At 41.8% G+C, this 142,473-nt stretch overlaps 12 protein-coding genes, 1 non-coding gene and 3 pseudogenes across 16 annotated transcripts in view; 7 read left to right on the forward strand and 9 right to left on the reverse strand.

The window, feature by feature from the left end:
* Positions 1-201: 201 nt before the first annotated feature.
* On the reverse strand, positions 202-4,760 carry LOC115749905 (phospho-2-dehydro-3-deoxyheptonate aldolase 1, chloroplastic-like). The gene is made up of 5 exons (XM_030686931.2): positions 4,062-4,760; positions 3,620-3,897; positions 2,657-2,933; positions 2,058-2,303; positions 202-931 (listed from the first exon to the last, which is right to left on the reverse strand). The coding sequence occupies exons 1-5, from the start codon at positions 4,596-4,598 to the stop codon at positions 665-667; spliced, it is 1,605 nt and encodes a 534-aa protein (XP_030542791.1). The 5' UTR covers positions 4,599-4,760; the 3' UTR covers positions 202-664.
* A 16,593-nt stretch (positions 4,761-21,353) lies between these two features.
* Positions 21,354-22,517, reverse strand: LOC115749860 (protein EXORDIUM-like 2). Its single transcript, XM_030686860.2, has 2 exons — positions 21,471-22,517; positions 21,354-21,437 (listed from the first exon to the last, which is right to left on the reverse strand). Exon 1 carries the CDS (start codon positions 22,458-22,460, stop codon positions 21,528-21,530), a length of 933 nt encoding a protein of 310 aa, XP_030542720.1. The 5' UTR covers positions 22,461-22,517; the 3' UTR covers positions 21,354-21,437; positions 21,471-21,527.
* Positions 22,518-33,709: 11,192 nt separating this feature from the next.
* On the reverse strand, positions 33,710-42,567 carry LOC125313740 (protein PHOSPHATE-INDUCED 1-like). 2 transcript variants are annotated; one of them, XM_048273704.1, is made up of 2 exons: positions 42,546-42,567; positions 33,710-34,788 (listed from the first exon to the last, which is right to left on the reverse strand). In XM_048273704.1, the coding sequence occupies exons 1-2, from the start codon at positions 42,550-42,552 to the stop codon at positions 33,851-33,853; spliced, it is 945 nt and encodes a 314-aa protein (XP_048129661.1). In that variant the 5' UTR covers positions 42,553-42,567; the 3' UTR covers positions 33,710-33,850. The 2 variants fall into 2 exon arrangements, with proteins under 2 accessions (XP_048129661.1, XP_048129660.1); XM_048273703.1 differs by lacking the exon at positions 42,546-42,567 and having other exon boundaries at positions 33,710-34,895.
* Positions 42,568-42,959: 392 nt separating this feature from the next.
* LOC125313738 (protein PHOSPHATE-INDUCED 1-like) lies at positions 42,960-44,101 on the reverse strand. The gene has a single exon (XM_048273702.1). It carries the CDS (start codon positions 44,069-44,071, stop codon positions 43,094-43,096), a length of 978 nt encoding a protein of 325 aa, XP_048129659.1. The 5' UTR covers positions 44,072-44,101; the 3' UTR covers positions 42,960-43,093.
* A 5,627-nt stretch (positions 44,102-49,728) lies between these two features.
* LOC125313742 (protein PHOSPHATE-INDUCED 1-like) lies at positions 49,729-50,828 on the reverse strand. Its single transcript, XM_048273706.1, has one exon. It carries the CDS (start codon positions 50,734-50,736, stop codon positions 49,771-49,773), a length of 966 nt encoding a protein of 321 aa, XP_048129663.1. The 5' UTR covers positions 50,737-50,828; the 3' UTR covers positions 49,729-49,770.
* Positions 50,829-53,548: 2,720 nt separating this feature from the next.
* On the reverse strand, positions 53,549-54,874 carry LOC125313741 (protein PHOSPHATE-INDUCED 1-like). The gene has a single exon (XM_048273705.1). It carries the CDS (start codon positions 54,763-54,765, stop codon positions 53,800-53,802), a length of 966 nt encoding a protein of 321 aa, XP_048129662.1. The 5' UTR covers positions 54,766-54,874; the 3' UTR covers positions 53,549-53,799.
* A 4,580-nt stretch (positions 54,875-59,454) lies between these two features.
* LOC125313739 lies at positions 59,455-60,593 on the reverse strand (annotated as a pseudogene).
* An 8,940-nt stretch (positions 60,594-69,533) lies between these two features.
* Positions 69,534-76,542, forward strand: LOC115749844 (protein PHOSPHATE-INDUCED 1-like). 2 transcript variants are annotated; one of them, XR_007197626.1, is made up of 3 exons: positions 69,534-70,672; positions 75,202-75,207; positions 76,531-76,542. XR_007197626.1 is itself a non-coding variant. In XM_048275132.1 (1 exon), exon 1 carries the CDS (start codon positions 69,652-69,654, stop codon positions 70,594-70,596), a length of 945 nt encoding a protein of 314 aa, XP_048131089.1. In that variant the 5' UTR covers positions 69,535-69,651; the 3' UTR covers positions 70,597-70,691. The 2 variants fall into 2 exon arrangements, 1 of the variants encoding a protein (XP_048131089.1); XM_048275132.1 differs by lacking the exons at positions 75,202-75,207; positions 76,531-76,542 and having other exon boundaries at positions 69,535-70,691.
* LOC115749818 lies at positions 74,038-76,491 on the reverse strand (annotated as a pseudogene).
* A 16,264-nt stretch (positions 76,543-92,806) lies between the features above and the next one.
* On the forward strand, positions 92,807-93,785 carry LOC125313891 (annotated as a pseudogene).
* An 8,225-nt stretch (positions 93,786-102,010) lies between these two features.
* LOC115749853 (7-deoxyloganetin glucosyltransferase) lies at positions 102,011-103,957 on the forward strand. Its single transcript, XM_030686850.1, has 2 exons — positions 102,011-102,583; positions 102,968-103,957. Exons 1-2 carry the CDS (start codon positions 102,064-102,066, stop codon positions 103,903-103,905), a joined length of 1,458 nt encoding a protein of 485 aa, XP_030542710.1. The 5' UTR covers positions 102,011-102,063; the 3' UTR covers positions 103,906-103,957.
* Positions 103,958-108,103: 4,146 nt separating this feature from the next.
* LOC115749817 (protein TRANSPARENT TESTA 1) lies at positions 108,104-109,399 on the reverse strand. Its single transcript, XM_030686793.2, has 2 exons — positions 108,899-109,399; positions 108,104-108,646 (listed from the first exon to the last, which is right to left on the reverse strand). Exons 1-2 carry the CDS (start codon positions 109,298-109,300, stop codon positions 108,209-108,211), a joined length of 840 nt encoding a protein of 279 aa, XP_030542653.2. The 5' UTR covers positions 109,301-109,399; the 3' UTR covers positions 108,104-108,208.
* A 3,832-nt stretch (positions 109,400-113,231) lies between these two features.
* On the forward strand, positions 113,232-113,316 carry TRNAM-CAU. The gene is given in 2 exon segments: positions 113,232-113,269; positions 113,281-113,316. It is a non-coding gene; the product is annotated as a tRNA-Met (tRNA).
* A 15,136-nt stretch (positions 113,317-128,452) lies between these two features.
* On the forward strand, positions 128,453-135,739 carry LOC115749801 (probable pectin methyltransferase QUA2). The gene is made up of 9 exons (XM_030686766.2): positions 128,453-128,866; positions 129,478-130,215; positions 130,303-130,435; positions 131,008-131,248; positions 132,145-132,370; positions 132,507-132,682; positions 132,788-133,091; positions 133,712-133,850; positions 135,166-135,739. The coding sequence occupies exons 2-9, from the start codon at positions 129,506-129,508 to the stop codon at positions 135,322-135,324; spliced, it is 2,088 nt and encodes a 695-aa protein (XP_030542626.1). The 5' UTR covers positions 128,453-128,866; positions 129,478-129,505; the 3' UTR covers positions 135,325-135,739.
* An 883-nt stretch (positions 135,740-136,622) lies between these two features.
* Positions 136,623-138,067, forward strand: LOC115749802 (protein WHAT'S THIS FACTOR 1 homolog, chloroplastic). Its single transcript, XM_030686768.2, has one exon. It carries the CDS (start codon positions 136,662-136,664, stop codon positions 137,850-137,852), a length of 1,191 nt encoding a protein of 396 aa, XP_030542628.1. The 5' UTR covers positions 136,623-136,661; the 3' UTR covers positions 137,853-138,067.
* A 1,692-nt stretch (positions 138,068-139,759) lies between these two features.
* Positions 139,760-142,473, forward strand: part of LOC115749803 (5'-adenylylsulfate reductase-like 4) — a 2,886-nt gene continuing 172 nt past the window's right edge. Inside the window, exons 1-5 of one of the 2 annotated variants that reach the window (XM_048274685.1) lie at positions 139,760-140,255; positions 141,008-141,195; positions 141,272-141,396; positions 141,914-142,367; positions 142,429-142,473. The exon at positions 142,429-142,473 is cut by the window's right edge and continues 172 nt beyond it. In XM_048274685.1, the coding sequence (XP_048130642.1) occupies positions 140,076-140,255; positions 141,008-141,195; positions 141,272-141,396; positions 141,914-142,350 (930 nt within the window). In that variant the 5' untranslated portion in view covers positions 139,760-140,075 and the 3' untranslated portion in view covers positions 142,351-142,367; positions 142,429-142,473. Of the gene's footprint in view, positions 140,256-141,007; positions 141,196-141,271; positions 141,397-141,913 lie in introns of both variants that reach the window. The other variant, XM_030686769.2, reaches the window with a different exon arrangement.

The raw sequence follows: 142,473 nt of genomic DNA on the forward strand, positions 1-142,473 counted from the left end.
AACCAAGCTATCTAAATATATAATAGAATAATCGCAGGGGCTGGCGAGCCGAGGGAGGGGGCTGGCATTCCCCTTGCGCTGAAAATTGGGCATTTTACATCAAATTAAGTCAGTCTGTTCAGGGTACTATTACAATGCTCTTAGTATCTATACAGGCGAAACATATATATTGTTTGATGAGTTTCCCCCATAAGACATCCGAATCCAAATATTTAAAGCAACTCTGTGTTAGGAACTTGGGATCTTCTACATCCTTACAAAAGTGAGAACCCAACATTTAGTTCCCGACACAAACAACTGAACACTACGCATTCACTTTCCAAGCCCATCCGCGGACGACTCGTACCTGTGTAAGCGTGTAGTATATTCCAATTCAGGAGGCAGGACGCAACTGCGCTCTCCTTTGACTGTGCAAGAGCTCAAACAGCTAGAGCCGATGATTTTAGCCTCATAGGTGGAGGCCGAAACTTCCCATTCCGCAAGACATTCTTTATTACCTTTCTTTTAGTGTCCCTTTCAACACTTAAAAATCAAACTTCAACAACTGTATACATCCATACGACCATAACTTAAAACATTACATAAATGTTGATACAACACGACAACTCGTACATGCCGGCACTAACAAAAGGAATATGTATCTTCGGTATCATGGGACCAAATTTCACAGCCCGAAGGATGCAGCGGGGATCTGTGACTGGATCCTCCGCTTTCTAAGGCGCTCTGCAATGATGAAAGCAAGCTCCAGAGACTGGGAAGCATTCAGCCTGGGATCGCAATGGGTGTGGTAGCGCGAACCAAGATCATCAAACGTCACAGTTCGTGACCCACCGATACATTCGGTCACGTTCTGACCTGTCATCTCCAAGTGCACTCCTCCCGGATGGCTCCCTTCTTGTTCATGGACATCAAAAAATGCTCTCACCTCCGCCTGTCAAATGACAATTGTTAAGAGGTAAAAAGAATAGAGCCATCCTAGAACACGAATGGCACCATTTGATAATTGCAATGTAATTAAGAAGTTTGACCAAAAAAAAAATTAAGAAGAAATTGCAAAACAATCGAGAGCCCAAGCCATGTTTTGCAAAAGTTTCCTCACTTCGAGTCGGCAATAATGCGTTCAGTGGTTGTTGATTTAGTCAACGTGGCGCTATCTGATAAAGCACAACGCAAGCAATATCTAGGAGGAGGCCCTTTTCCCGAACTGATGAAGATCCAACCAACTTATTGACAAGGATGTGCACCCAACTACCAAGGCAAGACAATTTCTTACTCAAATGATAGTTGGTGAAGAAATCTTGTGCAACTGTTGCACCTAATCATGGATGTCATTTTCCCACCAACTTCATCTCATTCAGCTAGCCACCACTTGTGTCAACAAAATTTAATATGCAGAATACAACCGCAAGAAGCTCATCTACCTTGTAAATGAGATAACAGTCAATCATTCAGAGGGTATAGACCCATCTTAGACAATGAACATCTCCATGAGACAAGTTAATCTATAGAAAACATAAATTGCAAATAAAGTGTATAAATCAATGGACAGCAGTAGCTAACTGGTTATCACAGCAAATCATTTGCTACCTATCTACTGTTGAACAGGAAACCATACCATCTGGTCACTTTCTTTGCGCAAAAGAAGAGGAGAAATTGATAACCATGACAGCCAATTGGACCAAAAAGGAAAAAAAAAAAAAATCGAGCCCACAAGATTGATGGAGTTTAGGTCATATAGACGTGCAGTACTGCAGTCTACAACGAAAAATTGCTTACTCAATCCCCATTTCGTGTTGCTGTTGGAAAGAGAATCTTAAGCTAGAAAGGTGTACAATCTTGAGCTTCTTGTTCACAATATAATTGCTAAACTACACATATTCTTAAATTTTCCTGGTCCTTTCCTTCTAAAATGCTATGCAGTCAAATTGATCCTTTTAAGATCCTAAGTATTCACTCGATAATTACCCCACAACTTCAAGTGGCATTCAAAATGAACAGCATTACCAAAACAAGTGATAACCAGATATACATGAAAATAGAAGAGTGAAGTAGCATACCCTTATGGCATCAAATGGGCGAGTCTTAAGACCGCAAGGAGCCTTTATGGTGTTCCCGTGCATCGGATCACTGACCCATGTGACAATTTGCCCTGCCCTGCGGACAGCCCTGATAAGGTGCGGGAGCTTCACTCTCATGTTCTCAGCTCCCATTCTTGCAATAATTGTTATCCTTCCTGCTTTATTTTGAGGATTCAAAACCTCAATGAGTTTAACCAACTGATTTGGATCCATCTTGTCACTCATCTGCAGCAAAACATCAACTATAAATCCAACTGCCTCTGGCACTCAAGAATAACAAGTCGAGTGGCATTTTTTTCATTCAGATAAGCAGTATGATTTATTCATTTCTCACTGATAGCATAAAAAAAAAAAAAGTTCATCACGCTATGGTGCTAATAATTTCTAGAAAATAATGTTTATTGCACAAGAACCACTTCCAACTAAAGCCCTCCTCCATGTTCTTATCTTGCTTTTCAATTCTTCATCTAGAGACTACAGAAAACAAGGTTCACCTGACCATAAGTTTGTTCAAATGTTGGCTGGTATTAGCATTATAATAGATGTTCGGCCTGAGAAGAGAAAAAAAAACGAGCTACCTTTATACCCAAGGGATTCGCAACCCCTCTTAAAAATTCAACATGGGCACCATCCAGCTGTCGAGTGCGTTCGCCAACCCAAAGCATGTGGGCTGAGCAGTCATAGTAAAGACCTGAAGTTGAGTCCATTCTAGTAAGTGACTCCTCATAGGGCAAGAGCAAGCACTCGTGCGATGTCCAGAACTCAGTTGTAGTCATGATAGGATGGTCGACAGTAAGCCCAGCTGCGGCCATAAACCCAAGAGCCTCATCGACACGATGAGCCAACTCCCGGTACCTAGGATACGAAAGGAAATTCATCAAAATGCATATAGTATATCAAGCATCTATCTGTATACGATTCCCAGATGTCAACGCTCACAAAAACTATTGTACAACAAGCAAAGCAAACAGATACACGTGTACAGCTGAAGTGGAATCTGTCCAGACTAGTTGGTCCACCAGAAAGCTACAGACATATATGATGAGAGGGAACTGGTGAATTTGGTCCAGACTACTGATTTACATTGGACACCAACCAAATTCAAATAAATGAAAACCTTCCATAAAAAATTCATCAAATAAAATGCCATTTCCAGTCCTTTAAGCAGTAGCTGGACGATCATATCGATGGGATTGATTATATACCAATTTTTACCATAGATCCCCCATACTAGAGCAGAAAATGTAGTGACAGAGAACAAAAAAGTGGCCAGAAACAGAGGTTCATTTTATTGGTCTTTTCTTTTTGTCCCAACTACAAATGCTTCCAAGTGCCAAAAATGAACTATCCAGTTGTGCTTCCTTTTTCCTCCATAAAGAGAGCTCACTGCTTTTTCAAGTACTCCATCATTCATTAGGCCCAAAACTCCATCTTGGGAAACCTTCTACTTGAAGCTTAATAGAGCTCACAAAAACATGCCTAATCCAACTGAATCAAAAGTAAATCAACCATCCAAGCGGGGAAAAGTTAGGAAAAGTCACCTATCTCCTTGCTCGCTATGCTCGGTGAAATCTAAATTCCACTGGGTGACCCTCTGCATGGCAGCATAACCTCCAGTTGCGAAAGCCCTCAATAGATTCAACGTAGCAGCAGATTGGCAATATGCTCTGATCATTCTCTGAGGGTCAGGAATTCTTGATTTCTCATCAAATGCATCCCCATTCACATTATCACCTCTATAACTCGGCAACTTCACCCCGTTCTTCTCCTCGAATGGCTCCGACCTCGGCTTTGCAAATTGACCGGCCATCCTTCCAACCTATACGCCGGTAATCATTCAAGCAACATCAGAGCAATGGTTTCACTCAAACTCTTAGACAACGACCCATTGTATATATTCTATGTCCTACTAACAACTATTGGAAAGTAAGGACAAAATGAACAACTGAAATCGAATATCTTGGCGGCGTTGCAGTAACATACCTTGACAACAGGCATTTGGCCTCCAAACATCAGAACAGCTCCCATCTGGAGCACAATCCTGAAAGTATCACGGATATTGTTGGCGTTGAACTCCTTGAAGCTCTCGGCGCAGTCGCCGCCCTGCAGGAGGAAGGCGTTCCCCATGGCGGCCTCCCCAAGCCGCTCCTCCAGGCTCCTCGCCTCGCCGGCGAACACGATCGGGGGAAAATCCTCGAGCGTCTTCAGCACCGACTCGAGCTCCGCCTGATCCGGATACTCCGGCAGCTGCAGGGCCTTCTTCGACCTCCAGCTGTCGACGCTCCATCTCCCGGGGCTCTCGACGGGCTTCGCCGGGGCGGAGGGGGCCGCCGTCGCCGACGAAGGCGAGAGGGCGGAGCTCTTCAGCTGCTGGAGCTTCGGCGACTTGTCGGGGACGATGGGGTTCTTCCCGGGCTCGGCGGAGTGGACGGCGGCGATGCGGCGGTGGGCGGGCGCGGCCGGGAGGGTCTTGTGGAAGGCTTTGGTGGGTATGATGGAGTTGGTGTAGGCGATCGCCATTGCCGTTTCTGCTGTTTTTTTTTTTTTCAAAATTCCTCCCTTATTGGTGACAATGTGGGTTGAGTTGAAGGAGAGAGAGAAAAAAATGAAAGGCACGAGAGAGGTACCTGAAGAGACCGAGGGAAACGGCCGGTCGTTTTATAAGGAGGGAGTGGAATGTGGAAGGGTTAGGTCAGGAGGGGAAGGGGGGAGGGGGACGGTGGAGGGTGGTGTCTGGTGGAGACGTGGTGGTAGTTGAAGACGATGGCAGGGGCGGTAATTTGAGTGCGGTGGCGGGGGTAAAAAGTGGAGGGAATCGGTCAAGAAGTCAACAGATTTTATTCTGCGGGGAACAGTTAATTTCTCTTTTTTTAAATTCCAGGGAAAAAACTTCACCTACTAAACGCCACTTATCGGCTCATCATTACGGCCTCATTTGGACTGTTGTTGTGGTCGGCTGCGCCGAGCCTGATTAGCCGAAGATCGCCACTCGGAGCCTCATCGGGGAATTTCACGAATTCCGAACGCGGAAAAAATCCAAGTGCGGGAATTAGAAGATTCGCATCAAGTAAAAATTAGCTGCTGCAGACTCAAACTTACAAATAATTTGAAGTGAAAAATGATGTAAATGATCGTCCGAACTTTAACTTAACATATAATACCGTCTTTTAATTTTTCTAAATTATCGCTCAATGTGCAATGTTGTTCGTACATATTCAATCTAATCCCTAAATTTTACGTAAATGTCAAATATTGTCATGAGCTTGAATTTGTAAAAGAACCATGTTGACTATTTTCATATAGCATTAGGGTGGTAAAATTGAATAAGTACAAAAAATTTAGGGACCATACTGAACAAAGTTCAACAACGATATTACACATTAAATTGAAATTCAATAATAGCATCGAAAAAAATTAAAAATTTAGAAATCACATTATAAGTCGGATCAAAATTCAAAAACCATGTCGCATATTGTTCAAACAGAACATGTGGGATTATCGATATGTTTCTTCATCGAGATGTTTCAAATGGTCTTTTAAGGATGGGGGGTTTCATCATATCATTTGCTCTCCTAAAGTTTGGAATGAAAACTGTTCCATGGTAAATACTAAATAGGTTAAGGCGATGCTTATCCACGTAGTTAATGATGAGCGTTGAAGAAGATGGATGGAGCCAAGCCACGTGCCGACTCGTTTGTCGAATTGCTCACGATTTGCTGACATGGGCCAGAACAGGTTTTAGGCTTCTTGGTAAGCGCGAAGACTTAATTAATCGAATGAGCGAAAGCATAATTCCTCCAAAGGGCAAAAAGATCCCTCATTAGTCATGACCACGATGGCTTTCTAGGACTTTCGAGAGATCTCGAATGCTGGGGAGGCCCATTGGGTCCACCTTCGAGTCATGTAGCATCACCTACCCTCTTCGTGGTAAACAACATACACAAATCTAACCCGCCTAAGTCCCACAAATTCGCATTAAGGTCGATTCCCTTCTATCAGTTGCGTTCACACTGGTCGTGTCGTGTTATGGCTTAATGAAGTGGGCCACGTCGTGTGATTTACCGTTTAAAGAGCTATAAACTGTAAAAATCGAGAGCAACTTTCGATTATGATCGGAGAGTATAAGATGCAGATTGTAAGGAAATAACAGAACGCCTTTTCCAAGAGTTGGCAAAATCGGGGATTTCAAGTATTCAAATGTGGAAGGCTAACGTGTTGCTTAATTAATGGAATATTTCGATGTCACCATACTGAAAAAAAAAAAAAATGATATCTGCTAGTTATGCAATGTGCGTGGAACGAGCGAACTATCATACTCGACGAGAATTAGTCGGGTGCTCGGAAAATCTCGGATACCCCACTCATAAACAGAAGAAACTCTCCGAAATGGCAACTAGTAAAATAATTTAGAACTGAATTATTAAATCGCCCAAAAATTGAAAACTAAATTGACACAATTGAAAGGTTTTATGACTAAATTGGCAAATTATTCAAATGTTTATGACTAAATTGACACGATTGAAGGATTTAGAATTGAATTGGCCATCGTGCAATAGATTTAACACTTTTTGAACATGATTCGGAGTCTTCGAAGGACAATATTCCCGTTCAAATGTTTGAATTAGAACGAAATTATGGGCACACAAAGGGAAGGGACTTTTATTCTTCTTCTTTTCTCCTCGTTTCGATTGAGTACTATCCAAACAGAGACAATTCTCAAGGTAAACTCTGTCTCCTCGCTTCTATCTATCTATCCAAACATGCACCAAAAAGAAGGTACACCCACAATAATCTCCAATTCCTAGCATGTAAGCTCCTAATCTAGCAAATAAATTCTGGCTATGGAGTCCTCTACTTGCGACAGATAACACAACCAATCATTCATTAGACCCTAAACATTGGCATCGTATAAAACATCAAAAAGGAATTTTAATGAGTAGACCAGAAAAAACGTTGTAATAGAATAGCTACCCATTTCCTAGCAAGCGTACCGGAACTATACTTATTAAGCATATCCACCAGCCTAATAAAGGACTCACCTACTCCTGCAAATGACCTTAAACTCAAGATCCTAGAAGTCATACATTGTTATAGTCCCCGCCTCCCGCTGGCTCCGGACCGCCGAGGGAAGTCTTCAGGATCTGAACCGGTCCAGCAGCAGCAGCATCATTTGCATTCTCAGTAATCCCTCATGAACAGAAGGCCCTGCAATCTTCAATTTGACAACCGATTTTTGAGCGACTTCTCGCCCAGTTTCACATCCCGCAACTCGTATTTTTGCGTCAACATGTTCAGCTATTGCATCAGTTACTGAGTATCTGACACTTTCAATGTCTTGAGAGAATTCATGCTGCTTCAAAGAAAAGGAGGAATATAATCGACCAAAGCTCAATCGGAAGCAACCGTGATCATGCAACTAGCCGGAAAATAGACTGTATATCACAAAACACTTGCAGTCTTATCACATCTATTTTCCCTCATTTGCCATTCGTTTACCTTCCTTGCTTCATACGGAATTGCAAACAACATGCGTGGCTGTTCACCGATCACCAAAGAAGCCGAAGATGCTGTCGCTCGGTGTAGGAACCAAAAGGGTTGCGAAAATTTGGAGGTTTCAATGCGAGAGAAAATTCGAGTATGCAAATATGAGAGTAGTATTCTAATAGCCTTTGCTAAGGCTTTACACAAACAAAAATACAAGCTTTGCTCTAAGCTTGAGTACAAATTCACTCTCTCTAACTCTCTCCACTCTAAGGCTACTCTACTACAAGCTTAATTCTAGTAGCTATTTATAGGCCCAATTCCATAAAAAAGCACCAACTTTACATCTAATCTCAAATTTGGCCCTGAACTTTATTTTGTCTCAAAAAAAGTCACCAACTTTCGCTCATATCCCAAATCTGGCCCCCGTTAACCCAACATCCACACTCACCGTTAGTCATCCGATGTGGTGTTTCCACGTCGATAATTTATCCACCTCAAAAAGACCAGGTGGATTTAAAGGCAAAAACTACAGATTTGCAAGTCTTTCACGTCTTCATCTTATCAAGCACGATTTATGCAATTGGGGAAGTTCTCCCTAGGGTTTTTCTTGCTCTCGATTGTCGCTCATTCTCAGCCTCCGATCGAGTCATCCAGGGCTCTCACGAGCTTCGTCAACCACCTTTCGTGCCCGGGAGTGCTCCGATCACTTGCGGTTGGCTTAGACGAGCGCCCCCTTCCTCTTCCTCCTTGCTCTGTTTCTCACGGCCTAGGTTCGTCGGACGGATTCATTCACTCTCGCATATACTCACACTCAAACTATCGGAGAGGTAGTGGTCGTTTCTGCTTGAAGTTTTGGCCTCGAAAGATTTGTGCTTGCTCAAGGGACGAAGCGGACATAACATCGATGGACTTAGAAACGTATTCTTCTTCTTCTTCTTCTCCTCAGCGATTTTTTTTTTGGTTGATTCTTGACAAATTGAATTGAATGAGTTCTCCATAATGTTTTTGGACTCGCCGGTAGTTATGTTCGTTATAGATGACTTTTGAGTTTGTAAAGGGAGACTCTTGAAGTGTTTTAGCCAAGAAAGACCACTCGTTGATTATACTTCCCGTAGACATTATAGGTTGGATATAGAGCTGTAAAAGTTAAACATGTGCTGCAACAATCTTGTGGAATCTCAAGTTATCAAGGCTGGGTTATTGAATCTATTAAGAAGAGGTTAGACAAGCAATTTGTCGAGGGTCTACGAGCTTTGCCAATCACAATAGAAGTAATACTATCAGCCGAGAAAATAATGATTCGTCAAAAAGAGTAAATATGTTCTCTAGCTATAAATTGCCTCGTGTTTATATAATGGGGGTCATCAATTATCTTTTCCTCTGCTAATATATTGTTATTACATCTGAATTCTCAAAAGCCTTACAAAAGTTAATGGCTTTTTTTTTCCTTGATAGCTTCGCAAAAATGTTAAGATCGGTAGAATAGCCTTACATAAGTTAATGGCTTTTTTTTTTTTTTTGTGTCGTAATCGCTTTACTAGGTCTATTGTTGTCTTACTATTATTTAATTAGCGTGATGTATTTGACATTGGACTTCAAATGTCAAGCTTTTGACTTCACCTCTATTTATAGGATTTGGTCGATTGAACTATTGCCGGCTGAATCAGAAGCAATGGTGAGTTCATTCAATTGTTGACCCTTTACGTTAGAATGTTGTCTTTAGTTTTCAATGTGTAACTTTGTCTGCTTTTTCACAAAATGGAAGTGATAGCGATGATGGTTCGTTGAATTTGCGTGATGATGAAATTAATATATCGGATGATGAAGAGATCAGAATAAGGGAGATGAGGAAAGAATTTAGGGAAGCAATAACGGCGGAGGTAGATGATGATGGAGATGCCCATGAAGATGCAATATCTGATAGTGAATATCTAAGTGGTCCCGATATTGATGACTTTTAAGAAATTATTGGTACTACAGGACAAATTGTGAACAGGTATGATCATATGCGTGACCATAACGAGAATGTATTTAGTCTAGGCATGAGATTTGAGTCTCATAAACAGTTCAAGATTGCTGTGCAAAAATATGCAATAATTAATGGATTTGACATTTTTTGGGAAAGGAATCAAAAGAAAAGGATGGAAGCAAAGTGTGTGAGTGGTTGTGGTTGGAGGTTGTATGGTAGTTGGGTTCAAGATGAGAAAACTTTTGTGATAAAGAGAGTGGGAAATCCACATAATTGCAATAGAAGTCTTACAAATAGGCAAACTACTTCTACATGGCTTGCTCGTGAGTACATGCCTAAGATTAGAGCTAGACTCACTTACCGAGCTAATGAGATGCAGACAGATGCAAGAGAAAGGTTTGCCTTGAACCTTAACAAAAAAAAATGTTATAGAGCCATATGGAGAGCCCTTAGTCATATAAGGGGTCCAATAGAGAAGTAATATGATATGTTGAGATCTTATTTGGAGGAGCTCAAGAGAGTTAGCAAGAGTGGAACATTTGAGATGGAAGTCAACCCAGCAACTAAAGTATTTAAGAGGTTTTATGTGGGCTTTGATGAGTTGAAAAAGGGATTTTTAGCATATTGTAGGCGTGTCATAGGCTTGGATGGGTGCCTCCTTAAGACTGGATTGAAGGGTATATTGTTATGTGCTGTTGGACAAGATGGAAACAATCAAATGTTTCCAATAGCTTGGGCGATTGCGGAAGTTGAGTCCGAGGCATCGTGGACTTGGTTTCTCATCTTGTTATTCAATGACTTGAGTGTGGACACAGGCAAAGGTTGGACCTTTATCGGTGATTAGTAAAAGGTAAACATTTCTCTTCAATGGCTAATTGCAACTACACTAGTGCAATCATTGTTGTGACATGTTGGACTGTCATTGGCCGATTTTGTTTGTAGGGACTAATGAATGCGGTTTCATCTCTATCTCCGTAAGCAGAGCATCGAAATTGTGCACGACATATATATGCTAATTGGAAAAAATTACACAAAGGGGATGCTTTGAAGAATCTCTTCCGGAGGGCTGTGATGTGTACCTTTAAAGCTAATTTTGACCTGGCAATGGTAGATTTGAAAATGGAGTGCCCTAAAGGTTATGAAGACTTTATGAAGCAAGGCCCTAGACACTTTTGTAGGGCTTTTATTAAGACAAATACCAAGTGTGAAGCTGTTGAAAATAATTTAAATGAGACCTTTAATAGTTACATATGCATATCGAGAACAAAACCCATTCTTGAGATGCTTGAAGAAGTAGGAGCTATGTTGATGGAGAGGATGACAGAGAGAAGTCAGTTAATGGTTTACCAAACAGATCCAATTTGCCCAAGGATTAGAATGAAGTTGGAGAAGACAAAATTGGAGTCTAGAAATTGTATTGCTAGAGCGTCTTTGGATAATAAATTTGAGGTAGAAGGGGATGGTGATAGATTGGTAGTTGACTTGATTGGGAAAATTTGTGTTTGTAGGGAATGGGATATTTATGGAATTCCATGTAAACCGTTGCATTGCTTTCATGAAGTTAGAGATCAATGACTATGTTGATGACTGTTTTAAGAAAGATGCTCATGAAAAATGTTACAAATTCCCCTTCCCAGTTATGAATGGGGAAAAAATGTGGCCCAAAGTTGTTGGTGAGTCAATCAAACCCCCACCTTACGGAAGGAAAAGGGGGAGAGAGAAGAAAAACAGAATTAAGGACAAGGATGAGCAAAGTAGTGACGGTAAGAAATTGACGAAAGTTGGAGTTCAAATGCGATGTTCAAATTGCCTTCAATATGGGCATACCAAGAAGACTTGCAAAAATGCTACAACATCTAGGCCACCTAAGGTATGTATTATTTAACATGATGTGGTTGTTAATAAGTTTTTTCATTGGGTTATCACGATGGATAACATTGCCGTTTCTTCTAATTTTTTCCATATAGGCAAAAAGAGGAAGACCAAAGAAAGTTGATGAGACTACTAGTGCACAGGCCGGTGGACCATCTAATAGGGACTCTACCATTATCGGGAAGAAAAGAGCACAGGCTAGAATTTTTTCATACACAATTTTATTTCCATACCATGTATATAATGTGATTAATTTTTATCTTGTTTCTTTAGGCATCACATGGATATGGACATTTCATATCCGAAGCTACCGGAAATTCCTACTTAAGGTTAATCTCTATCTAAAGTATTATATGCGTGTCTAAAAGAAAAGCAAGCTCATATGTCCATTTTTTTTTATTGCGGATGCTCGGTAGTGATAAAGTTATTGACATTGGAGGTCCATCCATTTGCAATAGACAAACAAAAGCCAAGAATAATGTTGAAGTTTCGCCGGGCCAATCGTCCATGGATATATCAAAACCTCCATACACTCAAGAATCTGGAATTGGTGGTTGAATGTGGAATTGTGGACCGGAAATCGTGCAATGCCTATTATTAGATATTGAGTTGTAAGACTAAAAAGTGTTAGTTTTATGTTGTCCGTAGGTGGATTATGTGTTTGTGGATTTGGCGATGTAGCTTTGTATTTTGGCTGTTTTGGAGACCTTCGTAGAAATCCTTTCTTTGGTTGTTCTTGGTTTACGTGATCTTGTGTCTTCTGAGCCAGAAGAGGAGATAAATTTTGGAAAAGATGCTTATGAGAATGGACTATTCTTGGTCAAACTTGTGGCTATCCTCATATTTACCATTCATAACGTGAGACGCACGAGCGAAGGCCAGACTTATGCAGAAATAGTTTAGCGTATTGTGTTGCTTCAAAATGCATTCACTGCAGTTTTTGAGTTCATGGGGCATATCATGGAGAGATGCGAACAAGTTCATGATCCTTCCTTGAGTAACCTTTTATCCGGCATTTTGGTTTTTGTAGAATGGTTGGCATCTTATCATAGGCCACAAGGAAAAAAAGTGCTCGTATTGAAAGAACTCTTGCTCTAGGAAAAGTGCTTGCTGGTGTGGTTAAATGACAACCGTAGAGTCGTAATGCTTAAACTAAGACACGAGCAACTTGGTTCGCGGTTCTTTTGCAATGGGCTACAGATACGTGATGCTCCTCGTCTAGGCTCTTATGTACGAGACTCTATTTATTAGTAATGCCATTTTTTTCCGACCCAAAAAAAAAACTAGGACATCAAATGACGACCGTAGAGTAGAGTCATGATGCTCAAACTAGGACTCATTAAAGACTACGGAGGAGATAAAATCTCCAATGTTGACTAAAAGACCAGAGAGTACGATAATAATCAAAACTACTAAAGCGAAGCAAATTGACCCTAAAACCGACAAGATAGTTTTCTTTGCTATTTCCACACAGTACTACTCGGTTCATGTGGTCATCAAGTGGTTTTCACTTTGACAACAGGATCATTTTCAAACCCCCGGCCTATAGTAACTTCAACGGAGGACCCACTAGTGCCTAGCTCAAGACTCTTGGTGGCATTGAGGAGTACGTCCAATGACAACGAACGGAACTACCGGCGAGTCCTAAAACAAGAAGGAGAACTCATTCAATTCAATTCGTCAAGAATCGACCGAAAAAAAAATTCGCCAAGATGAAGAAAAATACGTTTCTAAGTCCATCGATGTTCTGTCTACTTCATCCCTTGAGCAAGCACAAATCTTTCGAGGCCAAAACTTCAAACGAAAGCGACCACTACCGCTCCGATAGTTTAAGCGTGAGTATATGCGAGAGTGAATGAATCCGTCCGACGAGCCTAGGCCGTGAGAAACAGAGCAAGGAGGAGGAGGAAGGGGGCGCTTGTCTAAGCCAACCGCAAGTGATCGGAGCACTCTCGGGCACGGAAGTTGGTTAACGAAGCTTGTGAGAGCCCTGGATGACTCGATCAGAGGTCGAGAATGAGCGACAATCGAGCGCGAGAAAAACCCTAGGGAGAACTTCCCCAATTGCATAAATCGTGCTTGAGAAGATGAAGACGTGAAAGACTTGCAAATTTGCAGGTTTTGCCTTTAAATCCACATGGACTTTTTGAGGTCGATAAATTGCTGACGTGGAAAGGCCACGTTGGATGACTAACGGTGAGTGTGGATGTTGGGTTAACGGGGGCCAGATTTGGGATATGAGTGAAAGTTGGTGATTTTTTTTTAGACAAAATAAAGTTCGGGCCAAATTTGGGATTAGATGTAAAGTTGGTGTTTTTTTATGGAATTGGGCCACTATTTATAGAGGAATTCCACCGCCAAGGGACTCCTACCGTCATATGAAGAAATAAGAGTTGGACTTGCTTTTTGCTTCTAACTTTGACCAAGAATCTGTACTTCACCGCCACATACTTGCCGCCTTCGGTGTGAACATAAGCTGCTGCAATTTTATTTTATTTTTCAAAAACAATTTTATATTTTGTATGAGCCTTCCTTAAAATTGATTTTGGAAATCCATAATACCAAGCATCGTCTTCAATTTCTCGAACGAATCTACCTTCAATGGTTTTGTCGGGACATCTGCAATCTGGTCTTTGGACTAACGTAAATCAAGTTCAATCTCACCATCTTTGACTAGCTCATGGATATAGTGATACTTGATGTCGATATGTTTGCTCCCGCCATGAAAAACATGATTCTTGACTAATGCAATTACCGACTTGTTATCACACATCAATCCGGTAGGACCCTTTTGTTCATGCATGAGTTCACTAAGCATGCTATAAAGCCATCCCTTGGCATGCTACCGAAGCTACTGCTATGTATTCCGCTTCAACTGTCGAGAGTGCAATAACTTGTTGCTTTTTCGAGGACCAAGAAATTACTCCTTATCCGAGAAAGAACACATATCCGGAAGTACTCTTTCGCGTTTCAACTGTCGAGAGTGCAAAAACCATTTTATATTTTCTAACAGCCTCCCTTAAAATTGATTTTGAAAATCCATAATACCAAGCATCGTCTTCAATTTCTCGAACAAATCCGCCTTTAATAGTTTTATCGGGATATCTGTAATCCGGCCTTCGGACCTACGTAAATCAAGTTCAATCTCACCATTTTTTACTAGCTCACGGATATAGTGATACTTAATGTTGATATGTTTGCTCCCGCCATAAAAAACAAGATTCTTGGCTAATGCAATTGCTGACTTGTTATCACACATCAATCAAGTAGGGCCCTTCTGTTCATGCATGAGTTCACTAAGCATCCTACGAAGCCATATCCCTTGACATACTACCGAAGCTATTGCTATGTATTCTGCTTTAGCTGTCGAGAGTGCAATAACTTGTTGCTTTTTCGAGGACTAAGAAATTACTCCTTATCCGAGAAAGAACACATATCCGGAAGTACTCTTCCACGTTTCAATATCACCTGCCCAATCAATGTCCGTATATCTCACTAAATTGAAGTTGTCGGTGTAAGAGTATAAAATTTCATGATCACGAGTTCCACCGACATACCATAGAATTCTTTTTGCTTCCTGCAAATGTGATTGGTACGATTTATCCATGAACCGACTAATAATTCCCACACCATACATAATATCCGGCCTCGTAGAGGTCAAATATCTTAAGCTGCCAATAATACTTTTAAAATAAGTGGGATTTACTAGCTCACCGGTTCCTTCTTTCTTCGGTTCCAACCGTTCTGCTACGGGAGTCCGAATTGCTTTGAGGGATTCCATATTGAATCTCTTCAAAACATCATTAGCATATTTTTGTTGCAAAACAAATATGCCATCGCTTGTCCGCTTCACTTCAAGGCCTAGAAAATATGATATCAATCCCAAGTCTGTCATCTCGAACCGACTTGTCATGGCCTCCCCGAATCCCGCAAACATTTTTTCACAGTTTCCTATAAATATCAAGTCATTTACATAAAGGCATACTATGATGAGATCACCGTTAGTATTTGACTTGATAAACAGTGTATGCTCATATGGGCACTTTTGAAAATCATGCTTCAATAGGTATGTGTCGATCCTGGTGTACCAAGCTCGAGGTGCCAGTTTTAGCCCATATAATACTTTCTTCAACTTGTAAACTTGATTTTCATGCCCTTTCTTCTTATAGCTTTGTGGTTGCTCCACGTAGACTTCCTTATCAAGGAAACCATTGAGAAATGCAGATTTCAAATCCATTTGATAGATCTTCCAATGGTTCTGAGCCGCTAGTGCTAAGATCATTCAAATGGTATCCATTCGAGCCACTAGTGCAAATACTTCAAAATAACCAATACCTAGCTTTTGCTTATAACCTTTCATGACCAGTCTAGCTTTATAACGGTCCACCCGACCATTGGGGTTTATACTTCGTCTAGTGCACCCAATTGACACCAATGGGCTTCTTACCGGGTAGGAAAGAAGTCAGCATCCATGTGCCATTCTTTTCGATGGAGTGGATTTTTTCATCAATTGCTTGGATCCACTTCTCATCTACCACTGCATCATCATAGGATATGGGGTCACATTCAGCAAATAAACAAAAAAATTTTATTGTTTCATCGGTGATCTCATTCTTGTCACTATCATCATCTTTTTTTTTTTTTTTGGTAAGACTATCACCATCTTTTGTGACCACATAATCCTTGAATTTTATCGGCGCTCTTCTTTGTCGTTGCGAACGCCGAAGTAATGAATTTGAAACCGTTGTTGGTGAAGAAGATGAACTGTCGAGTGAAAATGATGAAACTTCGGTTGGAGATTCTTCCGACTCTCCCGCGGTTGGTTCATCTTCGATGGTGATGTTTTTAGGGTCACCCTTTCGGTTCCGGCCCCAGGCTTCATGTTCAAAAAATTGAACATCCATGCTGATAATTACCTTTTCCGTGATTGGATTATATAACTTATAACCCTTGGTCACCTCACTATAGCCAATGAAGATGCACTTCTGGATTTTATCGTCCAACTTCTTCCTTCGTTCATCCGGTATATGGGGATATGCAACACACCCAAATACTTGTAAGAATGAAACATCTGGCTTGTTGCCGGTCCAAGCCTCTTCCGGGGTTCTTACAAGAACACTCCTTGTTGGACACCTGTTTAGGACAAATACAGTACAAGTAATGACTACTGCCCAAAAAATTTTTGGTAAACCTTTAGCCTTGAGCATACTTCTTGTCATTTCAAAAATTGTTCTATTCTTTCTTTCTGCTATACCATTTTGCTAAGGCGTATAGTTAGCGGTTAATTGACACTTTATTCCACGAATTTTACAATATTTGTTAAATTCATTGGAAGTAAATTTTCCACCTCTATTTGATCTCAAAGTCTTTAGACTAAATCCACTATGTTTCTCAGCATAGACTTTAAATTCCTTGAATTTTCCAAAAGCTTCAGCTTTTTCTCTCAAGAAGTATACCCATGTTTTTCCGGTAAAATCATCGACAAAAATTAATGCGTACCTCTTTTATCCGACTGATTCTACCTCAACTGGGCCACAAATATCTGTATGTACCAGCTCCAAAGGCTGCTTAGCTCTTCCAGCTTTTCCAATTGGAAAGGATTCTCGATGTTGTTTTCCGACGAGACATCCTTCACATGGGTTATCTGGACTGTTGATCAAAGGCATCCCAGTCACCATCTTTTTCTGGACTAATAATTTTAGTCCACGAAAATTTAGATGACCAAAACAAAGATGCCACAACCACTTGCTATCTTTGACCATGGCTTGAAAACTAAACTAAGACTTCGTCTGGAGAGATAGAGGGAACATTCGGTTTTTTGTCATATGCACCGCCATGATCAACTTATCGGTTAGACCTCTAATGGTCAAACTCCATTTTCAATGTTAACTTTGTGGCCTTTTTTCGAAAGTTGCCCAATACTTAACAAATTCCAGAAAAGTCTTGGCACAAAGAAAACTTCTACAATAGTAACATTAGTACCATCCTTTGATTTGATATCAATGTTACCTTTGCCCATCACGAGAATCTTTGATTTATTCCCGAAGTTAACTTCACCACGAACCGTTTCGTCTAGCCGCAAGAATAGCTCCTTTCAGCTGCACATGTAATTCCTACACCCAGTGTCGAGATACCAGATATTTGCATCATTGGTACTCGAGTCATTCATTTTGCATGCTAACACGACGCTTTCATCAGCATCAACGGCATGTACATGTTCTGGCTGTTCGTGCCCCATGTTTGCTCGACATTCGGATTTGTAATGTCCGAATTTGTTACACTTAAAACACTTGACCTTTGATTTGTCACGTGTTTTACTTCTTCCAGTGGAATTAGCATTTCCACCTCTACCTCGTCCACCTCCATAGCCTCGAACACCATGATGCCCCCCTCGAGTTGAGTGGGCAACCCGACTTTGCAAAGCTTGCTCGGGATAAGCACCGACGGACTTCTAATTCATTCTTTGCTCATGTGAGCATAATGAACCCATCAACCGTTCCAACGTCATGGTTGATATATCTTGGCCTTCTTTGATTGCCGCAACAACGTAATCAAATCTTTCGGTCAAAGACTTCAAGATTTTTTCTACAACTCGTTCATCTTGGAGTTCTTCACCATTAACCCTCAATTGGTTAACGATGGTTTGCACACGATCAAAGTACGATGAGATAGATTCAGAGTCGTTCATGCGTAAAGACCTCGAAGTGTTTGAAGTCGAACTCGCTTTACACGTTCATCGCCTTTGTAGGATTTTTGCAAAATATCCCACGCCGCTTTGTTTGTCTTCGCGCATGATATTTTTTCAAATATCGTCTCCTCCACAGCTTGAAAGATCGCATATAATACTTTCTGATCTTTCTTTGAGGACTCGACCAACAAATCATTCTCCTCTCTTTTCAAAGCGTTAAATTCTTCGGCATCGGCTACCTTGGTATAGCCACTCTCCATCGGGTTCCACAAATCCTGCGATTTGAACAGAACCTTCATATGAACCGACCAGTTGTTGAAATTCCTCCTGTTCAACTTTGGAAGTTGCAATTGAACGAAACTAGTGGATGCCATAGCTAGCTCTGATACCAATTGGACGAACCAAAAGGGCTGCGGAAATTTGGAGGTTTCAATGCGAGAGAGAATTCGAGTATGCAAATATAAGAGTAGTATTCAAATGGCCTTTGCTAAGGCTTTATACAAACAAAAATACAGGCTTCGCTCTAAGCTTGAGTACAAATTCGCTCTCTCTAACTCTCTCCACTCTAAGGCTACTCTACAACAAGCTTAATTCTAGTAGCTATTTATAGAGGAATTCCACCGCCAAGGGACTCCTACCGCCATATGAAGAAATAAGAGTTGGACTTGCTTTTTGCTTCTAACTTTGACCAAGAATCTGTACTTCACCGCCACATACTTGCCACCTTCAGTGTGAACAGAAGCTACCGCAAATTTTTTTTTTTTATTTCCAAAAACAATTTTATATTTTCTAACACTCGGGTGCTTGAGGAACCAAAGATGCCCCGAGCTTCTTCCAACCAGGATTTGGGGCATGCGATCGATGTGTTCCGGCCACCGGCCCATGCACCATTTCTCAAGGTCTATATCTTGCCAAAGGTCTACTGCTGCTCGCCATGCTTTGCAGACTATAGGCGTGACCGTCAGCTTCTCGCTATGCATGTCTTTTAAGATCAGCCCTAATACATCGGGGAATCGACTCATTGCAGGGCGTTTGCTTCATTTCTGCTGGAACATCAAAGGATTCAAACATTTAGAGGAAAGCTCAGTCCCGAAACTATATAACAATGATCGGTATAATGCAATGACATACGAAAGGAAAGAGTATATGAGCTCTAAAACACGATTTCGAATCACTGGCGTCTAAAATGCACGAATGGCTATCTACTTTAGTTTGACTTTTTCTAATCATGATAGTAATTCCCAAGTAATCTTTTGATGAACTCTTGGACTATTAGTCGCATTCCATGTGCAACTAAGGGTGCATTTATTTCACAAAAAAAGGTTAATTTTTCTTTGTTTGGTGATATATGACCAAAAATATTTTATGGTGTATGGTTCTCATTTGAAAAATGATTTCAATCTCATGACTTTATCTTATGCAAAAAAATTCTAATTCTTAAATTTTATTTTATTTTTATATTTTCTTTCTTTCTTTTTTCTTCCTTCTTCCTCTATCACCATGTCCTCCACTGCGACCGGCCGGCACGCCCACGGGCGAGCTTGAGCTTGCCAAGCGGCCAACGAGCTCGAGCTCGTCATGTGGTCAACCGTCGAAGGCTGGAGAAGAAAAAGAAAAAAATAAAATAGAAAATCAAGAAATGTTGAAATATTATTTTTAAAAAAATAATAATAAATTAAAATATTAAAATTTGAGAGGAGCAATTCCGGAAAGTGTTTTCATCTATACAGATTTAGGAATTCACTTTTGTAATTTTATGCATGAATTTTCCATTAGTTGGAAAGTGTTTTCCGTTGAATAAATCGTTTTCGGGAAATTAAATGGGTGAAAGTCCGAAAAACCAATTCCGAAAAAATACTTTCACTCAAACAAACGTATCCTGAACTGTTAAAAGCTCTGAATGCATTGGGAGCCATCTCATTCTCAAATCGAGTTCCATATTTTCGTATCTTGGTTGTTGGTAGTGGTGATCATTACGCGAGAATAGACCAGCACGAAGGTCGAGTGATATGTCGCCCAAGGCCTTCCATAATTTGAAACATGTATAGGAACGTTGGGCCAAGATGGACCAGCCCAAAGTTGGGGAGCTGCACTTTCTAATGTGAGGACGTTGGTCAAACAGGCCCATTTGTATTTCAGATTAGGGCGGGCCAAGAGGGCCCATTTTCCTTTCGGCCCTGCCAATTTTAATTGCTCCCCCTAGATGTTTTTTTTTTTTTTTTTGGTAACCAAGGATCCACCTCCTTTCGGCCGACAGCCTAATCGAGGAGTCAGTACCTCGGGGGAGGCTAGCCCAGGACCGTACCACCAGGACCCCCCACTTAAGAAGCTAGCAACTACGTGATTTGAACCCGTTCCCTCGGCGATGAGGTAGTAAGGCCCAACCAACACAGCTACCCACTGGTGGGTGCTCCCCCCTAGATGTTGGTAATTAAAAACTATAACAAAAATTGTGTCAACTCAGCAAATATTAAATTTTTTAGAGATCTTTCTTCGCATAATTATACACGGGATTTTAATGAGTATGGAGTCTCATTTTATATATAGATTAGCAAGTGATAGGAACTTTAGTAGAGGCACACCAGTCGAAAATGACTGCCATGCATACAATTATGTACATATACTAAGGTTCCATGAATACAAATATTTTCGTCTTTTGCCTGGTGAATAGCCATTAGCATGAATATCCGTCACTCCACGCGCATATATGCATGTGAAAAATGAATGGAATGTATTAATAAAGAAATAAATGATGAAATTCTAGTATAATTGCGCCCGGTTGTGTTTATCAATTTAAGTTACAATCCCCTCCATTGTTTGGTGACATACAGTTTGTATTCATGTTTACGGAACGTACGAACTTCTCGCCGAAATTTTGGGTGAAATTTTGAAGATTGAAAGACGTGTTGAAAATTATTATACCATATAAAGAGATGAGTGGAAGGGCCAAAGAGGGTATTTAGTAGAGCCATCATCCCTTTAAACTTTAATATCGGGGTCCTCGATAGTTATTCGATCTGAATTATAACCGCCCATGCGAGATTGTAGATTCTAATGTTGACGAGTCCGTCTCCATCTTTGCAGAAGCAAAGGAGTCTTTTCATACAAAATGAAACATATTCGAGGCGTGAATTAGATCAAAGCATAATGTTAGTTTTTTTTTTTCAGTCTAATTTAATAATAAATGGAGGCTTTTATCGTTCCACAAATCAAATGATTCACCACCAACACAAATTGTTGTTGGAATTGGCGTTACAAGATGTAGAGGTACTTCCACATATCATTTGTATATAATTTTACATTCCATCTCATTTGTATTCCCTAAATCTACACTTAGAAAAAAAAATACACGAACGACAAATTAACTACAATTTCCTCGAACATTTCCACAAAAGCTCATACCTACGAACTCTTTTCAGACTTTCAGTATTAGGATTCACACGAGTGTCTCGCACGTGGAGGTCTTCGGGTCCCACATGGCCGGCAACAGAAACTTGCGGCCACTAACGCCGATCGCATTATAACTCGCCCCCGTCGTCTTGTCCACCAGGACTTGACCAGGATAACCCGGGTACGCGCCCTTCCCGAAGATCCCCGTGCACGCGCTCACCGCCTCCAGCGGGGCCCCCGCCGCCCCTTGGTAGTACCCGTCGTTGAACGGGTTCGTCACGGCGCCCGCCAGCACCGTCGCCAGGTTGATCACCATCCCGTCCACCCCGACGTCACCGTTCGGCGCCACCAGCGGCGGAGTCTGCGGCCCGTACTGCGGCTGGTGGAACGGCCAGGCGCACTGCCCCGGGCACTGGCTGACCGCGTTCCCCACCCACGCGTACGTGAACTTGGCCTTCCCGGCCGCGCCGGAGCCGTGGGTACCGCACCGGCTCATGCAGAACCCGTCGACGGCCACGTCGGCGGAGGTCAGCACGAGGTTGATCGCGAGCGCCCTGGTCTTGATGCTCTGGTAGCCGGCCTTAGAAGCCAGAGATGCCAGCTGTCCCGTCTCCAACGATTTGCCGAGGGAGTAGCTCTCGTCGAGGATCTGGGCCCCGACGGCGAGGTTGGAAGGGCCGCCCTTGTAGCGGGCGGTGGTGCGCCACCAAGAGGAGACGGAGGGAGGCGGGGAGGGGGCCGGGGCGGAGAGGGAGTGGAGGAAGTCGAGGATGACGGAGCGCTGAGCGGGGGAGAAGGAGCCGTACCAGAGGAGGTTGAGGGTGACGTTGCCCTTGAGGAGGCGGCCGTTGTGGTACTGGAGGACGAGGGGCTGCTGCTGGACGAGGGCGGAAGCCGCCGGGCGGGGGCCGAGGCAGCAGAGGATTGCGAGGACGGGTAACGCGAGGCTGGCGAAGTTAGTGTGGCTCGAAGAAGCCATTTTTCGTCTCTGGGAGAAGAAGTAGGAGAACGAGGCTGAGATTGATTTGTGTTTGGTTGACGAGGAAGGGAGGAGGCCGGTGATGTATTTATACGGAGGAAGGGGGGAGTGAAGTGCGTGCGTGCGTGTGGGCAGGGCAGGGGGAACAGCTGGCTCGGAAACTTCTCGGGGAAGTCAGTGAGAAGACGCGTCCGATTGGTTTGACGGGTCTGGAGGGTCAAAAGGACATGGCTGCTTTTTTGGCTGGGGTTCGAGCTGGGGGCGACATTTTCTGGGGACACCACAACAACAAAAAAAACACGATTTTTATTAGGATTCAAATCGAAATCGAAAGTATATTGCTGCACCCGTTAAGTCGGATTAGATGAATGGAGGTCTAAACGAAATAAATCAAGTCGAAATCCGACCCCGATATGATATTGTTCGAAAGTCTAATTCAAAAACTTAAACTATGCGTGCATAAGAAGTGCATAAATGCTAGCGGACCTTTTATTAGAGTGACTATGTTCTTGTTCCGATCCACTAGGAGTCTGGCCGGTATTGTATAATGGGAGAGGTGGTGACTGAATGGAATACATTGGAATTCATTGCCAATCCTGGCGGCTTGGCTGACTGAATTAGACCCACTTGTGTAACCCAAATTTGGTTTTGTTGAATGACAAAACAACTCCAATTTTAACTGGACAAAAGCCTTTTTCTCTAGTTTGTAGCCAAAAGCAAATCGCATTATATCCACTCCGCGATCACGAGGACGCCAAGCATTTTCAAGTTTGAACTAAATGTTTTCGCGGTAGATGCTTCGTATGGCTGAGTTATCGAAACTTCTATATGTTTCCGCAATTAATCTAAGCTACTTTCATATCTTTCCCTTTTGCTCCCCAAATCTCGAGATTTCCGGAGCAGCATTCAACGCATTAAGATATCCAATTTGCGCCATTTTTTGGCACCCGTAAAGTCTATAAGGGGAAAAAAAAATACAGCTGCATACTCGATCCGATAATTCCGATGCTCCGGAGCTTTTTCTCTCTGTTATGTCTAGCTGGACATGGCCGCGACGTTAGTCGCATTCAGGGGTGCACCGAGGAGAGAGGACGTAAGAAGTCCTTCGCGCACACTTCATTCCCATGAACACAACTTGTGCCCCTAGACACGGCTAGGGCTACGGGACACATTATTGCCTGCACAAATGATATGGACGTGACGATGAAGTGGGGGAGAAAAGACGCCACATGACATGAGAAAGGCGAAGGAGTCCGTCAAAGAGGTGGGAGCTCACATCGGTCGGGCTCGCAAGAGCTGGATTTCGTTAAGGAGAAAGGAACAAACAAGGGAGTTTTAATGCCAAGTCGTCAACGGAAGACTTTTGCATGCGAAAAGGAGGCATTTTGCCGACAAAAAATCGGACTCCTACGTTGTCATTTCTCGACTTCTTTGGTTTAGAGGTCCCAGCCCTCGATTTCATCAGCTGGACCGGCGCTCGGCTGCTTTAATTGCGCGTCTCGAATGGGCAAATTGCTGTTTGGCCGTCCGTATCACGGTCGACCTCCCTCTTTCTCGTGGCTCTAGTCATGCCCGTATGCGATGAGGACCACTGTGGCTGTGGACTCGTGTTAATTGCCCTAAAAATTTTGGATTTATTGTACGGCGATAAATTCAATCCTAGCCTCTTTAACTGTGCTAAATTTAGACGTGAATATTTTGACGATCTGCCGGACTTTTGAAAATTTGCCAATTCAGCCATAAACATGTTATCTGAATAATTGGCCGGAAAGACTACATTGAAAAATCGTCAAAATGTTCAAGACCGAATTGACAAATCGCCAAAAGGTTTTAGGACAAAAATCGGCAAAATCGAAAAGTTCAGGACTAAATTGGTAAATCATCAAGAAATTCAAAAGTGAATTGGCACGATTGAAATATTTAGGATTGAATTAGCTGCCAATCCAGTAAGTTTGGGGACTTTTTGGACCACTTTCCCGCTTACGATCAGGTGGTTGACTAGAACTACTTGATGTAGAGAAGTTGTTATTTACATGCATGTCCTAATAATGGTTGATTACTATCTATGTCCACAGGATTAGTTGGCCATCTAAACCATTTTGATCAAGAGAATCTAGATTTGAATTGCATTGGTCTAGCATTGTTGGATTGGATTCTCATAAGATGCTTGTGTCTATTGAAATAGCTGTAAGCTTATGCTCGTTATGTCTCGAACAGTTATTATATCTTTCTCTTCTTTCTTCCTCTAGTCACCAGATTAGTCAATACTCTTAAAAACAAAAGAGAAAGAAAGAAGTGGTGCTTACCTCAGCTCATGCCACAAGTCCGACATATTGACAGCAGCCGCGGCGGCTCTGGCTTCATAAAGAAAGCACAGAGGTTTCCCGGCTGTTGCCAACCGATGATCCTCCCACTTGTGCAACTATCCCCAGGCCCCTACATCAAATCCTCATCTTAGCTTAGCAAAATTTACGCTCGACGTAGATAATATGTACGAGTGATAAGCATCTCAATATAGGGTTGCTGAAGTGCAAAGGGAAGTAATTTATGTTTCTAATGAAGAAGAAGAAGAAGATAAAAAGTAGTTTTGAACCTTTCGTCTTAAATATTTTGACGATTTGGAAATTTAGTCTTAAACCTTTCAATTTACCAATTTAGTCCTTAACCTTTTGCGTCGAGGCTCTTGCACTTGGCCGGCGGAGGGAAAAAAGAAAATAAAGGAAAAAGGAAAGTATGAAAAATCGCAAAAATGGAAAAATGTCAATATCGTCATGCCACGTAAGACAACCGGCACCGACTAGACCGCTACGTCAGCAATTTCCAATCAAAATTAGCCGGGATAACTAAATTAACAAATCGCCAAAAGATTTAGGATTGAATTGGCACAAATGCAATAGGTTTATGATGTTTTTGGTAATTTTCCTTTCTAGCGATCCCTAACTTAGGCTCTGTTTGTTTGACGAGAAATGAATGATTTATAAAATGTTTTTCAAAAAATGATTAATTGTATTGCATGAAATAATTAGTTAATAAAAAATATTTTCATTATCAACAACGTTATACATCTAAAAAATTTCATGGACGATGAAAGCGTTTCCCCTTAACAAACGAACCCTTATAGTGAAGTTTATTAGCACAAACCGTCACAAGTTTGAACTTTTGTATTTTGTCTTGGCATACACAAGAAACCGATGCACTAACTAGGGCTGTCAATATGATTTTTTTTTTGTTAATACCGTGAAAAATCCCAAATCGATACATATGTGATAAATTTATCCCAAACTAATTTTTTTATCACGAAAAACTTCAAAGGTACACTTATGACCAATTTACCCCAAATTATTATTTTAACCACCCAAAATACCAAAAATGACACATTTATGACAAATTTACCCTAAAACTAATTTTTTTTACCATGAAAATTTTCAAATTGATACACATGTGACAAATTTACCCTACATTAAATTGGATTAATACCATGAAAAATTCCAAATTGATACATATGTAACAGACAGAGGATAAAAACCCCAAATTGATATACCCGTTAAGCGCCACGTGCCATCTAACTTAACAATTTAACGGTTAGATTAAAGGAAAACTAACATAGAGTAAATTTATCACAGATATATCAATTTGGGCAAATTTTTCACAAGTGTGCCAATTTGAAGTTTTTTATGATAAAAAAAAAATAATTTGAGATATATTTGTCAAAGGTATACCGGTTTCAAATTTTCCGTGATATTAACCCCTTTTTTTAGGGTCAAATGCTGTCAATATGGGTTAAGGACACATATTTTAACCTACATTTACGAAAGTAGGTCAAATATGGGTCACATTAGAATTAAGAAATGGGTTTTGTGTGGGTTTAAAAAAGAAAAGGCCAAACAATATGGGTTTTATTTGGGTCTTTTACAAACCATTTTCAACCCATTTTTTAACCCATTTTCAGCCCACGGCCTACAGCTTCCCAAGCACCCCCTTGTAAATGGGCTCAACTCAAGTATATTAGTTTATTTATTTATTATTTTTTATAAGTAAAACAAACAAAGAAAAATGAAAATAGGAAAATAAAAAATGTTACGCAATGTGCCGACCACCGCTCATCGCTCGCAGTCCTCTGTCGCCATCGACCTCTTCTGTCCGTCGACCGCCGCTAGGTCACCGTTGCCAGCCACAAGAGAAAAAGGGAAAGAAAATAGAAAATTTTAAAATTTTAATTTTTTTTATAAAATTTTAATAATAAAATTTAATTTTTAAAAAAAATTAAAAAAATCAGTTGCAAAAAAGTATTTTATCAATATCATTTTTCTTAACAAATTATAAGACACAAATATTTCATGATTTAATTAAATACAAAAATATTTAAGTAATACAAGTCCGGTTGGATATGGGGTCGTTAGATTTGTACTATATGAAAATGGATTAAAATGAGTTACATAGGTTAATATGGGCTGGACCATATCGACCCGACCCAAACCCGATTTGGCCCACTTGTTTGATACCTCTAGCACTAACCAAGGAGGATTGCCCAACCTTAATAAAGGGATTGATGTGGGATTAGGTTGATAAAGTCCGAGCCAAAAAAGCACTTATTAGAAATCACCGGTCGGCGGTGACGGACGAAAAGTCGACGATGCACCCAAATGGCTCAAGTTGTACAGTGGATGATGAGTAAAAGCTTTGCTCTTTGGTAGGTGTTGACTTTGACGACATCTCACTACCATAATCAACTTTGCTAACGGCACCTTAAAGTCGTAGTGGCCCAAAAGAATAAAATCCAGAGCGATTTGTGGGGGCTGCACATGAAAAATCCAAATTGAATAAAAGTTGCATCCGCGAAGTTAGTTTGCTAGATTTTGGTGGACGGCCGTGGCTTGATGCTTGCGAAAAAACCAAATTAAATTCCACTGGGGAGATTCGATGCATGGACCCACTGCTGAGGTGTGGTGCATACTCTCCATTGATAGGAAGCCACGTGAGTTCCGTTGAGCCGGCGGGGGTCTCAAAAAGGCAGCGCTTCCCGAACATCTAATTTAACCTCATATTTTTTTCATTAATAGTTTGGACTTTGGTTCATAAATAATTACTTCTACATATACTCTTGTTCTCTTATAATTGATGAATGTAATGAGATATGCGATGCAATAATTATAGTAGAATTCTCTGTTGATGTAGCCCTATTTTAAAGGTGAATTAGAATAAAATCCTCGTGTCTTGATTTCTTGTTCTCGCTATTTTACACTTTACTTTGATGTGTTTGTGCACTGAATCCTAACATACATGCCTAAGAAACATGTCTCGAGCACAATGTGTCAAAGCTACTCGACTAGTTTATCATGTTGGCCTGTTGAAACCCTCAATTGAAAAAAAAACCGACTGTCTCTATGGCGAAGGCCTTGTAGCAGTAATTTAGCGATAAGGTATCATCAACTGCGGATTACATCATAGGCTTAACTCACCATGCCACAATTCTTTTTTCAGTTAATTCTAATGATGATAGTCACTGAATTTTCGTGCATTATAGTCGTTGTGTGTCGATGTCATATCACCACAATCGACGAAATTTTCGATTTTCTATTTCGATTAGTGCACTCCGATGGGCAACTCAATAGGACTTCTTGCCGAAGGTTGGTCTGGTAGTTGGCAGCGCAGGCTTGATGCTAAATTAGCGACTTACGGGCACCCCATTAGCACATATCTATTCGACCGAAAAAAAAGTAGAAAAATAGCACATATCTGAAAAGGTAAAATGTACAATAAGAAAAGGAAGATAAAAGATAAGAAGAAGATGTTGAGAGACACGGGGTAGGTGAGATTAATGAGGTTGCACCTCGTCGAGTCGAAGTTTCATGGGATGTGAAGCAGTTAATATAATCTAGTTGAATCAAAACTCGTTGTTTAAGCTTTTGGATGAAGGTAAGTCAAATTAAATATATTGATGTGCTCGAACTTGGACTTCCTTTTAATAATCTTTTTGGTAGGGGTGAGCATGGTTTCGGGGTAGAGCCGAAAACCCGGAACCGAAACCTATGGAAACCACTCTGGTTCTAAGATCCAACGTATGTCGGGTAGGTTCTAGGTTTCAAAAATTACTAAACCTATTCCAACGGGCGGGTTACAGGTTATTAGAACTTGGAACCTGGATCTTGTCTTTGCACGAGATGTCCGATGATAAATATATAATCTAGAGTTAAACAAATTTTTATACAAAAAATGAAAAACCTGTTGCAACAGGTTGATTTCAAGTTCTAAATGTAACATGTACGGAACATGAAACCGCTTACTTCTACTTTCCCTTAGCGATTGTAGCGTCCACTCTCATTTTGCTTAATTAAAATAGAAAAGAAAAGAAATTGGCGGGTTCCAGGATACCCTGGAACCGAATCTAGAACCCGTGATTGGGTAGGTTCCAGATTTCAAAAAATAAGGAATCTATTTCGACCGGTAGGTTCTATGTGGAACCCGTAAGGAATATAGAATCGCTTACCCCAACTTTCTAGATGAAAGTATTGGACTTCTACGACGTGTTTTCAATAAGTGGTATCAAAGCTCATGATTGATTGGCAGCCTACTACGAAAGTGTATATGTGTTTACTAAATATCTCAATAAAGGAATCTTCGGTACAGTTCGAATTTGAGTTCTTTCTTGACAGTCTTTTCAGGTGAAGATTTCAAACTTCAACTACACGATGCCAACACAATATTTCTTGCAAACGGTAAAGGTATCGGGAATTGGGATGATCCTCATTTAAATCAAGTCGAAGGTCGTGGCCGGCGGTACTTTAATAACTCATGGAATGCCATTACAACCTGCACTTGTGCCTTTCACAGTAGTTTTCAGATAACCCTATGGGATGCCACTAGATGATCTCTTTCGTGTAAAACATTACGGGAGCATCTTCATTTGAACGATCCTATATTTTATTTCTCTTTTTCCCTTTTTGGAATTATATCTCTTGTTGGCAATCGAGGATTGCCGTTTAGAATTTAGCTATTTCATTCATGCAATCATTTTTAAGAAGATATTTTTCAAATCATTTATTTTTTGTGAAACAAACGAAGTTTAAAATCTAAGAAAATGTCTGTTTCTTGGAAAACAACTTTTGGGAAAATGTTTTTCGGATTTTTCGGCATTTGATTCACAGAAAATAAACTAGTTAAAGAAAATATTTTTCATCAATAGAAAAAGTACCTTCAAAGTTAGGTGGCGGAAGCTACCGTGGCGTCATGCATGGACTTTGAGTGGTGGAACGTGGGAAAGAACAAACCCGGTCGATCGAGAACTCACTCACCTGCCGTACGGAAGCCACCGCCGGAAGGTACCCTCAAAATTGACGTTGATGGGTCCTTCGTGGACGGAGAAAATGAAGGTAGTGTAGCCTGTGTATGCCGAGACTCCTTTGGGAAGATCGTTGATGGTTTTGCATAGAAGGTGCGAGCGTCTTCTCCGGGAGCAAATCGAAACCCTAGCATGTCGGGAAGCACTTCGACGCTTCAGCTCGTGCTCTGACTTAAAGTACCAGTTTGAGTCGGGACTGTAGTTCTCTGCAATGCCGTCATAGATCAAGATAAGCCATCCTACCTAGGAAGGAGACTCGTTAATCTCTGCGCACAAAGCTCTGATGGGCCACTTCAAAAGCGTACAATTGGCCCACTGTCCGAGGGAAGCAAATCTAAGTGGCGGATTGGATCTCCAATGCCCACAGACGAAACGAGTTTTCGAGTTCTTGGATCTCCAATCCCCCGACAATCTTATGGGATTTGATATGTTCTGACTTCTGAGGCCAGTTTTGCATGTAATGGTGGTATCACTTAAAAGCAATGAATGAAGCAAGCTCTCCGATCAAAAAATAAGTGAGGGAAGATGATTTCCTCCTTTTTGAAGAGACAAAATCATTTTCCCTCGTATTTCCTCCCTTCACTCATTCACCATCATTTTTCTAATTATTTAAAAAAATCAAAATTATTAATTATTAATTATTTTTTAAAAAAATTGTACTTTTTACTTTTCTTTTTCATTACCTATTTTTTTTTCTTCTTCCTTGAACAGTCGCCGACCATGAAGATGGTTGGTGCCCTAGGCCGACGAGGGTCGAGCTTGAGCTTGCATGTGGCCGTCACTAGCCGGTGGCGGCTGAAGAAGGAGAAATAAAAGAAAAATAAATAAAAATTATTTTAAAATTTTAATTTTTTTAAAAATTACCACGTCGGCCGTACCACATAGGATGGATGGCATCCACGCCAGCAATTTTCCACCAAACAATGACATAGAAAATCAAAATAGTTTTTTTTATCAAATGACGGAGAAAATTTTTCAATTGATTTTCATGTCATAGCCAAACACCGAAAAATATCCTTATTTTCCTGAAAAATAACATTTCAAAAAATATTTTTTATTCAAAAACATCACATTTCCTACGAAATAAATGGAGCCTTGTTTTCACATTATCTGTTGGACCAGGGACATTTCATGATTTACGTGGATCCAATCTAATTAGTAGAAGTGGGTTCGACATTGGGCTCGGTTTTTGGTGCAGTCAAGAGATGGTCGGCGGGGTGGTCGGACAAAGTCGGACATTTGTGCGGAGGAATGTGGGACGGTGGTGCAAGAGAAAGCGGTGGTGGTGGGTTACAATAGTCGGCTGACTTGTGCTTAAAGACATGGCGGCTTTGTCGGCCTCAAGTGGTGGCCGATGGCACTGGCCCATGCATGGGGCCGCTCGTGGCGGGTGCTGCGCTACGTGTTGGCCTTGGCTGACTGATGGCGATGATAATCATATGGGATGAGTAAAGTGAAAGGGATAATGTTAATGCGTTGGAAGTGCATTGGCAGTCCGAAAGCTTGGGTTAGTTCTAAAATCACCTAAAACTCTAGCCCCGACAGATGACACGTCATCCACATAATTCAAAACTGAGCACATGCGGAAGAACAAAAGAAGCAAAATATTGCGGCGGCGTTGCGTCCGCGGGATAATGTTAAAATGTTAGATGGTTGAAGTCAAGGACACGTTTTGAAGTGATTGTCTTCTAAACGGCTCGAATTGCACAAGGAAACTCTGAGACTTTGAGCCCAAAAGAGTGTTTAACTCGATCCAAGATCCTATTGAGATTTTGTTACCCTCAATTTTCAAAATAAAAACAGAATCCCCCATCCAGGGAGAATTATTAAAAAAAAGTTCTATAACATATTATAATTGTATCATTTTAGTCTTAAAACCTTTTTTTTTATCATTTGAGTCCTAAATCTTTTACATTTGTGTTAATTCAATTCACCCGATCAATTTTGATCATAAATCAACGATATGGATGTCGGTCGTTCTACGTAGCGCGGCCAATTCCAGCGTGGGCATTTTTAATAATATTTTATATCTTTTTTCGAATTATTTATTTATTTTTCTTTCTTTTCCTTTTTTTTTTTCACTTCTTCCTATAATGGTTGTCGGACCTCGTTGGTCACCGGCGAGCACCAACCTCGACCTCACCTAGCCATGGTGAGGCTTGCCATCGCTAGCCCGGCGATGGTCGGCCTCTCCCACTCTCGGTAAGGTTCGGCCTCGCCAACCCGGTAATGGTCGGTTTTCGCCTGCAGAACGAGCGAGCCTCACCTAGTGACAACGAGGGCAGGCTTTACCAACCCTCGCCTTTGGTTGGTCATTGGACCTTGGCGACATGCTAGAAGAAGAAGGAAGAAGGGAAGAAAATAAAAGAGAAAAAAAATTAAAAAAATATTTAAATATTAGTAAAAATTATCTACGTCGGCGTTGATCGCAGCAGACGGGACGATCAATATTCATGTTAGAGATTTTTGGCTAAAATTAGTCCGATGGACTGAATTAACACAAATATAAAAAGTTTAGGACTCAATGAGTAAAAATCATGTTTATAATTGAATTGACACAATTGCAATAGGTTAAAGATTTTTTAATAATTTTTCCCAGAACCAAGATCCAACTGTGCTTCGGCCCGAATTCTCTTTTCATTCTTCGCCACTTCAGTCTTACAATCACAAGGCAATGGATAACAGAAGGACCACAAAGTGAATATCTTTGTACCAAAAAGAGGGGGGAAAAAAAAGAGATACATGTACAAAAACACCATTCAGGAAGATTACCCAACATAGAGCCCGCGGGTCTGATCAATCTGACGAGTGGGAGGGAGAAAGAGAAGGTCGGTTGGAGCCCTTGGTATGTAGCTGATCGAGAGAAATGAAGTCAGATTTGAGCGACGACTACGAAGGAAATCGAGGGAGGTGAGAGGATGGCAGCGAGGAGAGAGTGGTGGTGAAGTCAAGGCAAGAGAAGCGGCCAGCGTGAGTTGACGCGTTTGCTTGTTAATGAATTGCTTTCGTTGGACAGCTAAGGGAAAAAACCAGACTCTGGTTTTGACTCTGAGAACAAGCGCAAAACCAGTCAGTGCCCTTCGTTTGGGTCACAAGAGGAGGACGTGCCAGTTGGTGGCGGTGGTGGAGCTAATTGTCGTGCATGTCATGTTGTCTTGGATCCAAACCTTCGATGTCCATCACCCATAGACACGAACTTTCCTACGAATCGTAGATACTGCTAACGGTTATCTCCACCGGTGGATCAACGGTGACTGGAAGGAGCATGATGCATTGGAGATGGATGTTGACCGATGCGCTGTCATTTAATAGGATATTTACATGTTATTTGAGACTTTAGGATGTTACAAATTCTCCAACTAAAAGAAGCAATATACGCGATACTTATTACCTGGGTCACCCTGCGATATTGGCCTACTAGATGAGTGATCCTCGTCTCTCTAGAGATTTGTGAGGAGCGTCACATCTTGTTTAAACTCAAGCTCTACAATTAATCTTTTTTTTTTTGTGGAATCATATATGACCCAATATTATCGACACACATCTATTGAAAGAGGAACGACCTCCAATGCCATCAATAATTTGGATGAACCAAGAAGTGATCTATCATTTGTGCTATATACAGCATTTTCTCTAAGAAATATCAAGAATGCTCATACCTCGCGCCTTTTGCCATAACCAATGACTAGACCAATGTTAATAATGGATTTCTATCGTGCCCTCGACCCAATTACCTCCATTTGTTCCACAATAATATAATGAATAATTAATTAGAGCATACATTCACTGCGTACTTTTCTACCACAATTAGTGTAATTAGCCCGCTTTATTTATTGATTAGTGTGATTAAAGAACTGAATTCCACAGATTAAGAGTGGATTAGCCCGCTTGCTTTGCGCTGGCGCATAAATTGTAGCAAATAAAAGTGGTTCGCCTTTCTCATTAACTATAATTAATGGCTATAATATGGAGTAACAAAAAACCAATAAACAAATGAATGAATCAATCTGGTAGGCCTAAACGTCACGGTTTCGATCTGTTGCCATTTCCCTCACACCATCGTCGAACAGGACGACGTGGACGGATCGTAGAGAGCCGGGACCAGGTACTTCCTCCCGTTGACGCCGTGCGCGTTGTAGCTCGCCCCCGTCGCCTCATCCACCAGCAAGTTCCCGGCGTAGCCCGGGTACGCACCGTTGGCGTAGATCCCGGTGCATGCCGACGCCGCCTCCAGCGACGCCCCCGCCTCGCCCTGGTAGTACCCGTTCGAGAACGGGTTCGTGGCGGTCCCGGCGAGGAGGCCTGCGAGGTTGATCACCATCCCGTCGATGCCGACGTCGCCGTTGGGGGCCACCAGGGGTGGGCTCTGCGGGCCGTACAGGGGCTGGTGGAACGGCCACGCGCACTGCCCCGGGCACTGCGTCTCCGAGTTGCCCACCCAGATGTAGGCGAACTTGGACCTTCTGCCGTTGACCTTGCCGGGGACAACGGCGGAACCGTGGGAGCCGCAACGGCTCATGCAGAACCCCTCGACGACGACGTCGGAGGCGGTGAGCACGATGTTGACGGCGTTCCGCTGCTCGCCCCGGGACGCGAGCTCGACGAGGTGCTTGCTGTTGAGGGACTTCCCGAGCGAGTAGCCCTCGTCGAGGACTTGCCTCCCGAGCGAGAGCGTGAGCGAAGGCGTTTGTTTCTTGGAGGACGAGAGGTGGTAGTACTTATCGACCGTCTTCCACCACTGAGAGACGGAAGGAGGGGCCTGAGAAACCGAAGAGTCGGAAGACAGCGAGGCGACGAAGTCGGAGACGATGGTGCGCTGGGAAGGCTTGAAGCCGCCGTACCAGATGAGGTTGACGGAGATCTTGCCGGAGAGGAGAGGGCCATTATGGTAAAGCATGGGCGGGGACTGGTTTTGGACCAGCTCGGCCAGCCTCCTGGTGGCGGAGGCCATCTGGAGGAGGCAGAGGGCGAGGAAGAGAGTCGGAAGAGCTGCTTTAGAAGCGTAGAACGATGCCATTGTAGCTGAGTTTGGGTTGAGACTTGAGACTGAGGAAAGATGAAAGCTGAGGTAGCTTCGCTTTGTTCAAGTTGTAGGGGTTGAGTTGAAGTGAGTGAGGAGGAGGAGTATTTATACAAGGATGGGATGAAGGTAATGCTTTGAGGTTTTATTTTACGACTATATAATATAATAATGAATATGAGGGTGGGGAACGTAGAAGTGGGGTTAAAGTGCATGAATCTGCTTGGAAAGAGACGAAAGAAGGGCAGCTCATGAGCGTAATTATTAATTTTGAGGAGGAGAGGATGGTCTTGCAATTCCCAGTTGGATCTTCACCAGCAAGATATTAAAAGGAGTACTAGTTCTCGATTACACGTTCAATCATCATTCACGCTGTTAAGACAACTCTTTAAGTCACAAATCAGCAAAACATAATCATGCTTAATATACCTATTGTAATCATTGATGTTCTGAACGTAATAGTACATATCAAATCAAAGTTTGTTTTTTTAATTTAAAATCGACCGAGAGAAATGAAGTTAGGTTCGAGCGACGACGATGGAGGGAATCGGGGAAGGTGAGAGAATGGCAGCGAGGAGAGAGTGGTGAAGTAGAGTCCAGAGAGGCCAGCATGACTTTTTTTACTTTTTTCGGTCGAAAGGCCAGCATGAGTTGACGCGTTTGCCCGTCAATGAATTGCTTTCGTTGGACAGCTAAGGGAAAAGCAAGCTCTTTGTTTTGACTATGAGAACGAGGACAAAACCAGAGGGATAATTGCTTAAAAAAAATCATAAATTAATTGTAATTATGTCTATTCAATTCACTTTATCAATTAATACTAATGCGAATAATTTTTAACAATTTTTTTTTCTACTCTTACTGTGGCCGTCAGGTGGCGAGGGTCATCGGAATTTGCCGGCAAGAAGGCGAGGGCTTCATGACCGCGAGCAAGGCCGCCTCCCTTTGATCCAGACGAGGGCAACCTTGCCATGGCCTCGTCGGCTACAGTAGGAGTAGGAAGAAAAAAAAAAGGAATAACATAGTATAAATATATTAGAATATTATTAAAAATTATCCACATCAAAGTTGGCCATTAAAATGAATTGAATTGGTACAATTGTAAAATGTTTAGAATTCAATTGGCAAAAAAAAAAATATAAGACTAAACTAGACAATTGCAATAAGTCTAAGAATTTTTTGGTAACTTTCTAATGTGCCAATTAGTGGTAGAGGTGGAGCTAATTGTCGAGCATCTCATGTATCTCATGTCCAAACCTTCTATATCTATTATCAATCCCCATGAACTTTCCATATGAATTGTAGACATTGTCGACGGTTGTTTCTACCGGTGGATGAACGGTGAATTGAAGTAGTATGATGTAGTGACGTGCATCACGCTTCGCTTGTGGTATGATAGAATCTCCTACTTCGAGTATGGTTAATTATAAGATTAATTCATATGAAAATAAGAAAGTTTCTTTTGTGACAAATCACTCAATTCAAATCTAAAATTCCCTAAAAGCAATACTTGGAGTAGCCATACAAGAATGTGGTCTTTTTGGAGATGGATTTTTTTTTTTGTCAAAAAAATAATGATTCCATTCATTAATCGAGATAATATTCGAGAGGTATATAAAATGCTTCAAACTCCTAGAAAAAGCAAATAACTAGAAGCACACTCTCATCCTGCATAAATAGAGCTGCCTTCTTAAAATTTCGACGGTTGGTCACCAGATTCGATGATGAGCACACATCGAGAAATCTCACACCAATTGCAAAGGCTTGTGGTGCGAGTCTAGATTCAACACTCCAATCACCATCGCCGAGCAGTAACACCAACATCAGTATGTTGAAAGAGCACATATCAAATACGTGTAATGAACTCCCAAATGTATATCTAAATCTAATTTGAGAAAGTAAAATCCCTGAATCTAAATTTAAATTTAAATCGGGAGAGGAGAGCGGCATAATCTCATAGAATTTACTAAGCCACGTCACAAACATCATCATCGGTGATTGTCGACTAGACAAATGGCCGAACCGATCTCCACGTCAATCCAAGATTAGCTACAGAAAATTATTCCCGTTTGTAAGCTCCCAAAACATAGTGAGAGAGAAAATGAAAGATAGGCCATGTTTGGTTCAGCATTTGGTCAAGAGACTTTGAGAAATGCAAATACCTTTGGGCTAAAGGCCTTTTTCAAAATGCAAGTAGTGTTTGGTAAAGTGTATTTTAAATACACATTTGGAAAGCAACTTTGGCGTAAATATTGTTTGGTAAAAAATAAACTTTGTAAAATATTTTTTCTTTTTGAAAAAGTGGCGGCGGCAACAACCGGCGGAGGCGGCGGCGGCGGATGGGCGACAGTGGTGGTCGGTGGCTGCAAGCGAAGGTGATAAAATTAAAATAATAAAAAAATTAATTGCATTTCGCAAAAGTCTTTTAACCCAAAGTACCTTAGGTACTTTGGGCTAAAGGACTTTTGAGAGCATTTGAGATGCAATTGCATCTCTCCCAAGTGAGCCAAAAAATGAAACAAATACTATTTACATTTGGTCAAGGGACTTTAGAACCCCAATGCTCATTTGCAATACTGAACTAAACGGGGCCATAGTTCAAGCAAAGAAAAGAAACTTGAACCTAGCAAAGATAGAAATAGTGGAGGAGGGGAGGAAGGAGTGAAATTAGACATGGTCACGGGTCGGTTTAGGCCTGGAACCGGCCTGGCCCCTTATGGGCCGATTACGGTTTAAAAAAATTCGGAGGTGGTTCCGAACTGCAAAAAAAAAAAAAAAAAGAGGGGGAGGGGGAGGAAGAATTCCCTTGAATTCTGCAGTTCCCGGGTAAGCATTGGGCCGAATCGGAATCTGCGGTTCCGAACATGAATCGGGACAGCCCCTTCAAGGGCCAATTTCAATTCAAACATGGCCACGAACAGGAATCGTCGGTTCATGAATTGGAACCGGTGGTTCACGACCTGTGGCAATGTCTAAGTGAAATAGGAGGAGAGAGAGAAAGTGCGGCGGCTTTCTCTCCCTAAGCATGTGCGGAGGTTAAAACCTAGGGAGGGGGGAAGGGAGGGAGAAAAAAGGATGTGTCCCATCTTGCTCGAGGAGAGATACTTCGAGATGGATGTTGACCGATGTATCATTTAATAGGGTATATACATGCTACGTGAGACTTTAAGTTATTACAAAATTTTTAACTTAAAAACTAATATACACGTAAATAGTTTGCTCATATCTCTCTCTGCTATAGTGACCTAGACATGGCCAAATGAAACAGAGGGCCCGGAACCGGCCCGTTGACCGAGCCCACGGTTTTGACCCGTTTACTTTAAAAAAAAAAAGTTGGGGGGTTGGGCCCGGTTCTTGCCCCACCTCCCCTCCTCCCACCGCGGCGGCCTCTCCCCAATGCTCATTTGCAATACTAAACCAAACAAGGCCATAGTTCAAGCAAAGAAAAGAAACTTGAACCTAGCAAATATAGAAATAGTGGAAGAGGGGAGGAAGGAGTGAAATTAGACATGACCACGGGTCGATTTAGGCCGGAACCGGCCTGGCCCCTCATGGGCCGAGTTACAATTTAAAAAAATTCGGAGGCGATTCCGAACTGCAAAAAAAAAGGGAGGGGGGGAAGAATCTAAGTAGCACCGATACCGATACCGACACCGACACACGACACGACACGACACTCCGATACGTCATTTCTCAAAAATAGAAAAATCCGACACGTCGAGGACACGTTATATTAAATATTTTTTTTAAATATAAAAAAATAAATAAAGCCGAAATAGGTATTATATGCACTGATTCGAATCGTAGATGGCGAGCTTTCACTTACGTCAACAATTCGACAAACTCAAGAATCGTAAAAAATAGAAAGATATCATATTCTGGAAAACTTAAAAGCATGGCACCATAAAAGGATACTAAACGAGATTAGAAGGTTTTTTTTTTTTTTTTGGTAAAGAGATTAGAAGGTTTTATCTTTCATAAAAGATCCGAAAGTCGGCATTGCCGAGTAGTTAAGACTAAATTTTTAGAAGATAGGTCGGTCCCACAACTCAGAGAGAAGGAAAGGGAAAAGCGACGACGGGGATCACGGTTCTACAATATCTAGGGTTCCAAAGTCCAAACTGTCGTTATTAAGTTTTTTCTCTTTTTTAATGAACTTCACATGTCCGACACGCCGGACTCGGGTGTCGGCAGAGTGTCAGCCCCATTGACCAAGTGTCGAAATGTCGATACGCGGTCAACGCGATCGACACGGGTGTCGGGAGGTGTCGGACGGGTGTCGGTGTCGGACACGACACTCTCACTTAGGAGGAGTGTCGGTGCTATATAGGGAAGAATTCCCTTGAATTCTGCAGTTCCCGGGTAAGCATTGGGCCGAATTGGAACCGGCGGTTCCGAACCGAAATCGGGACAGCCCCTTCAAGAGCCAATTTCGATTCAAACATGGCCACGAACAAGAATCATCGGTTCATGAATTGGAACCGGCGGTTCATGACCCGTGGCAATGTCTAAGTGAAATAGGAGGAGAGAGAGAAAGTGTGGCGGTTTTCTCTCCCTCAGCATGTGCGGCGGTTAAAACCTAGGGAGGGGAGAAGGGAGGGAGAAAAAGGATGTGTCCCATCTTGCTCGAGGAGAGATACTTCGAGATGGATGTTGACCGATGTATCATTTAATATGGTATATACATGCTACGTGAGACTTTAAGTTATTACAAACTTTTTAACTTAAAAACTAATATACACGTAAATAGTTTGCTCATATCTCTCTCTGCTATAGTGACCCAGACTTGGCCAAATGAAACAATGGGCTCGGAACTGGCCCGTTGACCGGACCCATGGTTTTGACCCGTTTACTTAAAAAAAAAAGTTGGGGGGTTGGGCCCGGCTCTTGCCCCTCCCCCCCCAAAAGCAACGGCCAAATTGGCCGTTGTATGTGCAAAAAAAAATTATTATTTTTTAGTTAAATAACTCTCCCTATCTCTATAAATACCTATCCTCTCCCTTTCATTTTTCTCACAAATCCTCTCAACAATTCTCTCAAATTCTCTCAATCCCGCCTCAATTCTCTCAATCGGATTTCCGATCAATTCTCTAAAAAATGGCAAGTGGAAGCGAAATACTTGGAAATCCCAAGATGGCGATGGGAGATTCCGGGTATCCTATTCCTAGATATGATCCTTGTGAGTATGTATGTTGGGAAGACTACGATGATAATATCAACGTTATTCTCATTCCGAACGTCGAGCACGTCCCAACATAAGAAAGTCTTCATCCTCCTACTAGTGTCCAAGAAATGTCGACGGCAAATGAGCCGGAACGGAAGAGCCGAGAGAATACATCCGACTTGTGACTGCATTTTGGTAAGGTACGTGATGAAAGCGAAGGTAAGTATAATATAAATTGTAAATACTGTTCGTAAACATACAAATTTACGAAAAGAGACGGCTAGGGAACATTCCGTCGGCATCCGACGAAAAAACATCTAATGCAAGCGGGGATCGACGTTAGGCAACAACAAATTTTCGGGTACGCCAATTCTAATAATCATCATTTATTTCCTTACATTGATGCACTTTAAAAACAAACATTAGCTGAATATGTTGCCCTTGATTATGCTCCGTTTACTACTGGTGAAAATTTTAATTTGAAATATTTGATAAATACTGCGTTGGTTCCGCAAGCACCAACTATTCCAAAAAGTATTCTTAAACGCAAACTTTTGTATCTTTATAAAAAAAAACAAAAAAAAATTTTAGTAGATTTTTTTGTGAAATTCAAAGGACGTGTGTATTTAGGTTGCGATATTTGGAGTGATCCTTGGCAAATTCATTCTTATATGGGTGTCACGCGTCATTGGATAAGTGACAACTTGACCATTCAAAAAAGACATATTGCATTTCGAGTTTTTGATGAAAAACATTCGGCTTATAATATTTATAGAATAATTAGGCAAGTTTTATAATAATATAATTTGATAAATAAAGTATTTTCAATTGGTTTTGATAATGCCGCCGCAAATACGACTTCCATTCCCGAATTAGAAAATATTTGCAAACCCTCTTTTGGAGAACAATTTTTTCACATTAGTTGTGCTTGCTATGTTTAATTTATGTGTACAAGATGGTTTATGAACTATTGAGACTTCTCTCGCCCCAATAAAGGGTGCAATTAAATTCTTATGGAGTCGTGCCCATTTTATAAAAGCATGGAGAAAATTTTGTAAACAACATGGGAGAAGGGTAAAAAGGTTTCCAAAAGATATTTCGACTTTTTGGAATTCTACCTACGAGTTGCTTCACCAAACTTTTGATTATAAAGATTTATTATGTATGTTTATTTCGCAAAATATTCTCGAAATTACTTTACTTCCGTAACATTGGGACATTTGCAAAAAAAATTTAGATTTTTTGAAAATTTTTAATGATGCTACTAATATTTTATTTGGTATTTATTATCCTAATATGCATTTATTTTTAATAGAGTGTGTTAATATTGGTGATGTTTTTAGTGAATGTGAAAAAGATATTGAATTAGATCGGACTATTTTAGTAATATGAGAAAAATGGTTGCATTATTATTTCAAAATTCCTCTTGTCTATTTAGTTGGTAGTGTTTTTTATCCAAGTATTAAATTAGATTATTTACTAGATTATCCGAATGTGTATTATTATGATTGTTTACATTTGGAAGATTCAATAGATATTTCAAATATACAAGGAGATGTTAAAGAATCTATAGTAGTATTATATGGAGAATTTTGTACTAGATATGGTTTAAGTGATTGTAGATTTTTACAATCTATCGCCTCACGATGCGAAGGCGATAGTTCACTTGGTAGATAGTACAATATGCTTAAGAGTAGACAAAAATAAAAATAAAAATTGGCAACATGTAGTATTTCTGAATTAAAAAAATATTTAACCACTCAATTTGAGTTTTGTGATGCCGAACATAGTATATATTTTTAAATTCTGAAGTGGTAGGAGAGTCACTCAATCAATTACCCGATTCTCGCCCTCATCGCTCGCGAGATATTAGCAACTCATTTTTCAACAGTTGTAATTGAACAAGCATTTATCTTTGAAGGATTAGTTTTGGACTCTCGTCGTTCAAGATTAAGTCTGGAGTCTATGGAAGCTCAAGCTTGTGTCGACGATTGGATGAAGGCTAGATTTCGACACCAAGAGCTGGATCGAGAACACGAATTTTTTAGTGAGGATTGTGAAGATACCACCGCCACGGGTACCATAACGGACAGCGACAATTGACAATGAGGTAAGTTGAGGTTATTGATGGTAAAAGAACTACATGGGCTTTGATTCTTCTATCCCCAAGAAGATATGTAGGCGCTTAATGATAATTCATTAAGTTCAAGCGCATTCCTCCTCTCTCTCTTTTTTCCCCAAATTTTATTACAATGTACAATTTGATTATAATTTATAATTTATTATGTTTATTTTATTATTTATTATTTTAAAAATTAAAATTAAAAAATGGAACTAGAACCAGCTCGAAATCGCCGATTCCTAAACCGGAACCGGCGGTTCCTTTGGACCGGCCACGTCTATAGTGACCTACTGAATGAGTGATCCTCGCCTCCCTAGAGGTTTGCAAGAAGCGTCACACCTCTTCAAATTCAAACTTTTTGATCACTCTGCTTCTCGTCAAGTTACATATGATCAAATGATCACACATCAACTAATCATACATGATCAAATCAATCCCCAAACCACACATCAACTAAAGGAGAAACAAACTCCAATGCCATTTCCAGACCTGACCACCTAAAAGCAATAATTTGAATGAACCATGAAGTGATAATCATTTAAAATCATCTGTGCTATATACAGCATTTTCACTAAGAAATATCAAGAATGCTCATCCCACGTGCCTTTTGCCATTACCAATAACTAGACCAGCATTAATAATCGATTTCTCTCGCACCCTCGACCCAATTACCTCCATTTGTTCCCCAATAATATAATGAATAATTAATTAGAGCACACATTCCCAACGTAATTTTTTTCTTCCACAAATGGTGCAATTAGCCCGCTTTATTTATTGATTAGTGTGATTGAAGAGCTGAAATCCTCAGATTAAGAGTGGATTAGTCCGCTTGCTTTGCACTGGCGCATAAATTGGATCAAACAAAAGTGGTTCGCCTTTCTCATTAACTGTAATTAATGGCTATAATATGGAGCAACAAAAAACCAATAAACAAATGAATGAATCAATCTGGTAAGCCTAAACGTGATCGTTTCCATCTGTGCCATTTCCCTCACACCAGCGTCGAACAGGACGACGTGGACGGATCGTAGAGAGCCGGGACCAGATACTTCCTCCCGTTGACGCCGTGCGCGTTGTAGCTCGCCCCCGTCGCCTCATCCACCAGCAAGTTCCCGGCGTAGCCCGGGTACGCACCGTTGGCGTAGATCCCGGTGCACGCCGACGCCGCCTCCAGCGACGCCCCCGCCTCGCCCTGGTAGTACCCGTTCGAGAACGGGTTCGTGGCGGTCCCGGCGAGGAGGCCTGCGAGGTTGATTACCATCCCGTCGACGCCGACGTCTCCGTTGGGGGCCACAAGCGGCGGGCTCTGCGGGCCGTACAGGGGCTGGTGGAACGGCCACGCGCACTGCCCCGGGCACTGGATCTCCGAGTTGCCCACCCAGATGTAGGCGAACTTGGACCTTCTGCCGTTGACCTTGCCGGAGCCGACGGAAGAGCCGACGGCGGAGCCGTGGGAGCCGCAACGGCTCATGCAGAAGCCCTCGACGGCGACGTCCGAGGAGGTGAGCACGATGTTGACGGCGTTCCGCTGCTCGCCCCGGGACGCGAGCTCGACGAGGTGCTTGCTGGTGAGGGACTTCCCGAGCGAGTAGCCCTCGTCGAGGACTTGCCTCCCGAGCGAGAGCGTGAGCGAAGGCGTTTGTTTCTTGGAGGACGAGAGGTGGTAGTACTTATCGACTGTCTTCCACCACTGAGACACGGAAGGAGGGGCCTGAGCGACCGAAGAGTCGGAAGACAGCGAGGCGACGAAGTCGGAGACGATGGTGCGCTGGGAGGGCTTGAAGCCGCCGTACCAGATGAGGTTGACGGAGATCTTGCCGGAGAGGAGAGGGCCATTATGGTACAGCATGGGGGGGGACTGGTCTTGGACCAGCTCGGCCAGCCTCCTGGTGGCGGAGGCCATGTGGAGGAGGCAGAGGGAGAGGAAGAGCGTCGGAAGAGCTGCTTTAGAAGCGTAGAACGATGCCATTGTAGCTGAGTTCGGTTGAGACTGAGGAAAGCTGAAAGCTGAGGTAGCTTCGCTTTGTTCAGGTCGTGGGTTGAGTTGAAGTGAGGAGGAGGAGGAGTATTTATACAAGGGTGGGTTGAAGGCAAGTGGGGGCAGCTCATGAGGGTAATGGTCTTGCTATTCCCCGTTGCTTCTTCGCCAGCAAGATAACAAAAAGGCCTAGTAGTGCTCGATTACATATTTGACTTTGCTAGCATAATCATTTTAGATGATGGTGAGAATAATAATATATTATGAGTCATAAATTTTTTAAAGTATAGGCTTAACAATATTTTTTAATTATTTACTATTTATTTTTTTGGCTAAAAAAACTGTTAGCACAATAATTACCAAAAAGCTGTTATGTAATCAAATCACTTACATATTGAATTACTATTTACGCTGTTGAGACAACTTTTTAAGTCACCAATCAGCAAAAAATAATAGTGCTTAATGTACCTATTGTAATCTATCAAATTTTGTTAAAGTTTGTTTTTTTTTTATTTAAAATCGACCTAGAGAAACGAAGTCAGATTTGAGCGACGACGATGGAGGAAATCGAGGAAGGTGAGAGAATGGTAGCGGGGAGAGATTGGTGAAGTAAAGGTAAGAGAGGCGGCCAGCGGGATTTGACGCGTTTGCTTGTTAATGAATTGCTTTCGTTGGACAGCTAAGGGAAAAGCAAGACTCATGTTTTGACTCTGAGAACGAGCACAAAACCAGTCAGTGCCCTTCGTTTGGGTCGCAAGAAGAGGACGTGCCAGTTGGATAATTGCTAGAGCCTAGAGGTTCAAAAAGAGTAGTATGGTCCGATATATATTGATACATTTAATCCGTTTTAACCCATTTTCATATAGTGTAAATTTTATGATCCATATTCAGACTCAATTCATAACCAACTTAATCTGTATAATTTAAATACTTATATATTTAACCAAATCACGAAATATTTATTTTTTAAAAATTAAAAAATGGGTAAGCTGTTTCGCCGACTGCCCCCGTTGCCAACATGGCCCGCCCACGGCCGCCGTCTGCCTGCCCACCATCGCCACCATGGCCTGCCCGCTGCTGGAAACTATGAATCATCGCAGCTGGGTGATTTTCAATGAACTACCTTAAACAACCCGCCCCCCCTCCCTCCTCCAAACCCAAAAAAAAAAAAAAAAAAAAGAATCAACATCCACTAAACATAAAACAAATTCTAGTCAACAGCGTTGATTTAAGTCATTTGAGGGGCACAGGAACATGGTGGCAGTACTAGTACCCGCAACATCGACGGCGGAGGCGCGATTCTTGCGAAACTCCTCTTTGCCTTTTGCCGTGCGATTGCCGATGGTGAGGCCGAAATTGGGGCCGCGGGGGTCACCTCCCACGAAGGCTTCGGGGAAGACGACCAGCTGAGACCCGTACGAAGCCTCCTCGGCCAGCAGTCTCTCCGCCTTATCTGCCAATCACATCCCACAAAAGAAGAAAAAAAGGCGTCAAATTTACTGAACCAAGACAGAGAGAGATGAAGATGACAGGGTACCCAGAGAGGCGGGTGTGTCGTAGAAGACTGTGGAGGCCTAGACGACGGTGGTGCGGTCGACGGCACGGGCGGCAGGGGGCAGTGGTGGTGAGCAGGCAGGTGGCGGAGGCGAGCTACGGCGAGGCGCGGGCAGTGAGCCGCAATTTACAAATGAATAAAAGAGGTCTTGCAAAGATATAGTTCACGGATCGAAAATGGGTCAAATTATGGATTATATTAAAACCCATATTTGAATAGGCTTTATAAGCTTAGACCCATATTTGACCAATTTTTTAAATTTGTTGAACCCATATTTGATCCAAATAAATAAAAGTGGGTCAAAGATCCATATTGACACCTCTAATAATTGCTAAAAAAATCATAAATTGATTGTAATTATATCAATCCAATTCACTTTACTAATCAATACCGACGTGGATACTTTTTAATAATATTTTAATTTTAATATTTTTTTATTTTTTCTTCCTGCTTTTATTGTGTTCGGTGAAGTAGTACCGACACACTAACACGTTATTTCTCAAAAATAGAGAATTTCGACACTTTGTATTATCATGCACTTATAAAAAATTAGTTGTGAGTTTCTTCTTATTCTTCTTCTATTAGAGATTCACTGTCATTTTTTTAGACTAGATGGATTTATCAATGTTGCGGTGGCTAAGCATACGACTTACATATATATATTTTTGATAAATTTAAATTTTTACATATAATTTAATGAAAATGCTTAAAATTGACCTCATACATGTCAAAATGGAATGTCGAGATGCTGGACTCGCATGTCGCTGGCATGTTTGGTGTGTTGATCACGTGTCAATTGCATGTCGGCCACGACATGGAGACCTTCAAAGAGCATCGGTGCTCCCTAGGTGGCTAACGAGGTTCACCGGAGCTCGCCAACAACAGGGCAAGGGCTTCGTGGCTGCGGGCGAGGCCGCTTCCCTCTAATATGGATAAGGGCAGCCTTGCCATGGCCTTGTCAGCTAAAGTAGGAGTAGGAATAAAAAAAAAAAAGAGAAAAAGGAAATAACATAGTATAAATATATTAGAATATTATGAAAAATTATCCACATAACGCCGGTCAGCAAAGTAAATTGAATTGGTACAATTGTAAAATGTTTAAGATTCAATTGGTCTAATAAAAGTTTAAGACTGAACTGGACAATTACAATAAGTTTAAAGCTTTTTTGGTAATTTTCTTACTTGCCAATTAGTGGTGGAGGTGGAGCTAATTGTCAAGCACTTCGTGTCCAAACCTTCAATATCTATCATCAATCAACAAGAACTTTCCTTATGAATTGCAGACATTGTCAACGGTTGTTTCTACCGATGGATCAACAGTGAATTGAAGGAGTATGATGTAGCAATGGGCATCATGCTTCGTTGCGGTATGATAGAAGCTCCTACTTCGAGTGTGGTTAACTATAAGATTAATTCATATACAAATAAAAAAGTTTCTTTTGTGACAAATGACTCAATTCACACCTAAAATCCCCTAAAAGCAATACTTGGAGTAGCTATGCAAGAAGGTGGTCTTTTTCGAGATGGATACTTTTTTTTTTGTCAAAAGAAAGATTTTGTTTATTAATCGGGATAATATTCGAGAGGTATATAAAATGCTTTCAAGTTTTTAGAAAAAAACAAATAACTAGAAGCACACTTTCATCCTTCGCGATAGAGTTGCCTTCATAAAATTTCGACGGCTGATCGCTAGATTCGGTGATGAGCACACACCGAGAACTCTCACACCAATTGCAACGGCTTGTGGTGCACATCTAGACTCGACGTCACCATCACCATCGTCTAGCAGTAATACCAATATCAATATATTGAAAGAGCACATATTAAATACTTGTAAGGAACTCCCGGATGTATATCTAGATCTAATTCAAGAGAATAAAATCCTTGAATCTAAACCTAAATTTACATTGGGAGATGAGAAAGATATAATTTCAGATAATTTACGAAGCCGTGTCACAAACATCCTCATCCGTAGCTATCGATTGGACAAATGGACGAACTAATCTCTATATTCACTCAATATTAGCTGTAAAAAATTATTCATGTTCATAAGCTCCCAAAACACAGTGAGAGAGAAAATGAAAGATAGTTCAAGCAAATAAAAGAAACTTAGAACCAAAGACCAGCAAAGATAGGAATGGTGGGGGAGGGGGAGACTATGCTACACGGATTCGCAGTTTTGGAATTTTTTTCAGTGTCGGACACGTGTCCGACATGGTTGGACACCGTCGGACTCTTCTTGGACACGTGGTCAACTACATGGACATGCGAGGGACAAAATGTCCAAATTTTGACCTAATTTCTAACACATCCCTCTCGGATGCCCAACTCACCTCTCCCTCTCCCTCTTGCAACTATTGAATGTCGATTGCCCTCTCCCTTTGCCTCTCGCGACTCGCCGCCGTCGCCCACTCCCATTGCAACTTCGGCTTCCATTGCCGCCTTCTACTCGCGCCGGCCTCTCCCTCTCCCTCTCGTGACTATTGACTAGCTTATGCTCGCCGCCTCGATCGCCGGCCTGCGTTCACGCCTCTGCTCTCGCCGCGCCGCGCCGCCTCAAGGTATCGGTTCTCTACTCCCCCTCCTCTGCTCGCGCCTCTGCTCTAATTGGATCGGGACGGTATGCCACTTTCTTTTGCGTTGCTTCTGGTAACTCAGATTAAGACCGCGAGGGTTCCTCTCGCTGGCCTCTACTCTCACCGCACTCCCTAGACACCGACTTGGTTTCGCTTTATATGTGTTATATTCTTCCATTTGCTCATGTACTCATACTCGTAGAAGAAAGTCTCTTTGTGCCAGCAGGAAGTAGTTTTCTTGAATGTTAGTTTCTAGACAGCAATTCTTGTCCTCCCTTTTGCAGCCTAGCAGCAATCATAATCAGCTTCGACATATCACTTGATAATATGACGTATAAACTTGGATGTACAAAGGGGGTTTGAGATTGTTTGTGAGGTGTTTGTATGTTGAATCTCTAGAGCTCATTTTATATTTGCTGGTTATAAAAATAATAATTTATCGTGTATATATAAAGATATACATATAATATATAACGTATCCCGGTGTGTCAAAATTCTCTATTTTTTAAGAATTCACAAATCGAAATGTCATGTCGTATCGTGTCGCGTGTTGTGTCCCCGTGTCTGTGTAACATAAGGGGAGAAGGAGTGACGGAGGGGGAAGGGAGAGAGAGAAAGTCTTTCTCTCCCTCAGATGTGCGGCAGGTGAAAGCTTAGGGCGGGAGAGGGGGAGAGAGAAAAAGGATGTGTCCCACCTTGCTCGCTCGGGGAGAGATAATTGGAGATGGATGTTGACCAACTTATCATTTAACAGGGCGTGTGTATATATATGCTATGTGAGACTTTAAGTTATTACTAACTCTTCAACTTAAAAAATTAATAAACACGTCAATGGCATCTCTATGCAATATTGGCCTACTAAATAAGTGATCTTTGCCTCCCTAGAGGCTTGTGAGGAGCGTCACACCTGTTCATATTCGAATTTTATGATCACTCTATCTTCTCATCAAATCATAGATGATCAAATGACTACACATCAACTAATCATACTTGACAGAATCAATCCCGAGACCACACATCAACTAAAGTAAAACTAAACTCCGATGCCATTTTCAGATCCGACCACCTAAAAGCAATAATTTGGATGAACCATGAAGTGATAATTATTTAAAATCATCTGTGCTATATACAGCATTTTCACTAAGAAATATCAAGAATGCTCATCCCACGGGCCTTTTGCCATTACCAACGACTAGACCAGCATTAATAATCGATTTCTCTCGCACCCTCGACCCAATTACCTCCATTTGTTCCCCAATAGTATAATGAATAATTAATTAGAGCATACATTCACAGCGTAATTTGTTTCTTCCACAGATGGTGCAATCAGCCCGCTTTATTTATTGATTAGCGTGATTAAAGAGCTGAAATCCTCAGATTAAGAGTGGATTAGTCCGCTTGCTTTGCACTGGCGCATAAATTGTAGCAAACAAAAGTGGTTGGCCTATCTCATTAACTGTAATTAATGGCTATAACATGGAGCAACAAAAAACCAATAAACAAATGAATGAATCAATCTGGTAAGCCTAAACGTCATCGTTTCGACCTGTGCCATTCCCTCACACCAGCGTCGAACAGGACGACGTGGACGGATCGTAGAGAGCCGGGACCAGGTACTTCCTCCCGTTGACGCCGTGCGCGTTGTAGCTCGCCCCCGTCGCCTCATCCACCAGCAAGTTCCCGGCGTAGCCCGGGTACGCCCCGTTGGCGTAGATCCCGGTGCATGCCGACGCCGCCTCCAGCGACGCCCCCGCCTCGCCCTGGTAGTACCCGTTCGAGAACGGGTTCGTGGCCGTCCCCGCTAGGAGGCCTGCGAGGTTGATCACCATCCCGTCGACGCCCACGTCTCCGTTGGGCGCCACCAGAGGCGAGCTCTGCGGGCCGTACAGGGGCTGGTGGAACGGCCACGCGCACTGCCCCGGGCACTGGGTCTCCGAGTTGCCCACCCAGATGTAGGCGAACTTGGACCTTCTGCCGTTGACCTTGCCGGAGCCAACGGCGGAGCCGTGGGAGCCGCAACGGCTCATGCAGAACTCCTCGACGGCGACGTCGGAGGAGGTGAGCACGATGTTGACGGCGTTCCGCTGCTCTCCCCGGGACGCGAGCTCGACGAGGTGCTTGCTGGTGAGGGACTTCCCGAGCGAGTAGCCCTCGTCGAGGACTTGCCTCCCGAGCGAGAACGTGAGCGAAGGCATTTGTGTCTTGGAGGACGAGAGGTGGTAGTACTTATCGACCGTCTTCCACCACTGAGAGACGGAAGGAGGGGCCTGAGTGACCAAAGGGTCCGAAGACAGCGAGGCGACGAAGTCGGAGACGATGGTGCGCTGGGAGGGCTTGAAGCCGCCGTACCAGATGAGGTTGACGGAGATCTTGCCGGAGAGGAGAGGGCCATTATGGTACAGCATTCGCGGGGACTGGTCTTGGACCAGCTCCGCCAACCTCCTGGTGGCGGAGGCCATCTGGAGGAGGCAGAGGGCGAGGAAGAGCGTCGGAAGAGCTGCTTTAGAAGCGTAGAACGATGCCATTGTAGCTGAGTTTCGGTTGAGACTTGAGACTGAGGAAAGATGAAAGCTGAGGTAGCTTCGCTTTGTTCAAGTTGTGGGTTGAGTTGAAGTGAGTGAGAAGAAGTATTTATACAAGGATGGGATGAAGGTGATGCTATAAGGGTGGGGAACGTAGAAGTGGGGTTAAAGTGCACGAACCTGCTTGGAAAGAGACAAAAGGAAGGCAGCTAACAAGTGTAATTATTAAATTTCGAGGAGATGAGGTTGGTCTTGCAATTCCCAGTTGGATCTTCGCCAGCAAGATATTAAAAGGACTACTAGTTCTCTCGATTGCACGTTCAATCATCATTCACGCTGCTCAGACAACTCTTTAAGTCACAAATCAGCAAAAAATAATCATGCTTAATATACCTATTGTAATCATTGATGTTCTGAACGTAATAGTACATATCAAATCAAAGTTTGTTTTTTTAATTTAAAATCGACCGAGAGAAATGAAGTCAGATTCGAGCGACGACGATGGAGGAAATCGAGGAAGATGAGAGGATGGCAGGTGAGGAGAGAGTGGTGAAGTGAAGTAGAGGCCAGAGAGGCCAGCATGAGTTTTTTTACTTTTATTGGTCGAAAGGCCAGCATGAGTTGACGCGCTTGCTTGTTAATGAATTGCTTTCGTTGGACAGCTAAGGGAATAAGCAAGACTCTTGTTTTGACTATAAGAACGAGGACAAAACCAGTCAGTGCCCTTCGTTTGGGTTGCAAGAAGAGGCCGTGCCAGTGGGATAATTGCTAAAAAAAAATTAAAAATTAATTATAATTATGTCAATTCAATTCACTTTACTAATTAATATTAACACAAATAATTTTTAATAATTTTCTATCTTTTTCTACTCTTACTATGACCGCCTGCTGGCGAGGATCTTCGGAGCTTGCTAGCAAGAAGGCGAGGGCTTCGTGGCCACGGGCAAGGCCGCCTTCCCTAGATCCGGACGAGGGCAACCTTGCCATGGTCTCGTCGGCTCTAATAGGAGTAGGAAGAAAAAAAAAAGCAAAAAAAAGAAATAACATAGTATAAATATATTAGAATATTATTAACAATTATCTGCATCAACGCCGATCGTAAAAATGAACCGAATTGGTACAGTTATAAAATGTTTAAGATTCAACTGGCAAAAAAAAAAGGTTTAAGACTGAATTAGACAATTGCAATAAGGTTAATATTCTCACGTGCTAGTTTGTGGTAGAGGTGGAGCTAATTGTCGAGCATCTCATGTATCTCATGTCCAAACCTTCTATATCTATTATCAATCCACATGAACTTCCCTTATGAATTGCAGACATTGTCAACGGGCGGTGAATTGAAGTAGTATGATGTAGCGACGGGCATCATGCTTCGCTTGTGGTATGATAGAGGCTCCTACTTCAAGTGTGGTTAACTATAGGATTAATTCATATGAAAATAAGAAAGTTTCTTTTGTGACAAATCACTCAATTCAAATCTAAAATTCTCTAAAAGCAATACTTGGAGTAGCCATACAAGAATGTGGTCTTTTTGGAGATGGATTTTTTTTTTATTTTGTCAAAAAAAAGATTCCATTCATTAATCAGAATAATATTCGAGAGGTACATAAAATGCTTTTAAGCTCCTAGAAAAAAAGCAAATAATTAGAAGCACACTCTCATCCTCCATAAATAGAGCTGTCTTCCTAAAATTTCGGCGGTTGATCATCACATTTAGTGATGAGCACACACCGAGAAATTTCACACCAATTGTAAAGGCTTGCGGTGCGTGTCTAGATTTGACACTCTCATCACCATCGCCAAGCGATAACACCAACATTAATATGTTGAAATAGCACGTATTAAATACTTGTAATAAATTCCCGGATGTATATTTAGATCTAATTTGGAAGAGTAAAATCCCCGAATCTAAATCTAAATTTGAATCGGAAGAGGAGAGCGGCATAATCTCAAAGAATTTACTAAGCCATGTTACGAACATCATCATCGATAGTTGTCGACCGAACAAATGGCCGAATTAATCTCCTCATTCATTCGATATTAACTACAAAAAATTATTTACTTTCGTAAGATCCCAAAACACTGGAGTAGGGGGAGAAGGAGTGAAAAAGGAGGCGGGAGAGAAAGTGTGGCGGCTTTCTCTCCCTTAGAATGTGCAGCGGCTGAAACCCTAGGGAGGAGGGAAGGGAGAGAGAAAAAAGATGTGTCTGAGGGGAGATACTTCGAGATGGATGTTGACTGATGTATCATTTAACAGGGTATATACACGCTATGTGAGACTTTTAAGTTATTACAAACTTTTTAACTTAAAAACTAATATACGCGTCAATGGTTTGCTCGTATCTCTCTCTGTAGTAGTGACCAACTAAATGAGTGATCCTCGCCCCTCTAGAGATTTGCGCGAAGCGTCACATCTGTTCAAATTCAAACTTTTTGATCACTTTGCCTTCTCCGCGACCATATATGATCAAATAATCACACATCAACCGATCATACATGACCAAATTAATCTCAAGACCGCACATCAACTAAAGGAGAAACAAGCTCCAATGCCATTTCCAAACCTCACCGCCTAAAAGCAATAATTTGAATGAACCATGAAGTGATAATCATTTAAAATCATTTGTGCTATATACAGCATTTTGCCTAAGAAATCTCAAGAATGCTCATCCGCCGTGCCTTTTGCCATTACCAATGACTAGACCAGTATTAATAATCAATTTCTTTCGCACCCTCGACCCAATTACCTCCATTTGTTCCACAATAATATAATGAATAACTAATTAGAGCATAAATTCACAACGTAATTTTTTCATCCACAAATGGTGCAATTAGCCCGCTTTATTTATTGATTAGTGTGATTAAAGAGCTGAAATCCTCAGATTAAGAGTGGATTAGTCCGCTTGCTTTGCACTGGCGCATAAATTGTAGCAAACAAAAGTGGTTCGCCTTTCTCATGAACTGTAATTAATGGCTATAATATGGAGCAACAAAAAACCAATAAACAAATGAATGAATCAATCTGGTAAGCCTAAACGCCATCGTTTCGATCTGTCGCCATTTCCCTCACACCAGCGTCGAACAGGACGACGTGGACGGATCGTAGAGAGCCGGGACCAGGTACTTCCTCCCGTTGACGCCGTGCGCGTTGTAGCTCGCTCCCGTCGCCTCATCCACCAGCAAGTTCCCGGCGTAGCCCGGGTACGCCCCGTTGGCGTAGATCCCGGTGCATGCCGACGCCGCCTCCAGCGACGCCCCCGCCTCGCCCTGGTAGTACCCGTTCGAGAACGGGTTCGTGGCCGTCCCCGCGAGGAGGCCTGCGAGGTTGATTACCATCCCGTCGACGCCCACGTCTCCGTTGGGGGCCACAAGCGGCGGGCTCTGCGGGCCGTACAGAGGCTGGTGGAACGGCCACGCGCACTGCCCCGGGCACTGGATCTCCGAGTTGCCCACCCAGATGTAGGCGAACTTGGACCTTCTGCCGTTGACCTTACCGGAGCCGACGGCGGAGCCGTGGGAGCCGCAACGGCTCATGCAGAACCCCTCGACGGCGACGTCGGAGGAGGTGAGTACGATGTTGACGGCGTTCCGCTGCTCGCCCCGGGACGCGAGCTCGACGAGGTGCTTGTTGGTGAGGGACTTCCCGAGCGAGTGGCCCTCGTCGAGGACTTGCCTCCCGAGCGAGATCGTGAGCGAAGGGGTTTGTTTCTTGGAGGACGAGAGGCGGTAGTACTTATCGACCGTCTTCCGCCACTGAGAGACGGAAGGAGGGGCCTGAGAAACCGAAGAGTCGGAAGACAGCGAGGCGACGAAGTCGGAGACGATGGTGCGCTGGGAGGGCTTGAAGCCGCCGTACCAGATGAGGTTGACGGAGATCTTGCCGGAGAGGAGAGGGCCGTTATGGTACAGCATGGGCGGGGACTGGTCTTGGACCAGCTCGGCCAGCCTCCTGGTGGCGGAGGCCATCTGGAGGAGGCAGAGGGAGAGGAAGAGCGTCGGAAGAGCTGCTTTAGTAGCGTAGAACGATGCCATTGTAGCTGAGTTTGGGCTGAGACTGAGGAAAGCTGAAAGCTGAGGTAGCTTCGCTTTGTTCAAGTCGTGGGTTGTGTTGAAGTGAGGAGGAGGAGTATTTATACAAGGGTGGGTTGAAGGTAAAGTGGGGGGCAGCTCATGAGTGTAATGGTCTTGCAATTCCCGGTTGCTTCTTCGCCAGCAAGATAACAAAAAGGCCTGGTAGTGCTCGATTACATGTTGGACTTTGTTAGCATAATAATTTTACATGATGGTGAGAATAATAATATATTATGAATTATAAATATTTAAAAATATAGATTTCACGATAATTTTTAATTATTTATTATTTATTTTTTGGCTAAAAAACTGTCAGCACAATAATTACCGAAAAACTTTTGTGTAATTAAATCACTTACATATTCAATTATCATTTACGCTGTCAAGACAACGTTTTAAGTCACCAATCAGCAAACGATAATCGTGCTTAATGTACCTATTGTAATGTAATCTATCAAATTTTGTTAAGGTTTGTTGTTTTATTTAAAATCGACCGAGAGAAATGAAGTTAGATTCGAGCGACGACGATGGAGGAAATCGACGAAGGTGAGAGGATGGCAGCGAGGAGAGAGTGGTGAAGTGAAGGCAAGAGAGGCGGCCAGCGTGATTTGACGCGTTTGCTTGTTAATGAAATGCTTTCGTTGGACCGCCAAGCGAAAAGCAGGACTCTGGTTTTGACTCTGAGAACGAGCACAAAACCGGTCAGTGCCCTTCGTTTGGGACCTTTGGGTCGCAAGAAGATGGCGCGCCAGTAGGATAATTGCTAAAAAAAAAAAATTATAATTATGTCAATTCAATTCGCTTTGTCAATTAATATTAACGTGAATAATTTTTAATAATATTTTATTTTTTTATTTTTTCTTTCTACTCTTACGATGTTCGGTTAAGTAGCACCGACACATGACACGACACGCCAATACGTTATTTATCAGAAATAAAGAATTTAGACGCGTTGTATTTATCATACACTTATAAAAATATTAGTTGTGAGTTTTTTCTTATTCTTCTTCTATTAGGGATTTACGATCATTTTTTTGGACTGGCTGGATATATCAATGTTGTGGTGCTGGGTATACGACTTACGCATATATATTTTTGATAAATTTATATTTTAACATCTAATTTCATGAAAATGCTTAAAATTGAACACGTACTTATCGAAATGTTGGACTCGCATATCGCTGGCGTGTTTGGAGTATTGATCACGTGTCGATCTTATGTCGGACACGACACGAAGGCTCTCAGAGAGTGTCGGTACTTCCTAGGTGGCCAACGAGACTCGCCGGAGCTCTCCGGCAACAGGGTGAGGGTTTCGTGGCAAGAGGCGAGGCCGCTTCCCTCTGATCCGGATGAGGATAGCCTTGCCATGGCCTCATTGGCTAAAGTAGGAGTACGAATTAAAAAAAAAAAAAAAAGAAAAAAAAGAAATAACGTAGTATAAATATATTAGAATATTATTAAAAATTATTCACATCAACGCCGGCTGGCAAAATAAACTGAATTGGTACAATTGTAAAATGATTAAGATTTAATTGACCAAACAAAAGTTTGAGACTAAATTGGACAATTACAATAAGTTTAAGATTTTTTGGCAATTTTCTCACTTGCCAGTTGGTGGTGAAGGTGGAGCTAATTCTCGAGCACCTCATGTCCAAATCTTTGATATCTATCATCAATTGACACAAACTTTCCTTATGAATTGCAGACATTGTCAACGGTTGTTTCTACTGGTGGATCGACGGTGAATTGAAGGAGTATGATGTAGCAATGGGCATCATGCTTCGCTTGTGGTATGATAAAAGCTCCTACTCCAAGTGTGGTTAACTATAAGATTAATTCATATAAAAATAAGAAAGTTTCTTTTGTGACAAGTGACTCAATTCACATCTAAAATCCCTTAAAATCAATACTTGGAGTAGCCATACAAGCAGGTGGTCTTTTTGGAGATGGGTGTTTTTTTTTTTTTTTTGGGGTCAAAACAAAGATTCCATTCGTTAATCAGGATAATACTCGAGAGGTATACAAAATGCTTTCAAGTTCCTAGAAAAAAAAAAACAAATAACTAGAAGCACACTCTCATCCTTCATGAATAAAGCTACCTTTATAAAATTTTGATGGATGATTACTAGATTCAGCGATGAGCACACGCCGAGAACTCCCACACCAATTGCAACAGCTTGGGGTGCATGTCTGGAGTCAACGTCACCATCACCATCGTCCATCAGTAACACCAATATCAATATATTGAAAGAACGCAGATTAAATACTTGTAAGGAACTCCCAGATGTATATTTAGATTTAATTCAAGAGAGTAAAATCCTTGAATCTAAACCTAAATTTAAATCGGGAGATGAGAGTGATATAACCTTAGAGAATTTACAAAGCCCCCGCACAAACATCCTCATCGGTGGCTATCGATCGGACAAATGGACGAACTAATCTCTACATTCACTCAATATTAGCTGTAGAAAATTATTCATGTTCATAAGCTCCCAAAACATAATGAGAGAGAAAATGAAAGATAGTTCAAGCAAATAAAAGAAACTTAGAACCCAAGATCAGCAAAGATAGGAACGGTGGGTGAGGGGGAGACTATGTTACACGGACTCGCAGTTTTGGAATTTTTTTTTGTGTCGGACACCATCGGACTCTTCTCGGACACGCGGTCAACGTGTGTCCCAGTCCGGACTCGCTGTCAACTACACGGACACGCAAGGGACAAAATGCCCAATTTTTTACCTAATTTCTAACTCATCCCTCTTGGTTGCTCGACTCACCTCTCCCTCTCCCTCTCGCAACTGTCGAGTGTTGATCGGCCTCTCCCTCTGCCTCTTGCGACTCGCCGCCATCACCGACTCCCATTGTCGCCTTTTGCTCGCGTCGACTTCTCCCTCTCTCTCCCGCGATCGTCAACTAGCTTCTGCTATCGCCTCGGCTCGCTACCACGATCGCCGGCCTCTGCTCGCACCTCTGCTCTCGCTGCGCCACCTCAAGGTATCACTCCTCCGCTCCCCCTCCTCTGCTCGCGCCTCTACTTGAGTTGGATCGGGACAGTATGCCACTTTCTTTTGCGTTGCTTCTAGTAACTCAGATTAAGACCTTGAGGGTTCCTCTCGCCGGCTTCTGCTCTCGTCAAACTCCCTAGACACTACTTGGTCTCGTTTTATATGTGTTATATTCTTCCATTTGCTCATGCACTCATACTTGTAGAAGATAGTCTCTTTGTGCCTATGGGAAGTAGTTTTCTTGAATGTCAATTTCTAGATCGCAATTCTTGTCCTCCCTTTTGCAGCCTAGCGGCAATCATAATCGCCTTCGACATATCATTTGATAATATGACATATAAACTTGGATGTACAAAGGTGGTTTGAGATTGTCTGTGAGGTGTTTGTATGTTGAATCTCTAAAGCTCATTTTGTATGTGCTAGTTATAAAAATAATAATTTATCGTGTATATATAAAATATATATATAATATAGAACGTGTCTTAATATGTCGGAATTCTTTATTTTTTAAGAATTTATTTATCGACGTTTCGTATCGTATCGTATCGCGTATCGTGTCTCGTGTCCGTGTAACATAGGAGGAGAAGGAGGGATCCGGATTCCCTACCATAAAGGTAGGGGTGACATTGATGGATCTGAGCCGTCCATTTCAAAATGGATGGCCCAGATTCATCCACATCATCTTTTAAAAAGGGGGGAATTTTTTTGGCGGGAAATTTTAAAATTTTGAAAAAGTGATGTGGATTAATCCGGGCCATCCATTTTTTATTTGGACGGCCCGGATCGATCATGTCACCCCTAACAAGCAATGTTAGGGAATCCGGATCCGAGAAGGAGTGATAGAGGAGGAAGGGAGAGAGAGAGAGAAAGTCTTTCTCTTCCTCAGAATGTGCGGCGGGTGAAACCTGAGGGAGAGGAGGAGAGGGGGAGAGAGAAAAAGGATGTGTCCCACCTTGCTCGGGAGAGATAATTGGAGATGGATGTTGACCAACTTATCATTTAACAGGGCCATGTGAGACTTTAAGTTTTTACTAACTCTTCAACTTAAAAAACTAATATACGCGTCAATAGTATCCCTCTGCAATATTGGCCTATTAAATAAGTGATCTTCGCCTCCCTAGAGGTTTGTGAGGAGCGTCACACCTGTTCAAACTCAAATTTTATGATTACTTTACCTTCTCGTCGAATGATATATGATCAAACGATCACACATGAATTAATCATACATGACCAAATCAATCCCCAGACCACACATCAACTAAAGGAAGATGCCATTTCCAGACGTGACCGCCTAAAAGCAATAATTTGAATGAACCATGAAGTAATAATCATTTAAAATCATCTGTGCTGTATACAACATTTTCACTAAGAAATATCAAGAATGCTCATCCCACGTGCCTTTTACCATTACCAATGACTAAAACCAGTATTAATAATCAATTTCTTTCGCACCCTCGACCCAATTACCTCCATTTGTTCCCCAATAGTATAATGAATAATTAATTAGAGCATACATTCACAGCGTAATTTTTTTCTTCCACCGATGGTACAATCAGCCCGCTTTATTATTGATTAGTGTGATTAAAGAGCTGAAATCCTCTGATTAAGAGTGGATTAGTCCGCTTGCTTTGCACTGGCGCATAAATTGTAGCAAACAAAAGTGGTTCGCCTTTCTCATTAACTGTAATTAATGGCTATAATATGGAGCAACAAAAAACCAATAAACAAATGAATGAATCAATCTGGTAAGCCTAAACGCCATCGTTTCGATCTGTCGCCATTTCCCTCACACCAGCGTCGAACAGGACGACGTGGACGGATCGTAGAGAGCAGGGACCAGGTACTTCCTCCCGTTGACGCCGTGCGCGTTGTAGCTCGCCCCCGTCGCATCATCCACCAGCAAGTTCCCGGCGTAGCCCGGGTACGCACCGTTGGCGTAGATCCCGGTGCACGCCGACGCCGCCTCCAGCGACGCCCCCGCCTCGCCCTGGTAGTACCCGTTCGAGAACGGGTTCGTGGCCGTCCCCGCGAGGAGGCCTGCGAGGTTGATTACCATCCCGTCGACGCCCACGTCTCCGTTGGGCGCCACCAGAGGCGGGCTCTCGGGCCGTACAGTGGCTGGTGGAACGGCCACGCGCACTGCCCCGGGCACTGGGTCTCCGAGTTGCCCACCCAGATGTATGCGAACTTGGACCTTCTGCCGTTGACCTTGCCGGAGCCGACGGCGGAGCCGTGGGAGCCGCAACGGCTCATGCAGAACTCCTCGACGGCGACGTCGGAGGAGGTGAGTACGATGTTGACGGCGTTCCGCTGCTCGCCCCGGGACGCGAGCTCGACGAGGTGCTTGCTGGTGAGGGACTTCCCGAGCGAGTAGCCCTCGTCGAGGACTTGCCTCCCGAGCGAGAGCGTGAGCGAAGGCGTTTGTTTCTTGGAGGACGAGAGGTGGTAGTACTTATCGACCGTCTTCCACCACTGAGAGACGGAAGGAGGGGCCTGAGAAACCGAAGAGTCGGAAGACAGCGAGGCGACGAAGTCGGAGACGATGGTGCGCTGGGAGGGCTTGAAGCCGCCGTACCAGATGAGGTTGACGGAGATCTTGCCGGAGAGGAGAGGGCCATTATGGTAAAGCATGGGCGGGGACTGGTCTTGGACCAGCTCGGCCAGCCTCCTGGTGGCGGAGGCCATGTGGAGGAGGCAGAGGGCGAGGAAGAGTGTCGGAAGAGCTGCTTTAGAAGCGTAGAACGATGCCATTGTAGCAGAGTTTGGGTTGAGACTTGAGACTGAGGAATGATGAAAGCTGAGGTAGCTTCGCTTTGTTCAAGTTGTGGTTTGAGTTGAAATGAGTGAGGAGTATTTATACAAGGATGGGATGAAGGTGATGCTTTGAGGTTTTATTTTACAACTATATAATACAATAATGAATATGAGGGGAACGTAGAAGTGGGGTTAAAGTGCATGAACCTGCTTGGAAAGAGACTAAAGGAGGGCAGCTCATGAGCGTAATTATTAATTTTGAGGAGGTGAGGATGGTCTTGCAATTCCCAGTTGGATCTTCGCCAGCAAGATATTAAAAGGACTGCTAGTTCTTGATTACACGTTCAATCATCATTTACACTGTTAAGACAACTCTTTAAGTAGCCAACAAGCAAAAAAACGATAATGTTTATCTTACCTATTGTATTTTGACAAAATAACCCATATAGACTTTGTTAAAGTTCTTTTAGTTCTCATTTAAAGTCAAATAGTTAAAAATTTGTATCCAAAAACTTAAGCTACAATAGAATGAGATCATATGTATACGTGATGTGAGATATATGAACACCCCTTATCATCTGCAAGCCGAATTAGAAATAGCTTGTGAAATTTCGACCGACAAAAAGACAGTCAAAAAGGGAAAAGGACAGAAACTGATTTTGAATAAATTTAAAATTTATAGATTGCGATGCACATGACATGAAAATTCAGGTCATTTGTGTTATTTTTTTCCCTTAAAGATAATAGTTGCTTTTTTTGTGAGATATGAACTGAAATTCAAACAAAAAGTGGGCAACCGCAATCCAGCTTAGCTACAGCTGAATGGACGAAAGTGACCTTACACTGATCTTTCTCAATAGCGTTGGGGAAGGGCAGTAGGGGGGAAGCACGTAGGGAGACGTTGGAGAGTGGGTAGTGTCCACTGTCCACAGTACAGGCTGGAAGTTTGAAGCCATCTTTAATTCTTTATGGGAAAGCGTGTACCGGACACGGGCACCAGCTGGCAGTGAGTCAGTGGCCCAGAGTATCCGAGGTTTGGGTGTGGGGCCCACGTGAGCCCAACGCGTTTCGTTTCGTAATGACCCTCGTGAATCCATTCGACGCGACGTCGTCTCCCCGAGTCCAGCTGGTGCAAGCTCAACGCCTAACGGCTTCACAGCTACTTGGGCTCTCTCCGCTGGAGTCCTTCTGTTTCAAATTATTTGCTTCTTCCCAAAATATTGGCAACTTATTATTTTTTTTTATGGGAGATTTTCGATGCCCAATTTCGCACACGTAATCTGTGCAATGAATGTGACAAACCCTTCTTTCGAGGAATTAAGAAATCGATACTATACTCTTTTTTTCTGCCATCAAGTGTCTATCATTTGTTGGTCATGTAAATCTTATTCGTTTGATGCACGAAAAATTAGTAATTAAAAAGACAAATGCTAAATATATAAAATATGTAATTGTTTTCTACTCATCCTGCATTTCTCATAGTAATAGGTGATCAGCGGATGGATGGGCTGCTAGTCCCGCTAGTCCCACTAGTCTCGCTGGAGTTCTAAGCCATCTCATGCTTTGCCACCTTTACTGAATGGGTAGGCTTGGGCTTAAAATTCGATATGATCATATGGGCGGGTTTGGGCAAAACATTAGATTTGACCTTTGGGCTTGCCCTGTCAGAGCCTTCCCAATGGTCGTCTCTACTCATAGCGGATACGAATTGACGGTTTCTAATGCGAGATATATAGTAAGGAATCCAAATGTTATTCTCTTGAATGATACATATGATGGACAATGACAAAAACATTACGGATGATATGTTTTTTGTGAAGCAAACGGATATCAATGCGTCATTCTCCCACCCCTCCAAGCCTTGGACAAAATCGAGATTGTGGGTCAATCAATAAGGCAATCAAAATTCGTCAAAATCCCATTAAACAGAAGACTCTAATGCAACCCAACGTTTCAATTTCTCGTGTCCATTAAATGATGCCAATGATTGAAGTACTTAGCGAATTGAATGCCCGTATATACCTAATTATTCAATAATCAATATATTAAATATGTACTCAAGCTATAGTTATCTTATGCGAGTAAGACTCTGCTAAAATTTTACTTAATTACAGGGCCAATTCCCTAAAAAAGCACCAACTTTAAGTCTAATGACGATTCTGGCCCAAACTTCTTTTTTTGTCTCATAAAAAAACACAAACTTTAGGTCCAATGACGATTCTGGCCCGAACTTTTTTCATCACATGAAAAATCACCAACTTTAACTCAAGTTCCAAATCTGGCCGCCATTATTGTAGATTTCATCTTCAAACCCGTTGAGCACTGCCGCTTACGGAAATAGTTTAGCAGCTCATTCAATTGCTTCAAGTGCGGACCAGTTTCACCTTTTAGAGATGTACACCTTGCAGGAGGTAAGCATCATTTTCAACATCTTTGGCAGCTTCATTTGCCTTCAAAAGCTCCACAATTAGAAAAAACCAGATGATAAAATGCCACGACCATTAGCAATCGGTGGCCTTCTTTTGTTGGTGACCACATACTTAATCCACTCTATCTTTCAAACTCACTGGAGAAGAGTGATATAGCTGAATAATGAAGAAATCAGAATGAAATTACCGCATACACCGAAAGCCGAAACGCATCATGTTTATAAACTCGGTTCCTAAATATTAAACATTAAGAGTCTTCATTGGTTCTTCTTCAAACATAGATAGTGCAAGTGCCTCAAATACTTCATAATCGCCTAAACCGGTCATTCAGGAACTAAATTTTTTGAATTCATGACAATGGCGATACCCTTTAATATAACTCAATACAGATTCTTAATTAAATGAGCCTTGATTAGTTCTAAATTAATGGCGGCCGGATTTGGGACTTGAGTTAAAATTGGTGATTTTTTATGGGAAGAAAAAATATTTGGGCAAAAATCGTCATTGGACCTAAAGTTGATGCTTTTTTATGAGATAAAAAAAATCTAGGCCAGAATCGCTATGAGATCTAAAGTTGGTGCTTTTTTAGGAAATTAGCCCCCTAATTACATGCTAGACGACGTGCAATTAATGTGGAGGCCTCCTCGAATCAGCCTATGGACCGTACGAAAGAGGATGGGCTAAATTTTCCATGTACAGACAAATTCGAGCTTTCCCTTTGCGATCTCTCACAAAATTGCTCATGCCACCCATTTCCCTTGTCTTTATATGCATACTACTTTGATTTCCTGGCCTCTTTCGAATCTAGGACAATATTGTCGCCTCCGTTTACTCTTGTAATGAGGCCTGAGGGGCCAGTGCACGCAGAATCGGACGGCGTCCGACCTAGATGTCATAAAGTCGTCGGTCCAAGAACTACGTATGGCTAGGATTGAAATTGTGTATGTCTAATATGACGAATTTATAAAGAGGTGGATTTGGTAATTGGGTCTGCCCCTTTCAGAATGAAAAGATTGATGGGGACAAAGCATATGGGCGCTGTGCTCGTGCGCTGTTAGGGCTAAAATCGACCGCTGAGGAGAAGTTTTTGGAATCTTTTCGTTCAAAATTGTCCATAGGGGCGGCCCTAGAAGTTTTAGACATAGGCAAGCGAGGACCAATATGATAATTGTACGTTCAAGACACCTCAGTGCTCTCATCTTCAACTATAGTGTCTAATAATATATGCTTAGAGTTGGAAAATTCTCGGGTGATGAGCTGGATTTTTGAGAGTTGATTAAAATTTCACAACCTTTGTCTAGGCAAGCTAAGGCGATTTCTCGAGTGCGGAGTTAGTTTTGCCGAGTCCATATGTAATGAGTGCAAATTGCGGCTTCTATAATGCTTAATAGGGGTGAGCATAATTTCATGGTAGAATCAGAAACCGGACCGATGGGAAACCGATTGGGTGTCAAGTTTCAAAATATGTAGAGTAGGTTCCAAGTTTTGTAAATTGAAAAATCGGGTACGATGGGTAAGTGTCGGGTTTCGGGTAGAATCTAGAATAAGTTTTTGTATTTTTCTTGTTCTACGTTTTCGAGCGATCATGCCATATTTCATGACTTCCGATGATAAGCGTGTAATCTGGAATCGTTAGTTTGACGTTTCATTTTCAACGATACGCATGACTAAGACTTTTATTTTGTTAATGCTTCATATTTTTTGTGTGTCTAAATATGAGTCGTAATCACTAGATTGTAGCAACAATGGTAATCATTAAATGTGATGATTAACTACAATCATTCAATCAAGAGTTCATGTGAAATCCGAGTAGATCTTGGAACTTACTGTCACAGGTTCTAGGATATGCATGGTAGGTTTTAGGTTTCAGGCGAAACTTGCCGACTGTGGAGTCGCTTACCTCTAATGCTCAAGGCCTAATTATTGGTTCATGAAGGTAAGCCAAAATTAATCAACAATATCGTTAAAAAAGCTATATGGGCATGATTAATTTGGATACACATAAGATGCCCCTGATTGCCATTGACTACTTGATCCGTGAATATAAATCAAGTCGATACAGATCGATCATCTCGTTCAACCGCAGCGGATCTTGAGTATTGTGGGCTGTTACCGCTTGTCACCGGGTTGGCCGGCCAGCCCGAGAGCAAAGCTGATTAATCCACGGACACCCACATAATTGAAAAAAGGCGACGACGATGATGCTTTTTCAAAGGGTTTGACCCAGATGCTTTGTGCTTTCAAAAGAGCAAGTGGCCTAGACAACAATGGCTGTTTTTCACTAAAGAAAGAGCCCCCCCGCCATCAACTACTTCAGCTATAGCTATTTGTCTACCATTTGATCGTACTAAACTAGGCCTAATCAGCTCACGGGCTTAATCGCGCGAGATCGAATAGTTTAATCCCCAAGCTTATCCGAAGCTCCTAACATTCACGAGACATGCAAGCTCAGACTGTTCCATTCTTGCGTGCAAATCAACTGGGGCAAGAAATAATTTGGCAAGAAACCCTCGTGCGATGACCTAAACACCCGCCCGGAGGGTTTTCATAACTTAATCTTGTGGGGCAACCTACGTGTTTAGTGGGTATTTTGTTTCTCTGGACACGCCTGTCTTTGCCCCGCACTAGCAGACAACACAGGAGTCGGTCGATTAGATTGATTCGTGGGGACTCCGGCAGCTAACTTTTGACTTTGCTTTTGAATGAGGGCACGGATTCTTTCTGTCTGTGAGACTTCATGGCTCGTAGCTGGAGTTGTCTCCGTGTCTGGATTCTTTCCGTTTGACTATTTGCCCTAGATGAGAAATTTGATTATTCAACGATCGGCCATGCATGAAGCACGAACGAAGCGTTCCAAATCTTTTGTTAGGGATTTTCTTCTTTCGTTTTCTAAAGCCTTGGCCCCCAACTATACCCCAATCTCCTCAATAATGCCTTATAGGTCAGACGCATACCTTCCTGGATTCTTATCAAATTAATCAAGAAAGATGTCCAAATCTCGCGTTGCGTCGTCGTGGCTCTTCTCCTCTGCTCGTGTCGATTGATGACGAGTGGTTTTCGACATTGAATATGAATGGGCAGCTCTACTTAATCTTCTTGGGATGCCAATAAAAAAATGGAAATTTGAAGAGATCGAGCAAAGCCAGCCTGGATTGAGGGTGATGAACGAAGGCATTTTGTAGCAATGCTTGCAAGCATGGTTACCTTCCGCAAAGTAGATCGCGGAATTGTTTAAACTTGCACGAGCGGTATGCTTAAGACATGGTGCTATCCTCGCCAGCCTTTTGCTTTTTCCTATTTTTCATTATGGAAGAGAATCGATTAAAAATTATGTTTAGTTAGTATAGAGTTTTATGTAATTTTTAGGTAGGAACTCGTCTAGTATGGTCGAGTATACAAAATTGGCCGAATTACTCAATTAACAAAACATGAAAATGTTTAGCATTCAAGTGACACAGTTTCGACCCAAAAAATAAAATAAAATTGGCACAGTTCAAATGTTTATGACTGAATTGACAAAAGTGTAATAGGTTTATAACTCTTTATAATTTGAGAGAGAGAGAGAGAGAGAGAGAGAGAGAGAGAGAGTTCTTACGGGTTTTGGTCATGGGGCCGAAATTTTCTCCAAAATAAGCAAGGACATTTTGATAAACTCACGATATTCTTTGGCGACATGTGGATAAGGTCCTTAAACTTGATTGCCTATTGGTCAATCATATGAGGAAGCTAAATTTAACGTGTAGATATATCCCGTGAATTTAGAGGATCGCAATTCTCATCTAGCTAGACTTTGCTTGATTTGATTGCAATCCTCTCCATTTGTAGATGAGTCAATGTCCTCGATTTACACTCTTAGCTACATAGATCGAACATAAGCACATCTACCATTTTAATGGCTAAGATAACGGCAGATGTGAGATATTCTTGTAGGAAAAACTGTCCAAAAATTCCTAAACCTACTGCACTTTAATCAATTCACTTATGAACCTTTCAATTTCGACAATTGAGTTCCAAACCTTTTTTACCATTTGTCAATTGACTATATCCAACCAATTTTAAGTGGAAATCGCTGATTTGGATGCCGGTAGTGCCACTTAGGATAGCCAATTTCGTTAATTTAGTTCTAAATTTTTACTTCGCAATAGGTTTTTGGACTTTTCGGACAATTTCGCCGTGTTATGGCTGGAAATGAACTTAGGAATTGAAGCCCTTGTAGTCCCTTCCATTTTCACACGGAGAAGTATACCTTGAGTGGCAAATGGCCAAAGCTTGTACTCTCTCTCTCTCCCCACAGATTCTCGGAACATGATAGGGATGTGGAGATGTCATGTGAGTAACAGCAGGGATGGGAAAGGTTGATGCTTTGCTTATGTCTCGGCATGGAGGGAAGGGAAAAAAGTTCTTTCTTTACGAATCCCACAGACGAGCCAATACAATGTACTGCCATGGGCATAAAACCATTCAAAGCATCCACCTCACCTACCTCCGTATGGGCATTATGCAGATTCCTTTCCCTACTCCCATCGGACACCTTCAACGACCCGAAAGGCTAGATGAATCTAGACGGGGAGGGCAAACATACATGAGTGTTAAAATAGATTATAAATGTATCGTAAACAGGTTTATAACTTATTTAGGTCCAGCTCACCTCTATGGTTCTTTGTTCATTCCCGCTCGTCTTATCTCGATCTTGTACTCGCTCACTTTGCACTCTCACCTCGGTTTGGGTATGAATTTTTCTAGATCGGATTAAATATAGAAATATTTTAGGAATGTGGAATGAGTGGGGTATGAATATGAGTCACTAAATTAGCATTGCAATAAAGGGACAAAAAATGAGTTAAATGAGTTTATTTGGATCGGACCATTTATGACATGACTAACCCACCTGTTTGATGAATCTGTCGATGAGTCTTGAGATAACCGATTTGAAAAGTAGGGCATGGGATTCCTGCGGTTGCGCGGTCCGCGTTATGGTATTGGTAAATCCTCACGTTAATCATCCAACATAGGTAAAATCATGTCTGATCCTATTCCTTCAAGTGTCAACAAAAACAATGAAATTATCGATTTACGTGCTATCTATGTTAGAGGAAACGAGAGAAACGCCTAGGAAAGAACCTAAAGCACGTGCGCCCCCAATAGTTCCAGCCATGCGAATCCGCAGTTCCTCTAGCATTGGAAACCCAACAGAATGCCAGCAAAGTTTCATAAAAATTACTACTTTCCCTAATTCATTTTAAAATCTTAAATCATCAGTAGATTATAATAATATATGTAAAACTTTATAGTACTCTTTGATTAAGAAATGGGAAGCTGGTAACAACTCCTCTCTTGTATTAATTAGGCAGACGAAAGATGTCACGATATGTATAAGATATAAAATATTGTTCACGTTGGATTCCAATTATTTACATTTTTAGAGTAAATGATCACGCAATTGATCTCAAGAGGTTTAAACAATTTTTTGAATCTAACAGTAGTAGGAGAAAAGTAATGCGAAATGAAAAATTTGAAAGTTAAGTCGTTAACGATATACATGTGTAGCTGATTATTGAAAGACACTTGAAAGAAATGAATTCAAATTCCTATATCATTTCATATGGTCCATTCACTTACTATTTGGGAAAGCTCAAAGCACTTCGGGAAGGAAAAGCACTTGATATACCAAACTAAATTGATGACGCACATGAAATGGTAGAAACTACCCTAAATGTCACCAAAAAGGAATATAGCGTCTGACAAATGTTGTACATTTTGTGATTCGAGCTAGTAATTTCTGACTCGACTCAATGAACTTGCCTAGCCTACTTGAAAATCCACTCCAACCTAATCGAGTTGATTAACAATATCCTATAGACACGGATCCGATCGAACTTGAGTCCGAAACTACAAGCCACCACCTGAATACTAACTTATTTTGGTTATGTGCGCTCATCAAAAACATGAAATCGAAAGGAATTGAATTTGATAATGAGCAATTGGAAATCAAATCCAAAGTAACTCGAACCTAATGAACAAGACAGGTCGTGGCATTCAGTATTGATCCTATTGAATTCATAGTTTAATTGAAAAGAAAAAAAAAACTCGAATCAATCGAGATTCATGTAAAACGTTAACCTACAGTCTAACTCATCTTCGAATCGTTCTCCGAAGAAATGAAACCCGGCCCAATCCGGTCCACGAGCTTATTACCTTGATCAGACTTATGCACCATGTCTTGGTACTAGTTTCCAAAAATCTCTACTGTCCATTCTCTTCTACCGAGCTATTTACAAAAATCAATTGCATTGTGCCATTGTGGAGCTGCTTGTGTAAAACATTTTTCACGCTCTGTCTTTCTGTGTAAAAAGTTAAACTATGCAAGGGATTAGATGGGGAGAGAGAGAGGTGTAATAATGGCAGATGTGACCTCCTCCTATCCTCTCTTTCCAAGTTCTCGTGATCCCTGAAAACACTTTCATCTGTGAAGCTGCCAAGGAAAGCTGCAACTTTTAACTCCTTCCCAGCCCATCCCCCCGGTTCATGAACCACTTCTCCTATATATACTCTCTCCTCCTCCTCTGTTTTTCCTCACTCTCCAAACTCAACAGCTCAAATCAATCTCATCCTCTCGCTCTGAATTTGTCATCACATCGTTCTCCGACCAATTTCCGATAATGGGATTCCCTCTTTCCCCCCAATGTCTCGTCCTTTATCTTGTTCTTCTCCAAGTGAGCTTCGCCAATGTTTGTTGGGGATCGAGGAAGCTCGCTGCCCTGTACCAACCGCCTCCCATGGTGGCGAAGTACCACAAGGGCCTCTTGCTCGACGGCGACCTCCGCGTCTCCGTCATCTGGTACGGCAAGTTCACGCCCGCCCAGAAATCGATCATCTCCGACTTCCTCCTCTCTCTCACTCCCCAGCAGACCCAACACCAGTCGCCATCATCCGTCCCCTCTGCGGCGAAATGGTGGGGCACCGTCCAAACCTACCTGCAGAAGGCCGGCAAGAAACAGTCCCGCGTCGCGTTGGCGAGCCAGTTCGACGACGAGAGCTGCTCCATGGGCAAATTGCTGAAGCGGACTCAGATCACCGAGCTGGCGCAGAAGCTCAGCTCGGGGCCCGGCGCGGGCGAGCTGGCCCTCGTCCTCACGGCCCAGGACGTCGCCGTCGAGGGCTTCTGCGTCAGCGGCTGCGGCACCCACGGCTCCGTCGGGCGGCGGCCGTTCATCTGGGTCGGCAACTCGGCGACCCAGTGCCCTGGGCAGTGCGCGTGGCCTTTCCACCAGCCGATCTACGGCCCGCAGTCGCCGCCGCTCGGCGCGCCCAACGGCGACGTGGGGGCCGACGGGATGGTGATCAACGTCGCGAGCCTCCTGGCCGGGACGGTGACGAACCCGTTCGGGAACGGGTACTCGGTCGGCGCGGCCGGTGCGCCGACGGACGTGGCGTCGGCTTGCACGGGGAGCTTCGGGAAGGGGTCGTACCCGGGGTACGCCGGGGAGCTGCTGGTGGACTCGGGGACGGGCGGGAGTTACAACGCGCAGGGGGTGAACGGGAGAAAGTATCTGTTGCCCGCGCTGTTTGACCCGACGACGTCGCAGTGTTCTACGATGGTGTGAGAGACCCTGTTGAGATGACACGTGGCTTCCTGCTGTATAGTTGCCTGTTCTGTACATAATGATGTCATAAAACGACCAGTTTATTTAATTTGAGTGTAACCGGTTTTCGCCAGTATGATGGATATTGTTATTGCTATAATTTGCCACGTCACTTGTCCTTCGAGAAATTATTCGGTGGTTAGCAACTGCCACGTCATAAGCCTATGTAGCGTGCGTGCTCCACTAAAATAATGACACATGTCCTCCGACATGGAAAAGATGAAAAATGAGAAACTAAAATAAAAAGCTCTCGTTTCTCTTTCCTCTGCAAAAAAGCACTGAGCACAAGCAAGCATTTATTGCTTGCTCTTTCTCTCCGTCTCTCTCTCTCCTCTTTCACCCTCTCATCCTCTCCCCCATTCACCTCAAGCCGTCCCCTTCTCCTTCTTCTTCACCTCCCTCTTTGTCGCCATCATCGCCTTTGCGGCTTCGCTCCAAAGATCGCCCATTGGCTTCTTGAACTCTTCTTCTTCGTCTTCTACTTCTAATTCGCTCCCCATGTCGGACTTGGGTACGTGGCCAACGATTTTGAAGTGGAAGAGGCCTGCGATGCTAGATATACCGGTGGGCGCACCGAGTTTTGGGGTTCTGGCTATTATAAACCAGTATAATTTTCTTCCTTTGCTCGTGTCTGGACAGTTGACATGCTTCTCTTGGGGGTGCGCCTTTACAACACCCGCTTCTGCGTCTTCTTCAAATCAAGTCCCTCGGGAGTGTCTCTCCCCGTGCTGTACGCCAACTGAAGACAACCACATTGGAGTCTGATTCTAAGTCTTGTTTAGGAATCTACCTTCTTTATAATTTTGAGATTTCTAGTTCACGTTCTGGTTATATTTGTTAGCCACCGCATTTGTGATTTTTTACTAACAATACAAATAATCCCCTAAACGAACTCAATCAATTTCGTGATACATCATTTATAATCGCACCAGGCCGAAAGAACATTACAAGCTTTTCTAACCCAAAAAGATCTATATAATGTGGATAACAACCGAAGGCCCGCATCTAGATCCTCCAAGGCGATTCTTCTTAGTTCATTTCGCCCAGGCATAAGGAGCATGTCTACAAAATCAAAATCAAGCCGAAGATCCAAAGTCTCCTTGGCGCGTATCGGCATTGTCGTTGCTAAACCCGCATTAAGTTCTAGAAAGACGCCTCTCAAATATATATGCGATCTCATCCGGTCATTTTCACAAACGCTTGGTGATCCCTTCAAACAAAGAGCAATGAAGCATCATCGAACAACTAATTCCAACCCGGACGATTTCGGGGACATTAAGACATGCTCAAACAACTGTTTTATACTAATCAGTACTCGATTTTTTCTCAAGCTTTAAATACAACTTTTGGACTCGGGTTACTAAAACAGATCAATGATTTACGTAACTTCGGTGACATTAAAATATGATGAGTTTTAGGAGAGGCCAAGTCGGCGATTTTTGCAGTTGGAGAGGCGACGATGGCTATAAGGACGAAGGCAAAGAAGAAGGAGGGGAGGGCTTGAGGTGAACGAGGGAGAGGAAGAGAGGGTGAAATCATTTTTACAGAAGACAGAGGTTGAAACGTAAAGGAGGAGAGAGAGGGAGGGAGGGAGAAAGAGAGCAAGCAATAAAGGCCTGCTTGTGCTCAGTGCTTTTTGTAGACGAAAGAGAAACGAAAGCTCTTTATTTTAGTTTCTCATTTTTCATCTTTTCCATGTCGTAGGACATGTGTCACTTTTTTAGTAGAACATGCACGCCACATAAGCTTATGACGTGGTAGTTGCTAACCACCGAATAATTTCTTCTTCACTTGGCAAACCAAGAATTGATGCCTTCTGTGAAAAAAAAAAAAAATCGTCACGATTTAAGTCATTAAACTTTGAAATTGTGAAAAAAAAAAAAAAAAAAACAGAGTGCGAAAATTTAATTGACCATATAAAAGTATTTTTAAAGTTCCGGGAGTTTTAGATTTGAGAAAAATTAAGCGTGTGAGTTGTTGATAGATTTCAGATAGAACTCGAAATGGTTGGAAAATTGTCCCACAATGTACATTTGATCACTAAATTCACACTGTTTTCTTTAGGTTTTCGATTTTGTAAATTGAGCCGTAATTTTTCTAATTAAGTTCATCGTCTCTAGTTTCAACAAATCAAAGATGATGAATCTGTCGATATCCGCCTAGTACAATGAGCATGTCGCGACCTACCCCCAAGTGAATTACTCTCGAAAATAAATTTAGACGTACTTACTCGAAAAACGATCCGAATTGGCAACTCTAAAATATGGCTTGAACATATCATCAAATAGCTAAATCCAAAGCGGTCCATCAATTCTGAACATGGACTCTCCCAATGTCATACCTCGCGTGATATTTGATGTATTTAAATTTAGTTTCAATCATCTCTTTGTGGATTCTATGTGATGAGTCACTACTAATGTATTGGGATCGGATAGAAATCAAGTAAGGAATGTCGGGGTACCTCACTTTCCACGTAACCAGAGTTTTTTAAGTTCGGGGACTCTATAGCACTAGCTATGTAACCAGTGCCCTTTCGATACCTAAACTTGATTATTTATTTGGTAAACGTGTCCAATTAGTCTTTTCATTAATTATAAGCTCTAAAGTTCTCATATGCTAAGTCTCCATGCAATACATTATTATTTATTTGTTATGATCATATGATTTCCTAACCAAGTGGAAATTGAACATAACAATCAATGTATTAAAAGCAAACAATCAAGCAAAAAATGCTAAAATGGCACCCTAATATTTGTCTCTAAAAACATCCAAATCCCTATTGTAAAGTCCTATGAGGTTCTTTATTTTTCACTTCAGTTATTGTCCAAAGATTTTCATATTTTTTAAAACTATGTTGATCCTAAAATGTTTATTAAAATTTCTAAAGCATGTGCATTCTAATCTAGGAAAATGTAAAACTAATTCCAAACTAGGGTCAGGGCAAGATCCATACATTCGGATCGGGTACGGACCCGGTCCGAATATGGCCATGGTCTGATAGGCTTAAGCCATTGCAACAGCTCAAGCCCAAAATTGCGGCTTTCGGCCCTTGGTCATTCTAAGCCCGATTTCAAGCTCAGCCCATAAACTGTCGACCTGGTCTTATTAACATTCAGCCCACATTTTCTCCTTTTTTTTTTCTTCTTCTTCTTCTCTTGTTCGAGCGTCCTTCACCGAGAACGTCTTCACAGTTCACGGCATCATATTGTTCGTCAGACGAACGCTCGACCGACCTTCATCTGATTTGATGTCTACGTTCGACGCCCACCGTCCAATCATCAACTCATCCTCATCGGCCCACCAATCACGACGTTACCGGACCGCCGCCAGCGACCACCTAAACTATTTTCCGATCACAGAAATTCATCCACCGGCCGCCAATTTCCAGCCAAATCAAGCACTCTAGCTCTGCACATACATGCACACATGAACACATGGAATAGAGATCCAACACGGTGGAGCCTTGACAAAACAGGAATTTCGTTAATGAGTGTCTTGGAGACTCTTGTTGAGCTATTAATTAAGGAAGTTTCAGGGTACCGATTGCCTTTGTATTTTGCACGACCAATGTCTTGGAAATTGATACATTTCAATTGAAGCATAAATAAAATACCTAAAATACCTAGCCAAACGATTTTCCTAGAGCCTAGAGGACGTTGTTTTAGATGAGCCTAGGGGCAGGAGGCGAAGCAATCCACGGCTCACTGAAATTTTAAACATTTACTTCATTGCTGAGGTCAATCAAACATGGGTCCCGCGATACGTGATCCGCGAAAATAGTATTCCTCATAAGAAGAAAAGTTTTCCAAATGTCAACCCTTTCGGCCATTTGCATTCTTCTTGTGGAAGCTTATATGACGGAGTATGACACAAATTGTTCATGAGCTTTGGCTCAATATATAATATGATCAATGAACTATACCTTCATATACAATATGATTCATGAACTTTTAATTCGTTTAATATGGCCCATGGACTTTCGGTACATGTTAAATGTTGTCTCCGAACTTAAATTAATACAATGACAACACTGAATATTTTTATATAGTTTAGGAACTAAGTGTAATATGTTGCGGAAGTACACGGATCGCATTGAATAAATTAAAAATTCATAGACCATTTTATATATTGAATTCAAGTACACGACCGAGTGGGGTGGTTTCAAGTCGAGCCACTCGAGACAGCCCATCTCTTCCTCCCACAGGCTGGACCCGATAGACTTGGTGTCGTTATTGGGAAGTTGCTCCCTGAGGAGGTGAAGGGGACCAAGGGTGAAGATGGGGGGGAAGATGGCCTTGAGAGCGTTGAGGACCTCGTGCTCTGAACGGTCGAACGTGTTGAAAACAATGGCCGAGGCTCTCTTCGCGCTCTCGGCCTCGCCAAAGCAGAACTCGACCAATAGGTCGTCTATGTCAACGGTTCGGATGGCGCTCGGTAAGTCTCTCAGGCGGATGTTTCTCATCCCGGGTATCCAATCGACGGTGGTGTCTAGGTACCCATTTGTCAAGTAGCTTGCATCTGCAAATTTAGAGTTAGATCAATCAAACCGTGGCCATGGTTTTCATTAGATCGGTTAAATCGGTGGATCATGTAGGATTTGGATAGAGTCATAAATGATCCAATCCAAATACACCCATTTAACCTATTGATGATCCATTTATTCAATTGCAAATCTAATGACCAATACTCAACTCAATTCCTACCTAACACATGCACGACTCGATCCATATTCCTAAAACACTTTTATATTTAATCCAATCTAGAAAAACCCATGCCCATACCTTGGTGTGGCAAGAGAGAACGAAGAAAGAGTCAATAAAGGTGAATTTGGGATAAGAAAGTTGTAAATTCATTTGTAACCAATTCGCGATACGTAAAATACTCGTATAATGTTTAAACCCATTTTTTGAAATTAGCTTATCTATGTAATAGCTCCGCCCAAAGGATTCGCTTCTTTAAAAAATTAAGAGTTCATTTTTATGATGTCGTTTATGGTGTCACACGTCATAAATTGCGTTGTCGATTCATTTGCTACTTAGATTAAGGGAAACGCGAGATGGTTGTTGAAGGTTATACGAAATGATCAAGTCGTAAACAATAAATAAGCTCCGGAGCAAGGTTTTTACATCTTAATCTTAAATTCTACATTTTACTGTTGACACGATTAAGTTCTCAGCCCAAGAGAAAACTATGATGCAAATCAGGAACAGACAAAACTAAACAATATAAAACGGCAAAACAACACCACAAAGAAGAGAAGAAAAATTATTAGCCGTAAATCGGCTAAGTGAGATTACTTAAACATACCAAATTAGACAATTACTTATTAACGCATACCTTTGAGTGGACTAAGACCCTTGTCAATACGACTGCGATACTGCACGTAGCCCATGAACCCGCATGCGCTCGCCGTCCAGAACAGGACCTCCTGCACCCCGACCGCCTCGGCAGCATCAAGCGTGAAGCTCATCAAGCTGTCCGACACCACGCAGCTCACCAGCGGGGAACCCAACCTCGCGCTCTCCTCATTGAGCCTCTCGAGCAGGTCACGGAAGTAGGGCAAGCAGAACTTGCGCGTGGACTGGGAGCGGGCGCGGATATTCTGGGTGGTGTCGGCAGCGGAGAGGGGAGGCCGTCCGGGATGCTGCGGAACCAGAAAGACTGGAGGCCGTGGAGGGAGGAGGGGCTGTGGGAGAGGAGGAGGCGGTTGTGGTTGTAATCGGTGTTGACGAAGGTGACGTGGAAGCCGGTGTGGTGGAGGAGCTTGGCGAGGTTGAGCATGGGGATGATGTGGCCCCGGGCTGGGTAGGGGATGCACACTGCGTGTGGCCTCTGGGTCATCTCTCTCAAACCCATCTCTCTTTCACTCTCTCTTTTCTCTTCGTTCTGAGCAAGGAAGAGCAGTCGGGAATGGTTATGGGGTGGGAGGGGACGTGAGGTTTGGTCCACTTATAGGCGGGGCCAGACGATAGGGAAGGGAGGCTCAACGTCGGTGACCATCCGATCAAACGAGTCGGCACACGATTCCGGCCAAGTTGGGCGACGACGCGAGGCGAGAGAGATGTGATGATGTAGGGGATGAGAAGAGCATGGTGATTTAAACTGATCGTCAAATCACGGCCTTCATTTTTTTTCCTAGGAAGCTGTTAAATAGAACAGTGCCAGTTATTTTTCCTCTCATGTTCCAAAATTCCGGCCACATATAAAAGCAGTGGGAAGCAAAATTTGAGCGAAGGTGAACGAAGAATGCAAGCTGCACTTTTTCATTCATGTATGCCCACTTTTCGAGGGTAAAAGTAGATCAAAAAGTCTATCCGACACTATTGCTAGTCGTGGATCTTGAATTCCTTTTTTGATAGAACTAACGTAAAAAATTGAAATACAAGATAACATTTTGGCTCTGTTTATTTCGCGAAAAATATAAAAATTTTAAAAAATATTTTTGAAAAATTTATTTTCTGGAAAAATAACAATATTTTTCATTGTTTGGCTAAAATATGAAAAAGATCCGAAAAATATTTTTCATCGTTTGATATAAAAAATTAGATTTGATTTTCCTCCATGGACTACTTTTAATAATTTTTTGTTTTTCATTTTTTGAATTTTAAAAAAATTCTAATTTTTTTAAATTATTTAGCTTTTATTTTTATTTTTTCATTTTTCCTTCTGGTTTTGGCTGATTGCCAAAAAATATATTTTCCTAGACTAGCTTATTTTCGCAAACCAAACACGTGAAAATCTGAAAATTATTTTCTTGAAAATTATTTTTCGCGAAATAAACTGAGTCTTAGGTAGTGAAAAATTTATTTGATAACATTTTTTACTAAATATGAATGAGTATAGATTATTTGAAGGTTTTATCCTTTTTTTTAAGCAATACAACATGCAAGATTATAATTATTATATATTTATAATTTATAGGGAATGAATTAAGCAGCCATTTTCTTTTCTTCTTATAACGTGGATTAGCAACTTTATTACTTAACGAATAAAGTATTTTTTTTACTTGATTGAATGTTTTAAGTCAAAACAAATTATGCTTACCAAGCGTGCTCTTTTTTAATAATCTGAGAATCCAAACGCACGAGTACAGAAGGCTGAGCTATTTGGAGGCTCGTTAAGAACCCCATCCGCCTCTTGTCTTCCGAGCTAGAGATCCGCTGAACAATTTACTAGGGGTGTCAATGGGCCGGGTCGGGCCAGGTCTCATAGAGGCCCGACCTGGCCCAAAACTTGACGGTACCGATCTTGGCCCGGCCCGGGCCGGCCCGGTACCTGAATTTTATATGTCCCATATATTCGGGTCGGGTTGGTAGGTTCCTCTTCCTTTTTTTTTTTTTTTAATAATCCAACTCCAAAATTTCAAATATTTCAAGAATTCAATATTTTTTGAATTTACATTGTATCCACTTTTTCATATTCGTTAAAATCGAGTTCAACAACGATTTTATTATCTGAACTTTTGACTCAAAATTCTTTAGTGTATACATGTTAATCATAATTTTTTACTTAAAGTTCGTTTGTGTATAGATGAAATTAATCACACTTTCTCATGTTCACGTTGGACCACTCAAAAAGAAGGCAATATGATGCTATAAAGATTAATAAAATGAGTGTCTGAACCAGACTATTTGTCTCAAACAGGGGATAAAACCAAAGTGACACCAGAGGCATTGTAAAGGTGTGTTATAAAAGGAGATAATCTACTGCGCCATTTGAGAATGGCATAGAGAGGACTTAAAAGATGAGAAGATAGAGGATTTCTCCTTTCTGTTGCAGTGGAAAGAAAGATAAAATCATTCACAGATGCAAACCCTTCCAGGTGTTTCCTTTGATGAGCAGGGAAATCTCAACTTAACGGAGGGTTCTGCTTCGTTGCAGAAAATCTGATTCTCAAAGCCAAAGCTTGATAGTAATCGACGTTATTCGCTTTACGACATGCTGAGAGCTGAAGAGGTCGATGACCCGTTTGTGAATGCGAAGCTCGAATTGATCCCACGTGTTGGTTCCTGACAAAAATACATGCAATCAGACAGACAAGTTCGGGATATAAGAGATAATCAGTAACATTGAAACTTCAAACAGCCTCTGAACCAAATGCACTTCATAAAAAAATTACCTATTCAATAGAAGACACAAATTAAACATCATTTGTTTTCCAAAATACCAAATTAGGTTGACCACCAATTGGTCCTTTTGTAAATTGATCCCATCTACAAGGGAGTCTCAAAGGAATGCAAAAATAAGAGACAGATCGTATTCTTCCACAACATGGAGAAAATACTGTAAAGCAATGTTGAATGCACATGGTTAACTAAAGTACATACAGGTTATACATTTGCATCTGGCTGATTGTGCAAGATGTTTTTCCTCTATCGCACATTAAAATGAAAACAAAAGCTTCACAGAAATTATACGTACCAACCTCCAATTTTGTCAATCATCAAGAGATATCGATGTCAAGTTTGGCTCAACGGTTGTAGTTGGCAACTCTACATTAAATTTACAATGAAAATGAGAACTAAGATATCCATTGAAATATAGAAAGGTATAAATTTTCAACAAATATATTTTTTTACTTGACTCAAACTTTTCGAGTTCTTCTAAGTCCTCCTCAATCGAACAAGAAAGTGGTGCGCTTCATAACCAATCTTGAGCACATGTAAGAGCCTCAACCATGATTGGGGTCAAGGAGCTACGAAATATATCAAGCACACGACCTCCTGTGTTAAATGCGGCTGTGATGCTACAGTCAAGACGGGCACGGCCAATATATCTCGGGCAATGGAAGAGAGGATAGGATATCTCGAGGAATTTCCTTTCCACCAACTTAAGATATCAAAGGTAGCGCTATAATGCTCACATCTTTCCTCCAAATATAGGTCTAATTCAGATTTTTCTTCCAAATATTCTTATCTGGTTTGGCTAAGATATTTTGCGGTCATAAAATCAGCATCAACCATCGGAGACTTTGGCGTGCTTACCATCCTTATGCTCTTTTGCCTCACGATGCTTTGCGGGCATACACCGGTGCGGTATTGCTCGAACAATAACATCGGAGATGTGAATACTCTATTTCATAAAGTTTTCGCATCACTAACTTTCATACACATCATTAATCATCCACTTCACATATCCCCACTTATGTCGCGGGTCAACTATGCAAGCAATGAACGTGGTAAGATTGATGTTGTTCACATTGCCAATATACTTATCGAACTTGACCTTCATTCTCTCAGCCATTTCTTGCAAACTCGTGTCCTCATTCTGACAATACTTATTAATAATTCCATGGATCACATACACATTCTTCCCCATATCATTACTAGTGACATAACAAGAACCCGACACTTTTAAAGTTGTATCATAAAACAACTTCAGGAAAGAAAGAAAGTTACGGGCATACTTCTAATCATCACCATTAGGCAACCCTTTCATCTTGGAAAGCTTTTGAGCAAGTTTGTGATCTTGAAATGTCAATGAGGTAAAAGCTGTTTGAAACTTTAGAGCAGCTTCCAACATCATATATGTTGAGTTCCAATGAGTCTCCACATCCAAACATCCAAGACTCTTGAACTCAATATTTTCGGACTCAATACAATCCTTAAACCGTCTCAATCTCTCAGGAGAAGACATCACATAACTCACAGCTGAATGTATTCTAATGATGGAATCATTCATATCTTTCAATCCATCTCTCACAATCAAACTCAGTATATGTGTACAATACCTCATGTGAAGTAACTCACCTCTTAAGACCGGAGAGTTCTAAGAGTTAAGTTTGTTTCTTAAATGTCGAATCCCTAAGTCATTTGAGCTTGCATTGTCTACAGTGATAAAAAATACATTTCGAATCCCCCACTCTATCAAGCATTTCTCAATCGATTGTCCTATAATCTTGGCGGAATGACTCGAGATTTGACAGAAGTTTAAAATTTTCTTTTACAATCTCCAATCGGCATCAATGAAATGAGCAATGAGACACATGTAACTCAAATTCTGACATGATGTCCATGTGTCGGTTGTAAGACAAACTCTTGGAGATGTCTCGGAGAAATATTTCCTCAATTTACTTTTTCTTTTCCAAGTACAACTTGTAATGATCATGCCTCAATGTGTTACGCGTCGGGATTACAAACTTCGGCCGGAGTCTACGCAAAAATATTTGAAATCCCTCGTTTTCTACGAATTTGAATGGGCACTCACCAATAATAAACATGGTTGCTAGGTCCCTTCGATTAACATCTTGGTCAAATTTCCAAGGTCCAGATGAACTAACAACCCCACCAAATTGACTTAGGGCATTTCTTTGCTTTTTATCAACATTTGAATATGGGTATTCCTTACATCTTGACAAATGACGATGCATCGAATTAGTACCCTAATTACTAGCACAACCTATCTCAGCCCCACAATACAAACATTCAGCCTTTTCTTTATCAGGAATCTGTTTGAAGTGTTTCCACACTACCGAAGATCTCCTTTTTTTTTTCCTATGGTACTTGAAGCACTCGTTTTAGCAATTTAACAAATTGAACATTCAACAGTAATTATAAATAGGGCAAAACTCACTACGTTCGGTCTCCCTTTTTATCCAGCCAAATTTTAAAATTGTTTGCTTCTTTCAGAACCCGTAGGACATTTATATTTGCCTTTAAAAGAAGCTCACTTGAAATCATCGAAATAACCTGAAGACGGTCCTATGCAGAAATGAGATGATAACGAACCTCCTCAAGAAACCGAGCTACTCTTCCTCCTATGAATAGCATGAGGAGTGATCATAAACATACCCGGAACCGGAAGTAAACTCTGCAGCTAAATTTCCACCATGAATAACCCATTAAAAAATTAACAACATTAAGTCCTCCACATCAATTGACTGCGTAATAAGAAATTCTAGTTTGATCTTGTGAGTGACATATTGTAGCTTCTATTAATAGAAGTTGCAATCCTACAATAAGATGCACTAAGCTACCGATGAATTTAATCACAAACGATAGCTTACCCAAAAATCAAGAGGATAAATTAAAGCGGGCGAACAAGAAATTACAAGAAGCACGATAACGAATTCAAGCGAATTCAAGACCCACCTAAGCTTTTTTGTTCTGCTCTTTGCGATCGTCAATGGCTCGGCCTCGCGACCTTCGAGCAAATCACACCTATTCTTCCCACAAAACCTGGTGAAATCTTGAATGGCTATCTTATATATGTGGATATCTTTGTCGATTCAACGTCTCATCATCACGAATTTGTAGCTCCGACTTTAGATTTTGGCGTTGTTTTTTACCCTCCCACAATCACAGCACTTGTCCAGGGTTTCTGGCTAAATCCATTTATTTGGCACTCCGAAGATGGAAGGCAACGGGGACAATGTGTGTTGAAGTGGCTAAAGATCGGCAAACAAGCACTCGAGTTCAGCAATTGCTCTCGCACCATAAAGTTCATCGCCAAAGCTCACCGTCTTGATCCCAATTGGCAAGTGCCGGAGTGATTTTGCCTGTCACGCTTGGATAAGTAGAGGCCGTTGGTTCAGCACCAACGTCCGTCGAGTGATTCGTCCTCGGTGAGCACGACGTACACCGAGGAGCAAATTGCGATCGTCAGAAAGAGGGAGACGAAATGACGGAAGAATAGGTAGGTTTGTAAGTTTTGAGCCTTCCTTTTTCCTTTTGGGCTGAGCCTTACGTAGAACGATGCTGAGACCCGGCCCGAAAATACACCAAATTTTTGGGCCGGGCCAGGTCGGGTCGGGCCGGCTCGAGCATTTTTTACACCTCTACTTTATACTTCTAGATTTAATGCTCTAAACCTATGCATATTTCATTATAGAAATACTTTGACACAGGTTCCATAAGTTTTAGAAGCAAAAGCGGAACTATCCTAAGAATAAATTCAAATTTCGAATTTATCCCTATCTCGAACTCATCTTTTGCTAAAATATCAAATGATGCATCATTTTTAGCAAAATTTCATTGAGTAGCAAAATCATTATGTTACTCACCTCTTTTTACATAACAATTGGCATATTTATATGGATGTTTTTGTCATCATCAAAAAGGGAGAGACAATTGAGAAAAACCCTAAGTGATTTTGAAGTTGACAAAACAATCCATAATCTCTTATATTTGAGTTAATGCGATGAAATACTTATTTTGCAGATTATCCAAAGGTATGAGATACACAGAATTGAATCTAGCAGAAAAAGCTCGGACATTATTATGAGATACTCAAACGTTGTGTCGAGCTCGGGCGTTTTACTGGGAGCTCGGACATTGAAATTATGTTCAAGCTTTGAGAGACTATTTCATGCACAACGACCATAATATCAAGAGACATATTCAAGATAATTTAATTGATATATTACATCATCATAATGGCTAGCTCGAATATGTTTTTATTGTTAATAGTGATGTAACTTTAAAATGGTTATTGTTAATACATTAGTCCTCAAATTGAGGACTAACTGGGATATGCTGTTTCCTTACACGGACATGACCATTTTTCATTTTTATTCCTATATAGTTGTGGAGAGATGTCAACAATTAGTGATACAACTTTAAAATGGTTATTGTTAATACATTAGCTCTCAAATTGAGGACTAACTGGGGATATGCTATTTCATTACATAGACATGACCATTTTCATTCTTATTCCTATATAGTTGTGGACAGATGTCAACAATTAGTGATGCAACTTTAATATGGTTATTGTTAGTACATTGGGGATATGCTATTTCCTTCTCATTACCTGATTTTGGTCAATTTTGAATTGAGTTCTAGATGGATATTCCAAAAGAGGATCCGTGGGAACACGTGGAGCGTGTAAACAAGGATACCAAGTGCAAATGTCCAAAATGTGATGGTCGCTTCAAAATCGTTTCCAACGCCGAGGACAGGATCAAATATCACATGGGAGGGCTACCTAGGAAAGGCATCGTAGCTTGTCCTTGTTTAGATCCGGAGCAGCAAAAACATTGCTTTGAGTTATTCCAACTACGATCTGTTGATCCTCCACAAGTTGAGATAGCTGCTCCTCCACAAGTTGAGATAGTGGCTCCTCCACAAGGTCAAGAAGTTGCTGCATGACAGCCTATTGCTGCTGTCCAAGTTGAGGATACTTAGCTAGCGCATAGATTTTTAGGCCGACAAGATGCATTTAGCTCTACAGATGAAGTGGCGAGTAGTTTCGCAGCGGGAAGTCAATATCTCCCGATGGAGAAAGCCCAGATAGAGGGTAAGGTTTGTTTTTCTTATGTCAATACAGATTTTTCGTCCCTTCATTTCTGACTTTAGCTTCTATAAAGGCGAAGCTCGGTTTCTGGACATTAAGGAGCAAGCAAAAAAACTAATCCAAAATGCTCAAGTTAAAGCTGAAAAGAATAGAGAAGCTGAAAAAATTCTGCTAAAGCTGCTAAACGAATTTTGGGTAGTGTTTAAGCCGACTAACTCATTGCCATATATGTTGATACAAAAAGAACAGGAGCTGCGAGAACTAATGGAGCAAGTCAAGAAGGCCTTCGACCTTTGAGGTATGAAATAGTTTGTTGAAATTGAGGTCGAAGTTGTCGGAAGTAAACTAAGGTCACATTGGACAAATTTAGTCTAAACCAATCAATTAAGTTTTAAACTTATTCCCATTTATTGTTTCAATCACTTATGTGATAACTTTATTTGCAATTGCGAGAAATACTTTGATTGTCAGCAAAACTTGAGCGTTTAGCTCATATCGGTATGAGGATGTGGACTTATGTTTTGTTCATACCCCAATAAGTACAAAACTACCTTTTGTTTTGGAAGAAGCAAAATCAGAACATACTAGCATATAGTTTTTGGTTGTAGAGAGAACAACCGAACTGAAGTTGTATTTCAAGGTGTTTCTGAATCTAGTCTTTACGCATGTTGCCATGGCATGCGTCTTTAATTGAAGTTCGGTAGCTTTTGATTGCTCCAAAATAGAGAAATCCCGACTTCGTTTTCATTAGAGCTTCGAACTCAAATGCTTAAATTAGGAAGATCACTGGTCACCGTTTCATCTCAAGAGGAGACATTCTAGTGTTTCGGAGGGAATGCAAGTTCCGTTCTGATGTTACCTCTCGATGACATTAAGTTTAAAACTTAATTAGTTAGTCTAGACTAAATTTGCCCAATGCGACCTTGGTTTACTTCCGACAACTTCGACCTCAATTTCAACAAACTATTTCATACCTCAAAGGTCGAAGGCCTTCCCGACTTGCTCCATCGGTTCTCATAGCTCCTATTCTTTTTGTACCGACATATATGGCAATGAGTTAGTCGGCCTAACACGGCCCAAAATTTCTTTAGTAGCCTCGGAAGAATTTTTTCAACTTCTCTATTCTTCTCAGCCTTAACTTGAACATTCCGGATTAGTTTTTCTGTTTGCTTCTTGGTGTCCAGAAATCGAGCTTCGCCTTTATAGAAGCTAAAGTCAGAAATGGAACGACGAAAAATCTGTATTGACATAAGAAAAACAAACCTTACCCTCCATCCGGGCTTTCTCTATCGGGAGATATTGACTTCCGTTGTGAAACTACTCGCCACTTCATCTGTAGAGCTAAATGCATCTTGCTGGCTTAAAAATCTATGCACTAGCCAAGTATCCTCAACTTGGACATCAGCAACATGTTGTAATGCAGCAACTTCTTGACCTTGTGGAGGAGCCACTATCTCAACTTGTGGAGGATCAACGGACTGTAGTTGGAATAACTCAAAGTAGTGTTTTTGCTACTCCGGATCTAAACTAGGACAAGCTGTGATGCCTTTCCTAAGTAGCCCTCCCAGGTGATATTTGATCATGTCCTCGGTATTGGAAACAATTTTGAAGTGACTATTACATTTTGGACATTTCCACTTAGTATCCTTGTTCACACACTCCACGTGTTCCCACGGATCCTCTTTTGGAATATCCATATAGAACCCAATTCAAAATTGACCAAAATTAGGTAATGAGAAGGAAATAGCATATCCAAGTTAGTCCTCAATTTGAGGACTAATGTATTAAAAATAACCATATTAAAGTTGCATCACTAATTGTTGACATCTGTCCACAACTATATAGGAATACAAATGAAAAATGATCATGTCTGTGCAATGAAATAGAAGGTTGCATTACTTAGGATTTTGTACAGCATCGGTGTTGACATCTATCTATCTACAACTTTATACGAATAAAATGTAAAACTGTTCTCTGTCTCCGGGAATCAATCCCTCCTTAATAAGTAACCTCCCCCTTCGCCCACCCAAACGATAAAAATGGAATCCCTTCGCACACCGCTTCCTCCCCTTCGCCCACCCATTGCACAAAAAAAGAAATAGATTAGAGTTACATACCAAAGATCACAGAGCCGAGAGGGAGCCTGTCACACAAAAAAAGAGAGGCGAGAGAGTAAGGACGGTGCTAAAAGAGTGAGAGAAAGGGGAGAGAGAGTGGGATGCTTCTGCGCTATAGAGGAAAAAAATAAAAGAACATACCTTCACAGAGGAGAGAGGTAGCCCTCACACAGCAAGAAAGAGAGGCGAGAGGGAAAAGAAACGGTGCTTCGCCCCTAACCAGGAAAAGGAAAAAGAAAAGAGTGGGAGAGAGGCTCCAAGGTTCAACGAATGAATGAAGCTATGATTGCACCCGGATAGAGATGATGGTCCTCCTTTGATGTCTTCAAGCCCTAGCAAGGAAAAAGAAAGAGTGGCAGAGAGAAGAGGGAGAGTGAAACTATGAAATGGAAGAGTAGCCAAAAGGCAATTTAGTTAGTTTTGTACGGAACTTTCAACAGTAACCATATTAGTCTTGAAGATTGTTTTCGTTGTAGATGCAATATATATTACGATTTGTCTTTGTCATAGATGCATATTCTTGCGTGATGTTTAGCTAACCAATGTGTTGGAGTTGATGAATACTTTGGGGACTTTTGTTTCTCACATAAGGCACGTCCACGTGAGCTTAGAAAAACTAAAGTATGATCCAACGATATGTGACCCCTACGCACGAAATGCAAGGGTTTGGGGGAAGCGCTCCTAACACGGGTGTCCATTTGCTCGGTCGGCGGACGGGGGTCTCGCTGATTAAGTTGGCTCATTTGTTGAGGAATTAAAGGGGTTTTGGCTAAGTTTAGGTTTTTGGCTCGTTTAGGGCAGATATATTTACTCGTTTTTTTGGCTGATTATCGTAACGAGTTGTACGATTGTAAACCTAAATCATAGTGAAATCTCTTTACGGGACGTAACCCTATTCTGGGGTGAACCTGGGTAAACCGTGCGTCGTTTAATTTTCTTCTATTATCCGTGAGATCGTTCTGAATCGTTTTGCGATACATCCCTTTAATTGGTATTAGAGCCTTGTGTTCGAGGAATTAGAGTTTATCCGAGATGTCGGGAGGGTCACGGATTGAGATAGAAAAATTCGATAGGACGCGGTTCGATCTGTGGAAGATGAAGATGGAGGATCTTCTTTGTGATCGAGATCTTTGGTTAGCAATCGTAAGGGAAAGGCCAGTTCTTGTAGCCGCTGGTGTCGTCATAGACAGGGAAGCGGGCAAGGAAGGGGATTCAACTTCCAAACAGCCAGATCCGAAGGAGGTTGAAGACTGGGATTGAATCGATCGAAAAGTAAAAGGCTTGATCCGGCTTTGTCTTGCGGACTCAATTCTGACAAACATGATGAGCGAACCTACAGTTAGAGATTTATGGCAAAAACCGGAGTTGCTGTATCAAAGTAAGTCCTTGGTTAATAAGTTGTTCTTACGAAAAAAGCTGTATAATCTTCGGATGCATGAGGGCGACTCATTTTCTACGCACCTAAATGACTTTAATACATTGATAAGCCAACTCGTATCAATCGGTGTTAAGTTCGAGGATGATGATAAGACGATAACACTACTCCGTTCACTACTGGATTCGTGGGATATCCCGATTGTGGTAATCGGTGGTGGGGACAAGGAATTGTCGTATGAGAATGTATATTCGGCCTTGTTATCGTAGGAGACACGAATAAAGGATCAGAAAATTTCGATAGAGAGGCATTGGCGGCTAGGAGTAGGCCAGCAGAGAAAGCTCTAAATCCGAGAGGGACTAGATCCAAATCTCATGAGCGATCGAAGAGTAGGTAGAGGAGGGTACAATGTTAGAGGTGTGAAGAGTGGGGCCATGTGAAGCGGGATTGTAAAAACAAGCTTGTATCTAAGAAAGAAGCTGAATCATCCTCGAGAAAGAATGAGGTCAAGATAAAAGATATGTATGTACCTATTGTATGTATGGTGTAGTCTGACAAGGATATTTGGTTCATCGACACCAGCGCTTCATATCACATGACGCCTCATAGACACTGGTTTTGTGAATATGAGAAATATAATGGTGGAGATGTTATGCTTGGAGATGATACTACAATTCGGATTGTCGGGCTTGGCGGGGTAAAGCCGAGGATGAGTAATAGCACAGTGAAGACTCTTCCGGACGTGATGCACATACCCTCGATGAGTAGAAACCTGCTATCGGTTGGTATGATGGTTGGTTCGGGGGTTACTTTCAATTGTGATAAGAATTCGTGCAACATGACTCGGGGTTCTATTGTGATTGCACGAGTAGTCCGTTACGGGATTTGTACAAGCTACTCGGGGAAACGGTAGCTGTTGGTAGCGAGTTTGTCACTAAAAAGACCAAGGAAGATGGATATGATACGTCCATATTGTGGCATCGGAGGCTATGGCATATCGTTGAAAAGGGACTATCTACCTTAGCTTCAAGTCAAATGGTAGAGGGAGTACCAGGTTGCTCTATGGCTTTCGGGTTCTTTGAACATTGTCTCCATGAAAAACAGAACCGAGTTAGCTTCCAACACACCTGTACGAGAGCAGTGAGCATTCTTGAGCCGATTCACGGTGACGTTTTCGGGCCTACTCCGACTCCATCCATTGGAGGATCCAGGTACTATGTATTATTCATAGATGATTTTTCAAGATATAGTTGGATTTATTTTATTAAAAGTAAATCGGATGTATTGGAAAAATTTCGAGAATTTAAGGTTTTGGTTGAAAATTAATTGGATAGGAAAATCAAAGTACTTCGTATAGATAACGGAGGTGAATTCTGTTCGGATAAGTTCGAGCAATTTTGTGTGGATAATGGTATTATGAGGTAGAAGACGACTCCATACATGTTTCAACAAAATGGGGTGGACGAAAGATTAAATCGATCACTCATAGAAAAGGCGACATGCATATTGAATTGGGAAGGTTTGGGGCCTGAATTTTGAGTAGAAGTCGTAGCCACGACCGGTTATTTGAAGATCCGATCACCAACCTCATCAATGAAGGATCGTACACCATATGAGGCAGTGTTTGGGAAGAAGCAGAATCTGTCACATGTTCGGGTGTTCGGGTGTGACGCGTATGTTCATATACCTAAGGAAAAAAGGAGTAAGTTTGACAATAAGTCCGAGAAGAACATAGTTGTCGGATACAAGGAAGGGGTTAAGGCTATAAGGTGTGGAATCTAGAATTAAAGACCATCGTATACAGCAGAGATGTTGTCTTCGGTGAAACACAATCCCAGGCAGGCACACGTAAAAGTGATGAGCCCAAACAAGTGGTAGTACTTGAAGAAAGTCATGAAGCTAAAATCGTAGAGATAGTTCCACAAGGTATGCCAATGGAATCCGATTCTGATTTGTAGCAAGGGGATTTGGTTAATGAAATCAAGGATGCAAATTCGGATGAAGACCCGAACACGGATAGCATGCTGGCTCTCGGGAGATCAATGCGGGGAAAGACGTGTACTACTTCAGCACTCACTTAGTGTATTGAGTACGTTTCATGCTTTAAACATTACCGGAGATGATCCTAGTTACGTGAAAGAGGCGAGATCTAGAGATGACGCAAATCGGTGGGAGCTCGCAATGATAGATGAAATGCAATCGCTTGATCATAACGAGACATGGAGCCTGTGTAAATTGCCTAAGGATAGAAATGCAATTGGGTGTAAATGGGTGTTCGAGCGAAAACCGAAGCTGGATGGAACTATAAAGAAGTACAAGACCAGGCTCGTAGCCAAGGGGTATTCTCGGATTGAGAGAGTTGACTATGACGAGATTTTTTCTCCCGTTGCGAAATTGAGCTCGATACGATTTATTCTAGCCATTACAGCTGCATACGATCTTGAAGTGGAACAGATTGATGTAAAAACGGCTTTCCTTCATGGGGACTTGGAGGAGGAGATATATATGAGGGAGCTAGAAGGCTTTGAAGTAAAAGGAAAGGAGAATCTGGTGTGCAAATTGAAAAAGTCTTTATATAGGCTAAAGCAATCACCGAGGATGTGGTGCCGGAAGTTTGATACGTACATGCTCCAACTTGATTTTGTGCGTTCAAATTTCGACTACCGTGTTTATGTGAAGAGGGCGGGCAATCGGTTTGTCATTCTCACATTATCTATGGATGATATGTTGTTAATCAGAAATAGTGTGAAGATGGTGAAATCCGTAAAGAATTTGTTGGCTAAGAAGTTCGAAATGAAAGATTTGGAGCTTGCAAGTTTTATTTTGGGCATAGAGATTACGAGGGACTATGAGACACGGAAATTATGGCTAGGGCAGGAGAAATACATAAAAGAAGTGTTGAAGAAACTCAATATGACAGATCGCAAGCCCGTTAGTACCCCTATAACTTTAGGGATCAAGCTATCTCAAGAACACTATCTTAAAACGGATAAGGAAGGCGAGGAGATAGCCTGAGTTCTATACACGAGTGCAGTGGGTAGCTTGATGTGTGCTATGGTGTGAACGGGTTCGAATATAGTCTAAGCGGTGGGAATCTTGTGCCGATATATATCTAACCCAGGTAGAGAACATTGGAATGTGATCAAAAGAGTTTTCAGGTATCTTCGTGGAACTTTGAATTTTTTTTTATGTTTTGAAGGTACGGGGAATAGAAACATGCTTGATATCGTAGGCTATGCATATGCAAATTGGGGTGGAGATATTAATAGTAGACGATCCACTAATGGGTTTGTTTTCACATTGTTTGGGACTGCATTAAGTTGGATGAGTTGGAGGCAAAGCGTGGTGGCGCTCTCTTCTACGGAGGCTGAGTATATGACTCTTACTCATGTCAAAAAAGAGGTCGTATGGTTACGACGGTTGTGCTTGAAGTTCGGTTTTGAGCAAAGTGCTATAGAGGTGAGATGTGATAATCAAGGAGCTATTTATTTAGCTAAGAATCCATCATTTCACTCACGCATAAAGCACATCGATATACCATATCATTTTATCCAAGAGAAAGTGGAGAAGAAAGTGGTTCGACCGGTAAAGTTCGATACGGTGAAAAATAGTTCAAACTTCCTTACTAAAGTCGTCACGAGTGCGAAGTTTGAATGGTGCTATGTTGCGATTGGATTGAAGAGGAATGATACTGGGAAGGCTCTCGTTTGTATGAAGTATCCACAAAGTGGGAGAATGTTGGAGTTGGCGAATACTTCGGGGACCCTTATTTCTCACACCGGGCATGCCACGTGAGCTTAGAGAAACCGACGTATGATCCGACGACATATGACCTCTACGCACGGAATGCGGGGGTTCAGGGACAGCGCTCCCGATACAAGTGTCTTGCTGCCCGGTCGGCGGGTATATATATTTACTCGTTTTTTGGCTAATTATTGTAACGAGTTGTACGGTTGTAAATTTAAATCATAATGAAATCTTTTTGTAGGACGCAACCCTATTCTGGGGTGAACCTGGATAAACCATGTGTCATCTAATTTTCTTTTATTATCTGTGAGATCGTTTTGAATCGGTTTACGATACATCCCTTCACAATGGTCCAAGAATATGTCCACCAATTGCTTCTTAGCTTCTTCTCACCTGAAGATTGTTGTAGCGTTTGAACGTTTTGAAGCAAACATTGCATGATAATTGGATGAATCCAATGAGAATTTGTTCCGCGGTAAGGATCCAATATCTTCCCCCACCCGTACTTCAGCTCGTTGCTTCCGAGGAAGAACCCGCCGACCCGCTGGAATAATTAGGGAGGCCGAATTTGGAGCGCCAGGCTTCCGAACATCATCACCTCCTCGAAGAGCTGCTCGCGGTGGTCGAGACCTTGCCTCTCGACTTACTCGTAGCAGCTCCCCCTGCGGCACCTCTAGTTCTCGGGCTCATTGACGTTGACTGTGGTTATGGTGGTGCGGTTGGCCGTGACAGCATGGGACATCACCAGGAGGACTCCAAGGATCGCTGCTAGGGTCGCATGCTTCGCTATTTGTGGGTTTTTCACGAGAGAGTGAGATTGGTTCTTGGCATGATTATTTTGTGTTTTGGTGAGTGATAAAGGGAAATGGTGGGTGGTTTAAATAGAGGAGTTCTAGGTTTTGCATGGGGAGTACGTAAATGGTGAGATCGTTGGTCAGGGAGGGCCTAGGGTTTTGTCATTCTGGAGGTGGTGGCCTTGTGCGTGGAGGAAACGGTGGGTTTGGACCAACACGTATCCCACAAGTAGCTTGTTGGCGTGCCCGGTGATCAGCCAGCCTTTTGTTTGATCGAGTGAAGAGATGATCGTGTTATTGCCACTTACACATTTCGACTGTGACTCTGATTTTTCCTACTCCATTCGCAGCGTCTCAACCTCCAACCTCCACGTTGATGTGGCCATGCGAAATACTCCCAAACATTTATCTCTACTTTTCGTTAACACATGGAATCTCGCAGCACAGTCCACGATCTCTCTCTCTGTCTCTCTCTCTCTCTCGAGTAATTATAGTCTCTGCAAGCTAATTCTTGAATACATTTGAGTTTAATCAACTATCTCTTTGATGTTCTCTCCCGGTTTCAATTGTTAAAGACCAATCCACAGGCATTATTCATTCATTTTATAAGGGTGCACTACTACTCATGTATTTATTTTCGAATGCTTGATCTATATCGAGTTCTTTTGGTCATGACTGCTAAGCAGTAGGCATTACATTAATCGTTGTTCGGCTATAACTGTGTAGATGACATTCGCCATTTTAAGAGGCGGGGATCGAAAAGTTTCTCATTGATGTGATTCTCGTATAACCTGTTAGCGTGAGCTATCTATTAGATTCAATTCTTTTCTACATAATCAAACATCTTCATTTTGTATTTTCATAATTTTATTCCAATTGCATGCGTAAATTACCACCTTGGTGGCCTCATGGAAAAAAATTATCTCAATAAAATTTTGTCTTCATTGTATCTTCTTCACGCGGCCTCTCTTCACGGGAAAGTGGAAATATATGCCGAAGTTTGCACTTTACATGAACAATCTCATGTGGGCGAGGCCGAGAGAGCGAAGAGAGCCTCGGCCATTGTTTTCAACACGTTCGACCGATTAGAGCACGAGGTCCTCAGCGCTCTCAAAGCCATGTTCCCCATCATCTACACCCTTGGTCCCTTCATCTTCTCATGGAGCAACTACCCGATAACAACACCAAATCGAGCGGGGCAAAACTGTGGAAGGAAGAGCTGGGCTGTCTCGAGTGGCTCGACTTGAAACTGCCCTGTTCGGTCGAGTACGTGAACTTCGGGAGCATCACAGTGACATCGCGCAACTGTTTGAGTCACATGGGGGCTCGCAAAGAGCGGCCACTTGTTCCTGTGCATCGTCAGGCCCGACTTGGTTGTTGGCGACGCGGCAATCTTGCCACCAGAGTTCTCAGCCACGACGTGGGAGCGGAGCCTGCTGGCGACCTGGTGCCCCCAGGAGCGGGTGCTCAACCACCAGGTGGTCGGCGGGTTCTTGAGACAGCGGCTGGAACTCAACGATCGAGAGCATTGCAGCCGGCGTGCCATTGGTGTGCAGGCCATTATTTGCGGAGCAGCAGATGAACCGCCGGTACAGGGTCGAGGAGTTAGGGATCGGGATGGAGACTGACCGGCACGTGAAGAGGGAAGAGGTGGAGAAGCAGGTGAGGGAGCAGATGGAAGGGGAAAGAGGGAAGGAGATGATGAGGAAGGCAATGGAGGGGAAGCGATGGCCCGAGATGGAGTGGAAGGTGATGGCCCGAGAGGCCACGTGTCCTTTTGGGTCGTTGGTCTTGAACCTGGGCGAGGTGATCAACAAGGCGTTGCTGTTGTCCGGGAAGAACACTAGAAGTATCAAAAGTTATGCATGGAATATACTTTACTGCTAAAAATTTCTTTCAAATCACTTAAAGTGTCAAATTTTTTTAAAAATAATCTTTTTATCGAATGAATTGCCTGAACATACTTTTTCGGATCCAAACTACTTAATTCTTTTTAAGTCTTCTTCTTGCATGGAAGAACGCAACTGTTTCAAAAATCGGGATTTCGAGAACGGATGGCATCCCCTCTTAATTTTGAGTGGGTGGAACCATTCTGTTTTCATTCTTAACAACATCCTCACTGGCAAGTACTAATACTTCAATATAGAAAGATCTCTTTATTTCTTCACCGTGGATTTTTGCGTCATTTTCTTGAAAAGATATTAGATCACCGTGGGACACCTTCAAATGAGCAACTTTTGACATTCCATTATTTCGAGCCGACATGACTCGTCGGACGTCTAGTCAGCATCCAAAAGAATTAAAAAATAAAAATAACAAATACAAACTTAGTTAGATTAAGAAATAAGAAATTAAATATTAAAAAAAAAAAAAAAACCTCAGGCTAGCTATGGCCAAGCCCTCGCAGGTGGTGGCCGGTACATCGCGACAGCTGAGGAAGAGTCGGCTGAGGTCACTTGAGCCAGTTTTTTTGTTTTTGTTATAACCTTTTCAGTGCTAAATGAGCTAGAAACACGCTCTTTCTTTTTTCTTTTCCAGAATGTGGGAATCCTGGGTTTCGGGACATAGCTGGAGCGAAAATTTCAAGATGAGGGAGCAGTTGGTCTAAATTTGAACAAATTGAATGATGTTTCATAGATTACCGGAATGACCGAAAAATTTTGAGCTCACGATTGGGCGTTAGCCAAGATCATATCGAGATTCAATGGGCATGAAAATAGGACTGGCATGTCTCTTGACGCGATTCAGTAGTGAAGAACCTTTTGAGTCAATCGATTCGTTTCCCGAAAGAGATTGGATGGGGTAGGAAATTTTTAAACTAAACTGAGCGGTGGAAGGAACAGATTTGGACGCGCAACAATCAAGAAGATTTAAATCTCCTTTCAATGAAGTCGGCCAAGATTTAAATTCTCTGGAAATAAGAGAAAACAAAAGAAAAGGGCAAAAAAAAAGAAAAAGTTCAGAAAAATTACTTAGCATTTGCCAAAATTGTCCATGTCGGCGTCGATGGTGCCATGTAAGACGGTCGACGTCCGATTTTCGCCCAAAATTGATAGGATGAACTTCATCGAAAATTTATTCAAAGGCTTAGGACTAAATTGAGCAAACCAAAATGTTTAAGTTCAAATGTGGTACATATAAAATGTTTAGGTTTTTTTTTTTAATTTCGCCGAAAAATAACAATGTTTCTATTAACATGCAGACCTGATCATGAGTTGATTTACGACAGATGCACCAGTCCACCGATGACCGCCTACCAGTCACGCGTGGTCTAATGTTGTAATAGAGCTCTAAGAAATGGTTTTGACCTGATTATTCTTTAGCTGTTTGGAGCGGACATGCTCCATCGAGAAACACTCGGACTTTTCGGTTTTCTGCATGCAGACAGAACTCCACAGTACTTGCCATTAATGAGGTTGCGAATCATTGTCACGTTGGTCGTCAGAGGAGCAAAAGGTGGTTCGAGTCGCAGGGAAAAGGAGGGTTTGAGGATCACGATGGTCCGCCTCGATGCCTTTGGCGCTCTGCGATCGGCTAATTTCACTTTGGCTCTTTAAACTTCTGATGCACATCTCCCTCGTCCAACATCGCGATCGCACGATTCTCCCAGCGACGGAAAACTAACTTGTGATATCCGGTTTCTAAAAACATGCTTCATTCGAATTTTGAACGTCACGATTCCCCAAACCATATGAAGGTGATTCTTTATTCGACTCTACCCAACAAACTTTAATGGAGTGCAAAATGTGCTAGTTAGTGTTAGCATTTACGAATCACCCTGTAGCTCGTATTTGAATGCATTTTGATTACCCAAATCCTAATTCGGCTCCAAAGATTGACATATTTTTTTTTATCGTACACGCTTTGATTCCTCAACGGATACTACGAGAACATGGCTTGTGAGTTTCTGAATACAAAATATTTCAAAGAGGCATTGATTAGTAAACCAATTTAGAGGAAGGGTATTTCTACGGCGGGCTTTCACGACCCAATTTCCAAGTCAGATGGCCTCGTGGCGACAGTATGGCTTTTACGGACTTCAGCTGGGCCAAGAGCTACCGACATTCGTCAATTAAAACACGTATGGCCCATGGGCTTTCGGTGGTGCCCGCAATAAAGTCAACAGCCGATAAGCCGTCGGTCTCCACTTCGACGTATTTTTTGTGAAAATTATACCAAGCTCAATTTGTATTTGGATCGGGTACGGGCCGTCATTATGAGCCGAGCCAACATGGCCACGAATGACCTTTGCGATAATGACACAAATGATCCTTGAATTTCGGCCTTATATAAAATGTAGTTCTTGAACTTTCAATTTGTTTAATGTGGCTCCGGATTTTAACCCAATATGCAATGTGGTTCGTGAACTTTTAAATTGTTCAATATCATCCATGGCCTTTTGGTGCATGTTCAATTTAGTCTATGGATTACATGAAAGTTTTTCAAATGTTGTTCCTCAACTTGAAATAACGGAATGATTTTATTGATCATTTTCATATTGTCCATGGACTTAATTAAACATACACCAAAAGTCCAACGATTGCAATGGACGAATTGAAAGTCCGGGAATCGCATTGCACATTGAGTTATTGAGCCAAAGTCCAAATATCATTATTCATTACATAGAATCTATGGACTAAATTGAACTTGCACAAAAAGTTCATGAGCCACATTACATATTGGGCTAATGTCCGGGATCACATTAAACAAATTAAAAATTCAAGAACTACATTTTACATCGGGCCAAAATTCAAGGGTTATTTGGTGCCATTTTCCCTTCTTTATTCCCAACTGGACTGGACTGGCAGCGCGACGTGCCTTTTTCCTTGCCATTTTCCCTTCTTCATTCCCAATGGGGTAAATCCAAAACCCCGATATATTGATAAACACTTGAAGTAAACGTAGTCCCACGTGCCTTTTTCATTGTCGGAATCTACCCATCAACTTCAGGCTCTAGGGCCGGCCGCCCCCTTTGTCGGGAAAGAGGGTCAACAGCATGAGCTCCCCGTCGAAGGCAAGACAAAGGGAACCGGTCGTCCACGTGCCGGGATCTCCTCACGTGGACTCTTTCTCATTGTCTCCCCGGGTCTTGCTCCTAGTTTGAATTTTGAAGTCGTTGCCATCCTCGGCACCATCATCATCTTTAAATGTTCCTGCAATGAGCGAGATCAGGTCAACCATCCCATCGGAGCGCATCTTCCGAATGTGTCCGTCGTATTCCTCCGTGCCGGGAGCGTCGCCCGACGTACTCCTCATTACTGGATGCCTTGTTTAAGCCGATCAGGACCATGCATTTCGAGGAATTTTCCTGTTAGATGCCTAAATTTGTTGTCCTCTGACGCCGCGTCGATCAAAAGATGCACGGTCCCTGCAAATCCATTCGTCGGGTAGACAGATGTGTCATTGGGATTCCTCAAGGTCAAAAGTCAGATTCGATTGTGCCATCAATATCATACTTCTAGCAACAAGATACCGTGTTTCCGAACCATTTAAATTGGTTGGACTCGCGCATTACAGAAATTCATCGACGATGCCTAAAATTGTCTGTAAATGAGTAAAACGTGAATGTCAATCAATATGTAACCGTCGGATCCATCCCTAAAAATTAAAATAAGTAAACAAAGTAAATGCAACCCTAATGATCCGATGGTTCAAACTTTGATGGCAATCCCAATTGGGTAACTGCGATCATCCACAAGATTCCTTCCTGCGATAATCTAATTCACTATAGAATGCCCATAAGTCAACATGGCCAGAAAATTGTATGTGCTGAAGCCCTTTTTAATAATCAGTGGACTCATCCTTGATGAAATGAAATGGTTATGTTTTTCGCCCCCCCAAAAAAAAAACAGAAAAAGAAAAAGAAAGGCTAGAATATATATCACTACAAGAGCGTAGACAGAAGTCCGATACCTCAGCATAGAGAGAGAGAGAGAGAGAGAGAGAGAGAGAGAGAGAGAGAGAGAGAGAGAGAGAGAGAGAGAGAGAGAGAGAGAGAGAGAGAGAGAGAGAGAGAGAGAGAGAGAGCCCAAGCACGAGTTGGACTTACATAACTAAATCAAACTTGTTTACTCTATGTGTAGAAATTTCCGTACCATGTGTGTCCCAACAATATCGGATCCTTTCATGTTCTTCGCTAGAAACTTCAACTTGTCCACTTTGGCTCCGTTTGTCTTACAAAAAATAAGCTATTTGAAAAATATTTTTCAAAAGTTGATAGCTTATATCGTTTACAAAAATAAACTAACGAAAAATGGTTTCATCACCTACGCATATATTTGGGCACAAATTGTTATCAGTAATGAAAATATTATTTGTTGACTGATTATTTCGAGCGATATATGTGATTCATATTATGTAAATATTTTTTAAATCACTCATTTTTCGCAAAATAAATCGAATCTTAAAGACAAATAGAACCCACGGTGTAATCAAACCTTCGTTTTCATTCGGAAATCGATGGAAGACTTTCCATACATATCGTTTTCTCACTTGGTTGTTTATTTGATGGATGGTAGAGAAATTTCAAAGGATATAAATATCCGGCTATGTGAATATGGAGTCTTGACGCGGGACGCTCGCATGGGGCCATGTTCTTGTCCATTTCTAGATGGAAGAAACCTCCTCCTATTAGAGATATTTCTCTAGAATACATCTCTCGATTCTCCGAATCTCTCAAAGGGCATGTATTTTCGTTTAATCGTGTATAACCATGATTGTACCATGAATAACAATTTATTAAGGCCTATAAATAGGCTTGCGTCCTCTTCATCGGAGTCACAAAATTCCAACTCCGTAAGTCGTGCCGTTCCCCGGATGGCGTGCTCTTAAAGACGGCAGCTGGCACGTTGAAGGTCGCCCAATCATTTTTGGAATCAATTTGAAAAGACCAGCAATAATATCGAAGCTATTTTAGTGGGAAGAACAGTCAATAGTTTGACTTGTGGATGAGGCTATGAGGTGCACTTGCGATGTTGATTGCCTCAACTACGTTCGAGTGAAACAATATCCCACATTCAACGGATGAGATCTTAAAAGAGTGTCCTCTGGATATGTCCAAAGTCCCATTAAATGTGTTTCAAAAACTTAAAGTTGATATTTGAAGTTGTTGGAGATGTAGTTTATACTCCCATCAACAGGAAAGCACCTGATCACGCTTTATTCTTATCTAAGAATCCAGGATTTCATATAAAACCAAAGCACGTCGATATATAATATCACTTCATCCGAAAGAAATTATAACAGAAAGTTGACATACATGTGAATAGTATTGATTTTTTTATCGAGGCAGCGAGTGCAAAAAATTTGAATGTGTGCAACTATGTTGGGTATAAATAAGCTTGTGAAGGATTCACTCAATGGGAGATTGCTGAAATCTGGTTCATACTCCCCATCGAACAAGAAAGCACCAGATTCCACATTTAAGTGATTAAGATAGAATTTTGTATCTCGATTTTTCTTTCTCACTTTTACGATTTATTTCGTTGTGATTGTGTATCGAATCTTTACAGAAGTAAATGATTGTATTAAAATGTGCCATTACGTTTTTTTTTTTTTAAAGATATTAGGAAACATTAGGATCATTTTTAGTTGATTTACATACTCCCGCACGGCCGCTTATTAATGCCCCTTTTGACTTTCCTAACTTTGAACTTATATGGAGCACATGGCTGGTTGAATAAGCGATCGTCTTCTTCTGCCACCACTTGCCCTAAGAAGAAGACTCATTGAATTTTCCTCTCCTCTTCTGACTCGTGGACCCAGTCCCACACTTCAATACGAAGAGATAATTATAACCTGAATCTTGTAAATGACTATCTGACCGACGCCTTGTCAAGCAATCCATTCTAGAAATTTCACAAAATTCACTGTAGTGGCTGCTTTGACGTTTGACACGACCAATGCCGTTGAAAACTATTATATCTCGAATAAAGTATAATTAAAACACCTAGCCAAACGCTTTTCTATAGGACGTTGTCTTTACATGGGCAAATTTGAAAAAAAAAAAATTTCTTCCATTGCTGAGGTCAAACATGGGTCATGCGTTGCGTAATCCGCTGAAAAAAAAAAAAACAAAATGTAAGAAGAAAAGTTGTTCAAATTTCAACCTTTGCAGTCATGGGCATTCTTCTTGTGAAAGTTCATTTGACCATCCAAGGATTTGAAACTTGTTGGTCAAAACCAACTATTTAATGTTCATACGCATTTAGCTAACCGGGACTGTAAACTTAAACCCATCGTAAATTGCTCTGGATATTTGTAACTCGGAGGTTAAACTTCTTTAGTTAATATCCTACTAGCTGCGCGTAAACTCTTTTGAGTAATGTCTATATCTAACCGACTCATGAGATATGCATGGAATTTAACGAGCCTAAGATAGTTCGGCCTCTATACTCGTACATTTGGATTTTCGGATTATTAAAAAAAAAAGGGGAGCACATTTGATAAGCATGATTTGTTTTGACTTAAAATGCAATGTTCATTATTCTTGAAATTAACTCAGTCACTTCTTTCCTTCTTCTTCTTCTTTTTTTAAATGCACTTAATTTTTTTTGGGTAAAAAAATGCACTTAATTTGCCAAGTAAGAAAGTTGCTACTTTACGTGATAAGAAGCAAATAAAAAGGACAAAACCTTCAAATAATCTTCATACCATTCATCTTCGGTAAAAAAAAAAATTACTACTTTTCTCAAAAGAATCAATGTTCACTATTCTAGAAATACAGTTTTTGACGCTGGAGGAGCAATCTCCATCATCAAATCCAAAAGAGAATTCAAGATCCACGACTAGGAATAGCGTCGGATAAGACTTTTGACCTAATTTTGCCCTCGAAAAGTGGGAACACAAGAATAAAAAAGTGCAGCGTGCATTCTTCGGTGACCTTTGCTCCAATCTTGCTTCCCACTGCTTTTCCCTGTGGCCGGAATTTTGGAACATGAGAGGAAAACGCTTAACATCAGTCTAGAACAAAAAAAAATAATAAAAATCACTGTCTATTTTGACAGATGTCGACGGTTACGTAAGCACAAATCCCGAAAATTTAATTAAAATGGAATAAATTCGTAAATCACGAAATACTTTTTCATAGATTTTCAATTCTTATGAGTCACGGTCGACTTTTCGTTTTAATCGCTTATGCCGCGCATGTCTAAAAGCTTTGTTTGCACCATACATATATGCATCCGCGACTTTCCATTGTGACTCGTGGAGTTCGATATGCAGAACATGTGAATGGTGATGATAGCAATGTAAAAGCTTGGTATATAAGACAACGAAAACACGAGGAATTGGTTCTCGAACGTCTTTCCCTTATTTGAACATCATTTGGTGTAAAAAAACAGTCTACTTTGACAAATGCCGATGGATGCGTAAGCATAAATTTCGAAAAGTTACCTAATTTTCAACTACGTTCCTTTCATAACGTAGTCCACATGATTAGCAACCGAAATGGAATAGATTCCCATAAATTCTCAATTCTTATTACTCACGGCGACCTTCCGTTTCGATCGCTCATGCCGCGCATGTCTAAAAGCTTTGCTCGCACCAGACTTACATGTATCTGCTACTTTCAATAATGATTTGTGGAGTTCGATACGCTTCATGGGAATGGTGATGATAGTGGTGTAAAAGTTTAGTATATAAGACAATGTAAACACAAGGAATCGGTTCTCGGACGTCTTTCCCTTATTTGAACATCATTTGGTGTAAATTACTGGCTTCATATGTTACAAGGAAAATGAACTTTGCTGAAAAGTTATTTCCGAGAAAAAATTATCGATTTACCTGAGTTTGGTTGTTTTTTTTTTCTCTTTTTTCATTATCATTGTAGGAAAACTATGAAACGCACGTACTACGGAACCGACAAAGACGTACCCCGAGGATTAGGTTGTCGACCCCATTTTGGATACCAAGGTGAGATCTGGCAGTGCCATTTTTATACTAATAAAAACAATCGAAAGCCGTAATTTGACCGTCCGTTTGAGCCATAGGGTCGTCCTCCAACTTGGCCGGGATACGTGTGCCGACCCGTTTGATCATCGGATGGTTGCCGACGTTGAACCTCCCCCGCCTATAAATAGACCAAGCCTCACGTTGTCCCATAACCATTCCCATCTCTTCTGCCTTGCCCAAAACGCAGAGAAGAGAGAGAGAGAGAGAGAGAGATATGGGTTCGATAGAGGCGACCCAAAAGCCGCACGCAGTGTGCATCCCCTACCCGGCCCAGGGCCACATCAACCCCATGCTCAACCTCGCCAAGCTCCTCCACCACCGCGGCTTCCACGTCACCTTCGTCAACACCGAGTACAACCACAGCCGCCTCCTCCGCTCCCGCGGCCCTTCCTCCCTCGACGGCCTCCCGTCTTTCCAGTTCCGCACCATCCCTGACGGCCTCCCGCCCTCCGACGCCGACGCCACCCAGGACGTCCCCGCCCTCTGCCAGTCCACGCGGAAGTTCTGCTTGCCCTACTTCCGGGACCTGCTCCAGAGGCTCAATGAGGAGAGCGTGACGTCGGGTTCCCCGCCGGTGAGCTGCGTGGTGTCGGACGGGGTGATGAGCTTCACGCTCGACGCCGCCGAGGCGGTCGGCGTGCCGGAGGTCCTGTTCTGGACGACGAGCGCGTGTGGCGTCATGGGCTACGCGCAGTATCGGAGTCTTATTGACAAGGGCCTTACTCCACTGAAAGGTATGTTTAAGTAATCTCACTTGGCAGACAGAGGGCTAATGATTTTTCTTTTGTCTTTTGTGGATTTGGTTTGCGTTTATATTGTCTAGTCCCGAATCCTGATTTGCATGATTAGCCAGTAGCTGACTATGCCACAGTTTTTTCCTGGGTGGAGAACTTAACTAAGTCAACTATCAAAAGTAGGATTGTAGATGTAAGAACCTTTCTCCGGAGCTTAGGTATTGTTTCCGACTTAATCATTTCCTATAACCTTTCACAATCTTCCCATGTTTTCCCCAATGTAAGTGTAACAAATGCATCGACAAAACAATTTATGCCATGGGACATCCTAAAAATCGAATGACATAGTAGGAGCGAACTCTTAATTTTACTCTCAATTTGCAGATGCAAGCTACTTGACAAATGGGTACCTAGACACCATGATCGACTGGATACCTGGGATGAGAAACATCCGCCTGAGAGACTTACCAAGCTTCATCCGAACCACCGACCCAGACGACCAGATGGTTGAATTCTGCGTGGGCGAGGTAGAGAGAGCGAAGAGAGCCTCCGCCATTGTTTTGAACACGTTCGACCGATTAGAGCACGATGTCCTCGACGCCCTCAAGGCCATGTTCCCCCCCATCTACACACTTGGTCCCCTTCATCTCCTCACGGACCAACTAGCTGATACTGACACTAGGTCGATTGGGTCCAACCTGTGGAAGGAAGAGCTGGGCTGTCTCGAGTGGCTGGACTCAAAGCCGCCCGGCTCGGTCGTGTACGTGAACTTCGGGAGCATCACGGTGATGACTCCGGCGCAGCTGGTGGAGTTCGCATGGGGGCTGGCGAACAGCGGCCAGACGTTCCTGTGGGTCATCAGGCCCGACTTGGTCGCCGGCGACACCGCGATACTGCCACCGGAGTTCTCGGCCACGACGAGGGAGCGGAGCCTGCTGGCGAGCTGGTGCCCCCAGGTGCGGGTGCTGAGCCACCCGTCGGTCGGCGGGTTTCTGACCCACAGCGGCTGGAACTCGACGATCGAGAGCATCGCGGCTGGCGTGCCCGTGGTGTGCTGGCCGTTCTTTGCAGAGCAGCAGACGAACTGCCGGTACAGCGTCGAGGAGTGGGGGATTGGGATGGAGATCGACGGGGACGTGAAGAGGGGCGAGGTGGAGAGGCAGGTGAGGGAGCTGATGGAGGGGGAGAGAGGGAAGGAGATGAAGAGGAAGGCGATGGAGTGGAAGGAGTTGGCCAGAGAGGCCACGTGTCCTGCCGGGTCGTCGTTCTTGAACCTGGACGAGGTGATCAACAAGGTGTTACTGTTGCCCCGAAGAGATTAGACTTGTTCGGACAATCGTTTTCGATTGCGGACTGTATCGGAAGAATTCTTGAGATGGTCCCCTTGTCTGGCTCGGAACTTCTTTCAGCTATTTCCGCGGGGTCCGCAGGCACGTGAATGAGTTGGCTAATAATAGTATCTTCTTGTCTTTTTATCGACCAATTGAGGGCGCGGATGATAATCTTTATTTTTTTTTTTAAAACAGATTTGGAACAAAATCCGTCTGGTAAAACAATGTCACTTGCCCAAAAATGGATTTGGAGCGAAATTGAGAAGCAGGAATTTTCTACTAAAGAAATTTTCTCATCGCTCACTTCCTCTCTCTCCCGTGTGCGGCCTTTCTTTCTCTCTCTCGCATCCCTATCGTCAGCTGTCGGTCCACCGGCCGCCTTCGCCCGGTTGTCCACCACCAGCAACCATAGATATTTTATGCAGTCATCAAATGAATTTCTTCTTTGGTAACATAAATTTCATATTATTATCAAATACGTTTCTCTACTCAAAAACTCGTCTAGAAAGTAAAAATAGAAATAGAGAAATTTATTTCTTACCAAAAATAGTTCTCCAAAACAGAATAGCCATTATTCACGCCCTAAAACTATTAACATCTATTCGCAAACTTGATACATAGACCGGGTAGCCAGGTCGTCCACGACGACGGCACTAGCCGAATTTCGACATGTACCGAATATGATTGGCCGAACTAATTATAATTTATTCTGCCGCCACTTCCGCTAAAAAGAAGACGAATTCAATCTCTCCTCCTTTTCAAGCTCGTCGACCCACACGTATTCCTTACAAAAAAGCGAAGAAATAATTATATTTATATGAAGCCAAACAGAAGTATTCATTATCAGAAAAGATGTTTGACGTTTTCAGTCATTTGCATTCTTCTCGTGAAAGTTCATTCGACCAACCTAGGATTTGAAACTTATGATTGCTTCTAGCTGACTAACCTTAAATGGACCATTTTCCATTAACCATAAAGGGATCGCAAATGCAAAAATTAAAAGCCATTTTGGACAACTTATTTTGATTGTTCCCACATTATTATTTATTGCATAGAAAAAATTAGGGATCAATCCAGATCCTTAAATAAAAATTTCATGGTTTGGATTTGCCTTGCATTTGGAATTCTTATCGCATTTTTTTCCTTCGCATTTTAGGATTAATGCATGTCATAGGGAGTCAGAGGTGAACTCGACGAGTGGCTCGGTAAAGAGAGGCTCAACTCATTACAACATTCTTTCCGCTTAAACCCGAATCTGAATTGTAAGACGGACCAAAATCAAGATTCCAACATTAGAAGAGTTCGAAAATAGCTGAATGAGCTAAAGAACGCTTTTTTGTTTTTTTGTTTTTTTCAGAATGTGGAAAACTGGGGTTCCATATAATGGCTCGAACGAAAATTTCAAGATAATGGGAATTGGTCTGAATTTGGATGATTTCATGTGTTAGGATTCGACGCCCAATCACAATGAAGTGAAGCATAAAATTAAGAATGACAAATCGAGATAGAAGATTTTATCATGATTCATCCTTAAACTAATGCTACTTCTAGCAGATGATTCCACTATAATTAGCACCTCACACATCTCGTTACATCACTCAATTACAAGCAAAAAAATGTATGTATATATATCCCAAGCCCAAACTATCAATGAAAAAATATATGCACAAACTATAAAGGCCCTCTGCTAGCTTGGGGGTGCTACCCTTGCGACTCCCGCCGGGGTGGTCGCCCGGACCCTCGCCCACTCATCAGAGAGCATAACCCCCTTGTCTTCTTGTCAATGGGAATTATGAACCACAACCCAACATCGCGAATTAATGGAATGACGGAAACAATTTGAGTTCAAGATTGGGCTTTAACCAAGATTAGATTTGGGGAAAATTATAAAAAAGTCATAAACCTATTGCAATTGTATCAATTCAATTGTAAATTTTTTTTTTGCTAATTCAGTCTTAAACCTTTTGTGACTGTGTCAATTCAGTCCATCCAGCCAATTTTGGCCCATTGGAGTTGACGTGGACGTTGGCCGGCCGGTGAGAAAATATTTTTTTGATTTTTGATTTTATTTTTCCTTATTTTATTTTCTTTTTTCTCTCTTTTTTTCTTCCACTGGCTGGCGAGGCCGGCCCTTGCCAGTGGCCAGCAGGGGCGAGCTTGGCCTAAGGCAAGCGAGGTCAACTTCGTTGCCCGGAGGAGGAGGAAGAAGAGGGAAGGAAAAAAAAAGAAAAAGAAAAAGAAAAAAAAGAAAAAAATATTGAATATTATGTTGCCGGACGGCCGGCGTCGCCACATCAACACCAATGCCGGATGAACTAGATTGACACAATTACAAAAGGTTTAGGACTGAATCAGCCAAAATAAAATTATAACCGAATTGACATAATTGCAATAGGTTTAAGATTTTTTTGATAATTTTTTCTTTACAATTGAGATTCAAATTTGGAGGTCATGATGGGCACCGATTTTGATGAAAGGGCAATCTGGCCTACATATTTCTTGAAACGATTCGATAGTGAAGACCAACCTAGAGTCAAATTGATTCAGTTAAGTAAAGCAATAGGATTTATTTTTATTTTTTGGTGGAAAGTAAATGGATAGGTTTGGGTTGGAAGTTTTTAAACAAAAATGAGCGGTGTAAGGAACAGATTTAGACGCACAACAATCAAGAAGATTTAAATCTTCTTTCATTGAAGTTAGCCTGAAAATAAGAGAAAATGAAAAAAAAAGAAAAAAAAAAGAAAAGAAGAAAAAAAATTTGAGAAAACTTATCAAAGAATTATAAAAATTGTTAAGTTCAGCGGCGGTGGTGCCATATAGGACGCCCGAAGTCCACGTCACCAATTTCCGCACAAAATTGATAGGATGAATTTCATCGGAAAATTATCAAAAGATTTAGAACTAAATTAACCAAAACAAAATCTTAAACATTTCAATTTAGTTAATGTAGTCTTCAACCTTTTCATAATTTTTCAATGAAATGTTTAAGGTTAAATTGGCACAACTGCAATAAAAAACAAGGTAATGGCTTTGAGCTGCTGGGAGCCGACGTGCTCTATCAAGGAACACTAGGGCTTTTCTTGTTATCCAACGTACAGAAACAATTTCTTAGTTATTGTCATTACCGACTTTGTGAATCATTGTGACAATGGTGGTCAGAGGAGCAACAGTGACTCGAGTCCCAGTGACGAGGTGGGCTTGCGGATCACGGTGGTCCGCCCCGATGCCCTTCACGCTCTGCGATCGGCTAATTTCAGTTCAGCTCACTAAACTTCGGATGCACCCATCCCCTTTGTCCGATACCGGAATCCTGCGATTCTCCCAGCAACAAAAAATAGCGCGAATCTCCCAGCGATCGAAAACTAACCCGTGATGTCCGGATTCCGAAAACATGCTCAGTTAGGATTTTGAACATCAGGATTTTAGAAACCGCATAAAAGTACTTCTTTATCTGACTCTACCCTGCGAACTCTAATTGAGTTCGAAGTGAGTCATTCAGCGTTAGCATTGACGAATCACCCTCAGCTCGATCTGAGTTCATTCCGATTACCCAAGTCCTAACTCAGCTCCAAACATTGACATACTAGAATCCTACATTTTCTTTCCCTTTCCTATTTCATCCTTATAAACCAGTTGCAACTTCTTGGTTACTTCGAATCTGTTCAAAGCGATTCTTGATCATTCAAAAAGCTCGTAGTATCTATCTATTATCAAATACTTGCATCTAGCTGGAAAAACTATGGAGCTTCTAACAATATCAAACGATTGTGATTCAAAGACTCGAGATCTCACGACCCGATCATTGGATATAAAAAAATTGTCACGTGTACGCTAGATTTCGGCAATCGTCCAAGAGAACTCTGGATATGATTATATTCGATGCTGGAAAATCCAAGTCCGTCTACATTTCATCCCATTTAGTTCTCAGCAACGTGGGACGCTTAATGTTCAACTTCCCCGATTGTGGAAATTGGCTTGAAGGGATTCGCCGTAGAAACAATCTTTAATGCACACATCAGAGTCAACCTCAACTTCCCCCGCATTTTGTTTCCTAGAAAAGGTTAGCAGAATAGGTTTAGATTACAGTCCGAACCATACGGGAGAAAACTTTGCTAAATTGATCCATACGAAGTTAATTTCGCTAAAGAGCGCGATATATTTTCAGCATGACAATGCAATAATCCATAATTCGTAGGACTAACCCTTGATATCACACGAGGTAAAATGATACATCAGGGAGACGATCCGATATCAACTTGCGAAGATGAGTCAACATTATTTAAGCATCTAAGAATCAGACGAACATGAACGTTGCTACAGATCCACTACCAGACACCTCGACCCCGATGTCGAACGAATCGGGAGGAAAAGGCCCGTGGCCAGGGCCGAACGACTTGATGTGGTCCTTGAGTGACCTCTTGTGCTTGAAGTCGGAGCCGCAGATGCAGAGCCAGCGCTTGCCGCAGTTCTTCTCGTGGGTCCTCCAGTCGCCCTTGACGGCTAGGAGTTTGCCACACTTGCGGCATGCGAAGGGCTTCGACCCGTGCTTCCGCTTGTAGTGCGTCTGAAGGGTCCGGAAGTCCTTGAGCAGCTTGGCCCTTGGGTGGTCGATGTGGTTCCGGCACCCCTCGACGCAGCAGTAGCACGGTATCCCCAGCATGGCCCTTGGTTGTGTGCCCTTGAGAGATTCCGGCCCTCTCCGGTACTGTGAACCGTGCCCCCACATGTGCATCTACAACACAAATTCATGTGGAGAAGTAGCATGTGACCTTGCTGTGATAGTTATGTTTGTGGGAATTTCTTTTTCTGCATCATTTTACCTAGATACCACGATTAAAAGATTTGGCAACCAGTCCGCCAACACTCGGATTTCAAACCCACACGTCACCAGTCGTTTTCGTCACAGATGCATTGACTACATGATGTTTTAGCTAACCAATGGTCCAAAATTATGTCCACCAATCCCTTCTCAGCTTCTTCTCACCTGAAGATTGTTGTAGCGGTTGAACGTTTTGTAGCAAACATGGCATGAAAAATGGGTGAATCCAATGAGAATTTGCTCCGCAGTAGGGATCCAATATCTTCCCGCACCAGCACTTCGGCTCGTAGCTTCCGAGGAAGAACCCGCCGACCCGCCTGAATGATTAGGGAGGCCGATGTGGAGCGCCACGGTGACGTCATCCCCAACTTCTCCGAATGGATGAGCGTTAGGGTTAGCGTCTTTAGGGTTTTCATGCAAAGCCTTAGCCAAGCAGCTCAGCAAAGGCAGTGGCTCTAAGGGAGTTCCCTGATCGACATTTTCGGACTTCTTAACCTCATTGCCAGTACTGGAGGAGGCCATGACAGCAGAGCTGCATGAACTATTATCTGAAAGCTCCTCCATCATGCAACAATACACACAAAAACACCCCACAAGAAAAAGGGATGAAATTCCCGGACTGGTAAATCGTTATGAGGGTAACTTCTGGAACGCGGAGCGATGAATCTAGTGCTGATCTTACTCACAGCTTGAAGAATATAAATAGGCAGATAAGGGTAATCTGAGAGAGAACAGGAGAAACCGAGGCAGGGTGGCTGGAGAATAATCTGGCGTTGAATGAAAAACAACCTCAAAACGAAGAGGGTCATAAATTTCTCCTGTCAAACAATCTTCCATCCGTATTCACCGGTCGAAAGGAAATCCACATTTGCCTTAATTTCTGTGGCCCCTTGCTCCTTATTTTAGCAGGAGTTTAACTCCAGAGGGTTAAAGATATATGGCAATGTATCAAATGGTCTGGTACACGCCCAAGCTCATTAGTCAAACGCCCACCACCTACATTACACTGACGTTAGAGTAGAAAAAGGAGAGAGAGAGAGAGGTTGAGAGAGACTTCGTTGGAGAGCGGAGATGATGAGTTCCTAAGTATGGAACGTGCATGGGGACCTTTCATTTATGTCTCTTACCTTATATTGTCGAGTCTTGGGCCTGTGGTAATTCGAAAAAATTCGAGCTGACAGTATTCCCTCTTAGATTGTGCAGAAGTCTGAAGCTTTGAACCATTTCTGTCAAAATAAATTTATGGTAATGATTTTGTCTACCTAATGGTGGAGGGTTCGGCATTTGAGAAGAAATACTAATGCAACAAGAAAATGATCATCACCTAAGAAACCCACCTCATGATATGCTCTCTAACTCTCGAGAAAACTTTAGGGAGATTTATGTAGACACAATTGGGAATGTCCCTACAAGCAATGGCAAATTCCAACGTACCAACCTTTCGTTTTTTTTTTTTTCACCCGAGGAGTAGCAATCTCTAGACAAAACTTAAGTGCTGAAATTGACTCTTGACTCTAATGGATCTAGGAATAAGTTGCAATTCATAGGACTTCATAAATTCGACCAAAAAAAAAAAAAAAGGGACTCCATAAAGTCAAAAAAAGACTTCTCATCTGGATGTTCCTGAGCAGCACTATTCGATCTTAAAATTTCCATAGGCATAATTTCAATATAATTGTGCAAAAAGTCCGAAACCTATTATATGACGGCCTATTCGATCTTAAAATTTCCGATTGTGCCAATTTAATTCTAAACATTTCAATAACACTAATTTAGTCTTAAACATTTGGTTGATTTGCCAATTTAATTATCCCGATCAATTTTAGCCTAGATTGTTCTACGTGGCACGGCCGGTGGATAGCCAGCTCTAATGTGGAGAATTTTTGTCATTTTATTTATGATTTGTTGTTTTCTGTTTTTTTTCTTTTTATTTCTGGGCTGTCGAGGTTGTTGGCCGCAAATGAGGGCCGATGAACTTTGCCTAGTTTGGGTTAGGGCGTTGCGGCCGTTGCCGGCCCAAAGTTGGAAAAAGAGGATGAATAAAATTTAAAAAAATTAGGAAATAGATACTATTGCATTAATTATCCACATTAGTGCGGCGTGCCGTGCAATGTAGGATGGTTGGCGCTGACAAGAGCACCACGTCGGTGATTTCCTATTAGAATTGGCCAAAATGAGTAAATTGGTGGTCGCACAATAAATTTAAAGCTTTTTAACATATTCAATGTGAAAGTCATAATACTTATTGTTCAATGAGTAAACTTTTTGGAGTAACCTCTTACATATAGCATTTTCAGGATCTATGCATATCAACATCGCGTTAAGCAAGTTTAATTTAAGGGATAATAGCACAAATAATCCTAAAACTTTGATCCATTATGCATTATCATCCCTAAACTTTTATTTTGTGCAATATTGTCGCTAAACTTTGGTCCAATATGCAATACTATCCCTAACTTTTAATTTGCTTAAAGTGGTCCAAGAACTATTGTAAATGTTTAATGTAGTCACTAAACCATATGAGAATTTTAAGAACCACATTGAACATTGGACCAAAGCTTTGGGACTATTTTGAACAAATTAGAAGTTTGGGAACGACATTGCACATTAGACCAAGGTTTAAGGGCCACATTGAACAAATTAAAAATTTAGGGACGACATTGCACATTGAACTAAAGTTCAAAAACCATTTGTGTCATTTTTCATATGTTTAATCAGCTCGCAGCGATTTTCGTAACATATGGAGATTCAATGAGCATCATGATCTTTTTCTAATAACTTAAATAAACTTCCGTGAGAATAAAATTATCCGGTTCTCTAACTTCTGAAATCTTTCCCGGACATGGCGACAGATTGACAAATGTTCATGAACATTTAGGGGTCTGGGCACGATCTATGTTGCCTAACTATATAGCACCGGAACTAGAGTTGTTCGATTATAAAGAGCTAGAAATAAATAACAACCGACAAGATTATCATTTCAAATAACTTTATGCTAAGCTACACAACACTTGTAAGCATCTAGAATCCGTTGTCAAGCAATATATGGACGCACAGTCGTGAAAGGAGTAGCATTGGCTCTAATATTATATTAGAAAGTCCAACTAAAAAACGTAAATTAAATGATTCTGTCCTTTAAATTGGAGAAAAGAGAGTAGATAAACTGGGAAAATGGAGAAACTTCCGTATAGGCCTCAAATCAGTTTGCAGATAAGGGCCTTGATCTGTTTTTTTGTTCTCGAGCTATCGGCCCTCCTCAAACAACTAATCAACGGGGCCTTCGATGCTCTGCTTGTTTCAATGTATTCCTAAAGTTTGCTGCTTTAAGATCATCCACTTGAACTCCGTAGCTAAATCTTGGGCTGTTCATCAATTTCTTTTTTCGATCCGGAAGAAAATTTTCATTTCATTCGAAAGAATAGTGCAAAACTTCAAGATAAAAATGCAAGTAAAAACAAAGCAGGTAAATCTGAAAGATAAATCAACTTGGTCTAGCTTTGCAGAGACTCGCTCATTCCACAAAAACGTATCGAAGCACAATCGATAGCCGATCACCGAATCTCGTATCAACATCAGTGATGAACATATGTCAAAATTCCTCTCTCTAGTGCTACTACTTTATCAAAAGGCGTTACGCGCCTAGATTTGGCGTTCTCAACACCAACACCGTATTGAGATGACAACAACACCATATTGAAATGAACGGATCACGCTTTGTAAATCCCCGGATCTATTTCTAGATAGGAATAGAAGAGCACCCAAATCTAAATCTAACTCTAGATTGGGAGAGAAGACCTGCAAAGCAGGAATCAAATGACTGTAAAATAACTTCCAGATAAGCCGACTACAAAAGTAGCAGTGGAAACACACTCGACTATACGGAGCAAGTATCGAGCCAGAGTGAAAGAATAGATTCGGAATAGCAGATTTTTCCGTGATTCTCGCGTTTCAAACTTCTGAGCTTACCGTACAAAACTCTCCAGGTGGATAAAGTCGGCGGGATCATCCGCAAAATCAAGGAAGAAAACTTTAAAAAGAGGGGGGATATGAAAAATATGAAAACAAAGAGGGAGACTGAGATACAGATGGAGGGGGAGTGGCGGCGCTTTTTGGTTGAGAGGAGAGAAACCCTAGCTAGGGAGGGAGACAGAGTCTTTATCTAATTCGCTCGGCGGCTGTTCATCAATTAAGACTAGACATTTATGCAGTGGCAAATTCTTGGATCCCGTCAAAACCTATCTGTAGTATTCGTCCAAAGTCATCTAAATCATTAATTCAAAAATTTTCAATTTTCCCAAAGCAGCAGTTAATCGACCGAAGGTGAGAATTCTCATTGACAAGTAACAAATGACGGGCCATTTTTCCAACGATTGGTGCAAATAATCAAAGATACAGTCTTTTACTCAGGCGGGTATAACCACAGTCAAAGTGGATATGTTTGCGAAGCTCATTGTAAAATGTGTTATAATATAAAATATTCTCGCACTGAAGCAACATCGGGGTGGTGGCGCAGTTGGCTAGCGCGTAGGTCTCATAGCTTCTGAGTTATCCTGAGGTCGAGAGTTCGAGCCTCTCTCACCCCACTCTTTTTTATTACTCAGTTTGTGGGTTCATGATTTTTGCATCATCTTGACATCGCTCTGTACATTTGATGAACATATATTGATGATGAATCTTTCTGCGCCTTTCTCGCGTGTGGCGGTCTATATTGGCCGGCGTCGGGGGACGATCCTTGTCCTAAGCTTATATCATTATTAAGCCCATGTTTTCATGTCGGTTCTGCGATCTTGGTTTTGCCTTCAGCATTATTACTACATGCTCATGTTGCTCCCGGTTACCTGCCATTGCTTGTTTGAACACAACTCTGGGGCGCAAACTTTTCTCCGCTTCGTCTCGCGGTCGTTATTTTCGCTGGACTTCGTTCTATCGACCGGAACTCCAAAGTCGTCGAACCGTATAATCAGACGGTCGATCGAACTAAATGGGGATTAACAAGAAGAGCAAAATGGACGTGAAAGGGTCCCCCTCTTGTGCCGATGGTGGAGGTTGAAGGTAGAGACTAGAGACCCGGTTTGTAATCCCCTGCAAAAAGCGAAGGGAATGTAAGAGAGATTGCGTGCCATTCAGCGAGACTTGTCCGATCTCATCAATTTGGGGCCCCAGTTTTTTTGCCAATATAGCATGTGGTTGGTCGCTCTGATTTGAATGATAAATGTTTGCATTTATTACCATCTCGTCCCGACGGTACATACTTTCCCTTAGACGAAAATAATAACTCTTTTGTCTTCTAGGTGATGCTGCGGACCAAACTACCACAGACTTCTTTTGTTTTTTGTCTTTTTTTTCTCGAAAAAGTTCAAAAAAGGACCTGAAGTACCTTTGTTTTTTCAAATAAGGACTTAAATTGAACATTATTTTAAATAAGAGTTTGAAGTACTCTCATTTTCTCAAATAAGCACATGAAGTAAACTTTAACTCAAATAAGAGCCTAAAATGGTCATGGAGTCTAAAAAAAAAGGCTTGGTCAAGGGCATTTTCGTTATTTCCCTTTATTTGATTTTTTTCTTTTTTCTTTATTTTTATTTTAAAAAATTTGAAAAAAAGAATAAGACATAGGGACCGATGTAGGGTTGGCGGGGTCATCGGTGCCTCGGCAAGGGCCAACAGGCCCTCTCCCCAATCCGGGTGGGAGTCGTCCCGCCCTCGCTTAGGCCAGGGCGACATTGGCCCCGGTCGGGGTGAGGCCCGGCAACCCCCGCCTAGACCAGGGCGATGTCGGCCCTTCTCGGGGCGAGGGTCGACGACTCACCTAGATTTGGGAGAACAAAGAAAAAAATTAAAAAAGGAAAAAAGGAAATGACGAATATGTCTTTTAGGCCGGACCCTTTTTTGAGGGCAAAAGTACACTATGAGTGCCAATATTTATGTACAACGCTCACTTTAGTGCTAATATATTTTTTTTAATCACTTAAGTGTTAAATCGGAGAAAACATGATCACTCAAGTGCCAAGTCCGGCAAAAAATGATTACTTAAGTGTCAATTCCAACAAAACAGTACACGTGGCGTTTTTTTTATTAATGTTTTAATATTATGTGGCATTTTTAAAAAAAATTCAATCCACATTGCATCCACGTGGAAATTTTTTTTAAATAATCAGTCCACGTGGACGCCACGTGTAATATATATTTTTTGCAAAATAAGCTAAAATATTTTTTAAAAATTAGCTAAATAACTAAAGAAAAGAAAAAAAATAAAAATAGAAATTTAAAAATCTGTTGTAGCAGTGAGGGCTTCCAAAGCCCTCCGCCGCTGCTACCCCCACCATCTCCGGCAATAGTCGGTGACGGTGGGGGATGGCCGACGGGGTTGCCGGCCATGCCGGGCAATGGCTAATGAGGGTGAGGGAGAGCCGACGTGGGTTGTCTAGATCTGCGACGGCGAGGCCCCACCAACCCTGGTGAGGCTTCACCCGAGGCCGGCAGGAGTCGCCGACCACTCAGCAACCCTCGCCAACCATCCCCCACCCTCGCCAGCCATTGTTGGAGATGGTGGGGGCAAATGGCGAGGAGGGCTTCCAAGCACTCGCTACTACAACAGGTTTTTAAATTTTATTTATTTATTTATTTTTTCTTTTCTTTAGTTATTTAGCTAATTTTTTTTATTTTAATTTAATTTATTAAAAATATTTTAGCTTATTTTGCAAAAAAATATATTACACTCGGCATCATGTGGACTGATTATTTTTAAAAAATTGCCAACTGGCAAAGGTGGGCGGCGGCGGCTAGGCTTCCAAGCCCTAGACTTGTGGTTTATGAGTGATTTAGTGGATGAAACCGATTGGTGCATAAATGTTTAATCAATTTGAGTTAGACGGGAAAAAGAAAAACAGAAGGAGGACTTGATGAATCATGCGGTATGCAAGCCCGACGGGAAGCAAGGACAATTACTGATAAAGTCTTAAATCTATTGTCATGTATCAATTTAATTTTATATATATATATATATATATATATATATATATATATATTGCAAATTACATCCTAAATCTTTTAAATTTCGCAAATTGAATACATCCAGCTAGTTTTGGCAACAAATTGATGACACGAACGCTGGCCATCCACCGAACATCCTATGCTACACCGTCGACGCTGGTGTAGAATTTTTTGCTTTTTTGAAATTTTTATTAACTTTTCTGTCTTTTTTTTTTTTGTCTTGTCCTTTTCTCTTATTTGTTAAGGGTTGTTAGCCACAGGGTGAGGGCCTGTGAGCCCTCGTCGGCCACTGGCGAGTTTCCTGACCCTTGCCCAAAGGGCTCGTAACCCTAGCACATGGTTGGTTAGCCCTCGCCGCGAGGCCTAAAGTCCTAGTCGATTGCAAAGGCAACGACGCTCGCCTTATGGCCGGCAAGTCGCCTAGTGGTCGGAGGCCATCGGCCCTTAACAATAAAAAGAAAATAATAAATAATAAAAATTCACGTCAACGCCAACAAGAACGCCAACAGTGCCTTGTATGATGGGTGGCGTCGATCTCATTAATTTCTAATCAAAATTGGTTGGATGAACTCAATTGATAAAATTTAAAAAAAATTTAGGACTTAATTGGTCAAAGAAATAAAAGAATGAATTGACACGATTAGACTTTTTTGTTAATTTTTCTGGATAAGTATGCTATTGTTTCCCAAATGGACCTTCAATTATAACCCGACATGAAGCCCTAAATTTCACTCAGGGGAAGAAGGGTACGACTAAACTCGCCTAGATTTTCATAGCCAAACCTGTCTACTTTTATCATTCTGGCATTCTCCCTTTCCCTTATCATCCAACCAATGCTTGTTGGACAGGAGTCGTCGAGTCGACTAAGCAGCATAAAATGCACGGACTTCAGGATTACGTCGGCCTTACATTCGAAACCACGAAGCCTAGATGTAATCGCCTCAAAATGGGAAAGCGGACAATCGGCAACTCCTTGCCCTAATAGTAAGAAAGACATATCGATTCTCTCCGAAATATTTCCGTTCTAGTTTTCATCGAATCCGGAGTAACGATTTCTACAGAGATTTTAGGGGACACCCCACATCGACTGTGAGCGGCAGTTCTCCTCAGTTATGAGGTTGGTTCGACTGCTCCTAGGACAGGGAGAGTTCGAAAGGGATCTGAACATGGCCCGGGTCGGGAAGTGGACGTCCAGAGATTCATTAGCGCTCATAAATGAGAAGAGCCTCCGCCGTTATGACTCGACCCTATCTATCTTCATGGGGACCGGGGGGCACAGCGACGCGGCTCGTATTTAACGCAAGCTCTGCCCCAAAGTACTAACACTGTGGACAGTATTTCCCCTGAAGGATAGCTCGCCTTTGACGTCCATCAAAAGCCCCCGTAACAAAACAAAGTTTTCAACACAACGCCGTACGTATGAGGGGCCGAGCCAAATTAGTGTCCGGTCCGACTGGGTTGAATCCCGAACGAGCGTGTTAGATTTCATTTCGACAAGAAAACTTAAAAGAACCGACCAAGACTAATAAATGCAAGGAAATGTTATGAGTTTGTTAGTAGAAATTTCTATCTAAAGTGTATTGCCCTCTCGAAACATGTTCTTGTTCATTTTTTCTTAAAGTGCATTTTTACTATGGTTTGTGATCTTAAACCGGTGTCCCTTGAGGCGCTTATTAGCGAGATCCACTTAAAAAGTTCACTTTATGTGGGTTTTTGACTTTACACCGACGTACCAGGATAAATAACTTTCGGACCAAAGATTTTGCCCCCTTTCATTGTGATTTGTCAACGCAATGAGCGCGTTTAATATTGATGTGCCCTTGCTTTATGTTATGTCATCTGCCATCTGATAGCTCTAGAATTTTTTTTCTTTTTCTTTTTCTTTTTTTGCGCAAATTTTTTCTTGCTATCCACATATTTGTCACGAATTTTTCAATCAAGTTTGTCCGATCAAGTGATCCCACTTTCACAAACTTTCTAATCTAGTCCTTCCGACGCTAAATCCTACCACATCCAACTGACACAAATCACACACGATATGCCCGTCGGGCGACATCGTGTGCGACATGGATAACATTTTTCCAATATGGATGTCTACGTGTTTTATATCCAACGTCATGCTTCGATGATCGATGTCTCTACTGGCTAAATTTTTTGACACACGTCCACGCGAGAATCCACGCGTCTTATCCACGTCATATTTGGGCATCAGCCCTAAATTTGGTCGGATTTGGCATGGAAGGGACCTGACCAGAAGATTTCAAGAGAGTAGAAAGGCTTAATTATATGAATTAAAGCACGTAGATTCAATTCAAATCATCTTTTATTATTATTTTTATTATTATTATTATAAAAAATACAAGGAAGAATCACCAACGGGGATCCCACCCTTGCGGGGGTGACGTGGAGAGGTCACATGCATTTGCCTGCCTTTGGAAAAATGGAGCGCGTGTGTATGATCCTTGAATCCAAGTCCCCAAGTGGGGGCGGCGATCTTCAGTGAACATCCCCCCTCTCAGTGCGATTGAAAGCACGTCACAAGCAAATTCGAGGGAGCCCCGTGGGTCACCCTCGGCCGGCGCTGCCCATACGATATCCAGTTTCTGCAATTATTGTTTCCTCACTGTGGCGTTGAAGCGTCGCGTCTCGCTAAGTCACTCCCCCAGCTGTTCGCGTCCATTGCCGGGTCGATGCTTCGATGTGGGACACGCAGGTGTCGCCCCCACCGATGAATATGACCCTCTTTTTGTACGAGCTCTTCGTACTCGGCGGTGGTGGTCGACGCAGCAGAGAGAAGATCTCCAGCTTGGATGGGGTCGGATCATGATTGGGGTTTTGATTCCGTCATCTCGATCGAGATCCAGTCGCTGGCGTTCGCATGTTTCGTCTCACATGGCGTGCCCAAGCTCTTTTTAGTGTGTAGTGTAGAAGGGCAGCAGGGAGGAAGAGATGTCCAGCTTGAATGTGTCGGACCATGATTGGGGTTTGCTTGCTCGATCTCGAGCCTTTGCTCTATTGAGATTATCGAAGAAATTTATTTAAAAAGTCTTAAACTCATTACGTGTCGATTCAATCATAAATCTTTTAGTTTGACCAATTTAATCATAAACTTTTTGACGTTTTGTCACCGAGCCTGAATTTTTTTTTTTCCTTAACCTTTTTCCCTCCGTTGGCCACCGCCGGGCCTCGACGATGGCTGGCGACCTCCGCCACCCTTAGGTTAGCGCCGCTCTCGCCGACCTCGAGCGAGGGACGTTACAAGCATTCACGTCATTTGAATGAAAATTTAGATATGAAAAACAATGTGTAGCCCCCAAAAAACTCAATTTCGGTAAATTTGTTTAGACACTAAAAAACCCGAATCATATTTAATATGACACATTTATTCTGAATTTTTTTTTTACTTTAAAAACCCCAAACTGTGACCGCTATGACATATTTACCCTAAAACTTTTTCTGTGAACGTTTTTGTCAAATCATATTTCAGCCAAAACAGCGTCATTTTTATTTCCCTTAAGTCACGTGGACGCCATGTCATCCATGTAGGCAGATTTTTAACGGTGCTCATTGACGAAATAAGTTTCGGGTAAATGTGTCAAGGTAAACATAATTTGAGGTTTTTGGGGGGTTTTTTCCAATTTCTTTGTAAGAAAAGTACCGGTCAGAGGCTTGAAGGAAGTTTTCATACACAAATAATATGCATGTACATACAACTAGAGAAAATGGAAACTTGGGGGTGGTTTGATCCTAAGAACAAGAGCCATGGGTTTAAAATCAGTCCCACTCCCGGCCCATGCGTTTCCTTTTCACGAATGTACTGCATAAGCATGTTCCATCTGTGCGATGTTCTTGACATAGCGATCGTTTTGGACGTGTCGTGCTGCCTCTTTCAACTGAGTCAGACGATGAATTTCATGCGATTTCAAGTAAGGTTAGTCTTCCATCCTTTTCTGTCCCCAAATCGGAGTCGTCGTACCATGTCGGTTGCCTCTCCCTCAGAACTCTCCGATACATTTCTGGGTTTGCGAAAGATCGGCGGGCATCACGTCCGTGTCCTATCGACTTCGAAGCACCAGTGAAAAACACTTTGTATGGGCCAATCTAAGTCCGCTAGTATTCTATGTCCTCTCTTCGAGAATTGTAATTGTCAAACTGAAGGAGAAAGCACACGAATCATTGTCCTCTTCTTGCTAAAACGAGAAAAAAAACCAAGCTCCACGGTGCCAATTGGATCCAAAACCAGAGCGAAAGCAAAGTAGCGACCATTGCTTTGTCGTTCACCATGACAATTTTCCCATTTTCGCGGACGAGCTGTTGGGTCCAATTGCCTTGATCCCCCTCGGACCTCTTCGTCTCGGGGCATCAAGATTTGACCGTATACGCAGTCGAAATCTAGTTTTCACGAATATATCTCGATAGCCACGCACAATCAAACTCTAACACGATAAGTGAAACGGGTATTATATGTCAGACTAAATATCATTAAGCCCTAGGGACTCCTAAAAGATGGTATTGTTATAGGTTGGTCACATTGGATCAAAGAGCGTAATCCACCAATGAATAATGACTCCACCGGTTCCACACCATGCACTGCCCCCACCGATGGGAGTTCAGTGAATCTTTAGCTAGGGAAGAGCATAATTGATAATAATTGAAGCACATGCATCGCATGTTGTGCATTTAATATATGGGGAAATATAGTATATGCTAATTGTATTAAAAAGTGGGGAAGCTTCTGCTTCCAATTTTCTTTGGCCGTCGGCGAAAACTGAAAAGAGAGGTTTTAAAAGGCCTCTTGAAGTCCCGGGCGAGCATCCATCAATGCACCCGGAGCTAGCTTAGCCCCATGCATGATTCGGAACCTCTCATCGCATTTACATACCTATGAGTAGGCCGCTTTAGTTGGCAAGGTTATATAGTCTCGAATTCTGCTGACCATGAAAGAAAGGTTTCGAAAGATGTTACAGGAAGTCGAGTGGGCGGATTAGTCTGAGTGGAGAGCGGGAAAAAAAGGATTGAGTAATTAGAATTTATTGTATGTACGGTAACCTAAAAGTAATCTTCCTGTTGCTTGGCATCTCGTATCGTACTCGAACCTTGTTTTTTTTTTTTTTTCTGGATCCATCTCACGTCAGTAACTCCACCCCTACCACATGAATGCTAGAAAAAAAAAGGGTTCATGATAGGAATTTGGTAATTAAACTCAAGACTTCCGTATCTGTTATGCTTTATCAAAAGAAAAGGTTTTTAGATATAAAATTCTGTAATACAAATCCTATGACTTCTAATGAAATTCTACTCGAGTACTGTATCATCTCGAAGTCTCTCTTTAAATTAATCGTCCAATTTTATTTTTTAATTTTTTTTTCCTTTCCTATTTTTCATGCGATAAAATAAGATATATTGAGAATCGCCAAAACGAAATTGCACATTCAATTTGTCTATCATAATTCTAACACTCCTTTCTCGGACTTTTTGTTCTATCTATTCAGAGAGCGCGGGAGTCGAACCCCGTCCTTACGATACTAGTATCCCCACCTCTCAATCCATTTACATGTAAGGCCGAGTGTCTATTCTCGAATTATACTTATTTGTACTTATTTAAACATGAAAAATATGAAGCCCAGTTTTCATCTTTGACTGAGAGAGAACGAGGGTCAGCTCGACGACTTTGGTCGCCCGCGATGCACAATCTGCGGGAGGTAGTTATGCTAAAGACAGCGACGGAGCAAAATCCCGTAATTTCCTCCGGCATCAGAATTAGTGATTACTGATTACACTTTTCATTGATTTAACAAAGAGGATGATATTCTCGATTCGATATGTCGTGAAAGCCCAGTGAGAAAAAAAGTGCTTATCCTGGTTCTAGCATTCTGCTGAGGACACAAAAACCTTTTGGGTTCGTCAAAGCAAAATCAAAACCCAAAAAAGGGAAAATTAAAGCACAAAAAGGAGAAAAAGAAGGAAAAAATCAATGGTGATAACCTATGATTTTACTCTAATTCGTTAAATTGCGAGCGAAATCATTCGCACGGAAGCCTCGGTAAAAAAAATAAACGACGAAACAAGTTCTTGGGCTCGAAAAGAAAGAGAAAAATGGTAAGAAGCTTTCGAATAAATAATATTCCGGCACGTACTGCATGAATACTAAAATCAGTATCGATTCGACATTTACGTCTTAAACTTTGTACCGTCGATTCTCTCATTGACATTATCTGCTCTTAGTGGATTGAAAAATCTGAAGGGGCGTTTTTCGGTAAATTTCTTCCTTCGCGTGATCGTTAATAAGCCAATGAGACTTTTTAAAAAAATCCAAAAATGGTGTCGTTTAACACAAAACGACTAGACACTCAAAATGGTGTCGTTTAGCATGAATGTCCCACAAAACGGCCCACTTCTTGCCCTCACGGGCCTCACCTTTTCACGATCCGTGTTTTGGCTGTTTTCGTTTTGTTCAGTGTTTAGTCCTTTTTTTTTTTTTTCCAATTTCAGCGTCACATCATTGTCATTTGTGTGAAAAAAAAAATGTCACATGAAATTTCCATTCATTAAAAGGACGGAGCGAAGCACGACGACGAATTTTAGAAAATCAATTCGAGAATCGAAAGTTTAAGGATCCAATTGCTAAATCAGTGTTTTCACTTTTTCATGCATAATATATACATGCAAGTTAAAAAAACAAAACACGTCAAGCCCTGTTAAAAGATTGATAGTCTTCCACGGATAGAACGTGTCTCGTGCATTTTACGCGGAAATTGATCCCATGAACTTGTCCAAAGATAGACATCCGGCATATAATTTTTGCTGATTCGAAGAGCCGTTTTCGTATTTACGAGGCATAAATGTTTGGGAACATCATACTCGAATCATGGCTCGATACTTTTAAAAGGGTCTTCTATTGATTGACTATTGATTGTTGATGTCTCCTCGTCGTGTCCAAGGACCACCAGAAGTCGACATTTTTCAGCTTGATGTTGCCCTCAAGGGTCTAGACTTAGCCGTTGCCTATTGCAGAAAATATGGAGGACTATGGTTTGTTTATTTAGGCGATAATTGCGCAAATAGTGTCTTTTTCCCTAGCTCTTTATTGGTCCCCCATGGCCATAATTAGCGAAATGAAGAGCCGGTAGATCCATCATCCTAGTTAAAAATAAAAATAAAAATAGACAGGATGGTCGGGTCAAAGCCCCACGCCGACCTCACGTGGAATACTGTTGACTTCCTTAATTACTTTCAATTTTGGTGGAGATCTTCAATTGGACTTCTTCTATGGGGTTAGAGAAATCTACATCAGAGAACTTAAAACATGCGACCTAATCGAGTTTCGTGGTTCGTTCAAATGTGATTAGCTCGATTTGATTGAATTGAAATATAGGATCTCATATTCAAATACGATCGATTTGATTCGAGAAAAAAGCTGTCAATAACAATCGTTCGGAAAGACATACACCGACTTTTCTCACATTGCGTAATCACTGCATTGAAGATCGGTTTAGTTCATAGTAAGTGCTCTAAGACACCGGTTTATTCTGGCCCTTAGGTAAATAAGTCCACAAAGCAGTCGATTGATTCCTCCAAATTAAAATCCCCATGAGGGAGAGATGGATAGGTCAAAGTGGAAGGTCAAGATCCACTTAGGATTCGGTGATTACAGATTAGTGGCTCTAATTAATGGTGTGCGACCTACCCAATAAAGATTAAAAAGAAACCATTTAATAATCCGCATACCACGGTTTCATAAGTGGGCTAACAAATCAACCCCCCTTCGCCTAGCTGTCCCATTATATAGCGACTCCAGAAGCGCGACGTCATCAGAAACGATAACAACTTGAAAAATCGTGATGCTTTTCTTTTTTTTTGGTAGATAAAATGCCGCTCGTGGATTTGAAGAGAAACTTTCTAAATCTATTGTATTGATGCCAATTAATCCCAAACCTTTTGATTTAGAGCTAATTCAATCATTCCGACTAATTTTAGCTAGATATTATTAACGTGGAGGTCGGATGACCCACGTGACGCGATCTGCACTAACATGGACATTTTTTTATTTTAATAATTTTTAATAATTTTATTGTTTTTTCTCTCTTTTTACTTGTCTCTGCTTTTTCGGGTTTCTTCGATGGCAAGCCGTCGCCTGAACGAGGGTTGGCCTTGCTAGTGTTCGCCCTCGCCTTCCATAGCCAGCCACCAGCGGAACTAGGAAAAAGAGAAAGGAAGAAAAAGGAAAATTTTAAAAATAAAAAAAATCAAAAAATATGAAAATACTATTAAAAATGTTCTCATCAATGTCGATCGTGACACGTAGCCCGTTCAGCATCCACGTTAGCAATATCCAGGCAAAATTAGTCGGAAAGACTTCAAAAGTTTTAGAACCGAATTGACACCAATAAAAGATTTGGGATTAAATTGCTACAAATGCAATAGATTTAGGACTTTTCCTATACTTTTCCCTGTTTGTTTTCGTTGAAGTTATGTTTAATAGATATTTTCTTGAAAACGATCGTCTATAAAAATGAAGGAATGAAAAGTATTTTTTTTTAAATACTTAGACATAAATTACTATAGATAATAAATATATTATTCATCGACTAATTACTTGGAGCGAATCGGTAATCTGTTGTCCACTAAATCAAAAGATTTCGTTTGGATATACAATGAGGAGCAAGCCAAAAGGGAGTTGCTATCTTTGGTAATTTTCTAGCCGTGCTTTGCCCATTTGTGTCCCCACATTTTCGTTGAAGGATACGGCGCAATTAGAAGACGTAGTTAATGAATCAGCGCCGACACATTGCACATGCATGGTAAGCTAAATGCATGCCATCGCCATGCCCTGCTCTGCCCAGCAGTTTATGGCTTCACGATATCTTATCACGCGAAACAAAAAAAAACACATATAACGATGTCAAAAAGTCAGAAATTTCAAAAAATTTCCATGAAAAATGCCCAAACGGTATAACTGCATATTGCCTTCGAGCTAAGTACGCAATAGATGTTTCCGATCTCGCCGCGCCAAGCCAGGCTTTCGCGCCCACCACCGACTGCACGATGAAGATTTCTTTTCCGAATACATTAAAAGCGTGTCCGGGTGGATTCTATTAAGCTATAATATTTCGATCTACTGAAAAGAATGAAATAAAAAAATTAGTTACGGTGACTTTAAAGCACGAAATTTCTATACTTTTCGCACACTGTGGATGTCACGCCTTCGTCATTAAGTGGCGAAAGCATATTAACCAGGAACTTCTTCTTCTTTTTTGCGTTGGTTCGGAGGCCGGGGGGGAAAATAGAGAAGGAGGAAGACAAAATAGCGGCTAGGCAACCCCACGGTGGCAGCTTTTCTTCTCGTTTTCTTTTGGTAGGATCGCGAGGATCGGACAAATCGTTGCCGACCCGAATTTAATCCTCACTGACAGATTGCGCAGGGCCGGAAACACGGTACGGCGAAACCTTTGAATATCTGTCCTTTTTGGATAGTTATCTAATTTTATTTTAATGTGCTCCAAGGTGTAATTTCATGGGTGGGGCCATAATTCGTGTTACAGTTTTCCTAATCCACCTTGGTACACGAATCCGCCCCTTCGATAGATTATTGTTAAGTGACATGCGCAAATTATACAATGCGGAAGTTTTGGGTGTTTCGAAGTGAAAGAAAGTCAAATTATGTTCGTTTCACGAAATTTTGATTGAGCAGGCAATAAAAAGTCGCAACCAATCTAAACACGTCCTTAAATTTTTAGATAGTTTGACTTGCACAAAAAATTTGTCTCCATAGTATCATGATAATACATTTCCTTGTCAAAATCATTTCAAATCCCTCAAGAAAACTCGCTTCGATTCTAAACCAAAAAACAAAAAAACAAAAAAAAAACCTCGCTTCGATTAGGCGTAAATTAATTCTATACTTGAGTTGGACAAGATTAAAAACTCAATTTTTTAGGTCGATTAAGTTTCTCGAAACTTTAACTTTGACTTGATTGACAAGTAAGTCTTACTACGAATTCGAGTCAAAGCTTGAACACGAATCTCCTAATCAATTTAAAACACCATTTAGTTATATATATTTTAAATTTTGTAACTATAAATCTCCAAATCCAATAAGATTAGCAAAAGATTCAAGTGCTTCATGACGCCCGTGATTCACTCGGTCCAAAAACACTGTTTAAACTCGGCCTCAATCTAATTAAGTACTAAGATCGGATCACACGAAGTAGAAAAAATAAATTTGAAGTCTGCGGAATTTGGATGATACCTTTTATTTTATCGGTATCAAATGTGTTTGCTTCAAATATCACATCGGTCATCTTAACGAGTTAAATCAACGATTTGGGTCGGTGCTATCTTGGGATTAGTCCGACGTCACTAATAAACGCGACCATAATCATGTCATTGCGAGAGCGGGTCCCACGCCTGCTGTAGTCCGTACGGAATGACAGCAAAATCACGTCCAGCTCATCCTTATCTTCCGCTAAACTCCAGACTCGCTTCGGACGTTCGTTCAAAAGTCCAATTCCGCGTTCCATCGTTTCGTTTATTTCGTCAGTAAAACAAAACTCCGCGTTTCCTCCACCATTTCCCCAACCCCGCCCGGAAAAGAAAAAAAAGAAAAAATATTTCCTTTCAGTTTCTTCGTCGAAATAAAGAGGGCCGATCCGGTGTGACGCACCCTCAGCGACTCCTTCTATCCACGGCACGCCCCGACGCGGACCCCGAACCGAGTTCACCCGACTGGCGGGCCGGGGCACCGGTGGGCCCCACACGCGACGGCTTTTTTTGGGCGGGGGCTTGAGATGGGCCCCACGTTTCACCTCGCATTTGACCTCAGCCCGAGGTTTTTCTTACGTAGCACCTCGCAAAAGGTTGACCCTTGCTGCGGCTTGTGGGCCCATCTCCTTTTTTTTTTTCCCTGCGTAACGTTAAAACAGCAATCCCACCAAGCTTGGCCATATAAAAATCGTTGCGTTAAATTAGTATCAGATTTTTGATCCAAAAAGAAAAAATTAGTATCAGATTAGTGAAAAATGAAATTAGTACCGGATATTGAAGTATATTCTTATGATAATGTATGTTCATGTTATAGAGAGAACGACATCAATTCGAGTTCAAACTTCGTCCGAATGGAAAAATATCATAGTGAAGACAAAAAAACAAAACTCAATGGCCAGCTCTGAAATGCTGTATCAAAACAAGATAAACTTTTGTAAGTTTTATCTTTTGGACGCTTCCAATAGCCGCACATTATCTCGTCTACAAACAATATATGATAAATAAGCTAGAGTTTTTTTTTCTTTTTTTTGGATCAAAGTAGCATTTCATTCATATTAGCGGAAAAAAAGAGAGAGAAATGTCACAGTCCAATTGCTACCTCGTCACTTATTTTTATCTCTTGACCCATTCATCAGCCAAACCATACTAACACGTATTTTCTATGCACCTGGTAAGTATGCTTAATGTGAAATAGCGCAATTATAAAAATATCGATATATGCATTACAAGTATTTACCGAGACTATACTTAATAAATTCTATCTTATTACGTTTATTCTATTTAATTGACCCCCCCAACTCGCCAAAAAAAAGAAAAAAAAAAGAAACAGTACGCAAGCATTAAATACGGTCATCCCATAATTAAATTTTGGGCATTATTTATCCATGACTTTACTCCATTGCACCACTGGCTCGAGTCCTTTTCGGCCTGTTCGTGGAAAAAGGTGGGTCAATTCACGCGTCAAACGGATTTCGATGTGTATTTTTTTAAAGTGGCATGGCGTGGATCCATTACATCCTACGACTAATTTTGCAACCTCATTTGATTCCGTTCCAGATTCTGAGAAAATCACCCCCCGCAACAAGATATTACTATCTTTGTCTTTTTTCCTTTTGTGAAGAATCCTTTTCATTATGTCGACAAGGCGTACGATGATGAGGTATTATTTTATAGGGTTCGCTTTATGAATTCCGAAATCGACGTAGCACCAGAAGGAAGCCGCCTCGAAATGATTAGGACTGGGGGATTGAGGTTGAGACTCGGTCATGGATGTGATGATTACCCTTTTTGAGTGCCAGAAAGCCAAATTGAGTTGAATCGGTAGCCAGCTTCCTGGACCACGGGAATTTTTTTTTCCCTTTTTAAATCTATTGTTCGTTTGTCGACGAGATAATGCGCGGTTATTCAAAGACATCCGAAGGGTAAACTTACAAAAGTTTATCTTCTTTTGATACCGCATTCACGAGCTGGTCATTGAATTTTATCTTTCGTTGGGATTCGGTTTGAACTTAAATCGATGCCAATCTCTCACAACATGAGCTACAAAATCATAAAATCATTTGAAAGACGTTGAGAAAGATTCTTATGTCGAATCGTGGATTCAAATTTAAAGGATAGATATTTAACATTTATCTCTTATAAGTAGATATGATCGATTTGAAATAATAGTCGTACCTCTTTGTTATCCGATTCGTTACGTTATTTTCTAATTCGAATGGTGTTATCTAAGGTCAAGATGGTAGGGGAATTATCTCGAAAAAGGTTCATTAAAAATGTCAGTGCTTGGCTTTAAAGTCTGTGGATTGAACGGAAATTCAAATGGCCGAGTTTTGCAGATAGCGAGAGCTCGTTTCCATCGCATGAAGATCGGGACTGCGTCTTTAATGGCGCCCATTTTCATTTTTACTCGCAGGAGTTAAGAGAAACGACTAAAATCCAGATCTTTTAGAGCGAGAGAGAGAGAGAGAGAGAGTTAAAAGAATACTATTTCAGGCCTTCACGAGCTGTGTCGCGACTGGGACGACTGCTTACAAAATCTCCTTTCACACGCGCTCGTCCACTTCCCCCACCCACACTCGCTCTGTTACACCTCCAGCTCCCTCACCTCACCATCTGAGGGAGAGAGAGAGAGAGAGAGAGGCGAAGTGGGAGCCAGAGGAATCTCTCGAGGAGCAATCGCAATCGGAATTTTGCAGTCGGCGTGATTGAATCGTCGTGAATCCGCGCTTCGGCTCGGGGTAGTCCTCCGGCGATATTTCGTCATTAGCCGCCCCGATTTTGGTGCTGCATTCGGGGTGCGACGATTGTTGTAGATGAAGAAGCTCCCCGTCCTTGTTCTGTGTTGGGTCGTCGAGTGAGCTAATCTTGTGCGAGCAGGTCTCTCTCCGTGTTCTTTGTCTTTTCATTTTTTTTCTGGGTTGCTGTGTTTTTAGCTTTTTTGGGGGAGGTACAACTTTCAGTTTCGGCGGATGCGAACTTTGACCCCATGAAATTGAGCTCGTAACGAACTCGCTGGAAGTGAATTCGCCAGTCCGTCTGCTTTTCTTTTTCCTTTTGATAAGTAGAGATTCTGCTGTTTGGTAGTCTCCAATCCGTGAATGCATTTGCTTCTTTCATGTTTGATTTTAGTTTGGTTTCTGTTGGTTGGTCTCTATCCTTATCCGAATTTTTGAGTTGCTTCCTCATATGCCTTCGATTTTGCTTTTGGCTTATGCTCTGTAACGAAAACATCGTGCTCTGCCTCGTACATGGATCTAGCTTACTACTGTCTTTGACACCGATCTGGTGGTTCCTCTGATTGCGGCACACACTCTCTGGCCGTATCCAACCGACCCCATGGACTTCTTGATTGATCCATTTGCATTTCGTTTCTTGGTCCCATTGGGTAATTGCTTCTTGGTGTTGTGCTGCTTCTCTCGATGCATCGTGCTTGAGTGAAGTGCGCTCGAGTTCATTTCGCTGAAAAAGTTACTATTTTTTCTATTCAGATTCGTCCGGTAAAGAATCAGGTGTGAAATGTCGAGGCCACTGCATAGAGGAAGTTCCGGGGCGCGGATCTCCGGTGGTGGCAGCCAGGATTTGTGGGATTCTCAGATGAAGGACAGAAGTGAAAAGGAAGATTTGAGTAAAAGAGATTCTTCTGACCTGAGCTATCCACCGCTGAAGTTCCCGTCTCAGTTACTTTCGAGTAACTCCCCTGCTAAGTTCACTAATCTTGAGAATGGCTTTGCATCCGATCCCTGCTCTGCCAGTAGTCCTAGGAAGCGACACCACTTGATAATGCTTGCTCTGAGATCCAGTCTTTTCCTGATCGTAATTCTTGCTGTTACTGGATCGCTTTGGTGGACAATATCCATTTCGACCTCTTCCAGAGGCCACATAAACCAGCACTACAAGGATCTCCACGCTCGAGTTCTTTCGGATTTGTGGGACATAGGGGAGCTCTCTCTTGGGCCGACAAAGTTGAGAGAATTGGAAGCTTGTCCTGATGAGTTTGAGAATTACGTGCCATGCTATAATGTTTCAGAAAATGTTGCTCTGGGCTATTCAGATGGTAATGAGTTTGAGCGACATTGTGGGCATTCTGTCAAACAACATTGTTTGGTTGTTCCACCTACAAATTACAAAATCCCTTTGAGGTGGCCCACTGGGAAAGATATTATCTGGGTTGCAAATGTTAAAATTACTGCCCAGCAGGTACTCTCTTCGGGGAGCTTGACCAAGAGGTATGTGGACATGCTAATAATATCACTAGTTATATCACACTTCTATTTCCGTACATACTATTAATTCCACTTCTGTTGCCTTTCTAGGATGATGATGCTGGAGGAAGAGCAGATTTCTTTCCGTTCAGCTTCTCTTATGTTTGATGGCGTGGAAGACTATGCTCAGCAAATAGCGAAAATGATTGGTCTTAGCAATGAATATGAACTTACAAAAGCTGGGGTAAGTGGAGATTCATCCATTGATTATCACTCCCACCTGCGACGATGCTTGTGCTTTCTATTGTTTCCTTTTACCTACTATGGATTCTGGTGCCACTTGTTATCATGTTTCATGCACTCCACTTTCAGTTGGATGACAGTAATGCTAGATGCTTGAAACCGACTTCAAGATATTCATTATTTCTGGCCAAAGTCATCTTCCTCGTGATGTAATTTCATTGCAGCTAAATCAAAATGTAACTGGCCCTGAGATGAGAGAATCCATGTGTACTAAAAGGACATATGCATCTTCTAATTTCTTTCTGTTTGTTATCATTGTAAAAGAACTTTTTCTTGCACTGCGTGCCGGCACTGCTATTAGCTGGATATCTGAAATTGTAGTTCGTCATTACAGTCTCATGTAAAAAGATGACATATTATAGCCGATTGACAACTTTCATATTTTAGTTCTGAAAGCTTTGACTTGTACACCTTAGTTTTCGTTTAATCGCTATATGTTCTTGAGAGCACGTTGATCATATATATTCACTTCCTGGTACTTCTCTTTAAGCTTCTTCTTGCATTGGTTTTCAGGTTAGAACAATCTTGGATATAGGATGTGGTTATGGTAGTTTTGGTGCCCATCTCTTCTCCAAACAACTCTTGACTATGTGCATCGCACACCATGAGACTTCTGGAAGTCAGGTTCAACTGACCCTTGAAAGGGGTCTTCCAGCAATGATCAGTTCATTTAACTCAACCCAGTTGCCCTACCCTGCTCTTTCATTTGACATGCTGCATTGCTTGAGATGTGGGATTGATTGGGACCAAAAAGGTGCCTCTTGACACTTTCATTAAAGCATGGTCTACTCGTGCAACATGCTTCACATTGAAACATCTGTCCAATTAGTATGATTTACTCATAATGAATAAATTTGTGGACTACTCTTGGAAGTGTCTGAGAAAATGAGGATCTTATCGATTACCATGCCTACTAGGCAAAAAAGGATCTCTTTAAGTTTCTTTGAGGTTCACGCACGAATATCAGATTAAATGCAATGGCATTATTTTACTACTTTATATGTTTTGACATCCTTTGAGCTCTGTATAATGTCCTGGATAGACCCATGAAAAGGTTAGAGCTTAGATCCACCCTCAGGGAAGCTTTAACAGAATCAGTACTAGAATATATCTCCTATAAACTGTGCAACTTTTGTTCCTTAATGCGAAATCATGATACTTCCTGATTGGATTATAAATGGAAGAAAGTCACAGCCAGATACCATTTTTTGTTTCTATATTGATCCTCTAGTGGCTTCGATGTTGATTCAGAGCAATATGTACAGGTTGAGCAGTTTTTCTCTTACGAATACTTTAAATTAATTTAACCAAGTCATCAGGACTGATTTTTGCATTTTTTCTGACCATTTAGATATTCGATTCTTTTTTAGGTGACGCATACTTATATACTTCTAAGCATTCAACTATTATTTCTACAAGGAGATCATCAAATGCCACAGAAATGTGGACGAACTCTGGCTAACATTGCTTTTCATGTGAACTTATTACGAGCGAGAAATAGAATGATTTTAAGTTTTCCAAAGAGGTTTATAATAGCATTAATGTCTTGATTGGCAAGGCAGCTCCATTCTCTTGCAATTAGAATCTCACCCATTTCCTGTTACTGTGGTTTCTATACTCTAAACACTTGTATTCCTCCTCCATCTGCAGATGGGAAGTATCTGTTGGAAGCAGATCGAGTTCTTAAACCTGGTGGGTATTTTGTCTGGACTTCCCCGATTACAAATGCTCATGGGAATAGTCGTATTAAAGTACATAAGAAACGGTGGAAGTTCATTCACGATTTTGCTGAAAGCCTGTGCTGGGAGTTGTTGTCACAACAAGATGAAACTGTTGTATGGAAAAAGACTAGCAAAACAAGTTGTTATGGTTCCAGGTAAGGCAATCTTCACAAATGCTTACATCGGTGTTTGTAACATCTGTTGCTTGCAAACCCCAAATATTTGCATATAGATTTCTGGCACATTAAAATCTTCCTTACCCTGTCTTAAATTTAATGCTTAAATAAACAGGAACCCTGGTTTGGGCCCTCCAATCTGCAGTAAAGCCCAAGATGTTGAATCTCCTTCCAACCGTCCTCTTCAAGGGTGCATTGGAGGAATAAGAAGCAAGCGATGGATCCCTATAGAAGAAAAGACAACTTGGCCTTCTAGGGCTAATTTGAATGTGACTGAACTTAAGCTTTATGGTAACCTTCACATTTCTCAAGACTGTAATTTCAGCATTTTTTGTGGGTAGTTATTACATCATGTCATGAGTGATGATGAGAACATTTGTAAATGCATAATGTCAGGTCTGCATCCAGAAGATTTAAGCGAGGACATAGACAACTGGAGAGCAGCTGTCCGTGAATATTGGTCTCTCCTGTCGCCATTGATATTCTCGGATCATCCTAAAAGGCCTGGAGATGAAGATCCCTCGCCACCGTATAACATGGTTCGCAATGTACTAGACATGAATGCTCATTTTGGTGGTTTTAATGCAGCATTGCTTGAAGCGGGAAAATTTGTGTGGGTAATGAATGTGGTCCCAACTGGTGCTCCCAACTACCTGTCAATGATTCTTGACAGAGGTCTTGTTGGTGTGCGGCATGATTGGTAATTTGACCTCTTTCTTCTAGCCTTGTTTCCTGTTGTCTATGAAAATTTTAATCCCAAGGACTATATTCTTGTCCAGCTTAGGATTATATATTGAATTGGTGGAGAAGAGAACCTTTTTCATAGCTATTCGTTAGCATCATACATTTGGGAGAAGATGCCTTTTTTTAGAGCTATTCGCAAACATCATACATTCTTTTGCATTTTTTAACAACAAGAGATCAGACATTGAAAGTCTTGAACATGGCAAGAAAATGTCCATAGACCATACATTCTGGCAACGTATCACTGCAGCAGGGTTTTGGAGCCTTATGCAATGAAGCCCATCAATCTTTGCTTGCAGTATGAGGTGTGAGCATTCAGTTGTGGGGCTGGAAAGAAAAACAAGTAGAATGCCAGTTTGCTTGGAAAATCTAACCCTGATCAGTTGTTTGCCCGAAAGAAAAGGAGCATAAGTTGTCAATTGTAGAGCAATATGTGAAAGTATGTCTTGGCACCATAAATAGCGCATAGCACCCATTATCTGGATAATACTACTTAGTAACTCGTAGGCATAATTTCCTATACATGCTTTGCAAGTTCATGTAGTCTCATAAGTGTATTTTGCCCTTCCCTCACAGGTGTGAAGGATTTCCAACATACCCCAGAACCTATGATATGGTTCATGCATCAGGACTTCTCTCCCTTGAAAATAACCAGAATCGCAGATGCTCAATGCTTGATCTTTTTGCTGAGATTGACCGAATACTTCGTCCAGAGGTACCACATCAATGGATCTCTCTGTCTCCCCCCCCAAAACAGATTTCTCTCTCAGTTCTTTCTTTTGCTGATAAAAGTAAGGAAATTTCCTCTTGATATTTTCACGGTTTTTGTTCATGAAGTAAATCCTATATGGGCTAAAATTACACAGATATGAGCTCATGCACTAATGATACCAATTTTAGCGACAAAAATAATTTCTGTTGTTTTGCTTCTCCATTTCCAAGCAACAAAATTCTTGTATGCAGCCATATTAGTGACAAATATGAATTACAAGCTTCCGTAGCCGGGTAGCCCCTTCCTCATCCCTAGTGTCCATGGATACATGGTTGGTTGAGGGGTTTGGTTATCGCTGGTACTACTTCCACTTGATCGCTTCGTACTTCGCATTCGATCAGCGATCAAATTCTAGGCTAGTCAATTTCCCTTTGTCCTGGCCTGACACACACATAAATCAAAGCCGATGACCGAGGACTGCATGACGAGCGTTGAGATTTACATTTGATGTGCTGTTCAATGTGGAGCATATTCCCCATAAATATGCATCTTTGACGCGGTTGCAGACTTATTAATAGCCTAGCCCTATTAAATAGTTATTAACATTGGCCTGTTATTAATCTTTTGGAATGAACCCAGTGTTAGAGCTTTGATGTTTCTTGATAGAATTGTCTTCTTTGTTGTCTTAGATCGCTTATTCTGCCGTAGCAGCCATGAGAAGGTTACAGAATGGCTAAGCAGCTGTCACACAGTAGTTTGTCCTTGGGGTTGATAATCATACAAATAGGCTGTAATCCAACTAGACTCTCTCTCTCTGACCCAAAAAAAAAAAAAAAAGGCTATCTCTCAAAATTTTACTTTTTTAGATTTTCTTTGTTACATCTTCAATTAGTTAATCTGCCAATCCTTTCATAGATTGATTGTCGGAGTTCTCACATCAATCACTTTGACGAAGTTGTCATTTGTTGATTCTGGCTGGTCTACTACTGTATCAGATTGAAATGAATGAGATTTAAATTGAATAGGCAGTTTTAAAACGTGTGTGCCAGAATTGGCTGCTTTGAAGTAGCTTCATCTGTCTTGAATTCATGTCAAGCTGGACAAACTATTGTGCAACTGCAAATATGTGTTGACATGTATCATAGCATGGGGTAGAAAATTCTATATCTGAGGAGGATCAATGACAGCGAAAGTTCTTAGATATGATTTTTTCGGCCATCAAGCGGACACCGTCCCAAGATGCGCATACCTTGTTGGCAATGAATGTGCTCATGAGTCTTGTTTCCTCAATTCTTTTCTGCTTTATTGGTTGGTGCAGGGTTGGGTGATAATTCGCGATACAGCTGCCTTTATTGATTCGGCGAGAGCTCTGTCCACTCGATTCAAGTGGGATGCACGAGTTATAGGAGTAGAGAGCAACACTGATGAGAGACTCCTCATCTGCCAGAAACCATTTTTGAAGAAGCCATCGAGCTAGTTATACTCTACATGGGAACATATGAAAGTTTGGATCGGATTGGATCACATTCGTTGGCTTCAGTTTCTTAATTTCAAACATACAGCTATTCTATGAAGGACGACTATCCGTTCCGGACAAAGACAAGATAGCCCGGAAAGGTAATAGAAAACAGGTGAATCTTTGGTGGAAACCAAACCACAACACAACTCTTACGGAGCCGTAAGGCGGCGTAGGGGACTTGTAATTATGCCATTGAGGCGCTCCACAGTTGAGAAATATAGGGTTTCAATTCTTTATTATGATGTCTCGTTGTAACTATACTGCGAGAGAGGTTGATTAAGATTTGCATAGATAATCAGAAGAATAAAGCAAGCGCCTTTTGCTGTACAATGCTTCGGAATTGCATTTAGGATATGAATGGATTCTACTTCTACCCCTCCATTCAATTTCTCAATTTTGAATGCTCTTTGTCTGTGGTTTGTGCCAAAAGAACCAGTTCGTCAGGTCCTAAGCTAGTTGCCATTCATGTTTTTGTTTTTGTTTTGGTTTTGGTCGGACCATTTATGTTTTTGTTCACACGTCTAGATTCCAGCCAAAAAGAGACGAGGTGGGTCTCCTTCCTTGCAAATGCTTAAGCTTGTGCCGCACAGAGGGAATTCTCTTCTACTCAAATAGATTTTTGTTAGAATTTGACAAGGGGAACAGAGTAATAGCTTGATACATGAACTGACTCCACATCGTGCATCTGTGTTTCCTTATAAAGATTTTAGGGAAAATCCTAATCGATGACTTGAAGTGTCCTCATTTTTCTAAGTAAAAGCTTGAGGTGAATTTTATTTTAAATAAGAGATCGAAGTGGATTTTTTTCAAATAAGACCTAAAGTGACCATGACAATCTCCTCGATCTTTTAACTAGTATGAGCATTTTTGTCCTTTTTTTATCTTGTTGTAATTATTTTTTTTGCTGGTGGTCGGTCTCCATGATGGCTGGCCACTGGCGATGCTCGGAGAGGGCTGGACGAGTGTCGCCTTACCCAAGCCCTCGCTAATGGTAGCATAGAAAAAAAGACGTACTAAAGTAAAATATTACAATTAAATTATATTTGGACGAAAATGTCCGACAGAAATATTTGATAGGTGGGCGAAGGAAATTCTTATTTAAAATTGTCATGATCATTTAAAGCCTTTATTTGGAATTAAGGTGATCTCCTCAAGCTCTTGTTTGGAAAAATGAGACCCTAATTTGGAATTTTCTTAGGATTTTATTAGAGAAGGTGTTGCCCGAGAAAAAATGGGTAAATCTGCGATAGCTCGAAGCGTTCGCAACGTAGCTCCATCTGCTCGTTACTCGATCCATGGCTTGGCGCGTCATCTTCTTCTTCAAAAACCCGGAGCCCAAGACCTCCCCATTCCGAAACCCTAGTCTCTGCAATCTCCTCGCTTCCCCATTCTCCACCTCCTTCCTCAAGACCAAGCTCCCCAAATCCCTCCGCAAGAAGCGCAAGAAGGAAGACTCCCCTCGGACCAAGCTCGTCCAGACCGTCCCCAATCGCATCCCACGCTTGGAGTCCATCGTCGAGCGGGACTCCCACTTCCGATTCCTCGCCCGGTCCAAGGACTTCCTCGCCAAGCAGCCCGAGCGCGTCCTCCGCCTCGACGACGCCGGCAAGCTCCACCGCGAGCTCGGATTCCCCCGCGGCCGCAAGGTCGTCCGCTCCATCCAGCGCCACCCTCTCCTGTTCGAGGTCTACCGCCACATCGACAACAAGATGTGGTTCGGCTTCACCGACCTCATGGAGGAGCTGCTCGAGGAGGAGAGGCGGATAGCGGACTCGATGGAAATCGATCGGGTCAACAAGGTGCGTAAGCTTCTCATGATGTCTGCTAATAAGCGAATTGCGCTGAGTAAGATTTATCACTGTCGGTCCCTGTTTGGGATTCCTGAGGATTTTAGGGATAGGGTTTTGAACTATCCGGATTACTTTAGGGTGGTTGTGGACGACGATGGGAGAAGAGTGCTTGAGCTGGTGAATTGGGACCCGCATTTGGCGGTGAGTGAGCTCGAGAGGGAGTTCGTGGTTGATGAAGATGGAGTGAAGAAGGCTTTTCGATTCCCTGTGAAGCATAACAGGGATTTGGATCTGGACGCGGACGACACGGGGAAGCTTAATCTGTTGAACACGCTCCCGCTCGTTTCGCCTTACTCGGATGGGGCGAGCTTGGATTTGTGGACTCTGGAGGCGGAGAAATATAGGGTCGGTGTGTTGCACGAGTTCTTGAGCTTGACTATGGAGAAGAGGGCGTCTATACACCATATCGTCGAGTTCAAGGAGGAGTTTAGCTTGACCAAGCATACTTACCAGATGCTCTTGAAGCAGCCCAGGACCTTTTATCTGGCGGGAACGGAGATGAACTGGGTGGTTTTCCTGAAGGATGCTTATGATGAGAGCGGTGTTCTGATCAGGAAAGACCCGCAGGTGTTGTTCAATGAGAAGTTATATAAGTATGCTGGAATGAATAGTGTGGAACCTGGGATGAGGATATAGATGGCCGGCTGAGGTATCATGACAGTTTTGAAATTCCGAGCATCGACAATATGGCAGATGGGGAGTAATTCCTTGACTTGGACATCGGGAGGATCATAGCAGATGCCGTTCCCCTTCTGCTTTTGAGTTCATAGATTATGCCCATGTAATGTCCTCGACAGTGGATGCTCTGGTAGGGGCAGAGAGATTTCGACAAGTTAAGAATTGGTCATTTAGATGAAGTTCCTTAAATGTTTTCTGGATGCTCATGATTAATGTGGATGTCTTCGGAGGGGGTCCACAACAGGGTGGGTGGATGATGAAGCTTGCGACACCGGGAGATCTGATCTCTTTTAGAAGGCCGACCCGGTCGTTGAATTCACCTGCGGAGGAACTTGCAATTGCCTTTCTTCTCTTCAAATTCAAGCTGAGTTCATGGCATTGTTTCAGTGAATCATATGGTCCATCAAGATAATAGGTGTTAGATCGACTGCTTCAGTCTCGTGCTTCTCGGACTGCAATCATGACAACTTAGTGCTTTCATTTAGCTTTTGTCATGAGTTAGCAAACTAACTCAAATCTGTCTTCTCTTTTAGTCAGAGTTACCATATTTATACAGAGATCCGAAGGACTAAAATGCAGTTTGGGCATTAGTTGCGTTAGGTCCTTCAGCTGTCGCTGCTCGCAGGTTACCCATCTTATTCACGATTGTTAAAGTGTATCTCGCCAATCACTTGGAGGAAGATGAAGTTCTTCCTTCTGCCAATTCCCAGCTCTTTCTGGTTTTCGCAGTTCGCATGACTCTGCGAGGTCGGTCATGATGTTTGTCACTGAATGTTCGACAGCTTTGTTGTCGGAATGCAGCAAGGACACGCCCAATTCACATCTAGATGTGTATCCCAAAGCTGTCTTGTGATATATTTGACAAAGTTAAGTGGGGTTTGAGCAAATAACCTGAAAGAGAGAACCTCTTTGGAGAACCTAATGAATCACGCACGCTCAATTCTCTTTTGGAGAACCTAATTAGATGGTTGATAACCCTTTTTTTCTCTTAGAGAAAAGAGAGCTTCTTTTCTTCACCAAATGGTTACAAAAGCAAACAAACATTAGGAGATTCACTATTATTGGCCAGGCCCTTAGATCGTGGTCAAGGGGTAGCTCAGACTCACCCGTAATAAAAATTTTGCGCATGGAATTATCGAACCGCCATGGGCCCAACCGGGCTTTGTAACTAAAAAGCCTTTTCTAGCTAGGCCCCAAAGTGCCATTCGGGTAAATGTCCCTCGGGTCGACCCGTGGACTCGTGGGCGGGTTTAGATTTATGACATGGTTTAGTTCACAAAAAACAACTGTAAACTAAACTGTGTTACGTAACCTATCGCCCAAACTATTTTTTAAAGTAAATAGATATAAGGAAAGAGAGCCTTCTGCTTTCGTGAAATCTTAATCATTTTCCCCTCCCCTTGTCCATGAATAAATGCGTGTTTCTTTAAATTTATCCTATTTCTGATATTTTTCAACATTAATGCTTGGATTTTTTTTTTTGGGGGTCCTGCAATGTCTTTATAACAAGATTTCAAATGTCAAAATTCCTCTTTGCATAAACATTTATACAATTTCTTCATATTAGATCTCTGTTTAAATAGCTTATATATCAATCACGTGATAACTTTATATCTCATAATTAAACGAGTTTATTTAATTTTTTGGAGTATCAATTTCTTGCGAGCATGTTGCTGGTTAATGATTAACCAAACGGTCAGCTAAAAGTCGTGGATCGATGGCGAGGGTGAGACAATGGTTGACAGAATTACCTATGCACAAAAGCAAAAGTGTAATTGTTCTCGTTAGAAATTGGAAGTACTAAAGAGTATACATTGGCGTCCTTAACGGGTACATACAGAGGGGAAGTTGTCAATTTAACCCACACGCCCAAGCACTCACCAAACCAACCGGAACGCGAGACCACCGCACCTCCCAAACGCCCAGCCAAATGCGATAGCGATAGCGATTAACGAAGCCGCCTCGTCATTCGCCATTCATTTTATCTCCCCCCCAGCAAAAACCCACCAGGAAAAAACAAAGAGAATATTCCTATACACAAGAAAGTGTCAAACTTCAATGAAATCCCCAATGTGAAAATTCCCAATTTTTGTGCATTCATCTTCCAGTTTTTCTCGTCCCCGTCCCACCCCGATAAATCCAAACCACCATCCCTTCTTCTGGTGGGTAGCTGAACTGGCCATGAGGGTTTGGGTGGTGATGTTGATTGCGTGGGTTGCCGTTTCGGATCCGGTCGAAGGCTCGCCGACCAGCGCTGTTTGCGAGAAGGAGTCGCTTGCGGGATCGATCGTAGGGTTTGGGGATTCTCGCTGTTCGTTGGATGGTCGGAGTGACTCTTTCAACTTCGTTGGCGTCACCGAGGTACTAGATTGGTTCATGTTTTGTGTTGTTTTTGGCCTTTATCAGTTTCTTGGATGTCTTCTGTTTATTGCGTTCATCCAATTGCTCTGTTGAAAGGGTAGATTTTTGGCTGGATTTTAGTTGAAGGTTTAGGTCGGTTTCTACTGGATGCAAGTGACAGAATGGAGAAATGGGGGTTTTTTTTTTTAAACCATATGATCGATGTCACAGCCGGTGCATGATTAGGCTGAAAAGTACAGCCAGAACCGATCTCATGTTGGAGAGCACGAGAGATTGACTTTAGATTTGGAGTTGAGTTATTCAGATTCTCTTGTTCAGCTGAGCTGAGATTTTGGTCCTCTTTTGGGGCTTGAATGTGAATTTCTAGGTTGGTCAGCAGAATAGTGGGATTGCCTCCATCTTTTCTTAGAAAGATAAAATTTCTGCTTTTTCCTTTTTTTTAGGGGGATGCTGGAACAATGTTTATTTTAGCTCTTCATTCTTCAAATGAAGCAAAACTAGAATTGCTGTTAAAATACTTCTTTTGCTGTCCTATGCATCGACTTTCAAGCTTATGAAGAGTCGTATAAAAATTTGGTTCTTTGATACGAGTGTTCTTTCATGGAAGCATGTATGAGATTGAGCCTGACAAAACTGTATTTAGGGAAAAATATTTGGTAGTGGAAACAAAGTGAAACTTGGGGGTTTTTTTATTTTCCTGGTGAATACATCCATAAAAAATTTGATGAGATTTTCATCTGTACTATATGAAGGGTGACGAGCTTTCACTGCTAAGGGCACTGAGTATGGTCCACAAGAATAGCGAGGAGTACGTAGCTGAGCTTTTCTATGCATCATGGTGTCCTTTCTCAAGGGTGATCAGACCACGTTTTGCCCTCCTATCCTCTTTGTATCCCTCCATTGCTCATTTTGCAATTGAAGAATCATCTGTACGCCCAAGGTTTGTTCTGCCCTTAGTTTTGAGTTGGAGATTCATTATATGGTGTTTGAGAATAAAGTTGGGTCTAATTTTGCAGCATCCTCTCAAAATATGGTGTCCATGGGTTCCCGATGCTTTTCCTATTGAATTCCACACTTATTGTATCCTACCATGGCCCTCGGACCCTTGATTCTCTTGTGACTTTCTACGGTGTTGTCACTGGTATGTTCTTCCTGCAGTGTCTTGTGCCCATCCTGTTTTGATTCCTTTTTCCTTCTTTTTACTCTGCAGTCTGAATGATAGCAACTAGTGAGTACTGAGCTAAATAACTGTCACTTTGCCACCTTTTATGTCACAAATCAGATTAGTTGAAGTAAAGATCAGTTTCTGATGGATTGAATGCTATGGTTTTTGTGCATGTGATCCCTTTGTTCAGGATCTTTCTGCCTGGTTAAATGTGCCTCTTTTCTAGGGTGCATGTTCCCATTTAATGCTTGTGCATTGTTTGAGAAGAGTTGGCGGGGGTTTGAGACCGTGCCTTTTATGAGGCATTTTTTCTCTTGCTAATTTACACGAGAATGCTGATATCATTTTCTCCCTCGACCTCGGGTCAGGCCATCCATTTTATTGATTACTGTATTTCATTTGGACATGCAAGATTCCGTCAAAATTGTTATGGCTGCAACTGCATTTTCTTCGATCTTAAGAGTAAACATCAGCTATTGTACATGAATGCTAGGTATGAAGCCTTTGACCTCGGAGTGGTCATCATTGGAGGAAATGAGAACCCTATCAAATTATGAGAAGCATGATACCACCGAGCCGGAAAGCTGCCCATTCTGGTGGGCAAGATCACCTGAGAATATGCTCAGGCATGAAACATATCTGGCTTTGGCGACCGCGTTTGTGCTCTTGAGATTGCTGTACTTCCTCTATCCAACTCTCGCCACATGCGTTCGGTGGGCATGGAGAAGGCACATCCAAAATATGGGTTTGCTGAGCTTGTTAGGCCATTTCCTGGCTTATCTTAAGCGGGCCACGCAGCTATCACAGTCTATTAAAGAACCACGCAAGAGAAGCAATTTACAGGAAGGAGCGAGGAATGCTGGTGTTTGGGCTTCCAAATCCCTTGCTACCGTTTCGATCGGGGATGCAAGCACGAGCAGGAGTCATTGATCATTTAGCAAATGATGATGCGATTCAAGACTTTTGGTATGGAAAGTCACAGTGAGAACTCGGCAGCAGAACCTCGTTGCATAAGCTCATCTTTAGACAGGCTAAGCATTAAACGTGGACAAC

The sequence above is a fragment of the Rhodamnia argentea genome, chromosome 2, assembly GCF_020921035.1.
Source record: "Rhodamnia argentea isolate NSW1041297 chromosome 2, ASM2092103v1, whole genome shotgun sequence".
Classification (NCBI taxonomy): domain Eukaryota; kingdom Viridiplantae; phylum Streptophyta; class Magnoliopsida; order Myrtales; family Myrtaceae; genus Rhodamnia; species Rhodamnia argentea.

Bases quoted from the DNA above. Each gene is read 5' to 3' on its own strand.
- LOC115749905 (XM_030686931.2), bottom strand. From the start codon at position 4,598: ATGGCGATCGCCTACACCAACTCCATCATACCCACCAAAGCCTTCCAC. The intron at 3,898-4,061 runs GTATGTTACTGC...ACCGGCGTATAG, and splicing joins GCCAAATGCCTGTTGTCAAG to GTTGGAAGGATGGCCGGTCA. The intron at 2,934-3,619 runs GTGACTTTTCCT...TTCGTATCCTAG, and splicing joins CATAGCGAGCAAGGAGATAG to GTACCGGGAGTTGGCTCATC.
- LOC115749860 (XM_030686860.2), bottom strand. From the start codon at position 22,460: ATGGCTTCTTCGAGCCACACTAACTTCGCCAGCCTCGCGTTACCCGTC.
- LOC125313740 (XM_048273703.1), bottom strand. From the start codon at position 34,816: ATGGCATCGTTCTACGCTTCTAAAGCAGCTCTTCCGACTCTCTTCCTC.
- LOC125313738 (XM_048273702.1), bottom strand. From the start codon at position 44,071: ATGGCATCGTTCTACGCTTCTAAAGCAGCTCTTCCGACGCTCTTCCTC.
- LOC125313742 (XM_048273706.1), bottom strand. From the start codon at position 50,736: ATGGCATCGTTCTACGCTTCTAAAGCAGCTCTTCCGACGCTCTTCCTC.
- LOC125313741 (XM_048273705.1), bottom strand. From the start codon at position 54,765: ATGGCATCGTTCTACGCTACTAAAGCAGCTCTTCCGACGCTCTTCCTC.
- LOC115749844 (XM_048275132.1), top strand. From the start codon at position 69,652: ATGGGATTCCCTCTTTCCCCCCAATGTCTCGTCCTTTATCTTGTTCTT.
- LOC115749853 (XM_030686850.1), top strand. From the start codon at position 102,064: ATGGGTTCGATAGAGGCGACCCAAAAGCCGCACGCAGTGTGCATCCCC. The intron at 102,584-102,967 runs GTATGTTTAAGT...CTCAATTTGCAG, and splicing joins GGGCCTTACTCCACTGAAAG to ATGCAAGCTACTTGACAAAT.
- LOC115749817 (XM_030686793.2), bottom strand. From the start codon at position 109,300: ATGATGGAGGAGCTTTCAGATAATAGTTCATGCAGCTCTGCTGTCATG. The intron at 108,647-108,898 runs GTGAGAAGAAGC...TTTGTGTTGTAG, and splicing joins ACCGCTACAACAATCTTCAG to ATGCACATGTGGGGGCACGG.
- LOC115749801 (XM_030686766.2), top strand. From the start codon at position 129,506: ATGTCGAGGCCACTGCATAGAGGAAGTTCCGGGGCGCGGATCTCCGGT. The intron at 131,249-132,144 runs GTGCCTCTTGAC...CTCCATCTGCAG, and splicing joins GATTGATTGGGACCAAAAAG to ATGGGAAGTATCTGTTGGAA. The intron at 133,092-133,711 runs GTAATTTGACCT...CTTCCCTCACAG, and splicing joins GTTGGTGTGCGGCATGATTG to GTGTGAAGGATTTCCAACAT.
- LOC115749802 (XM_030686768.2), top strand. From the start codon at position 136,662: ATGGCTTGGCGCGTCATCTTCTTCTTCAAAAACCCGGAGCCCAAGACC.